General features: G+C 41.1%; 1 protein-coding gene across 1 annotated transcript; it reads left to right on the forward strand.

Annotated features, from left to right (window-relative positions):
• Nucleotides 1–33,526: 33,526 nt before the first annotated feature.
• On the forward strand, nt 33,527–103,029 carry GPRIN3 (GPRIN family member 3). Its single transcript, XM_070614319.1, has 2 exons — nt 33,527–34,051; nt 91,870–103,029. Exon 2 carries the CDS (start codon nt 91,983–91,985, stop codon nt 94,314–94,316), a length of 2,334 nt encoding a protein of 777 aa, XP_070470420.1. The 5' UTR covers nt 33,527–34,051; nt 91,870–91,982; the 3' UTR covers nt 94,317–103,029.
• The last annotated feature ends 41,150 nt before the right edge of the window (nt 103,030–144,179 follow it).

A 144,179-nucleotide genomic window follows, 5' to 3' on the forward strand; every position in this document is an offset into this window, starting at 1 on the left:
TGGACTTCCAAAAGAGGCACTTGAAATCCACCTCTGAAAAAACAGTCCTGAAATCCAGGCTTTTGATTGCAACTTCTGGGCCTTTGTGATAAAAAGGGTGTTCTAAATCCCAACAGCTTCCCTTTAAACATGAAGGAAGCAGGCTTGGAGGTCAGAGCACAGTGATTTTACTATCAGCCACAGAGGAGGAAAGATGTCAGATATGGCAGAGGTGTGTCCCCCACAGCGAGGAGAATGTAATAGCTGAAACATTCGCACTTTGTATTCCAAGTACTTTCTGTACTTTAACTCATTCATGCTCATAGAAACGCTTGGCACAGATAAGGAAACTGACAGTCCGAGAGGTTAAGAAAACTTGTCCCAGGTTACACAGCTTGTAAGCCACGGCTCCGTATTTGATCCTCTGGGAATTTGCTCCAGTCTGTGCTCTTAACTATTGCCCCATGCTGCTGTAAAAGCTGGTCCTGGGCTTGGGAGCAGGAGCTTGGAGAGTATTGGCAGGAACAATATGAAATCCAAACACTCAGAGGGGATGGGGGAAAAAATCTCCAGTTCAGAAATTCCAAAGCAGAGGAGGCTGTGTAAAGATGGCCTCACCGAGGGTCCCCACGCCCCGCCCCTACCCCTGCCGCACCCACGCTGACGCCGGAGCAGTAGACACATTGGCATGAAACGTTTCTTCAGAAGCAGGGCTTGAAGTGCCATGCCCTCTGCCTCCCACGACCTCACGCCCCTGCATGCCCATGGGGCAGCCTGAGTGTCACTGGGCCATCAGGTGCTCCTGGAATTCAGAAAGGGGGGAGGTGTGCTGAAATAAGCATGCTCGGGGAACGCTGGTCTGGAAGGCAGCCGGGGTCCGGACAGGGAGAGGCAGAGTGCCTCCAGTGCTGCAGCCCAGGCCCCATCCTGTCAGCTCACCATGCTCACAGCTCAAGGGGCGTAGGCAGAGCTGCATCGGATTCACGGGCCGGAAGACTACAGGATCCGGGGAACCCTCTGAGAAGAAAAAATACAACATGATAAACACAAGGCTAAAAATGAAACTCAGTATTTCTTTAAATTGACAAAAGAAAACTGATGTATAAAAGCTAGCAAAGTATCATTAAATCTAGATAATAACAACTGTTTCATAAATTATTTGTTTATACCTCAACAAGACATTTTTCCTGCATTTTGGGCTGCATATATATTTATATTTTTTTTAAGATTGGCATCTGGGCTAACAACTGTTGCCAATTTTCTTTTTTTTTTTTTTTAAGGATTGGCACCTGGGCTAACTGTTGCCAATCTTTTTTTTTTTTTTTTTCCCTGCTTTATCTCCCCAAACCCCCCATGTCCGCAGTTGTATATTTTAGTTGCAGGTCCTTCTAGTTGTGGGATGTGGGATGCCGCCTCAACGTAGCCTGCCGAGCTGTGCCATGTCCGTGCCCAAGACCCGAACCCTGGGCCACTGCAGCGAAGCGTGCCAACTTAACCACTCAGCCACGGGGCTGCATATTCTTTGATCACCTCTTCATATGGTAACTATTTTGTGATATAGTCTATCAAGAGAATAAAAGGGAGATAATCCAGGTTTTCCTCAAGGATAGTTGATTGACATTTATCATTATATAACTGATAGTTAGAAAGCACGAATCACATGGCCTCGCACACAGATGTACCTGCTGTTTGTGCCTGTGCCCTACAAACACAGGAATTCTATATTATGTTTTACCTAATTTCCATCAGAAAAAATATATATATAACATTTATAATTGTATACCCTGAATTATTGAGTGTGTTACTGACCTGAAAAATCTCTGTGTCGAGTTGTCAATGAGAACTAAATGCTCTGCTTACAATGTGACCCCCCTGGTAACTAGAAGAACCTTCCATAGGCTTTTTCCAAGACTTTTCTCCTCCACTGCCCACATACTTCTAGCACCAGGCACTGCTGGCCCTGCGTCCTCACACCACCCCAGCCTGCCCACTTCTGAGTTGGTGCAGCAGGTGACAGGAATATTTCTAGAAGCCATTTCTACCCAAGGTTGACCAGCTTGTAACTTAACTATTCACGAAAGTAACAGTAAACCACACAAATATATCACACTAAATACAAACTGAATATATCCCATCTCAGCTTCCCCGTAGTCAGATCTCCAAAGCTCCTACAGCCCCTCTAGAGCCACTTTATTCAAGGGAAAGTTTTAGCGGAGCGGAAATCAAGTGGCAAGCAACAGTGATCTTAATCAATTGCTATTAAAATATTTTACTTCTGTGACTGTTAGAAAATCTATGGCCATGTGAACCATCACTGCAGCCCCTTCCGGGGGCTCAGAAGCGGCCCTGTGAATGAGAAGCCCTGACGTTTAAGCTTCATTAACTATAAATTAAATTCAACTCTGGACGTGAGACATCTCAGGGAAGACCAAGGAGAACAGGACAACAGAACAAGCCCAGCAGCCTTTACCAGGGATCTAGAGCTCATCCTGGGGGCAGGGAAGGGAGCAGAAACACTGACTTACCCTGGAAAAGAGGAAGATTTAAACTAAAAGTGACTAAGAAAACTTGAATGGGCAACTTAAAGTTCTTCCCCATTTCTGACCAGAATCAGGGGGCTCATGGGCAAATTGAGTTCAGTTACAGAAAATAAAATCACATTTCTGCGTTTCTAAGCAGTGACTTTAAATATAAGCCCCACTACATATGACAAGAGAATGACCGAAACAGAGAAAAGCCAAAGAATTTAACCCTCTGTCCTAAAAGGATTGTGAGTTAATGTGAAATGCTAAAAAAAGGAACAGATAACAACTTGGATAGCTTTAAATAACTTTCTGTGGTAACTTCTAAATCCCCGAGGTCCTGGATGATTTTGACAGACATGGACCCAGAATGCGTTTATCTTGTCTTGGTTTGAGTGTGACACTGACTGACATGCAGGTTTGGAAACACCACCTGGTGATGGGCAGGGACGCTCCCCGGCTATTTTTACCCTTCTCTGACCAGAAAGCGTGATGGATGCAGCTGGAACAAACCGCTCCATCAAAAGATAATGTAAAGGAATAAATTCAGTTGGTCCCTGTTAAGGCTGAGTTGTATCCTCCCCAAATTCATATGCTGAAGTCTTAACCTCCAGTACCCCACAATGTGACTGTGTTTGGAGAGAGGGCCTTTAAAAAGGTAAGTCAGCTAAAAGTGAAGGCATATGGGTGGGCCCTAATCCAATATGACAGTATCCATATGAGAAGAGGATATTAGGACACAGACAACTTAGACAGAGGGAAGACCATGTGAGGACACAGAGAGAAGTCAGCTGTCTGTGAGCAAAGGAGAGAGGCCTCAGAAGGAACCAACCCTGCCAACACGTTGGTTTTGAACTTCCAGCCTCCAGAACCGTGAGAAATAAATTTCTGTCGTTTAAGCCACCCCATCTGTGGTACTTTGTCATGGCAGCCCTGGCGCACTAATACAATCCCCGACTGGGATCTGGGCAGAATGGAAGGTGCCCAGAAATGACCATGGCATTCATGAAAGTTTTTTAAAATACTTCCCCACTTATATCTACCATTTCTACCAATTTTTTCCCATATCTATCAATTCCTTCTGGGCACTGATGAGCCATTTTTTAAGTGGCAATGTCTTAAAAACCAATGTTGCAATAGTACCTGTACCCGTGCTGTTTTGCATCTTCAGCACACACTGTGGGTTCTGGGAACTAATGACAATTTCTCTATAAAAATTGTTCTTTATCTGATTTTTCTTGCTTTCTCTGGGAATTTAGTATTTTTACCTTTGAAGTAAATTGCTGAGCCTATATTTGAGGTGGGGCTTTCTCCTATTATTTTTATAAATAATACACTTGTGTGTCTATGCAGGTGTGCACATGTGTGTGTGTTTGTTACATGAAATATTAACACTTCATTTTAGTGCCGAAAAAGAATTGTCAGCATTTGAAGATGGGCACGTTTTATATATTAAATAATGAGAAAAGGGTCACCTCATTTTCTGTATTTTGAAAGCTTTTGTGTAACAAAGGAAAGTCTCCTTTCCTAGTAGAGACTCATCATTTAAACACAGTCGGTGGGACCATGGTTCACTGTCGAGGTGTCCACATTGCCAGGGCAACGATGACGATTCTCACTGGAAAAGACCTGGAAGGCCAGGATATGTCAGGCCTTGCTGTGTCTCTCCTGCTTGAGCTTCTGATCCACAAAACACAGTGTGGTGGGCTGAAGGATGGCTTCCCAAAGAAGTCTACGTCCTAACCCCTGGAATATGTTACGTAAAATGGTAAAAGAGACTTTGCAGGTGTGACTTAAGTTAAGGTTCTTGAGATGGGGGGAGATTGTCCTGGATTACCAGGTTGTATGACACGATCACAAGGGTCCTTATAAGTGAAAGAGGGAGGCAGGAGACTGAGGAGGAGGAAATGTGACCATGCGGGCAGAGGTCAGAGAGAGATTTGAAAAATGCTACTGCTGACCTTGAAGACAGAGCAAGGGGCCACGAGTCAAAGAACACAGCTGGAAAAGGCAAGGAAATGGATTTTCCCTGAGATCCTCCAGAAGGAACGCAACCCTGCCGACCATTTTAGATTCTGACCTCCTGAACTGTACAATAATAAATTTGTTTTTTTAAGCCACTGAATTTGTGGCGATTTATTACATCAGTAATAGGAAACGAATACTCAGCGTGTACACTGCAGGACCCCCCCTGCAAGCCCCAGCCCTTTCCTGGGCCTGAAAATGCCATGAGAAGATCTTCAGTTCCACTCACCGGTAGATCATGAATTCAGTTATGCCATCAGACTGACCCAACAAACAGCTTCCTGGGGGAGAAACATGGTAACTTTGTCACCCTTGAATCCACAGCGCTTCCTGTCTGCTCCTTCCCCAATCTGTGTGGGCCTCTTCTGAACACTCAGCTCCTACCTTGACCTCCACTGGTCCTGTCTTGACCCCAGGCTTTCAGAACCATGGCTACCCCAACTTGTGTGAACCCGGCCACAGGCACGTTGGGAAGGAGAGCCCCATACAACACCCAGCAGGGTCTTGACAAAGCAGAACAGAGAAGCTAAACGCCTGTAGGGAAGAATCAACAACCTAAGCCACAAGGCTGAGGGCAGCTTCTTAAGGCCTAATCTAGAGGAAGGACATAACATACAGCTAACATTTCTTTAAGTACTCAGTTTGTGCCAGGAACTTTACATGCTTTATTTTATTTAATCCTCACAGCAATGCCTAGGGAGTGTATTCTATTTCCCTCATTGTATCAATGAGGGAACTGAGGAGGTTCTGGAACATAATTACTTTGCCTAAGGTTACACAGCTGGGACTTGAGCCCAGGGAATCTAATTGGGAACACCTGCAGAGACTTCTAGCAGCAACACAGTGAGGTCTTGAGCTGATGTGTTTCAAGGCTATACAAGTAATAGAGGCAGCAGTTATGGCCTCCTAGGGGAAGGTGATAACCTAAGAACATAAGTGGGGAGGGGGAGAGAGGATGTTAGGACAGCAGCTAATGGGGCTGGAGGCCAGGACAGGTCTCCAGTCCTAGAGACGCAAAGAACAAAGGCAGAAGAGGAGAGAGCAAGAAGGCCAGCCACAACAGGACCCAGAGCAGGGTGAAGCTGCAGCCCAGCGCTCACCAGGAACCCAGGTAAACTAAGCTCCTCGCATCAGACACGGAGTGGGAGTTGGAAACTTTGAGACTTCACTGACGTGGGAGAAGGAAGGTTCCACTATGTTTTCAGTGCTGGTTTTCATTGATTTGGGGCACAAGAGGGGCTGCAGTTTTGGTGCTTGGCCATTTCTGCTGGCTCCAGGAAAAGGTTAGAGTAGGGTGGATAATGAGGCATGTAGCACAGTGGCGATGAGGATGGGTAATGGAGCCCCTGCCTGGGCTCAGATCCTACACTGCTGCTTACCGGCTGCAAGACCTTGAGCAAACGACTTCATCTCTCTGGCCTCAGTTTCCTGAATGCAAAATAGGGATAATTATAGAACCTGCCTGATAAAGCTTTGGAAGGATTAAATGAGAAAATACATGCAAAATGTTTACAACTGTGTATAACACACATTAAGCCTGCACTACGTGTTAGCTATTATTATCACCTGCCCCTTGGAACGTTTCTTCTCCCTGCCCCCCTCATTTACATGTGCAATTTCCCTTCCCAACAACCTCCCCCTCCCAGGTGCAGTGCGCAGAATCAGGTTCATTCTCTCCCCCTCTACCCCGTCGGGTTCTGGCTCAGCCAGCCAGGCCCAGTTTCCATCTATTCTAAACACCTGCGTTCACCGCCCGCAGGCTGCTCACACATCTTATTTAGGTAGCCTGCTCCTCCAGGCTCCTCATTAACAAGGCTTCTCCTGAATAGCAGAACAGATCTGAAGTCTCGGATTTGGGGCCCTTGAGCTGAGGATTTGATTGTCAAAGTGCAAACTCTTGACCGCTTCGCATTTCAGGATTGTAGCATGTGCTAGTACATCCCAACAAGGCTTACCGAACACTGGATTTATCTGTCACTTTAGGAATCCTTGGGGGGAGGAGCGTTGTTAAAGTGCAAGAGAATTTCCTCTGTCCCGCAGTGCAGCATTTTAAAAAGAAATTCTGAATAACAATACAAATTATCTCAAGTGCGTTTGCTGAGATGATTCTGTGACAGAAGATCCTTGCACTCTGCCCAGTAACACTGGAAAAATAAAACCTCCCAGACTGCTTAGACGCTCTGGAAAATCATCTCCCAGAAAACATACATTACACATACACGTGCTGGAAATTTTGCACAGAATCTCAAAAGAGTCACAGCACCCCTGAACCTTGCCGGGGGCCCCAAGTGAATTCATAACTCTCAGTTAAAAAGCATTTTCCCTTTTATTATCATTCTCTAATTTTTCTTTCATTTTTCTCCCACCCCAGTTCTCTTATACTTACCCCCCAATTTTGTTAACAACCAAACCACATACACACGCATACATACTCATTCTGCACCTTGATTTCTAAGCAAGTATCAATCCAAGAAATTCTTAGCAGCTAATCATAGGCTCAGCACAGGTTACTGGGCAGATGAAAGAGTGAATAAGACACATTCCCTGCCATTAAGGAGCTTACAAGACAATCTTATTTATCAGTAGGAGATAGCCCTGTATAAGAAGGAGGGGTTGAGCAGAGAGATATATAGGTTCAGAATCATATCCATCTTGCTAACAAAACAAAACGATTTAAATAGAGAGCAACAGTGAATGAGTATCTTGGAAGCCAGCAAATCTCATGCTGGCAACATTGCTAGTCTGACCTCACTTTGCCTTTGCTTTAAGTTCAATTAAAATTAACTTCAACCAGCATCGATATATTTAAAACTGTTGGGGATTTCCTCAGAGCTCAATCAATAAAAAGGCCTAATGGCTTCAGAACAAATTGATCACAATTTCATTTCGAGTCTGACATTTAAAGCAGAGCCTTACAAGTAGCTTACTTGCCCTCAAGGAAAACTTAGACGTAGAACTGAAACTGTTCTTCTGACAGTGCGGAAGGTTGAGATTTAATAAAATAATGATGGTGATGACGATAACGAGATCAGCCGTTCACTGAACATCAGCTCTCTGCCACACGCTGCGGTGGGTTCTTCCCACGCAGTATCTCTAGTCCTTGCAACAGCTCCGAAAGGCAAAGTCTGTTTATTGTACATATGAGAAACTGGAGATTAAGTAATTGGCTTAAAAGGCACAGAGGTGATACATGGAAGAGTGCACCTAAACATGCAGTATTTACTTGAAAGTTAAGTCACTTTGCTTTATTCACATGGATATTTTATAATGTGCATTATATAAAGACCACTATTTCTTTCTTCTCTTACTCCTGCAACTTTTTTTTCTATCTTTAGATATTAAATCCGTATGTAGTATTTCCTCAAAATTCTGAGAAACAATGGTAAACATCTGTTGTTTCTGCCTGCCCAGCATTCCCCGCCTTTGGAGAAGCAGAACCTCTGTCCACTCTCAGTCCAGGTGATTGAAGTGGGCCTGACCACATCTCCTGGCTCCAGAGCTGAGGACAGGGGTCATGCCTAGCCAGTCAAAGTACTGCATTACCCTGGCTACAGAGTAACTAGTTCCAGACGGCCATATGACCAAGCAGGGCAAATGAGAATTCTCCCCAAACTTTCATTAGAACTCTTGAAAAGGAGGATCTTTCTCTCCACTGGAGTTGCTAGAATGATAGAGCAAAAGTCTGGAGACAAAGAAACAATCCACCTAAATTTGTAATTAGCCCAGTGAAATGGAGTGTCACATGATGAAGAGAGGCAAATTCCTGGATCTACCTGTGCCTGAAGCCATCTAGACTTTTCCATTTAATGATCTAATGAATATCTTTTTTTTCCTTATCTTAATTTCCTAATTCAGTCAAAAGACTTCTAATACAGAGTGAATCTCAGTTTGTAACTTTCTATTAGATGCTAGTCATGTTTTTGGAAACACTAAGAACAAGAATCAAGGAGCAGATTCTGGGGTAGGCAGAATAATGGTTCCCTCAGAGATGTGTGAGTCCTAATCCCAGAACCTGGGAATATGTTATCTTACATGGAAAAAGATCTTTGTAGATGTGATGAAGGATAAGGACCTTGAGATTAGAAGGCCCAATCTAATCACATAAGTCCTTAAAAGCAGAAGAGAGAGGCAGGAAGAGGTCAAGAAATGAGTTGGAAGAAGAATGAGAAAAGATTCTAACCATGAGAGGGGCTCTACCTGTCATTATTAGCTTGGAAGATGGAGGAGGCAGGCCATGAGCCAAAGAATGTGGTGTCCTCTAGAAGCTGGGAATGGCCCTCAGCAGTCAGCAAAAAAATGAGAACCTCAGTCCTAGAACCACAAGGAATTGAATTCTGCCAACAACCTGAATAAGTAGGAAATGTATTCTCCCCTACAGACTCCAAAAGGGAAGATGGCCTGCTGGCACTTTGATTTTAGTCTGATGAGACCCACACCAGACCTCTGACCTACAAACTGTGAGGTAAGAAATCTGTGTTGTTTAAAGCCACTACTTTTGAGTTAATTTGTTACAGCCAGAATAGAAAACGAATATGGATTCTGATCAATATATTTGCCTTGAAGAGCCTAGGGAATCAGACCATAATAACAAAATTTCTGTTAGCAGGATTCTCTGGGGTTTGGGGGAGGAAACTTTGGGCCTAATCTGCAGGTTGATTATGTTAGCACACCCACACTCAGAGGGAGGGTGGCAGGAAAGACCTCAGAAATATAAGAGAAGGCGGAGATCAGATCTTAGGCTGATAAAACATGTGTCTCATTCTGTGTCACTGAGCCATCATTGATGAGGAATATATTTGCTGTGCTACCCTTGGGCTTTGTCAATGTGTCCAAAATTCCTAATCGAACATTAGTAAGAAAAAAACAGCTAGGTTGAGTCTTGGAGGCCTAGAAAGCACTAATCAGTGATGGAGAAACTTCTCTCCATCATTGCTGGTACCAGTGGCAGAGGTTTTGATAACAAGGGAAAGTAGCCATAGAAAAAGGATTAAATGAGAGTAGCAGCAGCAGCAACGCTTACAGGCCTGGAATGACCTAGGATTCAGCAGAGCAAAGTTGTAACAGCCACTGAGAATGAGCGTCAAGTCCCAGGACCCTCAAATGAGAGAGGAAAGAATGGAGAGAGCCCATGGAAATTCTGGAGAGGGGGCGGAGAAATCATGGAAATACTATTGTAATCACGTCACAAATCTTCAGTGCCCCCAAGGCCCCTGACTTTGGCAATGTAAGGGTTACCATGCACACTAGTTAATATTTACAGAACCTTCTCAGTGGATTCTAAATGAGCTCAGGTCCATTTTTTCAAAACCGTCGCTGCCTTCAGGATGACGCCTTGGAGGCCTGCTCAAGGTCCATCATTCAAGGCTCAGGAGTCCATTAATAACCGTTTTGTGCTGCAATGGCAGGATACCAAGCTTTCAGACTTACCACTCACTTGTGTTGATTTCACACAACCGAGAGAGGGCCAGGGTACTTCTGGCAGGATGGTCCTTCCACTTCTCGGTTTACCTGGCTTCAGATGTCTTCATAAGAAAATTAACCAGGGAGTTATTCAGCCATAAATCTCCAAGCTCATTCTTGAGAGAAAGAAACAAAGCTTAAAAGTAGAAATCTTAAGAAATATTTTCTTCATTCAAGGAAAGTAGCATTTATTACTAAAGCATCCAAGCCAGCTTTCTTTCTTGAGTAAATCACTGTTACATATTCTTTCCTTTTTGTAATGTGCTAGGATTACACTCTTAAAATGAAAGGTTATGTCATATGAAAGATTATCCTATATTTGAAAAATCCTAAGAATATTTGAATTATTCGTTTAACTTTTTAAAAACACCAGAACCCTATTTAAAGATGCTTCTAGCTATTTGGACTTTGAAATTACATGGATCAAGAAAAAGAACAGAGAAATTAACAATAGTAATGGCAACAAGAATTGCTTAGGGTCTATGCTTTCTGTGTGCTGAGGAATCATAAGGAATTCATAAGGAATAAATACCGTATTTTTAAAAGTCATAGCCTAGAAGTTTTATCCATGTATTATTTTACTCATTTATTCATAAATAGCTACTATGTTTTTAACCATTAATGACTCAATGGAGCTGATCCCAGATAATCTATAAAACGGGGGCTAGTGGCCTCTCGGTACACACAACTTGGAAGAAGAATTCTAGTTCGTATTTCTTATAGTAGTCTGAGCTTGGGAAATTTTAAAGCAGACAACTGGAAAGAGTTTTTTCTGTAAAGCTATATTTAGTTTTATTTGTTTATCTTCCTTTCGGCTTAATTGAAATGTGAACATAAAATAATCTGATTTCTGGTTTACCAATCTACATCCACAAAACAGAAAACAATGGTGTGTCCTTTCTAACCTCCTTGGCCCGCTGAGCTCGGCAGGGCAGTTAATTTCACTCAGATAAATTACCCAATGGTAAAGAGTGACACATTGCCTTTCTTTGATCATGGAGATCAATTGTTCCTTGTAATTCTCAGAAATACCAATCTGTCAGGTTAATAATATACAGTAACATAACGTGGGTTTCTTTGCCCTTTGTTTTTCGTAACAAATAAGGGCAAGAATTTAAAGAAATATTAAACAAGTGTTGCTCATTAAACTCATGGACTCGACATACTCAAACAAAGAAACAATTTTGTGGCTAAATTCTGTTTTTCCATGAATTGTTTTGATTCCTGGGTATACGAGAAATCGTTCTGTATATCAGGAGACTGAATTTTAAAAATATTTTTGGGAAGTGTGTTTTTCTCCTTGCTAGTCAGTCTTTCTCTCTACTTGCCAAAAATAAAAATAAAAAATAAAAACCTAACACAGAAAAAAACCAGGATTTAGATTCCATGAAATCCTTTCATTTCAGCTTTGCTTGAGTAATGGTTGCCGAAGTGTCTAGGATGGCTCAGTGCATTTAAGAGGTGGGAAGAACCTAGAGATTACCTGCTCCATGCTCTCTCCCCCACCACTCACAGCCCTGCTCCCTGCACAAGAAACATGCCTGGTTTGCTCTTCACTGAACCCTGTTACAGAAGACGAAACTGAAGCCCATAGAGTGGTAACTATTATCCACAAAGAGAGTAGGGCTCCTAACATCCTGTCCAATTTTTGTTTCCAGCATTCAGAGCCCTTGGAGGATGTGAAGGGTCAGAACAATAATCCAAATAATGATGTTGATATGATGTTAAGGCTAGAAGGAATGTAGTCATCTCGTCCAACTCTCATATTTTCTGGATGAAAAATATGAGACCCAGATAGATCTGTATTCGTCCAAGGTCACGTGCATTGCCAGAGGGAAAGCAGAACTCAGTGGTGTTGCTCTGCCCACCACCACCATCAGAAGTCAACCTGCTCTCTGTACCAGGACCTGGAAAATTGAAGCCAACTCCTGGGACCTCACTGGCTCTTTCTTCTCTTTGTCTCTCATAGATGAGTCCTGTGTAGTTGACTTTCTCCAAATGGAGTAAGTTAAACTATTTCAAAAGCCCAAATAATGAAGATCCTCAAGACATTCCTAAATTCCTTTCATTAATGATGCCATACAACTGGTCTTTGAAAGGAAACACATTAACCTGCCTCTCACTTCTCCCTTCTTGTTATACATCAAGGACAGAGCCATCTTCTGTCCTAACTTGGTGTTGAACATTATAATTACGTTCTGGATTCTCCAATAAAAAATAGAAAATATCAGGTACCAATATGTCACTTTTTAGCTAAAAAGAGGAAACAGGTCCTAGAGGAGGAGCAAAGCATAACGGATCAAGAGAAAGAGACTGTTGCTGTTAGTTATACTTTTTACTTAACCTATTGCAATGGACTGAATGCTCGTTTCCCCCCAAAATTCATATGCTGAAATCCTAACTCCCAGTGTGAAAGTATTAAGAGATGGTGTCTTTGGAAGGTAATTTGGGCATGAGGGTGGATCCCTCACGAATGGGATTAATGCCCTTATACAAAGGACCCCAGAGAGCTCTCCTGTCCTCTTTCTACCATGTGAAGATACAGCAAAAAGATGCCATCTAGGAGCCAGGAAGTGGGCCTTGACCAGACGTCGAATCTACTGGCACCTTCATCTTGGACTTCCCAGGCTTGAGGACTATGAGAAATAAGTGTTGTTTAAGCCACCTAGAATTTGGTGTTTTTGTCGTAGCAGCTGGAACTAGGATGCCGGCAGTCGGCATTTTCAATAGGAAGAACAGTGAAATGCACTTTACTAGACTTGCAGACTTGGCAGGGCATTTGGGGACTTTGGTGAGAAAAGCATTGAGTGGGTTTAATGGGAATGGCTTTCTATTTGGGTGCTGAAGATAAACCTTGTCACAGGCAATCCCTTTAGATTCCCTCTCACTCTTACTTGATACTCCAGGATAAATATAATTTGCCACAATGCCTCTTTCTCAATTCATTTACAAGCCCTGCTCTCTCTGAAGTAAAAAATAATAACGAAAACTGCCATTAAATGAGTTCCACTTATGTGTTAGGTACTGTGCTATGTGCTTTAAATACATCATGCCCAGCCAGGCTTACAGCAAATATACAAGACAGATACTTCCTTTACAGACAATGAGTCTGAGAAGCCCAGAAGTTGCACAACAGCTAAGTTAACAGGTAAATTAAGGACAGAGAATACTTCTACTTGTGTCTCAAGTGATTCGGGTGTTCTTACAGCTGCCTCTTCTCCTCTAACCCTACTCTGCTTTACAATCCCCATCCTCTAGCTGTATCACACCTACATCGAAGGTTTGGAAATGCCCAACCTCGGAGAGACTGCCCCTGCTCTGACAATGGAGATGGCTTGCTTGCTTCCTATTGTTAGTGTCTCAGTAACAGAGAATTGGAGAAGGCCAAAAGTGTTTTTAGCTGTGCTTTTTGTTTTACCTGTAGTCTACATTTTCAGTAGGAAGAACAGTGCAACCCGCATTACGAGACTCCCAAACTCGGCAGGGCATTTGGGGACCCTGGTGAGATAAGCATTTGAGTGGGTTTAAGAAGATGTTTCAGCAAAGGAAAATTTGGAGATTGAAGCTTGACACTTCTTAATGAGAATAATATTCAAATCCAAAAAGTGGAGCAAAAATAAGTACTAACTATGGGATAGAGTGGGAGAAGGAAACAATAAGATTAAAAAGGTTTTAGAAATACTAAGTAAGATAGAAGGAATGTAGGAGGTGATGAGGGTGATAGTGTGGTTGGCAGGGGTGGAGTTTTGGCATAATTTTAAAAGTGTATACCTAATAAGATTTAAACATAAGCTGTCAGAGGAGTCGTTTCTAGGTTAGAACAAGGTATGTACAGAGACTCGAAGAATCAGAGATTTATTACTGTCTCTGAACTTCTTGTAAAATATTACATAATTATGTTGATTCCCCAGCAATAAAGATTGACCTACCCTTCACATTAACACAAATGAAATCTCGTGCAGGTTATTCAACAATCTTATAACACTGAGATATTGTCCAAGAGGACTTAGGCTTTATATTTTTAGTGAGAGTAATGATGAAGTTGGTTTATATATTGAATTCATAGAAGAATAATATTCTGAATCCAATGTCTTTCTCCTATTCTAGTGATGCATATAACTCTCATCTTTACCCTAGTAGGAGTGGCATATTTATGCTCAAAGACAATAATGGATTACAGGTAAAGAGTCCATGCATTGTAACACACAAGTAAAAAATGTCTTATTGCTGTTCCCTAGGACTCAGTTATGAAGCAAGAGAGAAAAGAGGAAATCTTGTTACTATTCACCCTAAGCTTCACAGGCCTCATTACTATTGTAATTATATTGGCAACAGCTGCCCTGAAAATTGTCATTTGCTATAGAGCAATAGGTATTTGACTGATAGATAGGAAGGCAGATATGCATATATCTGTAAGTGTGTCATGTATGTATGTTTTTTTGATCAAATTTTGGTTAATTGAAATATTTCTAGACTTGAGAATTTTTTTTCCTTTTTCTCCCCAAAGCCCCCAGTACATAGTTGTATATTCCAAGCTGTGGGTCCCTCTAGCTGTAGCATATGGGGCGCTGCCTCAGCATGGCCCAATGAGCAGTGCCATGTCCGTGCCCAGGATTTGAACCAGCAAAACCCCGGGCTGCTGCAGCGGAGCACACGAACTCAACCACTCATCCACTCATCCACCGGGCCGGCCCCTGGACTTGAGAATGTTCAAATACCCATTACTAGGTTCATATATGACTATTTGTGGTCTTTGGGTTTTTTGGCATTAAAATATCTCGAAATTACAAAATTAACTTGTGTTGCCACAATCAGAGAAAAAAAATACCAAAAAAGAAGAAAATAAATACCCTTGCCCCGCTACCCACCTATGCCCACAGACCTTTCCTCCCCTGAGGTAACCTTGGTTGTCTTTTCACCTCTTTGTGTGGTATTCAGCTCAGGTGTAGGGTGAGTCCATTTATCTCAATGCACCTGATAGTTTTTAATGCTGTTTTGAGCCACTGGGTGACAGAAATGTGTGTTATATGTGCCAAAACGTGTGTTTGCATAAAGTTCTGAAATTAGCATCAAAGAGGTGTCTTTACCCTTCCAGCAGCCCCATGGACCCTTATATTTCTCTCTCATCAGATGTGTAGGATCCCTGAGGAAAGAAGTCTGTCAGTTCTAAGTCTTCCTCCATAGACAACATGGAGATGAGACTAACTCTTCCCGTAGCTTGAACCTGGGGAGGGCCCTGGAAGACAAATGTTTGAGAACATTTGATCTCTTCTACCTTAACCTCTGTGGTTACTCAACCAGTCCAGAATAGGACAGGTCTTTCTTACCACTACGAGATAGGGTTGTTCTGTACTCATTTTTATACTGCCAGTTTATATATTTTTTGGATAAACGATGCAACAAATTACCACTCCATGCTACATAGATTTTCCTTTTCTTCTTATTATTGATTATTTTGTTCCTAAACAATACACTCTAAAATGATTAAAAGTACTATAAAAATCAGTGGGTATTTATTCTGATTCCTTCCCATAATTTTCCGTGCTTCCCACAGTGCCATTCCTGGGCTTTTTGCCCACTGTGAAGACTCCTTTAATGAGCCCTGGAGCAGCTGCTTGTGCAGAAGCTGCAGTAAGACACAGGTAAATATCTTCTAAAGAAATACCTACAAGAAAGCCAGAGATGATCACAGTCAGATATTCGGAGAAAAACCTACTTCACACAAGCAACAGTTACTGAGTTCAGTCGAGGATGCAAAATAAATAGGATGCAATTCCTGTGCTCCAGAGATCACATCTATTATTCTTGACCTATGAGGAGTTCAACAATGAGGTAGCACTTGGTGTCAGTGAGATTAAGGATAAGTTGGGGAAGAATTAGTGAGAAGAGTCCATATATAAGAAAGCAATATGAGCAGAAATCTTTTCCATCCCAGGAGATAACTTTGCTGGGCACCATCACATAAGTCAGCAGTTGGCAAACATTTTCTGTAAAGGGCAAGAGCAAGTATTTTAGGCTTTGCAGAACATACAATCTCTGTCACAACTGCTCAACTCTACTGTGATCAATTAAACGTCATTTACAAAAACAGGCGGCAGCCGAATTTGGCCCCAGGGCCGTAGTTTGCTGAGCCCTGATATAAATTATCACGGTTTCAAACTGAGACCGTTAATAGAGAAGGAAATAGAAGGAAAGGTAGATTTCATGAGAAAAAAAGATGTTTGATATTAATAAATATGTGATTTAATATGACACATATTTCCTGAGCACTTACTATGTTCTAGGTGTTGTATTAGGTGTGAGGGATAAGGAAGTGGACAAAATGAGCTCTGCTCTCAAGGAGCTCACAGTCTATCGTGTGATGTGATAAGATCATGTCATGGAGCAACATCTTTAGGGAAGTATTGTATCCTGCAACGAGCGAGCCACGCCCATGGGCTCAATAAATTGACTCCATTCAAATCACTTTAGTCGGGGCCAGCCCGGTGGCGCAGTGGTTAAGTTAGCACGCACCACTTCAGCCACCCGGGGTTCGCCAGTTCGGATCCTGGGTACAGACATGGCACTGCTTGGCAAAAGCCATGCTGTGGTAGGCATCCCACGTATAAAGTAAAGAAAGATGGGCGTGGATGTTAGCTCAGGGCCTGTCTTCCTCAGCAGAAAGAGGAGGATTGGCATTAGATGTTAGCTCAGGGCTAATCTTCCTAAAAAAAGATCACTTTAGTCCACAAAACACGCTTGTGGTTCAGTGAGCTGCGCAAGCTGAAAAAGTTGCCAGTGAGTGTTGGCAAAGTGAGGATAGGAGCACTTGATGAGTTTTGAATCACGGGGATGGAAATGTGATTTAAAAAGTCCTGACAGATCAAGGCTAAATTGTTCCTGGCAGCTGAAGTCATGCTTATTCCTCTAAGAGAAACAATGGAAGTTGGAAGAGGACATGAAATATTAAATGCAAAAATGTCGTAAGTATATTGATGTTTTAGGTAAACATAATCATCTACTTTAAACAGGATGTGTTCTGTGTACCTGAAACCACCATTATAGAAAGAAAATGATGCTCCACTGATGTGGCCATATATTAGCATTCACTCAGAAGAGTTTACCTATATGTCAAGTTTGTGATTTTGATGAAGGAAGGGAGTGTGCCAATCCCACTCCTGGAGAAGTTGAAAGAAAAAGGGAAATATCATTATGATTATCTAGTAAAATGATTTTTAGGATTGATAAGTTTATAGACCCTTAGAAAATGTAATGAAAAATAGAGCTAATATTCCCCCCAAAAATGTGTGTTTATACATACAAACAAAAATTTGCACGTAAATCTGGAGGATCAAAGATTCACTGAATCCTGTGTGTGGATCCCCTAGAAGTCTGTATATCAGAAGTTCAGAAATCCAGCCTACAATAAGCCAAATGCTTTTCATAGGTATCTCTGTTGATCCTCAGACAACAGAAAACAACAGTTGATGGAGGTGTTTTATCACCATTTTAGAGAGATGAAGAAACTAAGGGTCATAGAGACTAAAGAGTGCTTGAGATCACGGTGGTGGAGTCGAGTCTCTGAACACCCTGCTCGCCAGTATAAAGGAACTCACGTGTGCTGTCATGTGTTCGCAGCCCACGTGCAAATTGTGGGAAAGGAAATGAAATCATTCTCTTACTAAAAAACAACTTCTATGACACTCCAACTGAGGATTTCCCAAAAAGGAAATAAGTTCTTTGATGTTAAATATTGAAAAAGTGTGATATGCTGATGTGTGACTTTCCTCCCCAAAGATGTCCACGTCCTAATCCCCAGAACCTATAAATACATTACCTTACACAGCAAAAGGGACTTTGCAGATGTGATTAAGTTAATGGTCTTGTGATGGTGAGATTACCCTGGATTATCCTGTTATAAAATCGCAAGGGTCCTTTAAATAAGGACATAGGGAGATGAGACAGAAGAGAAAGTACTATGAAGACAGAGGCAGAGATGGAGTGGTTTGGCCACAAGCCAAGGAATGCCAGCAACCTCTAAAAGCTGGGAGAGGCAAGGAACAGATTCCCCTCTAAACCCTTCAGAAGGAACCAGCCCTGCCAGCACCATGATTTTAGTCCCGTAAGTCTCATTTCAGACTTCTGACCTCCAGAACTACAAGAGAATAAACTGGTGTGGTTTTAAGCCACAAAATGTATGGTAATTTCTCACCATGGTAGCTGGAAACTAATATAAAAAGTAAAACCAAGCTAAGTCATACTATAATCAAATTTCATTTTTCTCCTGAGCTCCATGAGAGCAGGCAGTTGCATATTTCTAGAACCTAGAACAGTTCAAGAAAAAGAGAATATTTCAATAAAAACAAACAACGAAGCAATGAATGTTCATAGAAGTAGTGTCGTGACACTTGAGAAAGAGGAGAATTAAAAACGAAGCTAGAGGACATTCCTATGGGGAGAAAAAACTGTTTAAAGATGCTGTTGGGAACTACAAAAATAACTATGTCTCATCTACAGATGTACCCCCAAAAGATGCAGGTGTGGGAGAATCATCATGTATATTTTAAAGTGAATTTATTAATTATTCAGCCAAATTCTCCAATACACAAGTCCTTTTCTCACATAATCTTTTGCTATTTATGAATGAGGTGGTCTGAACTTCAGTTCTGCTGAAAATAACTGTATGTTCTTCTTCCACACTTCTGATCACTCCTCTGATTCCTGGTGGGCGGGGGAAGAGGTTGGAAATCAGTTGGGTGTTGAGTGGAGGAGGCTGAAGTTGATGATCCTATGCACCTTGAAGTTCAAGTCCATACCCCTCAGTGTCACTAATGCAAACGAGAGTGATTATCCCCCTTCTTTCTAAAACGAAAGCCTTCAGATTGATCTTCTATGGCCACTTTGCTTCTTTAACGTTTTCCTAAGTTGAGGGGCAGGGTAGGGGGAGAGTGGATATAAGGTAAAGAATGAAAAAACTAAAATGGAATTAAAATATCAAATACAATAGATGCCTTTTTCCAAACCCTTCTCCTAAAAGCTTTATTAGTCAGAGTCACTGGCCACTGTAATAAATTCCAAAATCTTGGTGTCTTAGCGTAGTTAATTGTATTTTGAGCTTACATAAATTCCAAAGTAAATGTTCCTACTCAATGATCAATCTTAATGTGGTTAGTCAGAGACCCAGGACTCCCAAGGGCCTTGGAGTCCTCCATGAGATAGGAAAGCGGAGAGAAGAGAGAATCATGCAGAACGTTTATCTAAGTCAGTTTGGAAGTTGTATACTGCACTTCCACCACATTCCAGTAGTCAGAATGCTTTCATATGGCTACCCATGCCTAACTGCAAGGAATTCTGGGAAATACGTTATAGCTAGGGAACTAGGACCTAGAGAAAACCGCTTTGGTAAATATAAGCTAGATAAGCTGGCCTCTGGCCACTTCTACCAACTCATTTCCTTTTATTCTCTCCTCATTTAGGGCGCTCCAGCCATTTGGGCCTCCTTGCTGATCTTTAAACATACCAAGCCAAAGTCCTGCCTCAGGGCCTTTGTATAAGCTTGTCCAGTATCTGAAATGCTGTTCCCCAGTAGGTGTTCACATGGCTTTCCCCCTAACTTCATTCTGCTCAAAATCACCTCTTCAGAGAGATTGTCCTTGACCCACCCCCCATTTGAAATAGCACACTGTCACTCTCTAGTCCCTTACTCTGCTTTTTTTCCTTTATGATATTCATCACTATCTGACAATATACCGTATATTTATTTCTCTATTCAATTTTTGCCTGTTTCCCCACTGGAGCGTAAAGCTCCTGAAGGTCAGGGACTTTTGTCTGTTAATCGCTGTATTTGCAGCACATAGAACATTGCCCAATACATAATAAAACACTCAATAAGCATTTTATTGAAGGAACTATGTTCCTTAATAAGGAATTCCAATGTGTAAATACTGCAATGGCTCTATTTTCTAATGACCCAAGCTTGAGCACAGCCCCGTTACCCTCTCTCTAAAATATTTCTTGTTCATCCCACTTCTTCATCCCACTAATTCCTATCCATCTTAATTTAAGTCTCATCGCAAGGGTCTTCTTTTTCCCCAACACTCCAGCTGCCCTGTGCTCTGTGGTGCCTTATGCAAAGCTCATGTCTGTATGGAAATCAGCTGCTTGTGGGTCTGTCTCTCCCCCAAGACTGGGAATTCCTCCTGGGCAGGGCTGTGTGTTATTAAACTTTGTGTCCTCATTGCCTACTACAGTGTTTGGCATAGGGTAGAAACATAACAAATGTCTGCTGGTCAGAACTGTTCGATGATTTTTTTTTTAAGAAGAAGATTAACCCTGAGCTAACTACTGCCAATCCTCCTGTTGTTTGCTGAGGAAGACTGGCCTTGAGCTAACATCCATGCCCATCTTCCTCTGCTTTACATGTGGGACACCTGCCACAGCATGGCGTGCCAAGCGGTGCTACGTCCACACTCGGGATCCGAACAGGCAAACCCCGGGCCGCCAGAAGCGGAACATGCACATTTAACCACTGTGCCACCGGGCCAGCCCCTGTTCAATGATTTTGAGGAGGACTTCTTGCCGCAAGAAAATTTATCGAGAGAAAGAAAGTATCATCCACTCAAACTTCCCTAAGAAATTTTAATAAGAATTTGGCAAAACATTATTCCTCCCAACTCCTTCTGAATTATAAGAATACAAACAAAATTATTCCTTGAATCATGTATAATTAATGCAGTACTTATTAAAGCTGGATTATTTGTTTTAAGTCAGTCATTATGATACAGTACAGTTATAATAGTTAAGGGTTATATATGTACATTGTAGTACACTGAGATTCCTTGAATAATTGATGTAGACATTTACATGATTTTATAGAAGTTAGAACATATAGTTATTTTAACTGACTATAGAGATTTTAGTACTCGTTAGTTTTTATCTGAATCATTTTGTGTCAAATTCACTCAAAGAATGATCAGAGAAGCCAGGCCTAATGGTAACATTATTGCTACAGGGAAAAAAGATCCACTTCACACTGATATGCTTCATGATGTAATTTCTAAGAACATCTTACGGAGAAACGTGGAGATGCCTTATAGAAAATGGATAATTAGAGAGATAAGTTACTCCTGGAAATATCAAATAGAAACAATTAACAATTACCCATTAATAGATTAGGAAAATCAAGTATTTTTCTTAGTAGTTCTTTTTTTGTATTCTTCCTTCCTGTGTATAAAAAGTTTCCATAAAATCTGGCAACATTTAAACAAATGTAATCTTGTCAGAGACACCTTCAATCTGTGAAAAATTAAATATATTATCTAGGTATCTATACTTTATGGATCCCTTATGTACATGTATATATTTTCTGTGATATATGCACACACATACATATGTATATAGGTATAACATATTTTATATGCAGTCCTGTGGCACTTAACAACATGAACACATTCTGAGAAATGCCTCATTAGCTGATTTGGTCACTTTGTAAACATCATAGAGTATACTGAAGGCAAAAAAATTTGCCATCCCATAATGTATCTCTTTAATGTGAGAATTGTTTTAGGCTAATTATTTTTAAGAAACAAAAGACTCAGAAAGTTTATCTTATTCCCCCCCCCCCCCCCCTTAACTACCTAAGAGAATTCAGATTAAAAAACCTGTCTCAGGAAGCAAGCTATCACCTTAGCATAACATGAATTAGATGATAGACAGGGGAAAACCTAGAAAGGCCTATTTGTTGGGCTCCCTTCTATGTTCTTTTGTTTCTGTGTAGCCAAACAAACACTTGTTTTCCAAATGTTTGCTCCTTTTCACCTACCTGTGAATTGCCTTCCTTCCCTTTGAAGCCCCTGGCTCTCCTCACCCCCATCTTCTTTTATCTTTAGCTGAGGGTGGTAGTTAAGGTGAGGGCTTTGGCCATTTTGGCAAGTTACTTAGTTTTCCTGGATTTCTCCCATGTATACATATTATTAAACTTTTGTTTGTTTTTCTCCTGTTAATCTGTTTCATGTCAATGTAATTCTTAGACCAGCCAGAAGAACCTAGAAGGGTAGAAGAAAATTTCTTCCTCCCCTACAGTACTTACACAAACCTAGATGGTATGGCCAACTACACACCTAGGCTATATGGTATTAATCTTAAGGGACCACTGTCTTTTTTTTTTTTTTGAGGAAGATTAGCCCTGAGCTAACTACTGCCAATCCTCCTCTTTGTGCTGAGGAAGACTGGCCCTGAGCTAACATCCGTGCCCATCTTCCTCTACTTTATATGTGGGACACCTACAACAGCATGGCTTTTGCCAAGCGGTGCCATGTCCGCACCCAGGATCTGAACTGGCGAATCCCGGGCCGCTGGAAGTGGAATGTGTAAACTTAACTGCCACCAGGCTGGCCCTGGGACCATTGTCTCATATGCGATACATTGTTGACCAAAATATCATTATATGGCGCATGACTATATATAAATAAATATATATACAAATATGTAACATTTTCTGTTCTATATATATTAAATCTTCATATTTCGCATGGTTAATAACCATGTCTCTCAGGGTGGGGAACGATGTCTTTAAGAAGTTCTGTTCTACCATGTTATTTATACTTTATGAACTGATTAGATGCTTGGTCCTATCTTTACCCACGCCAAGAAAGCAGGCCTAATACATGGCAGCCAAATTGGATGCGAGTCCACAAAATACGTTTGGCCCATTTCTATTTGGATTCTCACCTGAAAATCAGTAATGTCTCAGCTACCACATCATGGTGAAGACCAGCCATAGAAAACCAAGCCAACTGGATATCCCAATGTTAGTACAGTCATCAACGCATATGAGTCTGTGAGAACCAAATATAGCCTCAAATTTTCTGGGATCTTGAACTGACATCAACCCGTTTGACTCATCAATAATGAGCACTGAAGTGGCTTCAGGTTGCAGAAAACAAAATGAGATACCTGGGACAATTCTACCCTTGAGTGGAGCAAGAGGAAGATAGAAGATCAAGAACAGCTTTTCTTTGAGATTCCTGGTTCTCCTACCATTCTAAAAGAGCTATCTGATAAATCAGACTTTCCATTTTGTACAAATCCAGAAAGCACCATTTACAGAGAATACAATTTAAGTTGTACTCCTTAGGTTGTACAATTTCATGATAACTGGATAAACTCAACCAATCTGGAGCAAACTGAGCACATTCATTAATCCACAAACAGTACGCTTATGGCATGAGTTTATTCATCCATTAATTCAGTCCTCATTAATTATTGATGCAGTGGTGATGCTGAATGCCAAATCACCGTTTGTTCTTGCAATATTTTCATACCCGTTACAGAAAACAGAATTGAGAACTATATCTTATTTTTAATTTATTTCTGGTTTATTTTTCTTTTGTGATGTGATACTACACATTTCCACCAGGAATATTGATAGTTCTGCATTAAAAAAATAATATTCCACCAAATTATTGTAGGTGAGACTGTTAAAAAGAAAGAGTAAGAGGCCAGCTGACCGACCAGCTGGCTGTTTTAGGCAGGTCACTTAGGGATGTAGGACCTGCGTGAGGCTAACACAGGCCAGGTGTTTAGCTTTGTGGTTTTCTAAAATCAATTCCATCAGTTCACCCCAAGTGCAGTCAAACTCTGGGAAAATTATTTGGCCTGGAAAAACTCACAAGAGATGAACATGCAAACCAGACTTTGCCATACTTGCCAGGATGAGAGTTATTGGTCAGGATAATGCACTGAGGAGACAGAATTAGAGATGAAAAGGATGCTCCTGAGCTCAGCTTTAGAATAATGGAAGTTACGAGTTCTTAAAACATTCTATTGGGCTAAACTATTTAAAATAATATTTTTCAACAGCTTTATTGATATATAATTCACATTCCATACAATTGATCCTTTAAAAGTGTACAATTCAATATTTTTAATATATTCATAGGGCTGTGAAACTATCACCTCTAATTTTAGAATATTTTCTTCACCCCTAAAAAAATCCCATATCCATTGAAAGTCATTCCTCATTCTCTCCTCCCCCTAGCCCTACAGTCCTGGACAATCACTAATCTACTTTCCATCACTATAGAGTTGCCTATTATGCACATTTTAGATCAATGGAATCCCACAGTATGTGGTCCTTTTTGACTGACTTCTTTCACTTAATGTAACGTTTTCAAGGTTCATCCATGCTATAGCATATGTCAATTCTTTGTTGTTTTTATTTCTGAATAAAATTATTTTTAGAGATGTACCACATTTTATTTATCCATTCATAAGTTGACGGATATTAGGGTTGTTTGCACTATTTGGCTATTGTAAATAATTCTGCTCTGAAGATTCACGTACAAGTTTATGTGTGGATATATGTTTTAATTTCTCTTGGGTATATACCTAGGGTGGAGTTACTAGGTCATATGATAACTCTATGTTTAACCTTTCAGGGATCTGCTAAACTTTTTTCCAAAGGACCTACACCACATTTCATTCCCATCAACAATTATTAGCATTCCAATTTCTCCACATCCTCACCAGCACTTGTTATTTTCTGTTGTTGGATAGTAGATATTCTAACGGGTGTGTGAGGTGGTATCTCATTGTGGTGTTAAGTTGCATCTCCCTAATAGCTAATGCTGTTGAACATCTATTCATTTGCTTATTAGCCTTTTGTATATCTTCTTTGGAGAAATGTCTATTCAGATCCTTTGCCCACTTTTCAATTGAAGTATGTATCAGTATTTCATTCTTTTAATTGCCCAATAATACTATATTGTATGGCTATACCACATTTTACATATCCACTCATCAGTTGATGGCATTGTTAAATAATTTTTGCATTTTTTAAAGATTGGCACCTGAGCTGACATCTGTTGCCAATCTTATTCTTTTTTTTCCTTCTTCTCCCCAAAGCCCCCCAGTACATAGTTGTATATTCTAGTTGCCAGTGCCTCTGGTTGTGCTATGTGGGATGCCACCTCATCATGGCTTGATGAGTGGTACCATGTCTGCACCCAGGATCCAAACCCGTGAGATCCTGGACTGCCCATGTGGAATGCGCAAACTTAACCACTTGGCCATCGGGCCAGCCCCATAATTTGTGTATTTTTTATGGAGAATATTGGTGATCTCAGCAGGATGGAGAAGGGGAGAAATTTGGACTAGGGAAATTAACTTGGTTTATAGTCCTGACTGAGGAAAAACTAATAGTGTCTGAAAGAACAGGACAAATTTTATTATATAAACCTAGCGTCTTTATCTAAGGTGAGGGGGAAGGTGGAGCAGTCTTAGCAGCAAATGAGGCAGGACAGTCACTCTCTAGATAGTGGTTATACTTGGAGCCACATGCTAGTTGCATTCTCTTTCCAGAAGGTCCATCCATTTTAGAGCTGGACTTCACCCAGTTACTGGAGAAAGTTGCACCTAGGTACCATCACCTGACTACCCTTGGAGAAAAGGGGCTGGCAAGAGCTAAGAAGGGTCAGAGTCTCAAAAAAGCAGGCTGGAGTACCAGCAGATGAAGCATTACTGGGAAACAAGGCAGAAGTGGGACCATATGGACCAAGAAAACTTAGTGGAGAACAGAGCAGAAAGTTGATCATCATTACAGATGTGGTGGCTCAGGGCCTGCCCCAGTCATTCCACATTCAGTGTGGAAATTCAGCAAGATTATTTCTGTATTCCACCAGCTGGATGGTGTGAGTCTCTTGCTTGTCTTGGTCAATTCTGGCTTTGGGACTGAAAAGCTTGAGATTCTGTGGTAAAAAGCCTGAGGTCTGTAGTGACATGGAGCAAGAGAAAGGCAGGGACTTCCAATGCTCTCTAATCAGAGGATACATTCCACATGAGCTTATCGATCTATCTATTATCTATCTATCTATCTATCTATTTTTCTCATTAGAAGAAAGTACTAACTCCTCCTTTGAACCCTTTCTTCCATCATTGGAACAGATTCCCAAACCTTTAGTCTAATACTAAATGAAGCAATTGATTTGTATTAAGGAGCCATATTGTATGAAAACAAATGTACCTTTAAGCACCAGAACCTTCCCCACTCTGTCAAGAGGACCCCACATGAAAGTCCTACTAAGGGAACAGCAGGTTTTGGCTCTTATGCCATGCTAACTCTGGGTCAAATGCTAAATGGTGGAATGTCATGCTAAAATCCCTGTACTATATGAATCGTTATTTCTCTTTTTCTTTCACCCACCTCTCCCCATACTGTGTATTTATACTGACATAAGCTGAATGTGCATATGAACTTTCGACGCTATAGTTTTCTTTACGTTAGTTATATTCCAGTCCTTTTTTCCTGATGTTACACCCTGAACACATTGAGTGAACTAACTCCGAGACCCCTTCCTGTTTTGGTCAATGGCATTGTTGATAGAGACTCAGGAAACACTATAGTCTCACTGGCAACTATTTTATTTAATCATTAACCAATATTATTTTTAGTGTTTATTGTATGGTAGTTTCTGTGCCAGGTGCTAAACATAAACCCAGAGAAAAATCCTGTCCTTAAAGAAATTACAGTCTAGGAGCGGTGATGAAAAGGCAGACAAGTAACTAGGTAATGAAATATCAAGTGATGAACAGATTGGTGCTTTAGGAACACAAAGGAGAGGTACTTAACCCAATCCCAGAGTCTCAAATTGTCTTTCCAGAGGAAATGGATTTACCTGAGGCTTGGAAGATATACAGGCATTAGCTAAATGAAGGGAGTAGACATGGGGCTGAAACCGTGCCAGAGGGAACTACCTGCAAGAAAGCACTTGATACAGTTAAGGGGATGTATCAAGCAGCAAATCAGATTTCCTTTCCTGGGAAGCTTGAATGCAAGTTACATAGAGAGAAGAAGAGTTCAAGCAATAGTAATGTTAGCCGAGAAGCAGAAAGAAGCACAGTTAAAAGATCCTTCAGAAGCTTCAGAAAAGGAAGCAACAGCAAATGGCTACTTTGAAAGGGACAGTGTGACCAAGTCACCAAAGAGTGACTTGTTGGACCATAAGAGCCACTGTGGATCCCTGGGTCTGCTGCTGTATTCTGAGCAATCGATGAAGTCTTTCTGTGCAGTTGTTGTAAGAGCCTGTAGGAACTCTTCAGTTCCAGGAGACAACCCAACTTGAAAATGATTAAGCAATGTAAAATTAATGGTAGAACTTGAATTCAAGGATGGCTGAATGTAGCAGTTTAAATATATCACCAAAAGAGAACTCCATCTCTTTATCTCCATCTCCCAGATCTGCTTGCTTTCTTTCTTTTTTTAAAAGATTGGCACCTGAGCTAACATCTGTTGCCAATCTTCTCCTTCTTTTTTTTTCCTTGTTCTTCTCCCCAAAGCCCCCCAGTACATAGCTGTATATTCTAGTTGTAGGTCCTCCTGGTTGTGCTATATGGGATGCTCCTCAGCATGGCTTGATGAGCGGTGCTAGGTCCACACCCAGGATCCAAACCAGCAAAAGCCTGGGCTACCAAAGTGGATCACATGAACTTGGCCACAGGGCCGGCCTCTGCTTTCCTTTCTTTTGTTTTCATGTCTCCCTTATGCAAACTTCCTCCAAGCTGTCCCCACTAGCATTTCAGTTTTACATTTTACTAGCCAGGGGACCCCATATTTCCTAATAGTTCCAGCAAAAGTTTGGGTCTTGTACCCATCCATGAACCAATCCCTGTGGCCAGGGACAGTGGTTCTGCTATTGCTCTGTCATAGGTCACATATTTACCCTGGGTCAGGGTCAGCCCCACCTAATCACATGGACTGAGGTGCAGTTTCTCGATGGAAAATTGAGATTCAGTCATCAGCAAGGGGTGAACGGAAGCAAGAAGGCAGAAAGAGCAGCTGTCTTCCCTAAGTGGTTCCTTGTGTGTCCTTACTTTCCTGTGTCCTTTAAACAAGTCCTAAGTAGCTGAGGTCAACTGGACACAGTGTTTGCTCCTCATAGCCTAAAAGTACCTATCAAAAATAATCATTTGAAAAATGGTCCTGTATGAAATAGATTTTCACATGCATAATATACAATTTTTAAATGGAAAGCGATGGTTATCTACAAGTGTATATGGCTAAAATGGCCAAATATAAAGACCAAACACTTCTACATTGCATACCCATGAAGGCAGTATAGACACAACAACAGTTTTCAGAGCCTCAAACAATTTAGGACTTCTCCCTTCTCCTAAAGTTAGCTAGATAGCTTTTGTTATAAAACGATCACACCATCTTCTCTGACTTTAAATCGAGTAATAGATTTTAAAATGCCTAGCACAACAACTGGAGCAGAGTAGGTCCTTTAAGAAATTGAGTTTGCCTTAAATTCTACAAATGTTAACAATCAACATGGAATGGACCAACTTTGATAACAGAAAATAATATAGTACAAAGACTCAGTCCTCATGGAACTCCAAGTTTATTAAGGGAGACAAACAAACAAAAACACAAATTATGGTACCCTGTTTTAACTACAACAAAGATTGATACCAGATATACACAAATCGCAGAGGAAGAAGTAATTAAATATGGGAATGGGTGGTTTGGGCAAGGGTTCCTGGAGGAAGTGATGGCTAAACTGGATTTTGACAGATGAATAAGAATTTGATAAGCAGCTATGAGCAAAGAGCATTTCAGGAGGAGGGTGGGGGAGGTGCACGTGAAAACAAAGTCATAGTCTTGTGGAACAATATACTGATGTGTTATAAAAACTACTCTTGCAGGAACAGAAAATGTGAGTTTAGGGAACAGCAAAGGATGACACCAGTAGGACAAGCAGTGATTTGAGTGTCTCTTATCCAATCAATTGGACAAGACTACCTTAAAAGTATTCTAGAAGGAAATAATCTAAACATTTAACAATAAGACACTGATTAAATATACAATGGAATACTAAGTATGAGAAACAATGATGCTTCAGAAGACTATTTGGTACCAGAGGAGAGGGGAGGGCAGGAGGAGGAGGGGAGAAAGAAAGGGGGAAAAAAGAAGGAAGGAAAGAAGACGAAGGAAGGGAGAAACAGAAAGGAAGAAGAAAGGGAGGCAAGGAGGAAAATAAAGACGAGCCTGACTTAGATGATTTGCCATGGTCTTCCAGATCTCCAAATATAGTCAGGTAAACATCAAAATAGACCTTAATGAGAGTCTTCAGTGTTTGTATACTGATCTCTGTGAAAGACACTGCTAAGAGATGGTCCTAGAGTCTACCTTCCTTCTCTCTTACTAACAGAACCTCAGTTTTGATTGGGGCACCAAGATGTCTAGCCTAGAAAAATCAACACCAGCCTGTTCCTCCTTGCTAGGTGTCAGTTTCACAGCCTCCCTGGGTGATTTGGTGACCTAGTTCTGGCCAACGGCTTAGGAGTAGGAGAGTGGGTTCTGGAAAATACTTTTTCTTCCATGAAAAAAAAAATGGGAGTTTCCTTTTTCCATTGGAATTCTTTTCTTCCTGTTGTAGAGGAGGAAAAACCCCTTCTTCCTCTACCCTCCTGGTTTCTCTGGCTGGGGCCCTGCAAATTAGACAGACGGAAGACAGATTAACAAGAGAAAAAAACCAGAATTTGTTAACATGTTTAGCATGCCTAGATGCAGGAGAAACTCAGTGAAGAGTAACTCAAAGGGATGGTTAGAACTTGGGCTTATATAGCATCTTAAGGAGTAATAAATTTGTAGAAAAGCAACAAGACAAAGGAAAAAGGGGTTTAGGCTTTTAGGGGTGGCAAACTATGGGAAGGTAAATATATGAGGGGAACCTAATGGAAGACAAGGGTTATTTTAGTAAGATTTATTTGCAGACCCATCTTGGTGCCAACTTTCCGTCTTCTTCATGGCCATAAAACTTCTCCAGGAGAGAGGATTTATGGCAGTCCTCATTTCTCAGAAGTTTCTGCTTTTAGTGAGATAAGGGAAACTCTGAGAAGGATTTTTTCTACATCTGTTGATTCTCACTTGCCTACAGCTCCAAATAATCCTTATGCCAAAGTAGCATATTTTGTCGTGGCATATTCAGATCCGCCACACCGTCTTGAACGTGGTTTGTAAGAATATGATTTTTGGAGAGGTGGCAGCCATCTTGTAACCATGCAGGGATAAGTCTATTTAGAGCCCAGTACTGGGCAGAATGCAGGGATATAAAAGAAATAAAAGTTATGGTCCCCGAGCCCAAAGAACCTATAACACAGGTGTCAAGACATGCACACACGAATTAACTTGAGAACAATTACAAAACAACTTAGAGTATTACTCAGCGCCAACTAACGGAGAACTGATGGCAGCCCTCCAGAATCTACTGTTGGCAACTCTGTCCTGCCAGTGCTTCTTGCCAATCCAGCGAAACTGATGAAGTTTTTAAGAAAGATGTGACATTTAGAGAAGATTCTAGTCTCAAATTCTTATCTTTTAAAAGTATATTGCTGCGCTGTTTAAACATGGCTAACAGCTTTGACTCAGAAAGGAAACACGGTATCAAAAAAGCATTGGGCAGGGGCAGTGGACTTTCCTCTTATAAAAGCTGTTAACAGCTGTGGGACATCTGAAGGTCTGGCATTTTGGTTCCTGATCTGTAAATTAAGGATAATGATTCATTCAACAATATTCACTGAGCACTGAATAAGTGTTGGACACTGTTTTAGGCGATAGAGCTATGGCAGCAAAGGAAGGAGACAAAGTCCCTGCCCTCATAGACAGTGGACATACAATCAACAGATACCTGCTCCATCAAGATGCAGTAGCAAGGCCAATGGGAAAAAAGGAGCAGGGAAAGGAGAATAGAAAGATGTCAGGTAAGTGGGGAGGGGAGCTGCTATTTTCCGCAGAGTGGTCAAGACAATCTCTGATAAGAGGCTTGCATTTCCTTCCCCATGTGTCGTGTGCGTGCGCGCACGCGTGTGCGCAAGTGCGCACATTGGCCTGTTTGTCTCGGGGCAGAAGGGAGGAAGTCAAATGACAAAGTAAATTGCTGGGCACTAGGTGAACATAAGGTATGATTAGCGTTGTTATTATTGCAGACTAAGTCTAAACTCCTTAGCTTGATATTTAAGATCGTTCACAACCCAGCCTTCCAACCTGCCTTTCCATTCTTCTCTCCACTCCCCTGTATAAATCTAACTTCCAAACAAAATGTTCACTTTATCTAGTTCACTTGGCAATTAATCATGAACCATGTCATGTTGCTTCTCCTATTATTTCTTCTAAGTCCTTTAGTATTTCATTTTTCATAAATTCTGTGTCCCCAGTGAAATGATAAACTTCTGTATGTCACAATTTTCTGTGTCTTGAGCATAAGAGGTGTTCAAGAATATTTATTGATGTTGTTTGACATACCGGTTTAATGTTTATCATCACTCTGAAAACGATCACTTTGTTTGGAATTGGGTGTTATATTCAATTTTGCACGAATTTTGAATTGCCTTATTTACCATGAAACAGAGTACTCTTTGAGAAGCAGAATTTTGGAAAATTCCATATTGCTAAAGAAGGCCTTTAACTGTGGTTAGAACTTCCCTTTAGGATTACCTCAATGTCATTCAGACCAATAAGCAGCTCCTAATTATATGCGTCCTTTTTGCACCATAGTCCTATGCATCCTCATGGCCTTTTCATGACCCGGGGGTATTTCTTGCCAGTACACATTTGTTATTGTCTTTTGAATGACTTGCAAGTGAATTTTTCCATTGAAAGAACTTCCTAGCAGTCTGAGAAATCGAGCAGAAGAGATGGATGAGTAAGGTACAGTGGAAACTATAGGATAAGTATTAAGTGAGGTTTTTGTAGGCATAATGGTGACCCTCCGAAAATAGCTACATCCTGGGACCTGTGAATATGTTACCTTTTGTGGCAAAAAGGCCTTTGCAGACGTGATTAATTTAAGGATCTTGAGATGGGGAGACTATTCTGGATTATCTGGGTTGACCCAATGTAATCACAAGGGTCTTTATAAGAGGGATGCAGGAGGATCAGAGTCAGAAGAGATGAGATGACAGGAATAGAGGTCTGAGTGATGCTGTCACAAGCCAAGGAATGTAGGCTTCCTCTAGAAGCTGGAAGAGACAAGAAGGAACAGATTCTGTCCTTCAGGTCAGGCCCTGCTGACCCTTTGATTTGAGCCATGGAAGACCTATTTTCAGGCTTTGGATCTCCAGAACTGTAAGATAATAAATTTATGTTGTATTAAGCTGCAGAATTGTGGTAATTTGTTACAGGAGCAGTAGGAAACTAATACAGTACTACAGTAAAAACAACCCTGAACTAGAGATCGCCACAATCTAGCCCCTACTACATGCATATTAATTGTGTAATCTCAGGAAAATCACTCTGCCTCAGTTTCCTTCCCTGTAAAGTGAAATTATACTGCCTTACAGTGTTGTTATGAAGACAAAATTATTCATGTGGACACTTTGTCGAGTGTTTCATGTTACACAAATGTTAGGTGTAAAATTTTGACTTAAGGTTTTCATTAAGGGTGAGAATTGGAATGAAGACATCTGCCCTTAGTGTGTTGATATCTTAAATATTACACCATAACCACCCCTGTCATAAACATATTGTTTTAGAAGGGGCCCACTGTAGGGATGGCCACCCAGCACACTTGTCACAACCTTCAACCACATCGAACACAGCTAACTGCAGCATTCTTTGCCCAAGAGCCAAGACACAGCCTTAGAATCCTTCTTAACCCACCTTCAGGAAGTTGCTATCAATCAACTAGAGCCAGCATGAAAGGAGAAACTTATTTAAAATCCTGACCCGGTGGTTTAGAAAGTTTGGTGCCTTGGCCAGCAGCATGGGCATCACCTGTGAGCTTGTTAGAAACGCGGATCCTCACGCCCACCCAGACCTACTGAATCAGAATCTGCATTTTAACAAGATCCCTGGGTGCGTCCCAGTTGCACTAGTGGAGAGGATATATGTTGGAGTGGTTTGAACCCCAGCTGTGGCAGTACTACTGTGTGACCTCAAGCAAAGTGTCTAAATCATCAAAGCTTCAGTAATTCTCATCAATAAAGTGGAGAATAATACCCACCTCACCGGATTGTTATGAGAAATCGAGAGGCTGCATATAAGGCATTTTGCAGCGTGCCTGCCAACAAACACTTATTTAATAATAGCTCTTTTCCTCGTATCATTTCGCACCATCTACAGCTGCTAACCATACTACACATCCATTCAGTATTGCTGGAGTCACTCAGCAGAGACGATTTCCAAAGCCATCCACACCCATGGAAGGCGGCGGGGGGGGGGGGGGGGGGGCGAGTGGGGGAGAGGAGACAGGAACACTGTCAGCACTGCCATCTCCACATACGCAGGACACTGTACATTTTGCAATACATATTAAACATCGGGTGATCTTGTTTTCAGATGTTCACTGCACGTGGCTTTATTAGAAACCGCCTGCCAGAGTCTAGACACAGCCATGGAGTCTGGTGACCTGTGGGAGGGAGCAAGGGCCAGAATTCCCGCTGAGTCGCCCCAGCCCTCCACCTTAATCCCCTTCTTAACTTTCCATCTGCTACTGGATGCTTGCAGCAGAACCACAACCTGCCAGCCCCTACCCAGCTCCAAACCCCCTCTCTCCCCCGCAGGCGCGCAGCAACCGCCGCGGCAACCCCTTCCCGCGGGACCCGGCAGGCTGGGCGGGGGTGCGGCGGGGGCGGAGCCCGACGTCCTGCTGCTGCTGCCGCCGCTGCCGCCACCGCCGCCTGCGAAGCTGCCTCCCCTTCCACGGATGCTCCGGCGGGGCAGCGCTGCCCTGCGTGGACAGATGGGCGCCCCCCGGGCCTGACGGACGAGCAGCCGGGCACGTGAACTCCCGCCTCCAATTTAGCTCTGTGCCCCGCGCCGGCGGCTGTGGCTGCAGCCCCGCGGTGGGGGCGGCCCCCGCGGTCTCCGCTTGGCTCCTGCGCGCCGCCTCTGCTCTTTGCATAGTAATTTCAGTTCCTGCAAGCACCCAGCTCGCTCCCGGAACAGGTCTGAGAAGGACCGCCGCTCCCGAGCACACCGGAGCCATCCGTGTGGCGCTGAGAGCCACTGCTTGGGATATGCGACGGGAAGCCCCCGCCACAGCGCAGGCAGTGACCCCGCCACGCTGGGGAGAGCCGGGCGACAGCAGGTAGGCGACCTGCGGCAGCGGCAGGAGACGCCCCCCCGCGCCACCTCTGCCGGGCGTCCCACCCCGGGGGACGGGCGCTTTGCGGTGTGCTCGGTACTGCTGGGGATAGATTCGGTCCCACATTTTGCCCGGTGATCCTTTGCCTGTTGCTCTTGTCCCCATCCTATCCTGCGCTTCAGGAGGGACCATCTTTCTCGCAGGTGATGAATTTCTCTGCAAGGTCATTGCTCCCTTAGGCTCTGGCTTTGAAGGTAAATGGAAGAAGACGCCTGCTGTTCTTGTTCTTGGGCAGTGGATTTATAATCAATCGAGTCTGCACACTGTGAATATCCAAATGGGTGGGTGTGTGTGTGTGTGTGTGTGTGTGTGTGTGTGTGTTTGGCAATACTACATTGACATTTTTCTTATTTTCCCTTGCTTATTCCCTTTAAGGTCAAAACACTATAGTTCTATATAATATATATGCGTTTGTGTGTGAATGTACACATGTTTACATATATATTGTTTTTCCTGAGCTAGGCTGAGAGAGAAGAAGGGTGAGCAGAGATTGATAAAGGGAAATCGTTGTAGAGACCTGTTCGGTGTCTAGAGGTGAACTTTGGAACCACATTAAATCAGGGTATAGACTAGAGGCTATTATAAACGGTCCTTCGGAGATGGATTTTAGAAATGCTCTGAAGAACACCATCAACCAATACACACAAGAGATCTCCATGCTATCCAGGCAGATCTGAAAGGTTGAGGCATAATTTCAGACGCAACAATGGACAGTGAAGGGGGGGGTGGGGGGGTGGGGGGGGCGGAGGGGGGCGGGAATGAGGAGTACTTAGATACTGAAAAGTGGATTTGGGGTGGTGGGAAGGCACAAATCTTTGTCAGATTTAAAGGGCCCTCTAAAGGGGTGTGGTGAGAAATCTCTGCCTGCGGTGTAGAGAATTCAAGGTTGAGATGATGTGAGTGTCCAGAAAGCGGGAGAAGTGGTGGGGAAAAGGCAAGGAGGTTTGGAGGGGGATGGGAGAAACAGAGCTCAGAGCCACCAAGGAGCAATCACCATTTATTAAGGTATCTTCTTCTTCCTGTTAAAGCAATACCTTGGATATGCTCCATGTAAATATTTTTCACAACGCATTTGTTAAAGATCCGTTGGTCCATGTTTTCATTCTGTTTTTGCAAGGAATCTGGGTCATGGTGGGACTGGAAGAAACTGAAGTGTTTACAACACCAGCAAGATTTGGAGAGAGAGTTGATGAAGGCTTAGCTTCATGAAATATTTACACATCTCTCGCGTGGGCTTTTGTTTGCTCTTGTTGGTGCTGCTGCATATTTTACTTTGATAATGCTTTGAGTGTACTTCTCCTGAATGTGCTTATTCTCCAGTTATAAACTCTTCTTTCTTTTCCATTGTTCACCGTTGGCCTGCCCTGAGTACCAGCTATGGGAATAAAGACACATGAGTCACGCATAAGGAAGAAAATCTTTTTCTCTTGCTATCTGCAAATGGCAGGAGTTTGTATTAGAGAATCTTCTTTTGAAAAAGAATTAGGAAGAACATTTTTCAAGTTTTTGTGCGTGTTTAATGGGGGGAATGAGTTGTTGATTCATAAACAGAAAAAAAAAAGTAGTGATTGCCATTGCAAGTCTAGATGTTACGTCGTTGCGATTTATTTTGGAAACAGAGCAGAGGAACTCCTGGAGATCCGTGTAGAGCATGTTGTGGTGTGGTGAGGCTTCACTTAATCGCTAACTAGACTGTTATCAAAATGACCAGGACAGAGTCACAAGTGCACAGCTTCATATGGAAAGTGGAGGACCGAAGCGTGCTACGAATCAGATCACTCTGAACTGAAGGTCTCAACAAGCTGTTTTGGAATTTGGGTGTTTTTTTAATTGCCTCAATACACTCGCCCAACACATTGAATTGTCCCTGCAACGTTTCCTTGATAGTGCCTCAAATATGCTTGAAAGAATATTATCAGCTACAGCTATCCTTCACTGTATGAATTTCCAGTCACAAAATCTGTGGCTTATGGGGAAGCAATGAAATATTGTTCATGGAATCACAAAATCATAAAAGATTAGCCTCAGAGAGTCAGGACGCGATTCCAGACCCAGCTCACACTTGAGCTCTTTCAGTGGCAGCTGGTTGTGCTCTGTATGCACTCGTTCATTGATTCATTCATGCATTCAACATATGATTATCTCGAACTGACGTGGTCCTGGACCGTGGAAGAGAAGAGAGAATGAGACAGTCTCAGCCTGCAGAACTAGGGAGGGAGGGACATCGGCTTGTTCAGGGCTATGGCGGGGCGAGCACAGGGTGCTGTGGAAGCCAGGTTGAGGAGGGGGAGAGGACAAGGACAGTTTCCAGGGACCTGAAGGGTGAGGTGAACTAGCTTGGTAAAGAGGAGAGAGAAGGGTAGTCCTGATACAGAGACCAAAATATGCAGAGGCCCAGGAAGAACAAGAAGCTCTAGGTGGTTGAAAAACAGTGTGAGTAGATGAAGATGGAAAGCTGAAGATGGAGAAGGCAGTGGAATCCTTTCTCAGCTGAAGTCCAGCAGGGCTGCTAACTCGTCTGGGCAGTAAACCGTTTGATCTGGATAAGTTAGGTAGACACATGCATATTGGGGCTCTATGTTGTTCACATTACCCACGTTTATATCCTTCAAATATCTGGAAACCATATTAATCTTAATTGACAATTGCCTGATTAAAAGGGAGACGTGTCCTTGAGAAAGTCATATTCTCTGTGCCTCGGTTTCTACATCCACAACATGTCTGCCATCTACTTTGCGTATTGTGAAAATGACAGAGAATGAGGGAATGGAGATTTGAGTTTTATAGAAATGCGGGGAATCTTATCTTCATGACAACTGTGCTCAGTGTAAAAGGGTGGAAAGTACTGTTTATTCCAAGCATTTAATTGTCCCAGACAACTCCTAAAGATGGTGTAAAAAAAATGAACAAAATGTCACTCAGGAACACGGGCTAAAGAGAGCCCAAAGGCCACATACAATTTTAAAATTATTTTTTAAGTGAGGGAAATATATACAGCAATGCCACAGTAATGAATAAGTGCCCTTCTTGGGGCCAGCCTGGTGGCATAGCGGTTAAGTTCGCACATTCTGCTTCAGTGGCCCGGGGTTCGCCTCAGATCCCGGGTGCGGCCATGGCACTGCTTGGCAAGCCATGCTGTGGTAGGCGTCCCACGTATAAAGTAGAGGAAGATGGGCACGGATGTTAGCTCAGGACCAGTCTTCCTCAGCAAAAAAAGAGGAGGATTGGTGGCAGATGTTAGCTCAGGGCTAATCTTCCTCAAAAAAAATAAAATAAGCACCCTACCAGAACTGGTCACGGCCCATTGTGAAGTCAGTTTACTGGGTCTGATAGCATTTTCATTTTTGGAAAATTGTTAGAGTAAAATGGAATAGAAGGGTAAATAAGCTTTCTTCATTAACTTTTTAGTGAAATGTATATTTATAGGGATATGTGCACTGGACTATGATGTTATGCATCATGTTCCAAAAAGTCTGAAAGCTACTGCTTTAAGTGATACAAGAAAGAGATGCTTCCAGCTTTCAAGACTCCAAGAGTTAACTAGAAGATCTAATACACAAGTATGTATCCAGTATTCTGAATAGCAGAATTGCCCGGAGAAAGGCAAGACCTTATGACTTACCACTAAATTCATGGCAGTAGAGGCAGAAGAGGGGGAGAGCCTTAGGGACTGAATTAATCCAGAAAGGCTCCAAGGAAGAGGTGGTACTTGAGCCAGTTTATGAAAGATGAATGGCTCTGGGTGGGCACTGAGGAAGGGGTGGTGATATAGAAGGAGGAAGTGAAGAATGAGGTGGGGTCATGTGAGGTTTATTTAAGAATCATTTAGAAAAGAAGAAATGAATATCAAGTTGTGGGGAGGGAATTACAGAAGAATTTCTGTTTAGATTGAAATATGACTCGAGTTGCTATTTATTTTATATCTAAGATTTCTTTTCCTGATACTGCTACTTTAAGAAAATCTAGATGGAATGGCCGTAATGTTATAAATCTGTCATTTCCTGCCATCTTTTTACTTCTTTTGCAATAATTTACTGGCTAGGCTTTGTTTCAATTGAATTGGATGGCTGAACTCTTGAAATTATGTGGTGTACCACATTGTAGCATGATTATTTCATTTCTCAGAACACAAGTACAGTCTTTGGCACTGAGGGGCAAGGGTGATGGAGTGATTGTCATAAATCGAGTGAACCCCTCTCTTCTCTTCAACAAGTCTCCTTTCTCAAGCGCCTCGTAAGCGCAAAGCCCTATGAACACGAAGCAGACCTTGTGGTGCTCATAACCCTGAAAGGAAGGGCAGAATCTGTGGATTTTCTTTTTCAGTTGCTCTGTGACTTGTCCATCATTTAGTTAAGTTTTTAAGTATGTTTGTGTGCATTTCAAGAAATTAGCATCAGAGTGTTTTTGCTGTAACCCAGTAGTTATTTTGAGGAGATAAAATCAGAGAAGAAATCTTTACTTGTGTTTCTGAAAACTTTTGGTGGGCTTCTTTCGGCTCTTGCTGTCTTTCCTATAAATGGGAATAAAGAAATCATGTGATATTGATACCCTTTTGAATAAAGCTATACCTTTAACCAGAAGAACAGTGCCAGTTGAAATACAGACTTGTGTGCTTAAATGAGTTGATTCGGCATGCCGTCAAATTTGGAAATTCATTTTTATGTAAAGATGTCCTGGACTCCTCTTTCATCTTCCTTCTCCACATCAGAATGTTTAGATTAGTGATAATCGAACTTTTTTGCATAAGAGTTAAGTCTGGAATAATAAAAGCATTTAGAGGGTGCATTTGAATTGAAAAGACATTTATTGAATTTCATGGGGGAAAATGTATATACTCCTACAATTTAGATGACTTACTGTCTTGACTGCCAGCGAGAACATTTTTCACAGCTTTTTAGCTGGGCGTATTGGAGTTGGCAACACAGTAACAGCTTTCTAATTTTTCATGTCAGTAATTAGACTGTCGGCTTTGTTTTGAAGCTAGCAGCATAATTGGGGGCTCGAATTGTTATTACCAGGCAATAATAACTGACCCTTAGCTGGAAGGTTAAATGCTATGACCTATTGAATCTGAGTCCAAATCTGGAGGTGGGGCTTGGAAGTCTGTATTTTATAATGGTCCCAAGAGGATTCCAGTAGCCAGATTTGGACATCGCTGTTTAGTCCTGCCTTTCTTTGCAAGGAAATAAAAAGGTTACACATGAGTCCTGAACAAGTTAATAACTTGTCCTAACTCACTGTTAGAGCTGAGGCTATAACTAGACCACGTCTTTCTAGTTCTCCACTGATTCTCAGCTAAAGGGACGAAGGACGGGGCCAGAAGCGAGCTCTGAGCATCTCCTGAGTGATGGGGGAAGGGAATCAAATTACTCAGGCAGCCTTCCTCCAAAATTGAGAGTCATGCCATGAGCCTTTCTAAATGACAGTGCAGTGATCTCTGTCCCCAGGGTCTGATGTGGCAGAAAACTGTGAGGATCAGCTGTGTGATCTGTGGCAAGGCGCTTTCTTGGCCTTACATACCAGATTCAAATAAAAAATGTTAATTCTTGGGTCTCAAACCCAATGGATACCCAAGGCACCCCCAGGAAGATGGCTTTAGTCAGTAGTCACAGCCTGTGACACTTACAGAACCAAGAAAACCCTGGAAAAAACTCGAGGCTGGAGAGTGAAAATCCACAAAGTCACAGGCGCCCCCAGAGACCTCAGCACTGTTGCTAATTCAGTAACGGACAGCTGGACAGAGAGCTCCAGAGCTCCTTAAAAATCACATTTGCATCTACTAATTTTCTGGAGAGAAAGGAGTTGCAGAAAATCCTTTTTCAAGCCTGAATTGCAAATGGTCCTGCATAGTGAAAGATCTAGTTTAGGGGGAGTAATCAAGATGTGTTAAGTGGATAGATTCTGAATTGTTTTTTCAGGATATTGATTTCTAAATAACCTAAAATTAAAATAACTCTATTGTGGCTATGGGGAACTCTTCTCTTTCTTTGTAATGTAGAACTTTGAGTAAATGAAATGGTTGAGGGAGTTAAGGGCCTGTGTTTACTGTATTTTCTGAGTAATCAGAGCATCCTTTTTGTTTCAATTCTTGATGACAATTTTTCTAAAATGTAATAGCCTGTACCTATGTGTCTGCCCTAATAAGTACAATATGGCAAATATCCTCAGGATTCTGAAGTTCGCATCGCCTCCAGGTTTTTATTCTGAATTAGGGCTGTGTAGAACAGGGCTGCTGAGCACAATACAGAATTTTAAAATTGTTTTTCTTCTTTTTTACTCTGTAACATGAATGTGCTTTCTCATGATACACCTCTTAAAAATTCTTGTTGTTCAAAAATGCAAACGATATTTGATTCATTGTGGTATTTGACTCATTGTGGTTTCCACTTTCTGGAGTTTGGTTTGCTTCTGCCATTATATCACTTTGGAATCCTCATTCCTCCATCCTAAATTAGTCTCGCAATCCCCTTAAAATGTGGTTTAGAGCTCAGTTATTTCAGCAAACCCTCTGTGATTCTTAAGACCTGTTTCTAACTTTTATTTTATACACAGCGTGAATTTTTAATTTATACTTAGTTATACTGTTCTCCTTGAAAAAATGCAGGTAAAAATGAGGTGACTAGAATTTTAATGCTAATACGAATTTTAATCAGAGCTAAGGTTAATAAATGGATGTACGTTTCCCCCTGCATCCTTGAATGAGTAAAAATTGCTTATGACAAATGGGTGTGGAGGCCTGGTCTTGTTCTCATGTTGAACATGTTCTGAAAGCAGTTAGAGAGCAGAAATCTGTCAATGTCAGGGTCAGGGGCTAAGCTCTCATTAAGTGAGTGAAAAATGCCTGTGCAATCTCCTTTCACGAGGGGGTTGATTTCTTGTCTACACATATAGATTCTCAGACTGGAAGAATGCTTTGCTGTGAGCATCTGAGAGACCTGGTGCACTTCATTTAACCTGCCAGACTTCAGGTTTGGGGATGTATGTACCAGACTAGAAATTGAAAACTGGCGGTCTGTGGGCCCAGCAGGAAGATCACATTTTTATTTGGCCTGCAGGTATTTATTTTTAATTAAGCCAATATTTAAAAATCAGATGATCTGTTATAAAAAATGAAACGCAAACACACATTCTCTAGGCTGCAGCTGGATAACGATGTGTGCTACCTCTTTATTACACTGCAGTCCCCACTACTCCCTATTGTCTCTCTAACGTTGAGGCTTCATATAAGTCACTTGTACTTAACAGCTTCAATTAATTGTGTTAGCTACCTAGAACCCATAGGTATTGAGTTTGTGAAGTCTGGACTAGATGTTTTCTAAGGACCATTGAGTTCTACAATGCTCTGACTGTACTCATGCAATTCATGTGATTCTACGAAGTAGAGGGGTTATTGTATTGACTGTAGCTAACTCCCGTAAACTATAGTGACAGTCTAAAAAGTTTCCACCGTTAAAATATATAGATTCTGTGAAAGGTTAATGAATACAAACTGAGTTGACCTGGTCAGTTAGTAAGAAGAGAATGGTGGAATCTTTTGTTTGTTTCTTTGCTTGCTTGCTTTTTCTTCTCACTTATTTTATTGAGGTCATAATGCTTTATAACGTTGTGTAATTTCAGGCATACATTATTATTTATCAGTGTCTGTATAGACTGCATCATGTTCACCGCCAATAGTCTAATTTTTATCTGTCACCATACATATGTGTCCCGTTACCCCTTCTGCCCTCCCCCCAACTCCTCTTCCCATCTGGTAACCACTAATATGTTCTCCTTCTGCATATGTTTATCTCCCACATATGAGTGAAATCATGTGGTGTTTGTCTTTCTCTGTCTGGATTCACTTAACATCATACCTTCAAGGTCCGTCCATGTTGTTGCAAATGGGACGATTTTGTCTTTTTTATGGCTGAATAGTATTCCATTGTATATAGGTACCACATCTTCTGTATCCATTCATCAGTTGATGGACTTGCATTATTTCCGCATCTTGGCTATTGTGAATAAAGCTGCAGTGAACATAGGGGTGCATAAAGCTCTTTGAATTGTTGATTTCAAGTTCTTTGGATAAATACCCAGTAGTGGAATTGCTGGATCATATGGTATTTCTGTTTTTAATTTTTTGAGAACTCTCCATACTGTTTTCCTTAGTGGCTGCACCAGTTTGCATTCCCACCAGCAGTGTATGAAGCTTCCCTTTTCTCCACATCCTCTCCAATATTTATTATTTTTTGTCTTGTTAATTATAGCTATTTGCTTGCTTGCTTTCTACTATACCACATCTGGCAAAAAAAAAAAAAAAAATTAAAAAGAATAGTTTTAACAATAATTTACTTATTCTTTAACTTGACCAATGATTATGTTTTACATTGGATTGCTTTATGTATTTTTGAATGCACCATATCTTTATTTTATGTACAACTCTTAAGTGTACACGTCACCTACATACCCTCCTGAAAGCCTAAAGCATCTCTCCATTATTCAAGCAATGGTACATTCCATTTAGTAGGCCAGGCAGTGGAGAATAAACTGTCAGAAGTAGTATTGACTCATATCCCAGCTTGTGTCTGTGTCTGTACAGCTGAGAAATGCTCATCTAAGCACGGCGGTTGGCTGTGTGCTCCACCCATCGCTGAAACTCCTCACATCACTGCACAGTCTGGCCACTTGATTGTGTGGAACTGCTATTAATGTGACTAAAAATGAGGTGACTATGTCAGGGTCGATTTATTCGTGTTGTAAATAAAGACAAACGCCCTTCCGAGACAACAAGATGGAAAACTCAGGCAGATGTCTAAAGTGGGGAAAGCTCCTGATAGCTCCCTGAAGTCTCTCGTTCTTTCTCAACTTCTGCTGCCACTTTCCTTCCACGTGCGCACTTCACTGCATACCACCCCCACATCGTGCCTCCTACTTTACTTCTAAAAACGTCCTCGCATCTAATTATTAATCCTAAAGTGTCGGTGCTTCAGCAGCTTCACTCTGAGAAGACAGTGCTGAGAATAGTATCAGTGGAAGCCAACGGAGGACACCGTGCAGGTTGACGCTGTGCTTTCTTTGGACGGGTGCATTTCCTCATAGACTGCTGTCCAAGTCTTTAAAGACGAGGTGTCCTGTCACCTGAAATGTATCAACAATATATAAAAGACCATGGGTGTTAAAATTCTTTAGGGATAAAGTTAATTTTTTCTGAGTGATCTTAAATAACATAAATTTAGTTACACTGAAACGTTTATGCTCTCAACTATTCTCCTATTCCCCTGGTGGTTATTTTGATGTTTAAAATTGTAATGATGGGTTCTTAAAAGATCATTCCTCTGGGGTTTGTGGCTTTTGAGTGGTGAGGCTCAGTCTCGGGGAAGGATGATAAAAGTTAATAACCTGAGCTGGATTGGATTGAGGGTGCATCCATACTTCTCCTTTGCAAAGGAAATAAAAGCATTCCTCACACTGGAAATAGAAATTGATTTAGGAGATGAAGCATAGAACGTGAAAGGGGGTTGTCAGGAGGCCCTGATTTAAGGAAGATGGATGCTTGGATCATTAAATAAATTTGTATTGAGTGCTTGATATGTATGTTAGACCCTTGATGTATGTTAGATATGTGCTAGGGATTCAAGTTGAATAAAATTATTTGAGAGTCTGAACCCTCAAATAGTTCCTAGACTACTGTACAGGATAAACTTATTAAGAGCTATGGCTCAGCAAAGATAAAGTGGGCTCTTTTCCTGGTCAGCATCTCTGGGAATTCCCCTGGCTGCCTAATGACCAGGCTTCTTTCTCCATCCCCCCAGGCACCCCCTGTACGTCTCTCTTCCTTCCTGAGGCTCTAGCAATTCAGCTTCACTTCCGTTCCTCCTCACAGCTTCACCACCTGCTCGCCACACCTGGGTTCCTTTCTTCCCAGCCAGGCCAACTTGAAAATGAGAGGAAGCCTTTCCCACACTACACTTCCTTAATGGCGTAAAAAATAAAGACACAGATGCATGTATTTTCTGCTTTATTCTGCTAAAAACAACTAAGAAACAGAGGGTAGCAAAGTGACCAAGATGGGGGAGGTCTAAGAGAAATCTTCTAAATTTCTGCTGGTGGCTGGGCCGTACACTCTAGGAAGCTTCCTCCTCATGACTGTCAGAACCTCAGTGAAACTTCATCCTCTCTCTTTTTTTCTATTCAAGAAAATATCTACAAATTCAAGTGAGATGAATGCGAGTAACATTATTACAGAATTACTTTATTATCGACATTAGCAAAACTGACATTAGAGAAAACTGCTCTAAATGATTTGATAAATCATTTGTTGTCATTGGTACTTTATCGTTGCTCCTAAGTGGTTTGTGATATGCTAGTTTATTTTAAGACAGTTTAAAGGCCACTGTTTAGATTATTGCTTAGACTCTCAGGGATCACCCCCACTCTTGGGGGATGATCTTGAATCAGATCATTATTGGGTAATGCACCCATTTCAGGGCCCTGAAATTACCCGGCTGTCTTCATGGCTGCTCGGTGGAATACCGCACGCCCTTGTGCTGTCTTTTTTTTCCTAAGGTGGTCTCAGCACTCTTCCCTGGTCTTCCTCTCCAGGGTTAGGACCCTGGAAGCGCAAGTGGTAATGCATGTCTCGGGAATGCCTGGTGAATGATTCCATCTCTGTGTGTTTACCCTGCTGAGAGCAGAATTTCCTCACCTTGCTGCCCAGAAGCCCATGGCACAGTGGAGAAAGAAGTGGGGGACCATAGATTACAGAACTGATGATGATGATGATGATGATGATGACTGAAGGAGAACGAAAGACCAACCGAGCACACGAGGCTAGAGGAAGTAAAGTGGGGCACGGGGGGAGCAAGAGTCCAAAGGACCCCACTCAGGGCACTTTGCCGTCTTGGTTCTAAGGCATAAGAGAGTCCTGATCCGTTTCTCTTTATCCATCTACCTTCCCCTGAGGAAATGGGTGACGGATGGACGGACTCCAGATCTGCAGAGATCTCCGACTCTCAGATCTTTATTCTTTAGACTTCTCTTCCAGTGGCATCTAAAACCATTTTTCATTCAAACAAATCTCTGAGGTTTGTACTATTATTTCCCCCATTTTGGAGATCAGGAAGAGATCAAATAACTTGCCATGGTCCTGCAGATAGTAATCAGCTGAGCTGTGTGTGAGTTAAGAGTCATCCAACTTCAGAGGCCACATGCTTCCCCACTGTGCTACACTGCAGTCTGTTAACGTTATTGATATTAGTACCAGGAACACTCAGGCAAAATATGAGGCGTAGGCAGGATTTTATAGACTGCTTTCTCCTATCTCAGATTGCATTTTGTGTTGCTTAAAAACCAAATGTGAAAGCTTCTAAATCAGTGATGTCAGTTTTAAACAAACAGGATGAGTTAAAGGACAATCATTTTAGGTTAAAACTTTATAAATCATTGTATAGGCAGTAAAATTGGAAAACAAAACTTTTTATTGAAATAGCCAGATGACACAGATGTTCGGCAAACAGCATTTCTTTGTTTCTCAAAAGAAAACCAAATACATATCACATAGTCACGTGCGCACACACGTGCGCATACACACATATAACAAGAAAAACCAGGCATGTGTCTGGGGTTAGCCCTACCTGAGGACTTTGGACTTAGAAACTATTTATAGAACCAGTGTTTCCGTGATTGATGTTTTAATCACAGACGTTCATTTACTTATGAAAGTTGAGCAATTCCGTATTATAGCTTGCAGCTAAGTGTTCTAGTTACGAATTGAAGATGAAAACAGGGTAATCTATGTAGAGGAGGCCCATTTGAGACAGTTTCTTCTTAAAACTATATTTCTAATAAATTAATGGCATTCGACAGGAAGATGAATATACATATCTCTGTCCATTTTGAAGATGAACATCCATTAATTGTTTTTTAAAGCCATGACTTCTGCCCTAATTTTTTTTTAGTCCCTTAATAAGCAATTGATGTTTTTTCTAGTTAAAAAAAAACTCACGGAAGTTACCTACAGGCATTAGTCTTATTACTGGACTCTTGTCATCAATCTGGAATGTTGTTACCACTTTGTGTTGTTTCAAAAGCTGAACTCTTTGTTCCAGAGGGTGGCACAGTGGAATGCACTGCTTTTCAAAAGTGCAGGAGATTTCCATCAGTGACCTGTGAGATGACCTTAGTGTACAGATTTTTATTTTATTTTAATACTTATGAATTTATTTTAATATAAAAATATGTTAAGAATAAATTTAAAGTTGTATTTTTAAAAATACACTATGTGAAAAATATTTTATTAGCACATCAAAGTTGTGATTATACAGATATCATTTCTTAAGACTAGGCTAATATTTTCAAGCAGTGCACCAGTTAAAATCACTTGAATGAAAAATGTTAAGTAAAAAATAGCTTAGATAAGAAGTATATAAGGCAAAAATTATGAAAGAGATTCACAAATGTCACAATCTGTGAAAGTGATATGTGAAATCATGTTATTATCCAAGGCACCACAGGTTCTCTCTAGAAATTGGTTGGTCCAGAAATCCCTGAGATCAATTCTAGCTCTAATGCCCAATTTTTTTTTTGTCAATCTTGCTTTTTTTTTTTTTTTTTTCAAATTCTTGGGTCTGTTTGCTGAATTTTAGGTCTTCTCGGCCTTTTCTGGAACTTAGAGATACCCTTTTTTCTCCCTGTCTCCATCACCACCAAGCATTTATGCATTCATTCATTTACACATGTACTCATGAAACAAACATCCTGTTCACCATGCCTAGGTAACGTTGGCATGAACAAAAGCTACAGCATTCTATGCTTCTGACTTCTGTGTTAAATGAGTATACATGTTTGTGATTCTCATTGAAGTTAAAGCTCTGGACTTAATTTTTTCTTTGTACTTCCTGAACCACTAAGAGATCTTCAATGGAAAGTCCCTTCATTGATAAAAACACATTATCAAGCTCATATTACAAATTTAAAATGTGTTTTGTGCAAATCCTGAATGGGATTATACACAAAAATGGACACAAGGGGTTTGTACATTTCATAGCTAGAAAAATCCAGTTCTCGGGCCATTTTGAACATTTGGGAAAAAATTAGTACTTTCATGGTTTTTGAGTAGAAGGTAACACATCCTTGGTCTGTTAGAAATTTTTACAAGCCTGAGTCAAATGAGGAATTTTAACACTTAGCAGTTGTTGTTTTTTTTTAATCAGTTACATTGAGAGAGGCATTGAATTTCCATGGCATATATTGTTTTTCTATATCGTTTACCCTCAAACAAGTGGTTAAGGTGTAACTATGATTATGATTATTTTTCCTTGGGAATTTGTTCTTGCAAAACATCGCTAAATGTTGTAAAGCATCTGAGTGTAATGAGTATAACTTGTCACAAGCAACTATGTAATGTCAATAGAACTGTTTTATGTTTGCCAGTAATTCATAAGATTTCTCTATACTGGTGAAGAGGATATAGCTGTGGTTTCCTGCTGGAGTTTCTATATAATAATGAGAAAAGCTTCAGAGGATGCAGTTGGTGTGGTTGTTTGCTCAGACACTGCTGCTCTTTTCTTTTTTGTAAAAAACAGGAAGCTGAAATTTATTCTCTACAACTGATGTTTAATAAGGACTTATCTGTGTGCCGCTATGGGAGGATATAAAGATGAAAAGATGTGTCCCTGCCTTTAACTACCATAAAACCTTAATATTAAGAAAAAGTAAAGAGGTTGAAGCATTCCTGGCAGTATTTATCTACTTTCAATGCACATATTGTGATAAAAATTAATGAATTGAAATTGTTTTCAAAATTTTTTTTTATGTTTTTTCAGGAATAGATATAACTTTCCAAGTGTCACGTTAAAACATATTTTGAAGAAAACCTAAGGTGGTTTTTAGCTCTAGTAATTGCTTCAAAGTTCAAATTAATTTTAGTTTTTCTCAGTTCGCTGGTCGTGGACCAAACTCCCGGTTCCCCAGCCAGTAGTTTTGAGGGGAATTGGGCAAAAGAGCATATTCCAAGTCCCTTTCTCAAAAACAAGGTAAAATAAAATGACATACTTAGGCTTAATAAGTCAGTACTGTTGCATTTGATGCTATCATAAATTTTAAAAAAAGAAAGCTGTGCACAAAAGGAATATTTGTAACCAAGTACATATTCTGAATAGAAACGATTTAATGGAAGCCGTATCAGTTAGGAAAGCAGAACCACTGTGGGGATATGGGATAATGGATTTATTATAAGTCTGAAACCTAACGCAATTATGCGAGTTTATAAAGAAGTCTATGGGAAGTGGTTGCTTTTGCATCTGGTATTGGGCCTGAAGTCATCATAGGATAGCAGAGCTGGCAGTTGGGGAAAAAAGCTGCATGTGAAGTGGAACCAAGCAAGGGCAGACTGAAACCCTAGAGACAAAATGGAACCCGTAAAGACAAACTGGAACCTGTGTGGGACTCCTGTCTCCTCCAACTTCAGTGACCTGGGAGAACCGTAGAAGGAGCCGGCAGTCTTCACTGCAAAGCTGTCATGCACCTGCCCAGAAGCTGGAGATGGGCATCTGGTGGGAAGTGAAGGACCACAACCTGGCTGCCGCCTGACATCCCAGTGAGCCAGGAGATCAGCGCACAGCACCTGGTGCACCACACTGCCCTTGCCAGCAGAGTAAGGCTGCCGCTTCACTCTGCCTTCCAGAGAGCACGGAAACTTGCCTTGTAGCCAACTGTAATGAAGAACCCTGTGGGGAAGGGAATTCTGGAAACGGATTTTTATCTGAGCTGAATTGGCAGCTAGTGCAAAACCACCACAGAAACTGTCCGTTAGGAAGAGAAATGTGTAAGGTCAGAAAGTCCTTTGTTCTGCAAGAATCTTTTCTGCTGAAGGGATCAGAATCCAGTCTGCTCATGGATTATGTGTGAGACATTCTGTTCTATGGGCTTGTACAAAGTTTCTTCTCTATGCAACTGTAAGTTGTTGGTTTACTGCCATTTAGAAACTAAAGTTTATAAAAAAGTTCCAAGACTCATGTCATTTAAGCAACTGAGCTGATCTCTTCAAAATGTATATCGTCTTTCAATATAAAAGTTAATGAGATTAACTTGGCACATGGCTGGGTGATGTAACGATGAACATATTTTCTGCCACAATAGATTCCAAACTCCATTTTTAGATTTCCGTAGGTGCTACAGAAGGTTCGTGTAATGTAATATTGCAGAAAAGCAAAAACTCAGCTAGAAGGAAGCTGCCTTCCCAGCGTTTCTTTTCTTTCGTTCTTTTTTGCTTTGAGACTCTTTTGCTTGTAAGGATGGATGCAGTGGTGCTGTACGAAGTGGGGAGCTCACCGATGGGGGAAGTATTCAACCAGCTGCTATAGCCAGAATTCCTGCAGTGAGTGGGAGCTTCTGACTGCAATGACTACAGTGACTACAGAGCTTCTGAAACTCGCTCCACTTTCAAGATTCTTTGTCTTTATCAGTGACAACCTCTTTTCTTTCCCCAACTCACTTGATAAATGATGTTTACAAGGTGGGTGCCCCCTGTAATTCCAACTTTTTCTCTCTCACCTAAAAAGCACATTGAAATGCAAGTAAGTCATCTAGTTTGTAAAATAAGTTATTAAACAAGTAATCTATTATCTCTTATTTAAGTACTAGGAAGAAAAATCTTGTCTTTCATATAAACACAAGAAATCTATTACTCAAATATTTCACCATCCAAACCATATTTTCTAATTTACCCCTTGGTAAAGCAAGGAAACGAAAATCCAAAATTTATACAAATACCCAGGAAAGCAAATGGAAATGGAAACATCCATGGAAAGGGAGAAAAATGCATAGTTTTATTAAAATTTCTTTGGTATACAACAATTGATAAAATTAGGCCATACTATATTATGTTTTGGATACATTTGTTCTATCATTGTGTGTGTTGACCCAATCTGATCATCTGGAAACATTTCTTTAAGTAGCATGTGTCATTTTCCTGTTGTTTCCAATCTCTGCACCTGGGTTGAGGGGCAGTGTATCATATGTACAAAGATGGCTAAGATTTGCTCCTTACCCACAAAGGAATCTGGAATCTAGTGGGAGAGAGAATACAAAGATCCAAGGGAAGGGAGAGGAAGGGGTGTGGAGGGTGAGCTTAAGATGGAAATAGAAATATTATGGTTCTAAAAAGATGAAATTTTAAAATTCTTTCCCACACTGCACATCTAGAATGGCAAAAAAAAAAAAAAAACCTGTGACAATACCAAGTGTTGGCAAAGATATAAAGCAACTGCAGCTCCCGTACATTGCTAGTGGGGATATGAAATGGTACAGCTACTATGGAAAATATTTTGGCAGTTCCTATAAAGTTAAACATTCACTTACTGTATGACCTGGCAATTCCACCCCTATTTACCTAAATGAAATAAAAACCTATTGTGACGTGAAGACCTATTTATAGTGGCTTTATTCATAATCACCAAAAATAGGAAGTATCCCAAATATCCCTTAACTAGGAAATGAATAAACAAACAGTGGCACGTTTGGGTAGTGGAATACTACTCAGCAATGAAGAGGAACAAACTATTGATGCACACAACAACACAGATGAATTTCAAATATATTATGCTGAGTAAAGAAGCCAGAGTGAAATAGCTGTGCACATTTGTGTTTGTATCGCATTCTCATGAAAGCAAAACTAGGGGTGGAGAACAGAAGAGTGGTTAAGAGTTGGGGGGAGTTTTACTACAAAGCAGTAGTCAGTTCCCAAAGGAGTTTCTTTGAGGGGTGATAGGACTGTTCTGTATCTTGATTGTGGTGGTGATCATACAACTACACATTTGTCAAAATTCATAAAACAATATACTGTGTTTTCTTTCTTTGAGTAAAGAGAACTGTTTGTAAATTTTATTATTAAAAAAAATTCAGCCTGGAATCACAGTCCAGAGTATAGCATCCTCCTGGTTGTGCAGTCAGAAAAGTAGGCCATGTGGAGAAGATGCTAATCCTAGTCCCTGTTTATTGACACAGAAAAATGTGCAAGTTGTATGTATTTGTGCTCTGATCTCTAGAAATCTTGGGTTAGTTTCAATCTCAAAACTCTCTTTAAATGGATAGGAGCAAGTATCCTGGGACCCTGGGTATTCTGACAATTCTGTAGCCTAAAGTGATGTTATGTTAACCATCTGGCGGGTGGGTGTGAGAGAGTATGAGCTTGCTGTGTCCTCTACTGTCTGTGTGTGAATGGGGCATGCCACTCTCTCCCCAATCTCATGTTCACAGACTCTGAGAGAAATTGTTTATTCCATTATTATTTATTGAGGTTTTATTATATGAGAAGGGCTGCGTTACATGCTGTGAGTGCTAAATATTGAGCTCCTTAGAGTCTCTATCAGAAATGGAGCTTACAACCTGGGCGAGAGATAAGACGTGTGACTCAATAACTATAATTCAATCAGATTATGATAAATCCTATAATAGGGGTTTTCTCACTGAATGAACTATGGCTGTTGAGAGGAGGAAGTCATCGCTTCCTGCCAGGGTATCAGGAAGGGCTTATTTTGCAGAGATTGTGGCATTTGTCTTGAACTTTACAACTCCAGTAGATCCTAGGCTCTTTGAGAAATGGATCCTTTCTGTCTTATTCACTAGTTTTCCCCCATGTCTAGCCCAGTGGCTGATATGCTATTGATTCATCCCTGTTTTGGAATTAATGGAGCAAAGAAAGAAAACACAGATAGTATTTTCAAAGGCAGAGACCGCATTCCAGGGGGGCCCTGGCCTGAGCAGAGGAATCAGGCAAATGCTTCAAGTGTGTTTGAGAAACTGAGAGTAGTTCAGTGTGGCTGGAGGACAGGAGGGTCTTGGGAAGCAGTGTCCCAAAATGGTCTTGAAATCAAACCGGAGGGGGTCTTTGGGTCCAGGTTAAGTAATTTGAACATTTTTCAGTATAGGAAGCCACTGAAGGATATTGAGTTGAAAATGATGTGATCAGACCTGTGTTTTAAAAGGATGTCATTTGACGGTGATTTTGAGACCGTGACTATTAGTGATTATATAGACTGCATTGGAGCAAAGTAGAGAGACCATGCCCGAGGCACCTGTGCCAACTCAGCCGTGACCTGGAGAAGGCAGTTGTCGGAATATTGCACCTGGAAGACAGAGTCAGAAGCCCTGGGATCTAGTCCTAACTCTGCTTCTCACCTGTGGAGCAAATCACATACGTTTCTGAAGCCTCAGTCTTCGTATCTATGAGGTTAAGGTGGAAATGAGAAGAAATAATATCTATGGGGGCTTTGTATATTCTAAAGAGCTACATAAATGTGAGAGGTATTGTTATTTGAGTCCCACTTATTGGAGAGAGTGTTGCAAATATTTCTGGTGGAGATGTGACAGGAATTGGAGAGTGCAGGTTGATTATAGGAGGCGAGGGAGCCAAAGCTGTCAAAACGACTCCAGGAGTTTAAGCCAGACCTGACTGGGAGAACATTCGTGCCATTATCAGAAATAGAGATGTCAGGAGGGAAAGTTCGTTTTGGCAGAATGATGTCGAATCCTGGGTTGGACATTGAGTTTGGGATCCGACATGCAGGTCAGGTCTCTGGCCCTCGTTATAACATGGAGTAGACGGGAAGGTGGGAGAAAGTGATGTCTGGAATTTCAGCTGTCAGATCAGCACCGTTGGATATCCTGAGTGGGAAAGAGAGTTCCAAGGAGAGGAAAGAAGAGAATTCCTGGTAAAACCCGGACTTAGGGGTCGGAAAAGGAATACGTTTGGCTACAAAAGGACCACAAAGGAAAGTCGCCAAAGGAGAGTGTCAGGAACACAGGATCCATGGTGAGAACCGTGCCAGCAGGTCAAGGCGCATGAGGCATAAAATTCCATTTCCTCATTTTGAAATTGAGAAAATAATACCTTCCTTGCTGGCTTGTGGTGGAGGGTAAATAAGAGACAGTACTTAGTGCAGTATCATACATCATAGGCTTTAAATTGGAGCTATTAGTATCGTTATTGGAAAGTAATTCTCATTTTCAGTATCCTTTAGGAAATTTTAAAACTGTAACCCAGACCTTGTGAGTTTCGTATGTGTGTGATGTTGCCTTTTTAAAAAGTAAATCATAGGCTAAATTTTCTGCATAATCCCATCTCCTGAGCTTTAAAGAATAAAAAATGGTTCCATCACAACTAGAAGGACCCACAACGAAGAATATACAACTGTGTACCGGAGGGGCTTTGGGGAGAAAAAGGAAAAAATAAAATCTTGAAAAACATGGTTCCACCCCAGTTTGAGAAGAGCCCCTTGCTCTTCTGACAAACGCCTGTTGTTTCTCGGTAGCTCGTGAGGGTATCCTGTGTGGAAAAGCAAATTTCTCCCATCCAGGCCAGAGCTGAGTCACAGCAAGGGGCACAGGGCGAGAGGAACTTGCTCATCTGTTTGCCTCTGCCTTAAGGGGGAATTTATCCTTTATGTGGAGTTCATGCTAAATTTCACTCCCAACGGTGGCAATGAAAACTTAGTTGACCCAGAAAATCATTAGTGAAGGGGAAAATTTTTACAGAATATTGGTTTGGTATATGTGCTGTTACATTATCCTGTGAATAAGAAACCAAGACAGCATAGGACAGTCCTCAAATCTATTTGTGTCATGTTGATAATTTTTAAAATTCTTATCTAAAGGCTGGGCATCTCTGCTTTGATTCATGTGAGAATCAGTTTGCTTTTCAAAGAGAAAACAAAAACAACACTCCCTTCCAGGATCACATCTTGTGTCTTCTCAAATCAGCGACCTTGAAAATGTGTGCAATTAAGGAGACAGTGAGAGAGCAGAAACGTGGGCGTCTGCAGTTAACTCTGGGCAAGAGCATCCCAGCGAGGAGAGGAGAGGAGCCCGAGATCGTTAGGGACCCTGTGGCTCTGAAATTCCATGGCACATTATCCACGTGTTCAGATGATTGACCAAAAATTGTGGGAACTCCCAAGAAAATTGATAGTGCCTTTTTGTCATCGTTTGATATAAGTTTGCTGGCCTGACACTGAAATCAAAGCAAATTTTCTTCTGTCTTTGCAAAAATCTGTAAAAATCAAGATTATCATGCAATCAGCCTATCAATCTTTCTTAATTTAGGATTTATTATGATTTTCCTAATATTCAAAAACACTTCTAAACACACATTTCTTTCTTCTCTTTCATTCCACATTTTAGATAATGGAGTCATTGATTTTTTGCTTATTTCAAAGAAGAGAACTTTGAAATAATTTCTGGAATAAAATCCGATTTCTTAACCTGGCATTAAAGTCTCCTCATAACAGACTTGGGCCTAGAGCCCTGATTCCCGGGAGTATCCAGGCGCATCTCCCATGCACACCCTCCCAGCTCTCTTCCTTCATATGCTCTTCATTCTGGGCACAATGGACCACGGTTGTCTGGTAATTTCCTGCCTTGGAAGCTTTGCTTAGGCTCTCCCCTCTGCCCAAAAGTCTCAGTTTTTAAAACCCAACGAAATCTTTACTCTGTGCTAGGAATAGTCCACAGTCCGATTTGGTCAGTTTGGATCTATTAACCACAGTAGACTGACTTCTAATAACGTTAACCCCAAACTTTCGGTGGCTTAAGGAAATAAAATTACATGTATATTTTTTTTAACTCTTTACCAACGCTTCCAAAAAGCCTTTTCACCCTGTTGTTAATAACATCTCCCTCCTGCACTCCCGTTGCGCTGTCCTCTACACGTCTAGTATGAGAGTTGTTTTTAGGGGTGTATCTTCCCTAAAATGTTCAACTTTGGAGCATATCAGCCAGCTTTTGTATGTCTTTGTTTATGTTTTTATAGCCCCCACAAAACTTAGCACAATGCCCCATACATAGGAATCCTCAGGAAATGTTTATTGAATTCAGTTCAGTTTTCCATTGAGCTCGGTGCTGAATTCTTCAAGATTTTGAGGCTAGCGAAGTAGATTTAAAAGAAATAATTTGCTTTGTAAGTATTTTTGCAGTACTACCTTCCAAATCCTCGTAAGATTAACAGTTGGGGTTTTTTGTGAGTGTCTTTCTTCTGTCTAAGGCATTTATGGTATTTAAGCCATCTTTCATGTGATGAGAGAAAGCACGCATTTTCTCTCTCAGTACTTGGTCACTTTTCTTCTTTGAGATTTTTGTTTTCTACTCAATCTGAAAGTCAGGAAGCTCCTGGAACCAATGAGAAGGAATAAAAGAAAAATAGGAAGTGAGTGTATAAGAAGTGATGTACATGATAAGGAGAACTACATTGAAATTGGAGTCGTATTTTTTAAAAGATGAAGAAAAAAGATGAAAGAACTGTAGTATTTTTTAAAGTAAGCTTTCTGACTGTTAGGTGGATTCTCAGATGAAAAGAAAGTATCTCTGATGTGATAAAGACAGAATATAGGAAAGCACCAGTGAAAGATGAATTTGGCTGAAAGGGAGATATCAAAGCTGATCTGAAGCAAGCCCCAGACAGAGAACAACGAGGAATCAAAAGGTCGAGTCCAAGATTTGGGGGATCGTCATTCTATGCTGGTTACAATGAGCATCACCCACCTGGTCCTGTCATCTGTACAGCTTTAACGAGATGATCAGCAAAAGCCATAGTTTTGTTGAAGTAAGTTTGGCTTCTGCAATGAACATTTTCATGTTTTGCAAATTGGTGCTCTTCTTGACTTCTGCTTCCTTTCACTGCTCTTGTTAAAACAGTCAGACAATATGACAACTACTCAAGCATTGCGTTCTCTTAATTTATATATATATATATGTATACATAAAGAAAACATACTTCTGTTAAAACAGTACTTAAGTGTGATTGAGCAACCTCTGCAAAAAGGAAATCTCTAAAAATTAAGGAAAAAGATATATTCTGCAAAAGAAAAAGAGAGAGTGCTGAGAATATGAGCAACTGATGAAGTCAAGCTAGAAAATGATTAATCTAAGTGAAAAACTAGCATATCACTCCTTTTTCCCCTGAGGATAAATTAGTCAGTTGGAGCAGCAGAGTTACAGATTTAGGCAGAGTGGACCTTCTGACAAGCTGCCGTCACAGGGAATACCCCAAACCCCAGGTCCTCCGCCTTCTTGGATACACTGGTTTACATTAGACGCCTTTTCTCCATTACTGTCAATTTCAGTTTGCGTACGGGTGAATCTTGAGTAATTTCTTTTAGGAATAGTTATGGAGAAAGGACATAGTAAGATTTGAGAAAGGTAAAAAGAAGAGAATTGAATGACAGATGCAAGAATTGAGATTTTTGCAACACAGCCTGAGATTTCCAACACATGTACAGAATTAAAATGTCAAGTTATGGACCATGATCCTTTGTTTATTCTGTGATTATGGAGTGGGTTGAGTCAGGAAAGGGAGGTAGGGAAGGGGCAGTGGCCTTGGAAGGCAGACCTGGCAGGGAGTTTGTATTAGTAAGAAAACCCAAGTAATTGTGCTACCATTGTAACTAATACTGTGCTGCCAACACTGTGCCCAGCTCTCTTCTGAGAGCTCACAACACCCCTGTAAGGTAGATGCTGTTTTCATCACTGTGTTACATGTGTTGTCAGCCTTACCTGAGGCCACACAGCTGGAAAGTGGCAAGCAGGGTGTGAATCCAAATCATCTGATCCTAGAGCACGCTCTTAACCACCGTGCTAATACAGCCTCTCACACAGAGAAGTGTTTCCAGAAGGTAAGGGACGTAGTAATTCCGCCCTGCTGCTAGTTCTCTAGTGTGTTGTTTTCAGTCCCCTGCCTCTGCTCACGCTGATCCCTCTGCCTTGAGTGGCCTCCTTCCATTTACCCTTTCCTTCACCCGCTAACTCTTCATCCTTCAGGTCTCAGCTCAGGGGTCATCCTGCTCAGCAAAGCTTTCCAGAACCCTCCTCAAGGTGGGCAGAGTCCCTTACCTCACAGAATTATGTGGTGCCCTGTGAATGCATCCATCGTGGCATTGACCGTAGCATCCTGTTACCTGTCCATCTCGTCTTGAAGCCTGGGATGCTCCCGCTGTCTCATCCTTCACATCCAGTTATGGTGCGCAGGTGATTTGACCTCTTCCGTATATCTAGATCCATGTCTTCCTCTCTATTCCTGTGGCCCCTGTTCTGGTTCTCACAGTACCTTCTGCTGTAGCCTTCTGAGAGGGCCCTCTGCCTCCAGTCTCCACACACCTGTCCCCTCGAGCCCACAGTGACTGCCCGTGACCCGGGTAAAGTCATCCAAGGCCCAGCACAGTTTCGCTTTGTCACTCCCTTCAGCCTCATCTCTTGACAGATGGCTGCTTTTGCCATCGGCCTCACATCTGGAGCTCCAGCAGCGCTCAACCGCTTATTCTTCCAACCCCACCCCCCAACCACTCCTCCCAACAGGCTGTCTCCCGCTTCTGTACATCTTCACACGTGGTTGTTCATGTGCGCCTGAAATGCCCTCTCCTCTCCCGGGCAAACTCCTGCTCAACTTTCAAGGCACTTTGCTGTCACCTACACTCAGAGGCCCTGGGTGGCCGCTCCCGCAGATGCACCAACAGTGTGCTCTCATAATGCCCTGTGCCTCACTCTCTCCAGGGCCTCGCTCTGTTGTATTCCAATCATCCCTTTATTATTCTGCCTCCACCGCTAGATAGGAACTTCCTGAAGGTGAGGAAAACTGGTACATTCACCAGGACATTCCCAGTACCTGGAACCTAGCAACCACTTAATAGATGTTTGGAGAATGAATTGATGAGTTAATGTACATGTTAAAATGACACATATATGAGTATATATACATAACACTACTTGCCCCTTTCAGGCCTGATGCTTTACTCTCTCTCCTTGCCCGTCGCTCCTCATTAAACTTGGAGCCGTTCCCGAAGCCCACCTTGTGGGCACTGTGACCTGTGGGATGACTTACGTACTGTTCCTGATGCTTCTTCCTTCCCCGTGTTGCAGTAGATCTCCGCTTGTTCCTCAAACAGCCTTCCCAGATCGCACAAGTTGGAAGGAATCGTTCTTCTCTTGTGTTAACTTGAAATCTCTGGCACCGGACTTGCCTTTGTCCCCAGCAGATGCCAGTCCCTGAAGGCAGGGAGTGAGTCTTGTTCATCTTTGTGGCTCTCCAGCACCTACCACAGACCCAGCACTAGTATACGTTAAACAGTTTGGGATAACCAAAACAAGTAGTATGTTTCGTGTTTAGTACTTTCAGGCTCTTATTTAGCTGGTAAGAGTTGAATAAATAAGAAAAATAATCATTGTGAAGACCCCGCTTTAATCTCATTTCATAGCCTTCAGTTAAGCAAGAGGTCTTACAAGCAAAACACTCAAGCCCTTGGCTATCTTTGGTGATCTTGATAATAGTTGGTCTTCTTAGGCCCAAATATATGTGAATGATATTCTTATCACTATTAGAAAAAAATGTCATCCAATTAGCATCTGAGGGTAATGTAATTGCATCTACAGCATATAATCAGATTAATGAATTCTTAAGAGTGAACAAGTCCAGCTTATCATATCTTTATGAGATGCATTTCCCCAGATTTGTGAGTTCTTTAACGTAAACTCTGAGGCTGATTCATAATTCCCATGATCACAACGTGAGAGAGCCCACTGCGCCACTCCAGGCCATGAGGAGGTCGTTTTTAGTGAGTAAAGTATCAACACTTCTGATGAGTGAGTCCTCAGGCTGACGTTCTACACACTTTGGGTTGATCCTTTCTCAGTGAACTCTTATAAATCCATGGGTTTATCCCAATAAAGGATGCACACCACTGAAGCAAGCGAGGGATCTTAGCTGCTCAACCGTCAGGTGAACAAGGTGCAGTGTAAACTTTCCTGACTTCTATTTATTTCATTATTTGTGAAGGATATTTCTATTACTTAAATATTCGTATGATATTTATTTTTGTTATAAATTGCTAATCAAAGCAGTAAAAAAAATTGCAAAGCAAATAATTCATGATTTGAGATAGTGTGGACATGGTTCTCATCATTGCTAGTGAATAAAATTAACTGCAGTAATAGAAATAGCTTTTTTTTATATGTTTCAAGAATTTTGTTGGCAATACATTGCCCATTGTTGGTCTAATGTGAGATCTTATTTTTCCCATTAGCTTCTGTTCACTCCGATGATTTGTAATGTTTCATTTGAAAGACATAAACATCACAGTTTTCTTGAGGCACGTTAACATTCACCAAATGTTAACTGCACACCGTGTTTTTTCTTGCCAGTGTGCAGGATACTGGGGCTGCCAGGTAGGCACCCTCTCTGCTCTCTCGGAGCTTATTGTCTAGCCAAGAAAAAAACCAAAAAGCAAAAACCCAATGATGGCAGCATGGCAATGCGTTATAATAGAGATGCCTAGATGCCGTGGGAGAGGCATCTAAATCTGGCTGGGAAAGGTTTGGGGGTGGGAAAGAGCAAGGAAGGCTTCCCAGAGGAGGAGATACTGAGCTGAATGGAGGTTAGCAGGGGAATAAAGAGTTAGGAAGGGTGTATTCGTTTCCTAGAGCTGCCATAACAAAATACCTCAAACTGAGTGGCTTAAGACAACAGGAATTTTTTCTCTCACTGTTCTGGAGGCTGGAAGTCTGAGATCAAGGTGCCAGCAGGGTTGGTTCCTTCCAGTGGCTCTGAAGGAGAATCTGGCCCCTGTCGCTCTCATAGCCTCTGGTGGTTGCCAGCAATCCTTTTTGTTCCCTGGTTTGTAGATGCATTGCTCCAATCTCTGCTTCATCTTCACAGGACCTTCTCCCCTGTGTCTATGTGCAAATTTCCCTCTTCTTGTGACAGCAGTCATACTGGATTTAGGGCCCACCCTAACCCAATATGACCTCATCTTCATTTGATCATTGCCACAAAGACCCTATTTGCAGGTAAGGTCACAGTCACAGATTCCTGGGTGAACCTGGATTTTGGGAAACAGTATTCAACCCAGTACAGAGGACATTCAAAAAACAGGAAGCAGCATGGCTGAAAGGGGAGAGACTTTGTCATGTTTGAGCAACCATAGATCCTTCTCAATGGTTGGATTGAAAGGCTCTGGGGATCCTAAGAAGTTATGAGGCTTAAGAGGTAACAGGAGCCTCATCACCAACAGCTTGTGTGCCAAGCTCAGGAATTTGAACTTCCTCATGAAATATGTGGGTGTCATTGAAGGATTTCAATTCTGGGAGTTACATGATCGTATTTGCATTTTGGATAACTCTCCAACAGCTGTGTGGAGAATTGAAGAAGGTACAGACCGGAGGCAGAGAGATTATATAGGAAGTCCTTGAAATAATTCTGGCAAGAAATGATAAGCGCCTACATTACATCAGCAGTAGGGAGACTGGAGAGGAGGTGGTGGATAGAGGAAATACTTAAAAAGAGGGATCTGTAAGACTTGGTGGGTAGTTAGATGTGAGGAACAAGAAGAGACAGGCAAGAGTGACTTTGAAGTTTCTGGCTTTTGTGAAGAGGTGGAGGTGACATTCACTGAGATAATTAAGGAGGAACATGCTTAGAGGTAAAAGTGGATGAGTTTCTGGACATATTTAATTTGAGGTATCAATATCACTTCTAAGTGGAGGGCTGCTGTTTTGGAGATCGATAGACAGTTCTGGCTGGAGATGGATTTGAGATTCCTAAACATATAAGTAAGTAATTGTGTCTGCCAGGTTGAGTGTATAAAGTGAGAAGAGCAGAAGGTCTGGGAAATGCCAACCTTTAGGAAATGACTGAGGAAAAAAGAACCAAAGAATAGCATTAAGAAGGAGACCCCTGTGGAGAATAGAGGAAAGCCAAGTGAGAGCGTATCACAGATAAGAGAGCTTCCAGAAGGGCAGTGTGCTCAGAATGTCAAATGCTGTAGAGATGTCAACAAAGATAAGAAAAGTGTTTATTTGTTTTGGCAAAATCCAGTCATTGGTGACTTCAGCAAGGGCAGTTTTAGTGGAATGGCAGGAATGACTGAGGAACAAGTAAGATGATAGTAAATTCAGGAGTGGCTCTGGGAGGGAGGGGTGTGGCGATTGTAGATTGTCTTTTCAAGAAGTTCAATTATGAGGAAATCAGAGCTATACAGGTATCAACAGTCACAGGGGGTTAGGGAAGCGTTTTTCCCTGATGGTTGGTATTTGAGCATGCTGTGATCCAACTCACATGGGAAAATATGGGCTCTCCAGAGTGGCTTTGGGGTGGGGGTTGGGGGAAAGGAGAGAGACAGCTTTTTCAAATAAAGGAGTCTACTGAGGACACGTTCTTAAGGCAGTTGAGGGACTTCTCACACAGTTGCTACTGTGAATATTTTGTTAATATGAATCTTCTTTTGTTAATATGAATCTTCTTTTCTTCACACTCCATGTAAGGGGCATTTTCTGTTGCCCACCCTTCCCAAATCCATTTCCTTTCCTTTTGCAACAACACTATCCTTTCCTCTTGGGAAATTGATTTTTCCCCTATGCATGCAGCTTTCATAGAACAGTCTCAGTGTCCTGCCCTCTCCTAGACAAGGACCAGTTGGCCTCTCTCCCAGGACTTTGATCTGGAGCCTTTGACTGATACAGGGGTTGGGGAATGGGGATGGGACGATTAGAGTTCATTTATCCCAGTGACAGTTCTCTTTATGCCCTGGTTTCTACCCCCTTCTTAACCTGCTTCTGTAGCCTTCCCCTCAACTCTATGACTACTTCTTAACCTTGGACAGGATGTTGCGCCTAAGAATCTGGAGCCACACAGCTTGGGTTTAAATCCAGGTTTGGTCACATCCTAACTGCATGATCTGGAGCAAGTTACTTACCTTCTCTGTGCTTTGGTTTCCATATTTGTAAAGTGGGACTTGTACAGTGCCTACACATAGGGTTTTCTGGGCACGAATGAGTCCAGTGCTTAGAATGGTGCCTGATCAAAGTAAGTGCTGTAGGTGTTTTTTATTACTATTCTAATAAATTCCTCTTGTCTATAAGTTAGCCAGTGTCATTTGTTGTTGTGTGCCACTAAAGAATCCTAATGGATACTTCCTTTATTCCAAATGAGTAACATTCTATTATACTGAACTTGAAAATGTAGATATAATTAATAATTTTGTAGGGATTGATCGTTTATGATGATTTGGAGAGAGAAGGAGAATTTGAATATGTTATTAGAGTTGTGGCAAATGGATGAAAGCTTTCAGTTAGAAGTCAAATAAAGAAGATTGAGAAGAGACATTGATGGCATGTTTGTACAGAATTTTGGAGAACCAAAATATGGGAGAGTTGGGGCCGGCCCCATGGCTGAGGGGTTAAGTTCGCTTGCTCTGCTGCAACGGCCCAGGGTTTTGCCGGTTCGGATCCTGGGCACAGACATGGCACCGCTCATCAAGCCACGCTGAGGCAGCATCCCACATGCCACACTAGAAGGACCCACAACTAAAAATATACAACTATGTACCAGGGGGCTTTGGGGAGAAAAAGGAAAAATAAAAAATCTTTAAAAAAAATATATGGGAGAGTTTTACAAAATTATTTTGAAATTTAATAACTCCACATTGGCCGATAGAAATGAGATGGATTGAATAGTGGGATGGATGTGATAGTTCCTTTCTTTCAAAGTTCATATACAGTGGAAAATGCAGTGACCCGGGAATCAGATTTGGAGGCTTATGTCACTTATGTCCCCTAGAAGAAATTCATTTTTCTCACTGAGTCTCAATTTTTTGACTTAGAAAATGCTCGCTGCTGTCTGACACTGAGTTGCACAGTAGTTTGTTACACAGCAATATTATAGGTGACTGATAAAGTGGGTTATCAAGCTATGGGATTAGGTAAGATTATCCAGGGAATAAAGGAGGTAGGAATAAATCTCACAAACTCCACATGTAGAGCTGAGGAGGAGGAGCTACCCATAAGGGACTCGACAGAAAGACAGAAGAAAATGAATAGACCGTGGGTCATGGAGGCCAAGAGAGTCAGGTACTTCAAAGAAGAAACACGCATGTGTTGAATGTGGCAAAGAGGTCAATAAGGTGAAGGCAGAAAGTCTTTTGGATCCATCACATCAAGGTCACCAGCGAACCAGTGTTCATAGCCTGATGCTGGATGGAATCTAGTGATGAAAGTTGGGCTTTATGAGTCAAATAATGGGCAAATGGTAACAAGACAATATGTGCAGGGGCCTCAGACACCCAAGGGCAGAGGATGGATACAAGGAATTTGGAAAGACTAAGATGTCCGTGTCAGGTGGCCCAGCAGTGGTGGGCAGGGCAGACATGACAGTCTGCTTCTTGGCAGGCAAGAAATCTGAAGGTCAGCATTATTGATTGACTCTACAAGGTCCCAGTGATAAGGGAGGCAAGGCTAAGCTGTAGATCTGATGGATGGGGTGATGATGGGCAGACATTCACATAGAGCAGCGTCTGGGTTAGCACAAGTGGTTTTGAGGCAGGAAACACTTCAGTCCTGCTTTCCCTGTCGGCCTTGGCCCTTCCCCTGGCGTGCCCAGTTTGTGGACTGCAGACTGCCTCTTGGGCATAGGTGTTCTGCTCTTGCAGGTCTCTCATGCCTTCTCTTGGTACTGTCATGCCTCCCACCTAGGCAGAGACCCCACAAGGGCAGAATCTGCCACTCGTCCCAAGAGTTTACCTCACAAATAGAGGGAACACTGGCTGCCCTGCTCACCATTTGTGCTAGAATATAAAATCCCTAAACCATTTTGAGGACTCAGCCGTGGCCCCAAAAAGCCACTGTGATGGAGAATGGACTCTTCTCAGGCCACAACACCCCCCAACTTTAGTGGTTCTAGGAAAAAATTTCTTTGTTTGGCCTGAAGACCCCTCCCAAGATGTATGAGAAGCTCATGTATCAGAATGAATTGTTGAAAAGGAAAAAAAAGACATTAGAAAATTGTTAGAAAGGAAAATTTTTATAGTTCATTTCACCCAAACAAGTATATTTGTCATATATCTTATGAGCTATCATTTCATGAACATAACCTTCCCTTCACCACCAGAGTAATGTTAACTATGAGTTCCAACCAGAGCTGCAGGAGCCCGTCTCCTCCTGCTGTGTTTTCAGCAGGCAGAGCACCACCCAGCCAACATGCCACCCCACAATGAGAGTAGGAGAAATTGTACCATTGCCTTTGAACTTCCGTCCTGGGGGTAATAGGGAAGAGGCTGGTAAACACTGCACTGTGCCCGACAATAATAACCTGTAACTTTTTTTCCCCCTATTTCTTCACAGTTTGCAATGCACTCACATTTTCTTTTAATACATTTGTGTTTCTTCTCTTTTAACTTTAAAGGCATTTGGGTGGGTGAGAGGAGGATATACTTCTCATGTGTAACAGATTACCTGTGATTTCTGTAGAGGAACATCAAAGAGATATCTAGTTTTTCAAAAGAAACTAACTGCCATTTACATTAACACTCCCAAAAAGGAAATACTTAGATATAAACCTAAAAAATATGTACAATATCTATATGAGGAAAACCACAAAATTCTGGTGAATGAAATCAAAGAACTAAATAAATGGAGAGATATTCCATGTTCATGGATAGGAAGACTCAATATTGTCAAGATGTCAGTTCTTCCCAATTTGACCTGTAGATGCAAAGCAATCCCATTCAAAATCCCAGCAAGTTATTTTGTGATATCAACAAATTGATTCTAAAGTTTATAAGGAGAGGCAAAAGACCTAGAATAGCCAACACAATATTGAAGGAGAAAAAAATTGGAAGACTGACACTACCCAACTTCACGACTAAGTATAAAACTATAGTAATCGAGACAGTACAGTATTGGTGAAAGAATAGACAAACAGATCAATGGGACATTGATATGTCATCAGAATCTAGAAATAGGCCCACATAAATACAGTCAACTGATCTTCAGCAAAAGAGGAAAGGCAATACAATGGAGCAAAGATAGTCATTTCAACAAATGGTAGTGGAACAACTGGACATCCACATGCAAAAACATTAATCTAGACACAGCCTTCACAAAAATTACATCCTTCAAAACTAACTAAAAATGGATCACAGACAAATGTAAAATGCAAAATTATAGAACTCCTAGAAGATAACATGGGAGAAAACCTAGATGAACTTGGGTATGTTGATAACATTTTAGATATAACACCATAGGCACAATCCATGATAGAAAGAACTGATAAGCTAGACTTCATTAAAATTAAAAACTTCTACTCTGCGCAAGACAATGTCAACAGGATTAGAAGATAAACCACAGATTGGGAGAAAATATTTGCAAAAGACACCTCTGATAAAGGACTGTTATTCAAAATATATGAGAAGTCTTAAAACTCAACAATAAGAAAGTGAACAACCACATTGAAAAATAAGCCAGAGACCTTAACAGACACTTCACCAAAGAAGATATAGAGATGGCAAATAAGCATATGAGAAGATGCCCCATGTCATATGTCAGCAGGGGAATAATGCAAATTAAAGCAACAATAAGATACCACTACACTCCAATTAAAATGGCTAAAATCCAAAACAATGATAACACCAAATGCTAGTGAGGATGTGGAGTAATAGGAACTCTTACTCGTTGCCAGTGGGAATGCAAAATGGTACAGCCACTTTGGAAGACAGTTTGGCGGTTTCTTAAAAAACTAACCATAGGGGCTGGCCAGGTGACATAGTGGTTAAGTTCATAGGCTCTACTTTGGGGTCCTGGGATTCACGGGTTCAGACTCTGGGTGTGGAACCTACACACTGTTCATCAAGCCATGCTTTGGTGGCGTCCCGCATACAAAATAGAGGAAGATTGGCACAGATGTTAACTCAGGGACAATCTTCCTCAAGCAAAAAGAGGAAGATTGGCAACAGATGTCAGCCTAGGACCAACCTTCCTCACCAAAAAAAAAAAGCTAACCATACTCTTATCATACGATCCAGCAATTGCACACCTTTCAGCTCCTTTAACCAAAGGAGTTGAAAATATATCCACACAAAACCTGTACACTGATGTTTATAGCAGCTTTATTCATAATTACCAAAACTTGGAAGCAACCAAGATGTCCTTCAGTAGGTAAATGAGTAAATAACTATGGTACTTCCAGACAGTGTAATATTGTTCAGTCCTAAGAAGAAATGAAAACCTGTGTAAAGACATGGAGGAAGTTTAAATGTATATTACTAAGTGAAAGAAGCCAATTAGAAAAGGCCGCATACTGTATGATTCCTACAATATGGCGTTCTGGAAAAAGCGAAACTATGGAGACAGTAAAAAGATTAGTGTTTTCCAGGAGGAGTTGGGGGAACAGGCTGGGTGGGGCGGCGCATTGAGTTGGGGAGAGATGAATAGACGGAGCACAGGGGATTTCTATGGCAGTGAAAATACTCTGTATGATACCATAATGTGGCTACACGTCGTTATACATTTGTCCAAAGCCATAGGATATATAACACCAGGAATAAACTCTAATGTAAACTGTGGGCATTGGGTGATTATGATGTGTCAATGTAGGTTCATAACTTGGAACCAATGTACCATCCTGGTGGGGGATGTTGATAATGGGGGAGGCGTGCATAGGCTGTGCATGTGTCAGGGCAGGGCTATATGGGAAATCTCTATACCTTCCTTTTAATTTTGCTGTGAAGCTTAAACTGCTCTAAAAAAACAAAGTCTTAATTTTTTAAAAAAAAAAACTCAGTAGTGTTTCTTGATTGTGAGATTAGAGATTTAAAAATATTTCTTCTTTAAATTTTTTATATTCTAAAATTTAGTTATTGATGGTTGAATTAATCATACTTCTCAACTCAGTTTGTGAGCACTGGTCTGGAGGGTCACTATCTTGTTTAGTTAATTAAATCATCAATTAATTTCTCTTTATCCTTCAAGTCTACCTCTAACCCTCTCTGCATGGGCCAGCAAGGCTGATCGTTCCATTTTTATATGTTCTTATAAAAAAGAATCTTATATCAAGTATGTCCGTTTGTATTGTATAAATATTTTTTTTTAAGATTTTATTTTTCCTTTTTCTCCCCAAAGCCCCTAATACATAGTTGTATATTTTTAGTTGTGGGTCCCTCTAGTTGTGGCATGTGGGATGCTGCCTCAACATGGCCTGATGAGCGGTGCCATATCTGCACCCAGGATCTGAACCAGCGAAACCCTGGGCCACCGAAGCAGAGCGTGTGAACTTAACCACTTGGCCACGGGGCCGGGCCCCTGTATAACATTTTAAAAAAAGAGAAAAACTAAGTACTGGTGGTGTCTTTTTCAGCTAGTCTTTCTGCATATATAAATAACAGGGAAAAGGATAGTCCAAATTCTCAGTAATAATAGAAGTGACTAGTGTAACTGTAATTAATTAAAGAGATCTGTAATTAAGAAAGATTACATTAAATTATGAATTATAACATCATTAGCGAAAGCTATAATAATCTAATTAAAGTAAATATTCCAAAAGAGAGCTAAAGATCTATGTATAGACAAGTGGTAGAATAGATAAGGAGTAAAAGTTGTATAAAATACAATTATACATGATTATCCACCTGGTGCATAATAGGTGGTCAATAAATATTTGTGGAAGAATGGTTGGTAATTCATTGTTAGTATCCAAAAATACTCTGTATTATTTGCTGGGTGGCAGAGGGACAAGATAACTCTGAGCCCCGAGACAGGTCATACTGTTTATCCCTGTTCTACTAACTTAAGCAAGAATTTCCTAGAATTCAATTCTCTTGAGGCAGGTAGGGCTGCACAGAACCTTGCCTTGAAATTACGTCTGCCTGGCCTAGGTTAATTGTAGCCATTATTCATTATGCAGTTGAGAGCTCCACATAAGACTGACCGACCCCCTGTTAAGATCCGTTAGGCAGATTGGAGTTTTGTTTTTCTTTTTTCTTTATGAAATGTGTCAGCAAATATTAACCAGTCTGCTCGGGATCCCAGATTGCATTACAGTGACGGCATTACTGTTCGTCAGTACAGGTGACGTGGACAAGGAGGCACGTGGAGGTCTGTTTCCTTAAACAAGAAATAAATAACAGCCAAGGAAGGGGGTGCACAATCATTTTTTCTGCAGCTCTTTGCAGGGCTGGTAGGAAATAAGCGAGGAGGAAGGAGGGCTGCATTCTGCTCCTCCCCCAAGAATGGATGCAGTTATCATCGTGTTAGCCGGAACCCTGAACTGCCAGAGCAAATCTTATCCAACTGTTTGGGAATCCGCTCTGAAGAAGGAAGAGGAAAGCTATCCTTTTGCTTTTATCTCTTTTTTGATTCCTTTTTTCTACTGATTCCAAGATATTCCAATACAGTCTAAGGTCAAAGAATATGCTAACTCCATCGAGCATGCACTGCCTGCTGGCTCTAGACAGGATGCTATTATTTTATTATTGATAAGAATATCTTGAATAAAAAAAATGGAAACATCATTGGTCAAAATTTAAAGTTAGAGATTCAGCTTTTGTTCTGTCACTCAAATCACAGAGCCAGGCCTGTCTTGTATTTGAGCCATCTTTGCAGACAAAAACAGTGCTTTACTCTTAGGTTAGATGCCTTCCACCCTCCACCCCCATGTGTGGGTGTACACACCACACTGAACGTATACATATGCACACACACACACACGCACACACACATGAAGTAAGCCTGGCCCCTTACTGGAAAACACAGACACCACCAGGACACAGTGCTTGCCAGAGAGGCTGAAGCTCCTCTGGCCACATCTATAGCTCCTATGTCTGTCCTCTCTCAGTGGTGATATTTGATACCAAACCCCAGCCACCCACACCTACTTCATTTATGGGTCAGTAATTGACCATTCCCAGGTAAGATAGCAGCCACCTGGTCTTTGCTCCCGCATCTCACTGCTGATCTAATTAGAAATGTCAGCGCAAATAATCCATCACCAATCTATAAATTGAAATTGGGGTGAGTTTATTATGAGCCAGATCTGAGGACCATATGGCCCGGGAGATTCCTTTCACAAAGGAATGGAGCGTTGCAAAGAAGTGAGGTATACAGAGTGGCAATATACCATCAAAGAGGGTGGATCACACATGATTGGCATGTCCCTTTTACAACAGTTACGAGATTACCTTGCCAGCACAGCAATTCACACAGCAATTCATACAGCAGGTAGCAGGTCTGTGGTCTCGAGCTGGGTGGGCGCAGGGTGAGCATAGCAGGCCAGCAATCAATCCTTAGTTTAGGGAGAGATGCTTATCCTTAAGGAAATGCCAATGTGGGGGGAATTATATCCTTATCTTTAAGGGCATTGATCTTGTCCTTGGGACATAGTAAATACTTAAAGCAGATGTACAATGAGTGCTCAACAGCCAGGTCAGGCCTTTTTTTGGAAAAAAAAAAAGTTCAGGCCAACTTAGTTTTACACCAAATGGCTTCCTCATATACTCCAATATAACCTGTTGCTTACCTTTTACTTATCAGCTATGAGAGGTTATCAGGAAGGAGGGCAGTACTGGCAAGCAGGGGGTTGAGAGAGGAGTAACTGCCGACAGAATAGCCACTTTTTACCCCGCCCACACATGGCATCAGCCCAGGAGGTCCCAGTACCTGCCTGGTGCCATGAATACCTGACCTTAATTCCTCATGAGCTGCTGCTCACCCAGCTCCTTACACCTCTGTTCCCTGGCCCACCAGGCAATGGGCGCCTCTACCGGTGGGAGGGAGTTAAGGGAGCACAGGCTTGCACAACTTGGCAGGTAGGAGGGGGAGCCAGTCCCCAGGAAATGTGTATCTTCAAGGGCTCTTTGCCACAGGAAGCCAACTCACTAGGTTGCCTGGGCTGCGTTTGCCCAGTAGTTACATCCTGTGTGTTCTGCTGAGATTGTGTCTGCAGTGGGTGTTTGATACTGCCACTTGAATTTTTTTGCAGCCATGCGTGGTGGTCTAGAACATTTGGAGGAGAGCCAGGGTAGTTTTCTGAAGAGAATTTTGACCCTGTGAGTAGGAAGTCCCCTTGGCAGGAGGGTTGGCCTGCTGTTCAGGCAAAGGCTCTCCTGGACCACCTGAAATTCCGTAATAGGCTGTAAGCCCCGCCTCCATCGGGTCTGGCTTTATGTGGATCTGTTCCTAACCAACACAGAGATTGATTCTATGGAGCTGGGCGGAGCATAACTATCTGAAATTTCTTTAAAGCTTTCCGGATAATTCTGGTGCACAGCTAAGTTTGGGATCCACTAATCCAGGCCAGCCCTCTGATTTCCATAGAAAGACACTAGGGCTGTAAAACATCGAGGCTCAGGTCTTCTACCTAATGGTGTTCTTCCTACTGCTCATGCCGCCTTCCTGCAACTTTTCTTTAGCAAATGCCTTCAAGGTCACTATGAAATCCAACATGATTATATCAGATAATTACCCTTTTACACTCTGAGCGCAAAAATCAATGAAGCCAAAAAGTCTAGTAACCTCTTAGTGCTGTTATGAAGGAGTTCTGACCTCACAGACCCGCAGAAAGAGACTCCCAGAGATTATACTTGGAGAACTTCTGAAGTAATCAAGTAGCTTTCTTTCTGTTATCCCACATCTTACTAAGAATAGCAACAACAAACAAAAATAAACGTTTCATTTTAATATGCAAAAACCCATAAACTTCATTTCAACAAGCAAAATTAAATGTCACTGTGCTTCACCTTCACAGCAAAATATTTAAAAAGGATTTAGGGGTTATTTTCTCTTCCATCCCCAGTCATTTAGTTGGTGTGCTGCTGTCCGTACTAGGTTCCTTGTGACGGGAGGGAAATGGCCCCATCCGTCTGGCAGTCTTTGTCTTGGTCAACCATCATCCCCATTTGTCTCATCCATTCCTCCTCCATTGCAGTGAGGGGTCTCTCCATTGTCTGTCTTTCCTGCTCTATAAGTGTCACTTGCTTAGACATCTGTCTTTCTAAAGATTTTTTTTTTTTTTTTTTTCCTTTTTCTCCCCAAAGCCCCCTGGTACATAGCTGCGTATTCTTCGTTGTGGGTTCCTCCAGCTGTGGCATGTGGGACGCCGCCTCAGCGTGGTCTGATGAGCAGCGCCATGTCCGCGCCCAGGACTCGAACCAATGAAACACTGGGCCGCCTGCAGCGGAGCGCGCGAACTTAACCACTCGGCCACGGGGCCAGCCCCGACATCTGTCTTTCTTACTTCCTTATGTACTTGCCAAGGGCAGAGTCCAAGTTTATTCATTTTGTGTCCTTAGTGCCTAGTTCAGTCCTTAGTGCACTATCGGTTGAACTGAATTAAACAGAAATTGGATATAAAAAGGAGGAGGGATATTTGGAAAGGACACATGTGATAACATATCAAGTCATGGATGTTATGCACACAGGTCATCTGCAGGACACAGATGTGCTTGCTAGAATGGACAGTGTGTGAAAGTGTTTCTGTAATCACGAGGCACATTTTTTAAAGTTACTATGTGTTCTAGCAATTATAGCTCCGTTAGTCTAAGTCTATTTTACTCCAGAGTAACTTTTCTTACAGCTTGTCAAAATTCTCTAAATTGGGCTGGCCCGGTAGCATAGCGGTTAAGTGCGCACGTTCCACTTTGGCGGCCCAGGGTTCGCCAGTTTGGGTCCGGGTGCAGACATGGCACTGCTTGGCAAGCCATGCTGTGGTAGGCGTCGCACATATAAAGTAGAGGAAGATGGGCATGGATGTTAGCTCAGGGCCAGTCTTCCTCAGCAAAAAGAGGAGGATTGGCAGCAGATGTTAGCTCAGGGCTAATCTTCCTCAAAAAAAAAAATTCTCTAAGTCACTGTAATATTCTGATTAGATAGGAACATGACCTTCAGGCGACTTAACCCCTAATCTGTAGTGATTGTTGGATTAGTTCTATAATTGGGATTATCCATTAACTTGAAATTGGGACTTGGGAACAAATTTACTAAATTTGCAGATGGCATAAAGTGAAATTGCCATGTAATAGATTTATCAAATCTTTCTTAAATTAAGAAAAATAAATGATCTACCAAAAAAGAGTGATTCCCTCCCTCTTTCTTGTTTTCAGCATTTCTAAAGCTCCACATGTTAGATTCTGTGTTAGGCACCAAAGGGCCCAAGCCGAACGCACAGCTGTCTTTCATATGGAGCTCCGAGTTAAGCTCCATTTCAATCTATGGGTCACTATGGATCTCAGTTTGGTGTGTTTTAGTCAGCATTTTAAAGTGGAATGGAATTGGATAGGAAATATCAGAATTAAGTATTGCTTTTAGTAACATTTTATTTTAGTGGACTAAACAGTTGAATATGAATGTGTGTGCTGGGTTGTGATGTAATTTTTTTTTTATACTAGACTGTGTCAAAAAAGCTTGAAATCCACTGATATAGCTAATATTGACAGAGAAAATTTGTGTTATCTTAAACATTCCATTGAAGCAAAAATCTAATTAACCACAATTGTTTTAAAACAATTAGAAACATGCCATCAGAAAAGTTCCAAACAAAATCAGGGGAAATGGACTTTTGAGTTGAAAGCCCAGAAAGTCACTGAGTATGTGAAAAGAAAATTTCATTTTATAAATCTTGACATAGTCAGTGCTACGATAGTCAGGACTGCCTTGGTGGTATGACTGCTGTGAAGCTCCGAAAGGAAATTCCTAATGGGATTAGCAGAGATGTGTGCGGTGGCACAGCATGACCCATCTCAATGCCCAACACCAGCAATTGCCATTTCATGACTCTCCTGCCTCCCACTTTCCACTCATTTCCTGCCAGCTTTTATTAGAAGCTTAACTTTTCCTGCCTGCCCACCAACCTATAAGCCCAGTCTCCAGGTCCTTGTTTTCTCCATTATCCTCCCTAACCAGTTGGAGTCCAAGTCCTGGTAATTCTTCCTTCAAAAGATACATTGCATCCATGCCTTTCTCTTTCCGCTGCGCTTCTCACTGCTTGGCCGGAATATTGTTTGAATCACCTGTCCATCCCCGTTCTTCCGCTCCCCGCAATACATCCCATCTATCCCAGGTGCTGCCAGCTGGTCTTTGATGCTGCCATTCCATCCCGTGCGCCTCATTCCTATTCCTAGCACTTCAGTGAGCTGAAAGAATTCGAGCTCTGAAGTCAGTGTATTGTTTATTAGCTACTGACTTTGTGTAAGTTAATTAAATTTTCTGAGCTTCAGTTGCATCAAGTATAAAATGTGAGTTAGGGGCCCCGTGACCGAGTGGTTAAGTTCACGTGCTCGGCTTCAGAGGCCCAGGGTTTCGAAGGTTCGGATCCTGGGCGCGCACATGGCACCGCTTGTCAAGCCATGCTGAGGCAGCGTCCCACATGACACAACTAGAAGGACCTACAATTAAATATATACAACTATGTACTGAGAGGATTTGGGGAGAAAAAGCAGAAAAAAAATGGCAACAGTTGTTAGCTCAGGTGCCAATCTTTAAAGAAAAAAATGTGAGTTAGATGAGTACTACCTCAGAGGGGTTATTGTGGGTTTCAAATAAGGTAAAGCTTACGAAGTCGTTAGGACATAAGAACAGCTAGAGCATAGGAACTGCTCAATAAAATATGTTCCCACATCATAACACATTGCTAACCTATATGATGGGATGTACACTCTTCAAGACAATACTCAACCATCCTTAGTCTGACATGTTGTATTCATAATATTGGTCAAGTCCTCCTGATCACAGCCTGACCGCTGTACCTATCTGTGAGCATTGAAGCCTCTTAAATGTTTGCCTTCTCCCTCGCTTGCCACTTCCACAATGCACACTTAGCCTACTCGGCTGCACCAGCTTCCAACTTCTGCATCAGACTTCTTGTTTTCTTTCATTCACTTGGCCCTTAGCAATATATGTGGCTAGTTGTTGTTTCTCCTATATGTATTTCGAAGCATGAGATTTATAGAGAGATGCCATAGCAAGCGAAAAAGTCAAAATGCCAAATATGGTGCAATAGATGTAGGAGAAAATACGTGTGAAAGAATAAGAAATAGATGAGTCATTTGTGTTTCCAGACTCAGTGAGCTCCTACATTTGTCTGGCAACTTTGATAAAATAATTTGATTCTAGTTAACTGGCCTTTGTTTTCTTAGCATAAAACTGAATTGCAGGAGACTGACTTAGTCACCAGATTTCATAAAGACCTCAGACGTTATCAGTGTGAATCTACCTTCTTCATCCTTGAGAAGCTGTACTACCAGCACCAGATAAGGGAAGCCCTTTTATCTCTATTCCTCCCACTCCTTTTGTCCTTTTTATAGTGAATAAATTTACCACATCCCTTCCTCACTTCTTTTTTACTTTTTTTATGTCAGTATATATTCTGTTTTGGTAACTTTAAAATGGTAGTTAATCAACAGGTCTTGTGTAGTATTTTCTCCCCAAATGAGATATAAAGATACTCAAGCTGACTAAGCAAATGAATGAATACTCAAGATTTGCATGCTACTGAGTAAATTAATCTGTTATAAAACAGTATTTGAAGTGAAAGGGACATTTATTCCATTAGTTCCTCAAATATTTGATTTAAAGCTTCATGCAGTGGAACCCTACTGCTACAGAGATGTATTCCTTTCCACAAACATTTTTGAGCACCAATTATGTGTCAAACCACATAGCAAGAGACTGGATTCTTTTGTAGTGCCTAATAATTTTCTTGAGAATAAAGTGTGAATCCCTGTTGCACAATCTGCAGCGTTTTTCAACACTCGAGTAGGCTTAAAGAACCTTGTTTTGTTCCGTATGGGAGAATATGGTTCTAAATAATGGGTATCTTAACCTTAACCCAACCAAGATATCATTTAGCTATAATCATCTTTTGTGTCCTGCCTGCTCTGGTTAACAGTTTCTGTAATAAATTTCACAGTTGAGGGATTAAGCCTTAGAAACAATTCATGATGAAAAGAGTGAATATCAACTACACCAGCCTTTTGGAGGAGGAAGGAGAAAGACCAGGCAGATGGGGTTGTGGAGGTGTGGGGTTGACGTTTTAACACAGACCTAGTTCCAGAAAGGTGCTCTGAGAGAGAAGTTGGGCAATATATTCTTGAGGTGATTTGATGTCTTTAATAACAGCTTCACACGTTCAGCATGCCAGGCTGCTAAAAAATTTTGTTATTGCTCAGTTGAATTCTTAACCACATTTGTAGAGGAGATCCACCAGGACCATTGCATCAGGAAGAATAAGACCGCTACAGTGGTCATCTTTGAAAAACATAATTTGTGCTGGAGGATTAAATATTGTCTTAAAAATCAGGAGAAATGTTTTCCTCAAGGAACCAATGACTAGGCTAGAAATGTTTAGAGATCCATTTTGAGTGGGAATAAATCCTGCCATCCCACCTTCCATGAACCTTGATAGCCATGTATATCATGCATACCTCAAAATCACATTTGCTTCTCCTTTTTTCTCCTTCTAACTGATTTTTTTTTTGAGGAGAGTGAGGAAGATTTGTCCTGAGCTAACATCTGTTGCCAATCTTCCTCTTTTTGCTTGTGGAAGATTGTCGCTGAGGTAGTATCTGTGCCAGTCTTCCTCTATTTTGTATGTGGGACACCACCACAGCATGGCTTGACGAACCATGTGAGGGTTTGTGCCCGGGATCCGAACCTGTGTACTCCAGGCCGCAGAAGTAGAGTACGCAAACTTAACCACTCTGCCATGGGGCCGGCGTCCAACTGATGTTTTTAGACTTTGCCTTACAATCATTCAATATATTCAATATCTTACTTTCATAGCCAGTTTCTCAAGAGAGGTATAAATATTTAGCAACTGACTCTCTGGGAGAAAAACACCCAGATTTCTGGTTTGACAGTTTCCGTGGTATAAATATTCCCACCATGGCCAATTTCAAGCTGCCTACATGGCATTGCTGATCACCAAGTTAGGAAGAGATGAACACCATCAGCTGTGTGAGCCAGCTCCAGCCCGCCGCTGGTTGTAGGCCTGCTCTTCCCATCTTTCACCACTTATGGACCATAATAGTGGCTACAGAATTTTTATATAAAAGAGAATTATAGGACCAACCTAATTGGAAAGGGAGGCTGCATGTTAAGTGCACTATTTCTATTGGATTATATGTTTACTGGGAGTGAGTTAGGGGCATAGAGAGAGAGAGACAGCAGCGGTTAAGAGTAGCTGAAGCTCTCCCTTCTATGCCAGTCATGGCCACCCGTTAGAAGTCCAGCCTGGGTCCCTGTTCTTGAATCATCTTGACAACCACCCCAACGTTCTCTTACTCACTCTCATGTGAAATCTTGGAATCATCCTTGATTCCTTCCCTAGCCTTGCTTCCTACATGCCACCAGTCATTAAATGCTGCCAATGCCACCTTTGCCATGCTTGTCATACCCCTCTTTTCTTTATAAAATTCTTTATACTAACAACATTGGTTGATTGCTCCCTACCTTTTATGTGGCAATAGCCTTGTAATTGATCTCCCTTCCTGTTCATTCTTCCCTGGTAGGTCCGTGCAGCTTGAAATCTGCTTCCTTTGTAAACTTCCTAATTGTGTCACCAGCCTGTTGGAAAACCTCAAGTAGCTTCCTGCTGCCTACCAAAAAGTCCAGATTTGTCTGTAAAGCCATTAAGCCTTTCTCGTCTGGTGAAATCTAACGTCCTAGCTTTTAGCTCGCAAGAGCCACTGTCATGTAACTGCATACCAATATCAGTTGGTTTACAAATCGTGTCCAATCTGATTCAGGCACATCCAGCCTGTACTAGTAGATAAATATTTTTAATGATATCCTGCTTCTGAGTACACCATGTTTAAACTTTCAGGACAACCTACTTTTCCCTGAATAAATAGTGTATTCTCCTCCGTCTGCACCTTTCTCTTTGTGGGTTCCTCTGAACTCCTCCCCCTGTGCAGTTGAAGTCTTCCCTATCATCGAAGGTCCGACTCAAATGCGTGTAGCACTCATCGACGTTAAAAAAACAGAAAGAGGAGATAATACTTCTCAAAACTAGAAGTAAAAGAGAAATGACTGTGGCATCTAAATGGCTTAAACCAGGGCCTGGCCCTGTGGCAAGTGGTTAAGTTCACGCGCTCTGCTTCAGCAGCCCAGGGTTTTGCTGGTTCAGATCCTGAGCGCAGACATGGCTCCGCTCATCAAGCCGTGCTGAGGCGGCATCCCACATGCCACAACTAGAAAGACCCACAACTAAAATATACAACTATGTACCAGGGGGCTTTGGGGAGAAAGAAGAAAAAATAAAATCTTTCAATGGCTTAAACCAGATGCCAGAGACTGACTGGTGCGCACATAGGGAAGAATGTCAAGGACCAGTGAGGAGCAGTGATGAGCAACTTAAAGCACGTTAACGCTGTTGAACCGGAGCGTCGCGAGCCTCTAAGTCAGGGTGACTGTAACCCTTCCAAAGCTGGTTGAACACTCTAACACAGTGACATGTGAGACTGCAGGTTCAACCCCAGATTTCTTCCCAGATACATATTAGAGTCTAATTAGATCCTTGGGACTCATGTGCAGAGATGGTTTAGACGAAGTAGAGAGCTGGTGTAATATCTGAAAACCCAGAGCACATTGAGATAAAACAAGAGCTAAAAGTGCAACTTCAGAGAGGAACACCCTTCCCCTGTTTGCACCGTGAATATTCTTGCAATGGGAAACTCAAAAATTTAACCTGGATTATGCCATGGGGAAGTTTGGGGCCATGGGTTTCGATTTGTTATTAGTCTTGTTTCTCCATTCCTACTCTTCTTTACATCTTCTGCTGCATTTTACACAGTTGAAATAACACTGTGTTTACAGGGTTTTAAAAATCACCTGTAATCCCACCATGTATTAACCCACTAATATTTTAGTATATTTCCTTCTAATGTTTTTTTTTTAAGGAAGATTAGCCCTGAGATAACATCTGCTGCCAATCCTCCTCTTTTTTTTGCTGAGGAAAACTGGCCCTAAGCTAACATCTGTGCCCATCTTCCTCTACTTTATATGTGGGATGCCTACCACTGCGTAGCTTGCCAAGCAATGCCATGTCCGCACCCAGGATCCAAACTGGTGAAGCCCAGGCCACCAAAGTGGAACGTGTGCACTTAACCACTACGGCACTGGGCCAACCCTCTTTCTAATATTTTTTATACATATATAGTTTCTATACATATTATATTAGATGTATATTTCTTGCAGCCCATAGCATAATAACACATTGATGCAATTTATTAAAACTTAGAGAAAATGAGAAATTATGAAAATGATACATATATTCCTAATATTTTTCTTCCAATTTAAAACATTTGAATTTGCGTCATTCACTAGCCTTTTATACAGGGCAGATGTTTTCTTTGAGAATGGAACCATGAAATTAGCGATTTGTATCCTCTTTCTTACATAAACTCATAATGAACCCTCAATATTTTTCTACTTCAGTTTTCTTATAGTGAAACAAATCATTCCTAATTAAGAATAAAAATGTTGTGTTTACAGTTATTTTCCTCTTTTACAACTGTCTCACTCACTCCTCATTCAATAGCTCCCCTTTTTCCTAGCTACCCATCCTTTTCAAGACTAACCAAAGCGCTTTATTCAACTTTGTTTCAAAGAAATGAAAATAATTTTGCACTCATGTTTCATCCTTTTTGTGTAATATAATGGTAGTCAAATTGTGTGGTAACAAGAAGAACTGGTGCGGACAGTCTTGGCAAGAGCCTGTGACTCTTGGTCATCGTACAACGTGAGTGACAGGAGCAGAACCGAGCAGGCCCACCAGAGAGGGGTCTACCAGCTGCCAAGGTTCCATGAGTCATGGGCCTCATCAGTAAATCTTGCACTGGCATTGGAAAGCTCGTCAGCTCAGTGGAGGTTATTTAGTTATGAAACCCTACAGTGAGCTTCATTGTTCATAAGCCCTTACCAGTTATTCTGTTTACTTTCTTAGGCTCAATTCCCAGAAATAGAATTATTGGTTCAAAGGGTATAGATCTTTGTAACATTCTTGTTCTCTCTATCAATTTGTGCTCCCATACCAAGACTGAGAATGCCATTCTCACCCCGCCGTGGCAAACCATTAAATGTTATATTAATTTTGCCAATTAAAGAAGCAAAAGTAGGGTGTTTTGTGTTAATTTACGTGAATATGGTGTCATATATTGTGATTCTCAACTCTGCAGGCATGTCAGCCTTCACCTAGGAAGCTTCTTAAAAATTTTTTGCATCTTATAATTTTAGCTACAAGTATATTACATTGTTACAATATAAGTAATAAAACAACATATTAACTTTTTTCTTGCTTTTTAATCTACTATAAAATATTGGTAAATATATTAGGCCTATACCAACAAAATATAGTGGAGCGGGGGGGGGAAGAGAAGGTGGGAAGGAAGGAAGGTCCATCAATGGTATAGTAAATAAGCATTCACTGAAATGCTATTGAAACTCAAACGACATTTTAATGTTTAGCCTTGTACAAAATCGTAGTGATCTGGAGTTTTAGTGTCAGCATAGTGAATTCGTCACAAAGTTTTAAATGTTCCAGTATAGTTATAAGGATCTCTAGATTGGAACAACAAATCTGAAAGGATATTGTTTAATTTTTGGCATTTGCTTTAAATTTGTTTATAGATTACCTTTTCTCTTAAGTATTTTAAGCAAAAAGAGGTATTGTAATCAGTTACTGAGAAGCCCCCGAATGAGATGTACCCCATCTAGGGATGGAATTACAAATTGCCTGTTTCCATTCATAGCAGATGTCTTTAGAGGAATGGAATTCACTGTCTAAATTAGCCAACTGAAAAAAGAACACTGCTAGATATATCTCCGTTCGTATTCAGACCACATCTCCTTAAATGAAAGTTGAGGCAAGTATAAGAATACTGATGGTGGCAGTGTAACTCAGTATTTTGAACTACAGTTATCCCCCAAAACATTCAGAATGTATGGTTGCTTTGCCTATGTATGTCCTCAAGGAGAAGCCTGTCCTCAAATGCAGTCAGTAAAAGCTAAATGACAATCATAGAAACCGTGGCCTACTATGAAGGCAGGCTGAAATCAAAAAGGCAATAGTCAGTACGTTTGCTGAGAGCTCATTATGGGCTATTCACTGCTCTGGGCACTAGGGGTACATCGACGAGCAAAAGTAGACAAAAATGTTGCCTCCTTGGAGCCTACATTCCAGCAGGGAAGACAGTCGATACACAGTACTCACAATAAGTGGGTCAATGTTTTGGTGTTTTCGAAGGTGATTAGTGCTATGGAAAAAAATAAGTAAGCACAGTAGGACTTCAGAAGTGACAGAGTGGAAGTCAGAGGACTTGCGATTTGACAGTAGCCAGGTTTGGAGGGACCTCACTGAGAAGGTGACACAAGAGCAAAGAAGGAAAGAAGCCCCGGGTGATCCCTCCACTTTACTTCTCTAACCTCCCCTCCTACTCAGTTCCAACTGCCTGCTGAACTCTTAGCTCTTCCACATGCCTCCTGCCTTTGCACTAGCTGTGCCCTCTGCCTGGAGCACAAAGGATGAGACAAAAGGTGCAGAGTGCCCTGAGGTTGGTAAGACAATAACTGAACTGCTACACAAGATGACAGATGGCACAATTGCTTCTGGTTGATGCTATCAGAAAAGGTCTTAGGGAGGAATCATCTTTCAAAAATCCTTTTCACATTTACCACTTGCTGTCTTTTCTCCACATACCTCATGAATTATTTTCCCCTGTGTCATGCTCTTGGAGGCAGTAGAATTTGGGAATTTAACTCGCTTGGTTTTGGATTCCATCTCTTCCACTCAATGTACAGCCCTGGCTGGACATTAAATCCAGAGCTGGATTTTTCTGAGCCTCAGTTTTCTCATCTGTAAAATGAAGATAATAATCCTGCGTTGAAGCTTGTCGTAGGAAAAGTGAGTAATATACAAGGTCTGGCAAATGATCATGAGAGAGGACACCGGTCTTGAAAGATAAATGGATCAGAGAGTATAGGACAATTTTTAAATTGTGCTAAGGAAAATGTATCTAATTTTATAGGTAACAGGGAACCATTAAAATTGTTTTGTGCAGAGAAGTGTTGTATTTGTATGTTTGTTTTAAGACGATCACGTTAGCAGCAAGTGGAGGCTAAGTTTTGGAATTGACTAAACGAGACCAAGTCGTGTGACAGTGCACTGTTGTGTGACATGGTCAGTTCAGTCAAGCCTGGTAGTGACAGAAGAGTGGATTTGGTAACTGGCAATTAACATATGTTTTCTAAACTTTGTATCTTGACATTTAGTCGATTCTCTTAATATAGACAAAATAAATTTTTCTTAATCATTTTCATTGATGTTTTGACCCAATTTCATAGAGTTTGGCTTCAGGTCATCCTTGGATTTATTGCTTCAGGAATGTATAATTTGAGGACCAACTGCTGGAGCTACCAGGAATAGGAAAGGGGGCAAAAAAAAAAACAGAACTCAACTGATAAACAGGAGTCAGAGAGTCTGGGAAAAGAAACTTAAGTGAACTTTATTTTGTGGCCCAACAGACATCACTTTAAAAAGCATTTCTCAGCTGTTGACTTTGAAAAATAATTATATTGCCGAGTTTGGAGCTTGTAGATAACCAAGATGGATAAGGAAATTATGGTTTCCTTTAACTAGTTGCATGGCCAGGCTGACCTCCTTGCCTAGCAAAGAGCAGAGGGAAAGTGTGTGGAAGGATAGACCAGCATCAGTCCATCATCACTGACAGAAAAGCATAAATGTTCAGTGTTGCCTAGGCCAGGAACACCAACCTTTAAATTTTTGTATTATTTTTGAGTAGGTAATACGTTATATGGTTTAAAATTCAAAAAGTACAAAAGGATATAGAGTGGAAAGTCTTCCACACGTCCCATCCGCCGGCACCCAGTTCCCCTCCTCTGAAAGCATCTCTTATTTATCCTTTCAGAGATATTTTATGTATATACAAGCAAAAGATACTCATTTTTCCCTTTTTAATACAAATAGTGGCATGTTAAATATACTGCTTTGTATCTAAGGAGTTTTTTAAAAATTATTATTGGGTTTTTTTTTTTGTTTTACTTAATATATTTTGGAGATTGTTCCATGGCAATACATAAAGAGTTTACCCATTGTTAAATATGGCGCATCTTATACCATTATATGAAAGTGCCATAATTTTTGCAACTAACCCTCTCCCTATTAAGGGACAGTTAGATTGCTTCTAATATTTATTTTATGCAGTGAATAACCCTTGTACATATATCAGTGAGAACATTTATTTATTTTACTCATAAGGTTAGTACCTAAAGTGGAATTGCTGAATCAGAGCATATGTGATCTTGTATCTTTGGCAAATATTGTCAAATTGTTCTCTACAGAAGTTGTTCAGATTTGCATTCTCACAGGTAGAGTATGAAGAGCATTACCTTTGACTTGAGAGCAGAAAACTGCATCATTAATTCCTGCCTAGCTGGAGTAAGTTCCAAGTCTCTGACATCAACTCAGAGGTATTCATTCTAAGGATGTTTCTTTCTGCGCTCATCTCCTACATCAGTGGTTCTCAACTGGGGATAGTTTTGCCTCCCAGGAGACATTCGGCAATGTCTGGAGACCTTTCTGATGGTCACAACTGGAGGTGGAGGTGCCGCGGGCATCTAGTGGGTAGAGGCCAGGGATGCTGCGAAACATCCTGCAGCGCACAGGATGGGCCAGCCCGCTTCCTCTCCCCACAGAGCACTATCTGGTCCAAAAGACCAGCAGTGCAGAGGTAGGACAATCTGTCCTAGATAAACATCTACCTCCTCTCCATCATATTGAATACATCCTACAAAGCTTAGGATTCTCCACTCTTTCTAACCTAAGGTCTAAGACGAATAAAATGGTAAGTCCTCTGGGCTTCCACAGTATATTTGTTTTTTGCTTTTTGTTTCTTTTACAACATTTATATTGCACTGAAATTAATGATTTGCAGCAACTGCAAACTCATCAAAAACATGAATGTATCTTATTTACATTCATGTCCTGGGTGTCTGGCAGTCAGCTTGTTAAATGAATGAGTGGATGTCAACAGTATTTCCTGATGGTCGCAGCGTGACTTAAGGGATTATTTTATTTGTAATCAAAGACTATTCCTTTTAATTCTTACTTGCTTCATCTCTCTCTTCATTTCACATGTCCACATTTCTTTAGACTTCTGCAGGCAGTTTTTTCTAGCCTACAGAAGAATTGTATCAGGAATTGTCAATTGAATAAGGCATGTTGGCCTTCCCCCTGATTTGAACTTCCATAGAGTATAGTTTATTACCACAGCGTTAGTCACTTAATTATGTACTATCTTGCTCACTTACGGCTTCTGACTGAATTTGTCTTGTCTCTTCAAATGGATTGAAATCTCCATAAGGGCAAAAATCAAAACTTTGAAGTACCTTATGATGCCTCGCGTAGTGTTTACAGACTCTTCAGAGTGATACAACAGGAGAGTGACAGGTCGTTTGATTCTCTTTTTTCAAAATCACAACTCACAGGCCAAACCCAAAGAAGATCCTGCCCTCCGCAAAGAAACTGCCTTCTCAAGGGAAGAGCACCCCAGAGTCCCTCAGGCACTCGGGTCCCCCTTACGGAGAGCAGAAGGGCAGCACTGCGGAAGGTCCAGACGCCAGGCCCTACGGAATCGGTCCACCTTGTAACTGCCTTCTCCCAGGTCTCCCTGTTTCTCTAGGAGCAGAAGAGCCCCACTGACATGCTCCTGGCACAACCCCCTTTGCACATCTCTCCATTACTGCAAATACTGCCACCAGACACTTTCCCATCTTTCAACATGATTAAAGACCCAAGAATGGGGCTGGGAGGAGAGACTCCTGACTGGTGTCTCAAAGCAGAAATTGCTAATAAGCTTTCAGCCTGCAGCCAGGAGCAGGGGTCTCTGCGTAGGTGCCCAATCTGCACTTGGGCGCCGCCTTTACCAGAGGAAAGCAGGTGGAGTGGAGGCCTGGTTTTAATGAGAACCCTACGGCGTGGGGGGAAGTGCTGCAGCCAGGAAAACAGCGGCTGGTCAGCAAGGTCAGGGAGGAACAAAGTAAGGACAAGGATACTTGTTTGCAAGGCAGAGTGGCGCTAAATATATCCTGCAGAAAATTGGGATGCAGGGCAGCTCTGATCATATCAACACATGATTTTAAAATGCAAATGCAAAAAAATGCAAATACAGAACTGCTTAGTTTATTTCTAATAGCTTGTTGTTTAACCACCATTTAGTCCTGAGATCCTGTTGCATTCTCTTTGCAATTAAAATAAGCTGCAATTGAAGTCCTTCAAAGCTGACTTGCACAAGAAGAAGCAAACATTCAGATTTGAGTATCTGTCAGGCAAACGAAGTAAATGATAAGAGGCAGCTTGATTAGAGAAGGCAAAAAAGAACAAAAGCTTTTTAGTAATTTCTTCCCTAGAAGAGTTCACATTTCTTTTTTAAAAAACTTATTTTAGGCATTTTTAAACAGCAACTTTGATATTTAGCTATGAATTATCTCCACGAGTTGAAAAATGGAGCTATTGAGAGGTTAATTTTTCAGGGTTATTAAAGCCTCAGTCTTGATTTTGCTGAGAAAGAACCCAAAAGTCCACGTCTCCGTCTCCCAAATCTAAAAAATAGAGCTCATTATTGTGTTAATTTTCAAGTTAGCTGAAAGTTTCTTCTTCAAATGGTAGTCTTTAGGCAGGGGTTTAGGAGAATGTAAAGTAAACTTATTTAAGTGTTGGACTGTTGAATAGGGATTCTCTATAAAATATATGGCACAGTTCATGCCTTCTTAGGTCAATGATGCCCAAATATAAGAATGCTAATTCTATCATCTTCCAAAAACCATGCTAAGTATTTTACTTCATTTAAGCTCTATAACAACAATTTGAGGCAGGTAAATTAAATTTTGTGGCATTTTCCCTTAGACAAAGGATATCAATAAGCAGTCCTGGAAAGGTTCCCAGGCATAAACCCCCGAAAATTACCTGCAAATGTGTGTGTGTGAGCATGTGTGTTTCTAGGGAGAGGGCCCAGAGTTTTCATAGGTTTTTCAGAAAAGACTGTGGCCCTTAAAACATCCAAATGGGCTTAATCATTATGAACAGCAGGAACTTCTGTGCTGCCTGGATCACCTCCGTCGGCCTGAATTAGTCAGATGGCTTCAAGGCTATATTTCTGGAGTTTTCTATTGTTTCTCTTGTTGTCTGATGATACTTCTTGCCCAGATTGATGAGCTTGCCTCCACAAAAGAAATGCCCCTATCTGTCCCCTGTGTGAAATTGGTTACCAGCGTGGACTCTGGAGCCAGAGGATCCGGATTTAAATCTGGTCTCTACCCTTACTGCTTGCATGACCTTGCCTCAGTCTCCAGATCTGCAAAGCGGAGCTCCTAGTAGGACCATCCTCACAGGGTTATTCTGAGGATTAAATAAGTTCACACACAGAGCAGTGTCTAGAATATAGATAGCAATAAATAAGTGCTTCTACCGTATGATTCTCATCAATTGTGAATTTAGAGGCCGCCGTCTGTTCAAATTGTATTTGACAAAAGAGGGAGGATATATTTGGGGTCTTCATGCTGCATAACACCGTTCTTTACTTCTTGGTTTTTGTCCAGCCCTGCTTACGATGGAATTCAATGTGATAACAAGTCATGCATTCATTTTTCTAGAACAGTGCTGAACAAAAAGAAGAACTGGATAGGGAGAAGGGATGCAGCTCGTGTCTCATGAGCCTTTATTAAAGGAACAGTAATAATTGAAAGTCCACATGACCCTGTCAGTGGCACTAAGCAAGCAGCCTTCTTTTCTCTTCAGCCATTGAGACTTGCTTTAGACACAGTTCGAAGGGAAAAAACAATTTTTCAGTCAGTATCTTTGAAAAGTGCATTTAAGGCAGCTGTTAGTGTGAGGGTATGATTTTCTTCAAGGAAGAAGAAGGAACTGCTTTTCCTAGGCTGTGGGTGTATCCTAGGATTGAATCACCTCTCCTGAAAACTGCACACTGGTAGGATCTGCTGGATTCCGAATGCAAATGATCTAGGCAAAGGTTCCTGATTAAAGGGAGCAAGTAGAATCAGTGGAATAGCATGCCAGACGACATTTTTTTGCTTTATCCTTTTCTTGAGTATTCGTAGTCTCTTACCTCTTGCCTCACTGTTCTCTCAGGGTCTTTGCATCATCCATTTGAACTAAAAGCTGCTGTCAGATGGCTGGAGACAGAGGTACTCATCGAGGTCCCTGTAACATTTGCCTAATGTCACTAAAGAAATGTGATGACACCCCAGAGCCCTTGTCCCTGCAATGCAGCCCTTCTGAAGTGGGCAAAGGCAATTGCTGCCCACAGGATTATCCCCATGACCTGCAGTATATCAGCATCCTGCTGGTGGTCCAGAACCACCGAGCCTCTCTCCGTTCTTTCTGTCTAGTGCTCGTCCCACCAGAGAGCCTTGGAGCAAGTCACAAAGGGATGAGATTCCCTGCCTCCTGTCTTATTAAGCGGGTATGTCCATTATGAAAATAGGCAGCATGGCATAGTAGTGGAACCCACTATTTTCAGAATGAGCAGTGGTGGTGTCAGCTTTCAACAAGCCAGACTTTTCATAAAGTGACCAGTTATGAATGTCCTTGTAGTCAGTGTTGATGCCATCCAGGCTGCCCTTGAGTTTCAAACCACTTGCAAAAAGGCTCTCTCTCCTCTGGAGAGATATATATTTTTTTTAAATTTTTCCTTTCTTTCCATTTTCTTTCCAGAGTTACAGATAATAAGGAAGCAGCATAGATGGGACCTAGACATTAGCATCCACTAGAATTCAGTTCAACAGGAATTATAGGTATTCAGCCTTGAGACAGTTACTTACCCTCTGGGCTTCAGTTTCCTTCCGTGTAAAAGGTGGATGGTATTAACCCTGCAGGCCTGCTGCACTGCCAGAGCAAGGCTTTAAATCTTTGCTTGTGGTTTTAAGGGCAAAAGTGCTAAAGGGAGCTGCTATCGAGAATCCAGTTCCCATCAAACTCACTTAGAGATGCCATTAGCCTCGGTGTGATTCATGAGCGATTCAGAAGGAATTCAGAACGGCACAGAGAGTCTTATAAGAAAACCCATATTCTCCAGCGCAGATGACAAAGACTCCCACCTTGACCAAACTTTCCTCAGGCTTCTCTGAGCCCTCTTCTCAACTATGCCTCAGTCTTGGTCTTCCACGGCTGTGCTTGCAGAGTCCAGTTTTAGCAAGAATCCTTCTACGCCAGTTTAGAGAGAATCCCTGACCCTTGATAGTTGATCATCCTCAGTATCCAATCAGATTCCTCATCCCACCATCCCCCAGGTGACGGCTGCCTGAGCTGCCTTCTGCAAGAATCCTGAGAAGAGGTTTAGCAAGAATCCCCCTGCCCTTGATGTCTCCTCTTGGTCATTTTCCAGCCACTGACCACCCCCAGCCTGCTCCTTGGTTATAAATCCTCACTTGTTCTTGTTGCATTTGGAGTTGAGCTCGATCTCTCTCTCCTCCTGCAGTAGTCTTGACACTTATCACAATGTCTTCCTTACCATTTTAACAAGTGTCAGAATAATTTTTTCCTTAACACAGATCAAAGCTTAAATATTGAGCTTTTTAAAAGAGGCTAACACTTATAAAATGCTTAATAGATGCCAGGATGCTGTTTCTCCTAAAGCCTAAATCTATTCTTCACAACAGCCCAGTGAGGCAGTACTATGATTATTCTCCTCAATGTATACATTAAACTGACACCTGAGGTTGAGTTACTTGCCTGAGCACACAGTAGGAAGTGGAACTGATTCTCATGTGGGGAATCTGGCCAGAGGGCCCATGCTCTTAAAGGTAATGCCAGACTGCCCTCAGCAGACTAAAATTTAAGTTGGGAAGTCTACTCTGTCAGTGCTCTCAGAGCAAAGCTGTCAAACTCAGCTGCTCACGGGAGCACGGGTACTACTGTAACGGAGTGAGGCGGGGCAGGTGGGGAAGGGGCCGCCTGCAGAGTCCTTGCCCTCAGCAACCAGCCCATATCAGCGCCATCTAGTGTTGCTATCTGGAAATGCATACCTTTGGAGTTTTTAGAGGGAACCAAAAAGAGCAAAATCTGGATTTTTATGAAAAGTCTCTTTAATTCAAAAGGCAAAGAAAGAAAAGAAAGGGAAGAAAAAGGAAGAGGGAAGGAGGGAAGAGAGAAAGGGGAAAGGGAAAAAGAGAGGAGGGAAGGGCAAACTACGCAGGACACGCACATACACACACACACACACACACACACACACACACACACCTGCAGGAGGGACTCATTCAGTCTGAGGGCCACCTATTTGCAACCTCATTTTTAGAGGTTAAATCTTGTCATAATGGACTGTGGAAGATTTTAAAGACAACTCTGTAAACCACTGAGAAATTACACTTTTAAAATCTCCTATGTGTCTAACCTATTGGAGACTAAAGATTTCTGCTATTTGTTGGGGAGAGGTGGGGAAAAGGCATGGGTTGGGGGCTTGCCTCCGGCCATCTCTCGAGAGGGCCTTGGAGATGCTGTGACGGTTACATTAGCAGATAGGTTTGAGAGTAGTGTTGATTTCCTCTCTGCCTGTCAATGAAGAGATTTCTAATTACAGGTGTTAGCCAAGCAATCTGGGCTTTTCTTCTTGAGTCTTGACTTGATGGATAATTTAACCTCCATTAACAAAGCAAACAAAAGAAAACCCCCCCCTTCAAAATCAAACTTGTACAATCAGCTATCCATGCGAAATGGAAGTCAATGCAGTGACTTCTGAGAGTTGTGTGAAATCCCTCACCATTTTTTAAGTCTCTCAACTTTCAGTTGCTGAACTTTGAGCTGTTCGTATTGTGCAGTCCTCTTGGCAGATCAGGTTTCTTGGCTCCAGGCGCATGACACGGGAGACAGTCTGTACTCCTGGCTTTAGGAGACCTTCCAGTTTTTTGTAGCAGGTGTCCAATGTACTTATTTTTAATTGTCTAAACCTGGATTGCAGAAATAGAAAGTTTAATAAATAAGAACAACCATTTTCTTACTTCCAAAAACAGTACTCTTTTTAATTGTGTTTTCATTAATATTTCATGCTATACCTTAAAATTTCCTGTTATTTTGAAGTTTGGCAGGGCATTAATCATGGCCATTTTGGAGGCAAATGGGATCAATCAACACTTTTTCATGCGCAAGACCCTGCAGTGTGTCCTGCGGAGTAAACTAAAAGAAATCAATCAGCTTGTCCCCTTCCGTCCTGGGGCTTGAAGGACTTTCAGGGAAATGAGGCATTTATATAGGTAACAGCGGTGCAAAAACAGTGCATAAAAAGCACAATACAAAGGACACAAATGACCATAGCTGTAGGACTTTAAAAAGAGAGAGAGACTTTACGCCTGGAAGGCATTAGAGGCCTTCAGAACGGAAATGGGATTTAAGTGGGGCCTTGAAGAATGGGCGTTTTTGAGAATGAGGAGGGGAAGGACTGGGAGGAAAGGTGCAATAAGACAGATGCAAAAGAAGGAGATGGAAAGATGGATGTGGGGCACAGCAAGTGAGTGCCACAGAGAACTCCAGTGAGGAAGAAATGAACATGAACCTGGGGAAGTGGTTTGAATGAGCAGAAAGCAGTTGAGATCAAGGATGGGAAAATATTCAACCCATTAACATGCATAATGAAGTTAGAAGGAAGAGCTATCCAGTAAGTTGGACTTATTGTTAGACTTCATATGATAGTAGATCAGCCAAATAACATTGAACCAAAAGATACAATGATATATTTTCAAAATCTGGGCCCGACCAGATTTGCCTTTACCTTATTTTGACCCTTTGTAGCCCAACTTAAGATTGTGCTGTTTGATTTATTATCCGTCACATGCAAAGAAGTAGGAGCCTTGAATTTGGGGGGGGTGGAAGGGTCCTTAGAAATCATAATAATTCATTTTGCCAACAAGTTAATTTGGGGTCCAGAAAGATTAAGTGTTTAGCATGGGGTCAGAGTCTATGGGTAATGAGGTAATATTAAAACACCGTCATCCACTAGTTTCTGAACCATTGCTCTATCCACATCACCCAGTGCCTGGTTATTCTTCCAAAAAAATGTTTATATGTAAACACACACAGATAAATTTTCAGATGTACTTTGTAAAATTCAGTATTTTCCCACCTTTGGTTACCTCTATCTCTCTTGCCCTGTCCCCAGTTCATCACACGCCCTCCATTTAACACCTAATATGTCTCCTTCTAAATATTTTTAGACTTAATATAATCATATACAAACATATCTGCACCCACACACAACACAAACCTATGGAGTGTTTTAGGTCATTGTTTTACAAAAATGAAACACATATACCCTCTCCTCTACCTTGCTTTTCTCATTCAACCATACCTTGGGGAAATCCCTCCCAAGTGAAAAGTTCTAGCCTAATTAATTGGGGGGTTTTTGTTTTTATTTCCTCCCCAAAGCCCCCATACATAGTTGTATATTCTAGTTGTAAGTCTCTCTAGTTCTTCTGTGTGAGCTGTTGCGACAGCATGGCCACTGACAGAGGAGTGGTGTGGTTCCATGCCTGGGAACTGAACCCCGGGCCACCAAAGTGGAGTGCACTGAACTTTAACAACTAGGCCATTAGGACTGGCTCATTAATTGTTTCTTTTAATGGCTGCATAGTGCTTTCCAGTAGAGGCATGTCATGATTATTCTACCACTCCCCTATTCATGGAGATCAGTTTGTTTCCAGTTTTTTGCCTTTACAAATAGTACTTCAGTCAACATACTTATACCTATATATATGCCGGCATGTTATTTCGTTTGATAAAATTGGGATCACTGGGTCAAGGACATCTGTATTTTTAGTTTTAGGAACTAAACTGTTTCCCTACGAAAGCTGTGGCCATACCCATTTCGTCTTATAATTAATAAAAATACTTCCTTTTGCTAGGTCTCCCCTGGCCTAAGAGTTATAACTCTTTTTTTTTTTTTCAATTTTTCAAGTGCAATTGGTATAAAGCAATATCTCATTGTTAAATTATTTGCATTTCTTTGACTACAAATGCATTTGATCATCTTTTGAAGTTTGTTGGCTGTTGGGCTTCCTATCTGGCAAGCTGCGTTTTCATATTCTTTATCCATTTTTCCAATAAACTATTTTGTGTCCTTGTAAATTTTTAAGAGCTTCTGCTATACTATAGGTATTTCTGCCTGTCCTCTAGAGTGGCAAACTTTTTTTTTTTTTTCCAAATCCATTGTATTTCTTTATGGTATCTTTTGCCATGCAAAAGTTTTGAATTTTGATTAGTCATCTATGTTTATACTTTTTCTTATAGTTTCAGTATTTTCTGCCTTGCCAAAAGAAGCCCACCCTCCCTGCCCCTAGATTATATTATGGTTCCTAGAGTTTTTTACAGGATATTTATTTATTTATTTAACATGTTAACCTTTAATCCATCTAGGCTTTATTTTTCGAACTGGTGTAAGATAAAGATCTAATTTTCTTTTCTTCCAGATGAATAAACAGTTTGCCAGCATTTTATATTAAGTAATCCATCCTTTTGCCACTAAATTGAAGTGCCTCTCTTGTCATATATTAAATCCTTATTTATAGGTGAATCTATTTCTAGATGTTCTACTTCCCATATCTGTTTAGGCCTATTTCAGTACTTACTGATTTGATTACAGTAGCTTTGCAGGATTTTCTGATATCTGGTAAATCAGATCGCACAAATGACTTTTGAGGTAGTTATCAAACTCTTCGGTAAATACATTAAAAACCTATTTGCTAGACAGCAGTGGGATGCAAGCAGAAACTAATATATCAAAATAATACTTGCGTAATTAAAATATTTTTCACGAAATCGTTCTTCCCAAGGTCTATTTTTATATCAACAGATATGGGAAGAAAATATTTAATGTGCTTATGAGATCTTATACAAATGACAGTTTGCTGTATTTCAGTCCTTACATGCTGTACTGTATTAATGGTAGCGTTTCCTTGATTCACAGATTGACCCTTCAGAGGGCCCCTCTCTGACTGTGTCTTCGCGCTGAGCTACGACTGCTTCCCAGTGGGAGCATACTCAGGGAACAGCTCTGAGGGTTTCCTGAAAAGAAATTCCATGGGGACTGTACCTGACCCTCTAAGATCAGCTACAACTTCCCTGATTGCAGCTTCTGGAAAAGAAGAGGTGCCAGCTGTCTCACCTCCGCCTCAATCAGCCCTCCTGTGCGAGAACACCAATGGCCTTTCAGACGCTCCTGCAGAACCAGACCTCAGCCCCAGGGCAGCTACCAAGGCCCTGATGCACGCCTGTGAGCATGAGACCACCCAGCCAGACATGTCTTCTCCTGGCATCTTCAATGAGGTGGAGAAGGCATCTCCCACACTCAACTCTCCTGGCAATACCCTGCTGCCGGGAAGCAGCGAGCCCACAGCCCCAGGCCCGCATTCTGCAGCAGGAAAGGATCTTATAAACACAGCATTTATAATGCCAGCCACTCAACACACCCACCAGGCCATCCCAGGTGACCAGCCCAATGCCAGCCCCTCATCAGGACCTGAAGATATGCTGGTGAAATCACAGGGAACCTCAGATGGAGAGCAACCTGAGAAGTCAACTTGTCCTGTGGGAGGCACCCTTAGCAGCAGCAACGATCAAGTGCCCTGTGATTTTCCTTCCCAAGAAACAATCCAGGGAGCAGTGCACACTGCAAAGGCAGCCACCAAGGCGTTCAGTCACGCACCTTCTCCAGAAGGGCAGAGGCAGCCAGCTGTCTGCGGCTCCCAGGCCAGGTCCTGCGAATCTCCAGCAAGAGAAGATGGATGTTCAGGGACCAAACAGCCCTCTGCCACTGCCTCAGACGCCCAGCCCGTGACTTCTGTGACGCCTCCACCATCTCACCTCACTAGCAAAGGTTCCTTTCCTGCAGATCCGGAGAAGGTGCTGCTGCCAGCACAGCACCAGGCATCAAGGTTCAAAGAAGCGGGCACCATGACCAGCCAAGGTGAGGAGGGTGAGATCAGGGAGGTTCCCAGCAGGGCTCGGCAAGATGCTGAGGTGCAGGCAGTGGCGAGTGTCGAGAGCAGGTCGGTCTCCACCAGCCCCAGCATCCTCACTGCACTCCTGAAGGAAACGCCCGCTCCTGAGCGTTTCGAACAGCAAGAGCAGCTGCGTGTCATTTGCCACGGCCGCGGCAGCGGGAGCCACACGTTGGAGCTATCTGACAACACCGTAGCCCCCGAGGAGTCGGGTCAGTGCCCCAGCATGATGCCAGAGGTGCGCATCCAGGCTGCTGCGGCTGTTTCCACAGCTTTCCAAGGAGAAAGTCAATCAGTGAGCCCATCGGCTGAGGTCCTTAAAACCTCATCCACCCTTGTGGCATCCAGTAAGGCCCAGGATACGGGTAAAGAAGATGGGAGGTCAGCAGGAGTGACCCCAGTGAGGGAAGAGCCCACCTCTAAACAGCTTTCGGGAACTAATTCTAGCTCCCTGAAAGCTAGCCCCACGGACCAGATTTCTCTCAGTGGGGACAGTCAAGCTGAAACGAGTCGTGGCTTAGGGAAACCTGAAACCAAGTCGTCCGAGTTTGCAGTGAAAACCACAAATGACCACAAAACAGACCCAGATTGCAAATTCGCCGGCTCTTGTGGCCCTGCCAGCAAAGCTGACCCGTCTGGGAGCTTGGATCCCAATAATAAAGGAGATGCGAGAGAAAAGAAGCCTGCGTCCCCTCAGATAGTAAAAGAACAAGAATCTAGCGGCACCGATGTCCTCGATGCAAGAGCAAAGGCAGAGGGCAAAACCCTACTGCTCAACCCTAGATCTCAAGAAAGTGGAGGCACGGGATCAGCTGCCAGCCCCACCCCATCCCCAGTTAGAAGGAACCAGGAGGGCGCCGTGGAAGAAAGCAGACAGACCAAGACAACCGCCAGCCTGAGCCTGCCGTCTGATTCCCTGGGCGACTCCAGTCCAAGTTCTGGCAAGAAGACCCCTTCTCGCTCGGTCAAAGCCAGCCCGCGCCGCGGCAGCCGGGTCAGCGAGTTCCTCAAGGAGCAGAAGCTCAACGTGACCGCGGCTGCGGCTCAGGTGGGACTCACGCCCGGGGAGAAGAAAAAGCAGCTCGGTGCCGACGCCAAGCTCCAGCTGAAGCAGTCCAAGCGTGTCAGGGACGTCGTGTGGGATGAGCAGGGCATGACCTGGGAAGTGTACGGCGCCTCGCTGGACCCCGAGTCCCTGGGGATCGCCATCCAGAACCATTTACAAAGACAAATCAGAGAACACGAGAAATTAGTCAAAGCTCAAAACAGCCAGACCCGGAGATCCATTTCCTCAGATGCTTCTTCAAATAAAAAGCTCAAAGGAAGGCAGCACAGCGTTTTCCAGTCCATGCTGCAGAACTTCCGTCGCCCCAACTGCTGTGTTCGTCCCGCCCCTTCTTCTGTGTTAGATTGAAAAGAACGTGTGTGGAGCCCTTGTATGCATTTTCGGTCTTCGTGGGTGTTGGTCTCTGTCAAAGCTTAGGTAGGTTTTTTTCTGAGACCAGGAAGAGAAAGCAAGTATTAACTATAGGAAATTGCTATTGAGAATTATGGGGTCCCTTGATTGGGCCTCCATAAATAAAAATATCATTTCAATTAGAAAGAACTAGAGAAGAGAAGCAAGTTTCACTGAAGGTTTATGACCTTAATTAAGAGGAAACAATATTCACTGGGTTTTTTAATATGGTGTGGCTTGTAAAACTATCATAATCGTTATACATGTGTCATTTTGTATTACTGCCTCAATTTATCACACTGTGGTGTTTCCATTAAGGTCCCTGCTTTATATTAAAAATAGTAATAACACTATTAGCAAAAACACTGTTATACTTTCTAGTCCTGTTGCAATAAGAATGCTGTTACCACATAAAATTTAAGTAGATGATAAGAACTATAATGTAAAAAGTTGAAACAAATCTGACTCAGATGATATTCAGTAAAAGCATTTAAATGCATAAAATAGCAAATATGAATTAATATTTGTAAACATCTGTAGAGAACCCTTTTTATAAACGTTGTTATACCTGTTAATAAATGTAAGAAAGTTATATTAGGAAAATTAGCTAAGCTTTTGACTGCCCACATAAAACATGAATTTATTTATATAGGTTTTCCTGCACTGAAGGCGAGGTGCATCTCTGTGATTATGACCAGATTAAATCCATATTTCCTTACCCGAGAGGAAGGACAGGCCACTGAATTCTTGAAGAGATCATCGAATTATTGATAATGCTAAATTTTTACGGAGGTGTTCTCCACTGACATTCTACTGAGAATGTTAAGGTTCTGGTGAGGAATCATAAATAGCCAATTAGCAAACACTCTTTTTTCTGTGTTGAAAAAACGAAAGCATCCTGAGTAACAAAAACAGTATGTTTAATTTAGACTTGTAAACAGGATGTAGTTTTTCTCTCGCTTTGGTTCAGTAGCTTCTAATAGAAAATGAAGTCAGCACCAAGTAGGACATGAGCTTTCTCACAGTTTTTGTGTGTAGACTGGGGCCCCCTGATTGCTTAAGTTTCTAATCTGTGGTAAAAAGGTAACCTCTGCAGCCTTATTGATTTTAAGAGAAATACCATCGGATCTCATCCTCTGATCCCAATAAAAGGAGAGGCCTTTCCTAGAGCACAGTTTGAGCTTTGGGTGACCTATGGCCCTTGAGAGCCCTCACCTGTCTCTGCAAGAGGAGCATGTCCCTGGGACCTGCGAGTGTCTTGCAGGGCACCAGCTGGGATGACCAGCAGTGGCTTGAGGGTTGGGTACTGTGAAGAGGAGCGTGAGCCAGGGCCCGGGAGCGCCTCCCCTCCTGGAGTCACCAAAGGAGAGCGCTGGTCTCCACCTTGTATTTAGAAAATCAGACCGTTGGACGTTGGAGGGGTGCTGGTTGCCTTCTCTGGACTCATTCCCCTCGATGAGCCAGAAGAGAGTGTCCGGCCATCTATTCTCTCTCCAGAGACTCATAAATGCCATTTGTGCTGTAAATTCCCAATCTCTGCTTTGGCTTTTTTTTTTTTTTTTTCATTTTAATTCTCTTTTGCAGACTCTGAACATATGAGGGAAAATCATACCTGAACTTCAACACCACAAGCTACACTGAACACAACCTACATTAGTTAATAGCCATTGATGTCTTTCAAAGCAATTGGACTGTACATGAAGCCTGCATACGTAGACCCTGGTCACAGCATTCTCAGAGCCTGACAACGTAATTACAGTTGTTATACTTGGAACTTATAGTGAATTTTTTAATTAGGCACATTTTTCAGTTTTTTATCAATTGGCCTCTATTAAGAATGCTGTCTAAAGTAGAAATTATCATCTAATTAGCAATCAGATGACTATTAATGATTAGAGATCTAGTCTAAAACTCTCTCTTTTGGCCTTAAATACCCATTTGTATTGTTGGTGTTCGTGGCGCGTCTGTGGGAGATGCCTTTGCCATCTCTCGCTCACTGCCTACTTCCCTTACCCGTTGGCATACGTGCCGTGCATACACAGAGAACACCCTGTGTACACAGTAGCAGCTGTCAACAGTACCTACTCCAGATGGGTGGGCCCCAGGTTGTCCTCTGCTGGGAAGTGGCTAGCACAGGCTGTTCCTGCATTAAAAGAGGAGAAAAGGAAGAATTCAGCATCTGGTAATAATATTTATTTTCATGAGTTTGGAGTAATCACATGATTTATAAATAGTTCAGTGAAGCAGAGGCCTAAGAGAGTTGTAGGCATTTGTCAAATATTAACTTAATTAGTTAATTTAATTTAAACTAAATTTGGTGTTGTCGTTGTGCCTCTCAAATTGAAACTTACTGTTTGATGTAGTAACTCTAACTGGTTTTCTTTGGTGCTGGAACTAACCTTTACTTCTTAATCTTTATTTTTTACCTTTAGTCTTTACTTCTACCACACTCTAAAGATTGTCACAAAATATTACAAAAGCTTTCTTGTTGCTATTGAATCTCCTAAAAAGAACAGCTTTTAAAAACAGTAGCAGAAATAGATTATCAAATGGATAAATAAGATAGGAGCCTATTCAAGACAGCAGTGTTTTTGCATTGTGATAGCCTAGATGTTCTCACAGTAAAACTTTTTTTTTTTTTAAAGATTTTATTTTTTCCTTTTTCTCCCCAAAGCCCCCCAGTACATAGTTGTATATTCTTCATTGTGGGTCCTTCTAGTTGTGGCATGTGGGACGCTGCCTCAGCGTGGTCTGATGAGCGGTGCCATGTCCGCACCCAGGATTCGAACCGACGAAACACTGGGCCGCCTGCAGCAGAGCGCGCGAACTTAACCGCTCGGCCACGGGGCCAGCCCCTCACAGTAAAACTTTTATTTGAAAATTTTCCTTCACTTGGACGTGTGACGCAGCATAGACCTTCGGTACATCATTTGTGAGTCTTTAGGTTCATTCAACAAATGAAGGTGCAAAGCTTTGTTCACAGCATGGCAGCCTCTTTGAACTTGCTCTGCTGTTCCCTAGCTGCATGGCACACATGGGGTTGAAAGCCGTTTGTTTTTCTTTCTTAAACCAGTAGTAAAAGACAGATGAGTTAGAACAGTTTCTGGAAGACAATGAAACATTTAAAATGCTAAGATGCTATACAACTTACCCAGTGAATACTAGAATTTTTAATTTAAATATTGATTTTGCTATTTTTATGACCGCAAGAAAAATGTCATCGCTTCAGCTGTCACATGTTTATTTTTAGTGCTTTTCTAATTATGTCTTCCTGGATTGCTGGCTTTGATGCCACACACCAACTACTGTACGTCCAGTAAAATCCTAATTAACCTTTGTGTTTCGGATCAGTGGCATAAGTTGAACATTTTGTTAGGTCAAAGTTAACCAGAACCCTTTTTGTTTGCATTCAAAATGAAATATTGATAAAATACATTCGTATGTTTTCCTACCTTGTCAAGTTCAGCTGTATTGAATATAATTTGATTTTTGATGATTTTTTAATCTTTAGAATTGTCCGATATTCGTTATTTTGGATACCAGTGTTCTCCATGTTGTGGGTTAAATATAAAAACTGAAATAAATTTTACTAAATATGCAGGTGTAACATATTCCCTAGAGGCTGAGTTTGGGAACCAAGTCCTTAATAGGAGCTTGCTGTCTTAAAGTACAAAGCAGAAGAGGAAATGCTTTCGGTTGCGTCTCAGAGTATTGAGATTTTAGTGTTCCTAGCTTATTCTAATGTTATCCCTCTCATTTCTGGGAGTTCCTAAAATTCTGGGAATACCTGTAAATACCACATGAAGAATAGCGTATGATGTGACTTAAAATTTGTTTGTAGAGGATATATATGAACATGCTGTCAATGTAAATTGTTTGCCCTTTGCTGTATCCACTCTGTTAATGTTTTGCTGCCAAAATGTAAGAAATTATCTTCTCTCCCTCCTACATACTGTGTAAGTGTTAAAAATTTTGTGCACTTCTAGTACCATATAATTCACCACCCCCCATATCTACTTTTTCAGAATCAGTATAAAGAAAAACAATACTTTAGGATAAGGTTTGCGTATATGTCTATGTGTTTTTACTGAATTCGGGCCCTTGTAGCCTTGTGTAGGCCTCTGCCTGTCTGATTCTCCCATCATCTACAGTGCTGCCGTGGAGATGACGCTGTTTACTCTCTCCTGCTTTGTCCTAAGTGGTGTCTGAGAAATGAGGCCTGCGAATTTCCCTTTGTGGTGATAATACAGTGAACTCAGCAGTATCTTGGCTAAGTGAGCTCACCATCTTATCCCTCCCCCTGTTTTGTCGACACAGTGAATTGGAAGTCTTGTCCACGTCTGCCTCAGTGTTTGCTATTTTATATTCAGATCTGGGCATTTTGTTTGCTGTTAGCAACGTTCCTCGATGCCATATGTGGCCCTTTTGGTTGAATCCGTGTGTGGGGCAGCTGCTGCCACCTGGCAAATAACAGGTGATGTGCTGACCCTCCTGTCCATCCTTGTAACTGTATCCTTCTTAATGAAATTCTGCAACTGGCTGAGTAATTATAAATTAATCTGTGCAGACACACGGGCTTAAGGATGTCTACAAAATTTCAGACATTTTTGCAAAAGGGGAAAAACTAGTCTTGTAAATAGGAAACAGATTTCCATGAACTTTATCCCACCCTCGGGGAAAAAAAATTCTCCTTGGCTACAAAAATCAAATAAACTTGATTTGCAATGAGCAAGGACATAAATGATGATCGATTGAGGTGGAAAAATTCTGTCTCACAAGTAATCAGTGACATCTGCCAGAGGTCATTACCGCTACTTTTAACTGTGAACACACCAGCTAAACTACTCACTTGCCACAACGAAATAACCTCTCTCAAGGTAGATCCAATACGTCTGTATATACGAGTAGATAGAAACAACAAAAAGTCCTGAAAAATTACTGTTGGCTCTTAGGTTTATCAAAGTGATGATAATTATAAAGGACATTTAAATAACCGTGGGCCTTGGTGAAATGACAGTGGAGGCCAGAGTGGTGCAACAAGATGTCATTTACAAGTTTGGTGGGTTTTTTTAAGACCCAGATATCTCAGATACTAATCATGAGAATAAAGACTGTTGACTATGAAATTAAGACAAGCAATAATGTGCCAACAAGAGGCAGTTATACCAGCAAGTGCATGTGTTATGGGCATGCCATTATATATTACGGCTTGCTCTGTGAGGACTGACTGTAACCCACAGGAGAAATAAGCAAAGGCATTCTTTCTCCTTTCTTGCTGGAAAAACGTGTTTAGGAGCTCCATAAAGAGGTGCAGCCCTAGAGAGCGTTGTTGGGATGTGGTTCACATCTCTGTTTTAAGCTAGCCAAAACAGAAACGGAGTCACCTAAAGTCTCGCCAGCTTAAAACTCAAGACAGTTCCAACCGGAAACTTTGCTGAAATGGAGGGGCTAACTATGTGGTAATCCTTCTTCTGGACGCTAGCATGTAGAAGAGCGATTCAGTTAACTCTGCCTGGAGGATTACCAGCCTTACCTATGAAAAAGGGGTTCTCAAATGAAAAATAGCTAAAACGTGAGTACTCACATCAAAAGGGGCCTCCAATAATGCCTTACAGAAAATGATGCTCCAGATGGGCGTTTCTAAGTACTACTGCTTCATCAAGTTTCTTTGGGTTCAAAATCGATTGGCTGCCAAACAGTAGGAATAAAAATCACATATTTTACACTTCAGAAAAAGATACTGATGATCAGCCAGCATGGTGATAATTATGATGAGAGACACCCTAGTGATTTAAGTGTGTTAAGGAGAATTAAATGGGAGAGAAATGCTAACTTCTTTCTTGATCTCTTGAGATATGGGGATGTCATCCACTTATTTCTGGGGTTAAAATTATAGCTTGCTTTTTGACATTGCTGCTAGCAGTACTCTTTGTTACTTTAAAAATTAAATTGTCTGTTCTTCAGCAAAACTTTCAGGCAGCTAACCAATTTTTTTTCTGATTTGTATTATTGCTTTTAATATCATGTAAAGGCTATATATAGTGCCAATTACTGAATGAGCAGAATGGGCTTACCCACGTTTATCGGCATCTCTTAATGATTTCAGTTTAGATTCCTTAGCATTTATTTTAACCACATCTTTGAGTAAATTACTTTCCATAATCTTCTCCATCATGTCTTAAAATGATGTTGGTGGATCAGGAGTTGCAGTATTATAGTCGTACTCCTCAATCCTTAGGGGAGAGGAGAGACGAATTCTTGTTTTAGGGGTATCGGGAGATGCCTTTTACTGAAGTTAAGACAGGTCAACAGGGCCTGACAACTCAAGAAAGAAATGAACTAACACTTACTAAATTTCTAAATGTATGTATCTCTGCTGTACAAATGTGTGAACAATATGTTGTGCAAATACTGTAGCAGGTTGTGGTATGTCAATACGTTCTGTAAGTGTGTACAGTCTGTGAGTGGTTGGTTTTCTATTTTTATGTGTAGAAAAAAATAACATGCTGATCCCATTTTCAGGGCAAGTTCTGTCATCAGGTAGGCACATGTGCGAAAGTGAATAAAGCCAACAAAAGTCTGCATGTGTATTCAGGACCAGAATTTGTCCTTTCATTTTTGAAGGTCAGAAAGGGCTGTTATTTTTTGTTTTTAATCATCTCCCAGAGTAGATAACATATTGTCATAAAGGCTGAACATAGTAATCAGGACATTGGCATGTTACTAAATGTGCCAGGGCTAATTACCCACACCATTAGTCACAGGTAAGGTCAGTTCTTTGACCACCGGGATGATTTACATTCCTCACACATCCTCTCTGTGTTAAGTGTGTGACTAGGATGTACATACTATGGGTGTGATTGTGTACATACCTTGTATGAATTATCTAAATCCTCAAAGCAGTGGCAGGAAAGCAGAAAGAAGAAACAGTCGTTCAAAAGCCTCACAAGGGCTAATCAACGTGTATTTGCATTTTCTACACATAAAAATGTATACATAACATAACTGTAAATAGCTTACCCACATAGATATGCACACATAAATGCATTTTATTCATACCAATATATTTAAGTAAATCACAAATTAAAACAACTAATTGAAAACTGCATCTTTCCATGATTGTTCCGTTTTACATATATTAATACTGGATCAGATGCTCCCCGTTAAGTGGTGGTACTCCCTGGTAGCAGATTTGGTGCTTAGGGCAGCCCAGCCCCACTGGGCCGTGAAAATCTAGTTAGCATCTCACTGAGGCTCAGACTGGTGGTACCTGAACAGCTGCAAAGTTTTAATGTTGTTCTTTAAGCACCTAATTTTATATCTGGAAAGGGCAAACACTGGGGAAAACCGATCATGTTTTATAGACTCCATTTGTACGTTTATTAGTGTGTTTATTTGCACAGACTGATAAAACCCCTACTTTTTTTAGAGATATATTCCTAGATTTCAAAAGAGTGTAATCACTCGAAGTGGAAGATGATTGCAGGCATTCTTCTCTTGAAATCGGCGAAACAATGTTTAGCAACACCAAAGAGAAGTCAAGGAGTAAAATTTTTTTTAAATTACAGGTGATGTTGGTAGGATAATAGGATATGAGTACTTGGGAGTTCCTTAAGATGGACTCAAATAAATTACTATTATTGATAACAGGTGATGCTGTGTGGGCTGGATAACAAGATTAGAGTCATTAGCCTGCAAATGTCAACACTGGGACAACATCACTGAATTGATGTTGCTTGAGTTTCTCTCATTTATTCTAAAAGGAAATACTCTATTAGAGATCAAAAAGACTGATCTGCTTCCTAAAACCTAACATAATTTGATCCCTATTCCTTGACATTAAAAATTATGTTGGCTGGGTGTTAGGTTGAAGTTATGAATGGAAATACCAGAATTGCCCATTAATAGAGATTTCTGTGGTAAAGTGCAAATAGAACCACTTCTCAGTAGAAAGTTAATAATGCCATTTAATGCATATTTGTGTTTTAGAGAATGAAAGTGCCATCTTTATATCTTAGATAAAAATAAAAGGTTAACCAACCATAACAACACTACAATTACAGCTATAGCTGGCTGTGTTTTTTAACTACTAAAAACATAGTTGTTTATAAAAGCAGCATACCTGAAATCTTGATGTTTGTCAACATTTACCATTGCTTAAAAGATAAATTTATGTAATTATTTTGGAAGATGTGTATTAATTTAAATGCCACCCAGAAAAATGATAGCTGTCAATGTGAGAATCATGTGTGTAAATACTCAGCTGAGAAAGACCAAAAGTCTAGTGTAATGTTAAATCACTAAAGAAACAGTAATTTTCAAAATGAAATTCCATTTGTGGATGTATCAATATTAGAATCTAACGCTGTGTTTTTTCATGATATCTGTATACAACGGTCATAAAGTGGTTGAGTCAGGAAAGTCCCCATCCTCTGGAAATTGACCTACCAATGAAATTTCATTTCCTAGAAAAAAGATGGAATGTTATTTATATAAGGATAGATCACAATTTTGGAATTACTTATACTTCCACCCTCATTTTGGATTTGATTTTTGAATGGATGAATGAAAGAAATTCAACTGATGATTTAGTTTTACCCTCAAAAAAATTTTAAATATGATTTCTTTGCATTTCATTTTCCATAATAAACATAATATAGATTAAAATTTACCATCTTTGTTTTTTGTTGTTATTGTTATTGCTTTTGCCACTGCTGTTGAAATTATTCTTTTAGCCCTAGATGTTTATATCGAATCAGTTGATATTCAGTGTGACACACTTCTGCTAGGAATCTGCAGTGGAGCTGAAAGTATTTACAACGAAAGGTTTTTCTCCTGTAATTAAAATAGAATTCCCATAGAATCAAGCATGCCTGCAGGTCATCAGAAGCATGGTTTTTCCTGTTCTTGATGGCACAGCAGTGTGTGTGTGTGTGTGTGTGTATGTGTACATGTATGTGCTTTTACTCTTGCTCAGTAAGAGGGATGAGAGCTTGGCATTCAGGGAAATACAGGAGGCGGTGGGAGTTCAGGGCACATAGACTCTTGTGATGACGGCATGGATCGCCTGTATTGAAGTTTAGATTGTCTCATATCCAGGTGTAACAGCATCTTGCCCAGGGCCATCCAGGTGTGTGCTGTATAGTTCCAGCCTCTCCGCCTACTCCTGGGTAAATAAGTCAGGGTCCTGCAGTCTGGGTTCCTAGAAGGAGATAGAAAGCCCAGCCATGTCCTCCAATCCAGCTTAACCATTAATAAAACTAACGTTATAATTGGGTCCCTTTTTGCCTCCTTGAATCTGTCTTCCAATTCGTCAAGGCACTGCAGAGTGGGAGAGGTACAAGATTTATGAATCCCAAATCTCAAAAAATGATTTAGTGTGTTTTTCATGAACTTTAAACAGTGATTGTTTCAAAACTTCCAAGGGCCACACTCTGCCTCCAACTACTCTGTGTGTACAAATACACACTTTCAGCCTAAATGATGTTCTCGGCCTGCCATTATCTAACTCATGTATACTTAGACATTCATTCTTGGCAAACTTAAACCTTGTGCGTTTCCAAAGATGTAAATGCTATTTGTGGAGAAGTTGGATCCTTGAAAGGGGCCCCGGGGGGCTGAGATCATTTGTCTTACGCCTGTACCTGTTTCTGTCCCACCAGCAGGCGTTTGTCTCATTAGGTGCCGTTTCCAGCCGACTGTTCTCACTCATCCACATCTTTAATGTTGAGCAGTAAACACGAGAGCGGCCTTCTTAGCATAATCTGGCTTCGCTGGACCGATTGTGAACTCAAAATACCTCTTGTTTCTTGTGAAGGGTCTGCCTTTTTGTAAACCATATAGGATCACTTTCAGTCTACCACACGTTCTTAATGAACTTGTAAATACTTAACATTGTTTAATTTTCCTCAGCACCGTTCTAGACGATCAGTGAGCTAATTTACAGACTTCTAAAAAATCTTTAGACCCTTAGAACTATATTAATGTTCTGCAGCCGGTCTTTCTAAATATAGTATGGAGGACTAACATAGTCAAAATTCAAATTGTCAGGATGGAAACTAAAAGTCCTCAAAGAGATTTCTGGTGGGAGTATTGGCATCTCAGGGATGATAGTTCCCTACGTCTTTTTTTATTCTCACTTGACACCTCTCAATCAAACTGCACAGGAACCTTGGCCTGCCATTCAAAGAAACTAAGCAGAGTGTCATTGTCAAAGATATTATAGGTGTTTAGAAGCAAGATAAGATTTCTTAAAGAGCTGGAAAGTATTTGCTTCTTATCTATGTTCTTTTTGCCCAAAGTCAATACAAAGAATAATGGCTATGTGCCGAATGTTGTGTTGGGCACTTCCACATGTGTCTTAACCTTGGGAGGTATTGTATATAAATGCACACCATTTTTCGGTCATTTTTTTTTGTCAGTGGTAGATACTTGAGACATAGGAATTGGATGTTCAAAGAGATATAGTGGTAAATACCCAGGCTTAGAACCAAAGACTCTTGGGTTCAAATTTCAGCTAAAGTCCTTGGCTAAGTCATTTAATCTTTTTGAGGCAGTGTGTTCATGTGTAAATTGAGGATAACAATACATATTTTGCAAAATTGTGTGGATTAAATGAAACAGGCAAAACAAATATTGGTTGTTACTCCTTTGTGTTTTGCTTTCTTCTGTGCTTGAACTTTATCAATCTATTGTAAAAAGGCTGGCATTTGACCCTTTTGAATTTAGTAAACTTTTTATAAATCTAGATAAATACTAAGAATGGTTTTATTTATTTTTTAAAGATTGGTACCTGAACTAACAACTGCTGCCAATCTTCTTTTTTTTTTTTTCTGCTTTTTCTCCCCAAATCCCCCCAGTACACAGTGCACAGTTGCACTGTTGGCCTTCTAGTTGTGCCATGTGGGACGCCGCCTCAGCATGGCCTGATGAGCGGCACCATGTCCGCTCCCAGGATCCAAATCGGTGAAACCCTGGGTCGCCAAAGTGGAGCGCGAGAACTTAACCACTCGGCCACGGGGCCAGCCCCTAAGAATGATTTTAAATATGACTATGTGATACCTAAATTGTGACTTTTAATGTATTTCTGTTTTTGTTTAAAGCATGAGGATAATACATTCAAACATTTAGAGTCATCAGATCTTTAAGAATTAGGAAAAGATTTTTTAAGTTGAACTTTGTCGCATGAAATATGATTTTTAAAATATAAAGTTAAATGCTAATAAAAATATTACCAATTCAAAAAAGGAAGCAAAAAGGGAAATGATTGGTAACTTTAACTACACTAAAATTTAAAACAGATATGATAAAAGATTCCATGTGCAAATTAAAAGAGAACTCATGTAACTGACAAAATATTAGAATCTAGAAAAATAGGAACACCTACAAATCAGTTACAAAAAGATGAACAATACAACAGATTTGTCAAACTGTATAAGCAAGCATCATAAATGTATGAAAATATGCTCAGCTTCACTAACAAATCTCTAGCCCCCACAGCTGAATGCTGTTGGAGGAGACCTTCCAGATTCACGGGGGCTGAGTTAGCAGATTTAGGTCCAAGACTTAGAAGAGAATACTTTACCTGCGTTAAGAGATTTGCAAGTTGGAGATCCCTGGTGATGTGTGTATGTGAGGGAGGGAGGGTGTGTGTGCGTGCATGCATAGGCACACCCGCATGCACGCCCATGAGCAGCACACGTGCACACGTAAGGGAGGAGGAGAGACTGGGGAAGGGGCGGGGGAGGGTTCTCTCAAGAACCACAGAAAGCCCACGAGAGCAGGTTAGATGTAGACACCCACCAGAGAGGGTAACGCTCAGCAAAGGAGGAACTTTCCAGACACCACCAGATTATCTGGCAGAAATAGAATCTCTAAGGGGCGGAAAGAAACAAGAGTCCAAATCACAACCCCCTTCTTCATGTGGGTCTGTGGGGCTGATAAGGAGGGAACTTCAATTATAAACAGGTGACAATTGTTATGTGAGACTGGGCATTTTAAATTTGAATTGCTACTGCATTTGCAATTTTGAATAACCTTTGCCTGCTGTATGGGGGGGCGGGGTCCCCAAAACTGAAATAGATGATGTCACTAATGATGGCCTTGCCACCCAACATGAGGCTTTGTGTGGACAGAAACTACTGGAAGTTCCTGTGACTGGGCCATGCTACCTGCTCAGCCCCTGAAGACAGACCTGAAGGTGTCTGTATTTGCAGCTCCTACTAGTCTAGAGGGCCCAAAGTGTCCCCATCTCAGAGGTCAGCACCAGCGTCAGACCTTCCACAGTCCCAGGAGGGAGAGTCCCAGGTGATTCCCCTTCCATTGGTTCCAGCCCACTGTGGTAGAATTCTAAGATGGCCCTTGAGATTCTCAGCCCCTGGTGTATACATGCCTTCCCCGACTTGTTCGGTCAATCAGTGCCGTGAGGTGATTTTATAGATAGAATTCAGGCCCCAAATCAGTTGACCTTAAAATGAAGAGATTATTTGCATGGGCCAGACCCAATCACGTGAGCCCTTTAGAAGATAGCATTTTCTCCAGCTGGTCCCAGAAGTCAGAGAGACACGCTCCCACTGGCCTGGAAGGAAGCAAGCATCCATGACATGAACTGCAAGTGGAGGCCACATGGCGAGGACACGCAGACAGCCTCCAGGAGCTGGGCGAGGTCTCCAGTGATAGCTAGGAGAAAATCAGCAACTTGGCAGCCACAAGGAAATGAAATCTGCTGACAACCAGTGAGCTGGGACAGGAGCCCCAAACTCAGGTGAGAACTGCAGCCCTGAGAGCACCTCAGTTTCACCCCGTTGAGACCCAGGGCGGAGAATCCCAACCCACCAGACCCGTACTTCTGACCTGCAGAAGTCATGAGATAACAAGTGTGTACTGTTTTAAGTTGCTAAGTTTCTGGTAATTTGTTACACAGCACCAGAAAATCAATACAGCCATAGAAAAGTAGTACAGCGGTCAATTTGGGATTCAAAATTGCCAAAGATGGCTTTTGCAGTGAAGGACTTGTTTATTTCTAGGCTACCCAATCTAAGCACACACAAACCCTTCCATCCCGAAGTATGAACTTTCCAAAGTGAAACGTCTGATGGTAGTTTCAATGAGTAAGTACTTAAGTCACTTGAATATTGAAGCCAACACAGATTTCTGTAGTGGTGCTGGAATATTCCATTTGCTTTTCCCTCTCCACTCTTCACCTTCCCTGCGCTCTGTGCACATGGAGGCTGACTTGCATGGACAGGTTCCACAGTCTCCCTTGCCATCCTGTGACCCATTGATTTCAGCCTATCAGAGGTGCTGGCTGGAGATGGGTGGCAGGGAGGAGAGGAAGGTTGGCACATTTATGTCCCGGATCCCCGCCTCAGGCGCCTTGTCTTGGCTGTGTCACACTCAACAAAGCCAGAACCCCTGCCAGGCAGACCTCTCCATTAGGCTGGGTCCTGCTTCCTCTTCCTTTCCTTGACTCCTCAGCCCGAGAGTGATGAGCCTGCCCCAGCCTGTCACTAGACCCGTGGCACAACGTTACTACTTTGTGATTGCCCTAAAACTCACCTACACCTTTAAAAAGAATCTCGCTATGAAATTCTCCTCAATTACCCAATTGAAAGTGCCGACGATTTCCTACCAGAATCTGACTGATAGAGGAGTCAAAGAACAAATTCACCATTTTTAAACGAAAAAACATGATACATAAATTTCAGATAAATTTCTCTCTTTTGGCTGCCTCTTTCAACTATGCCCCTTCACGTGAACTCCCAGTATTATTAGTTTTTATTCTCACCTACCTTTAAAGATAACACTGCATAAAATTTGAAAACCATGTAATGGTGTCAATAATGTAGATCATAGGCACATGAGATTTTCTTTCCTATTTGACTGAGTGCCATTTTCAGTAGAGGAGAAGGCTTCTGGTGTGAAACAGGCACTAGGCTGTTACAAGATATCTTCAGGCACTAGCCCTTATCTCAGGGTTCTTAGGATAAAGATTTCATGAAATGATATGCCTCAGTTTCCCCATTCACAAAATGGGACAATTAGTATTATTTGTCCCTTGCTCACAATTAAATTTGTATACAAATGATTATACTTTACTATTTTTTTCCGGACTGTTAGAATTCATAATTATAATAGCTAAGATATATTGAATGTTAGCTACATACTAGTCATTATTCTGTTTCTTATATACATTATCTTATTACTCTTCACAATAACCCTGTGATGTAAGTATTATTATTATTTTCCTGCCCATTTTACTGATGAAAGCCAAAATGCAGAGAGGTTAAGTGCACATAGCTAGTTAGTGATGGTACCAAGACTCAAACCCACTTAACCTGGTGTCATCATCTACTTACCTAACTAGTTCACTATTGCTGCCTTGCTGGACGTGAAATGCTGATGACCAAAAAAAGGAATTATCAGGATGTCAGATACTACTTCAACAAAACCTAATGGTTTTCTCCTTATGACCTAAATCGTTCTTCGATTAGCCCTTACAAAGGTTTAATTAACTCAGGTTACTAGAGTGTTATTTGATGCATCACTAATAAAGTAACAAATCTTCCCAAATTAGGGATTGAGTATAAAAAAAGGAACAATTACTTCTAGAAGAAAATGAGTTTCACTTAAATATTTTTTCTCTAATTACTGTATATAATGGGAGGAAGGAAAAGAAAACAGGTTAGGCTATCAAAATATCCATTCATACTCCTCACAAATCTCATATTTACAATAACAACAATTTTATACCAAAACTGAAAAAAAAATAGAATACTTACTAGAACTATATAAAATTACTTATCCTTTTCTAGGGAAAAGAAAAAAAGAAGATCTGGATGTATGAAGACATCATTTTATGTACAATCTGAAGTGCAATTGCACAAATTGACTAAAAGTTATTTCTTGTCTCTTGTAGCAAATTAAATGTCTTTCTGCCCTCACAAATGTTTTTTTTTTTTTTTTTAAAGATTTTATTCTTTCCTTTTTCTCCCAAATGCCCCCCGGTACATAGTTGTGTATTCTTCGTTGTGGGTTCTTCTAGTTGTGGCATGTGGGACGCTGCCTCAGCGTGGTCTGATGAGCAGTGCCATGTCCGCGCCCAGGATTCGAACTAACGAAACACTGGGCCGCCTGCAGCGGAGCGCACGAACTTAACCACTCGGCCACGGGGCCAGCCCCATGCCCTCACAAATGTTTTAATAATTGATTATTAAGTTAAATTTTTATGAACTTTATAAATGTAATTCGTAAAATATATGAATAAACCTTGAGCATATTTAAAAATAATTAATACAATTATTGGAAAGTATAAATTTTTAACTATAGCCTCCTTTATGAAAGAACCAGGGCCTGCTGTAACTTCTTTTTTCCCTTGAAGGTGAAATGCTCATCTAAAGATACTAATCCTAATAACATTGGCTAAATGTATAGACTAAGACATTTAAAGTAATTATGAATTTATAAATGATGTAATCATTTCATTTTGAGAAAGTTTTTGATTTGTCTTCCAGAAGTTATATTGTGACAGAACAGGAGCCATCAACATGTTTCATGTGGATGGAGAAGGAAAGGAGCCACAGACACAGTGTGTTAATACTTCCTCCGAGAAAAATATTAGAAGGACTAAAGAACTAAGCACAGACACAGATGACTTGGCAGATAAATTCTCAATTTTGAAAAAGCAGAAACAGATCATATCTCCTTCTGAGAACTTTCAGGCATAATAACCAGCTCTACCTATAACTGGGAGAATTTTTCGACACTAGGTCAAATGTCAACCAGAATCTTAATCCAAGAACCCAAAATAGATTTAAACAAAATGATATCAAAAAGCCATTCTTTCATTCAGTAGACTTAAATTAAGCTCCTGCACCAACTGCAAACGTGACAGGCAGGTGTTAGAAACATGAGTGACCCAGGCCTCTTACCCTTCAGAGGTTCCCTGATGTGTCAACCACGAAACACAGCATATGAAAAGGGCGACAGTAAAGCGATTATGAGTGACAATAGGAGCCCAGAAGGTGAGGCGCTGACCCTGCCCATAGAGGTCAGTGGAGAAGATCAAGGATGGAAATGGAAAAACACAGCGCATAGAATGTCAGATGGTATATTTGCACTCCTGTATATTTATAGTATCTTGTATTATAGTGGCACAAGTTATTTGTCACTAGACATATAATATCACCATATTGGTAAATTTTAATGTACTTTTTCTAGTCACATTAATTGGTGATATGTGATAGTTTTAAGTGGATAATACCATGAAAAATCATTGTGTGAATGAACACTGAAAAGAAAAATCATATATATTATGTAAAATATGTACATATAAAGTATGAGAAGATAGTATATGACAAGACATGCTATGAAGAGATGAACCTCCACTATCCAAAACCCCTAAATCAGTTTGGAACCAGTAGTTGAGGAAGGTATATTTGATCTAAACTAATTTTTAAGAGTAGGCTTTTTTTTTCTGTAAAACATGTGGGGCCCATTGTTTCCTTTCATTTTGCCTATTGTGTTTGTGATCTCTCGAACAGAACCATAACAAAGAATGCCAGATGTCAGTGCAGGATTAAAAAAATGGGCTACCAGTGTTCAATGTTTATTGAAACAAAAACAATAAATCACATGATATTCTTGAGTGGAGAAGTCATGTGGGTCAGCACAAAACTAGTGTGAAACAGGAATATTTACTTCTCATTGTCCTCAGCTTGGCGTTCTCTAGCAGAATTCGCCCCAAGGTGCTCGGTATATCCCCTGGGAATTACAGTGTGTGGCAGGGGGTAGGGGGTCCGTGCACGGCCGTCAGGAATTTGGTACGTGAGGGTCTGAGGCAGAAGCAGTTTAGTGACTGTGCTCATGTACTAGGAGGCACCAGGGCACACTAGCAGCGCTGTTCAGACAACAGGCCCCCTCGCTGTCTGTATCTTGCCTGTCATGATGAACCTCAAAATGAGATGCCGAGAAGCAACAAGCATGAATCAGAAATTATGCCTTTAATCAAAAACTCTCTAACATGTCCTTTCTAGTTCTTGAGAGACAGCACAGTTATTTTCTAACCTGGAACTAAGAGGTCAAAAGTTGCATGGTTCTGTCTCATGATGCTTATCATGTCTTAGGGAGAAAGGCAAGGTAACAGTGGCCTGGGTTTTCTTTTTCAGTCACTACTCCACTCTTGGGATATTGGAGAGTCTTCAAAATGAAAACTCTGTCAGTTTAATTTGAAAGAGCCAGGGAGGAGCAAACCTCCTCTTTTCACCATTTCACTATTTAATCTGTAGATTTCAGAGAGTTTCTGCCCTCATAACATGAATAGCATTAATATCTGAGTCCTCTGAGCCCACATGGTCCCTATAGTATAAGACGGCACTTCAAAAATCTTGGAGTTTGTAGCTATCAACACCACTCCTCCCTCCACACCCCCTAGATCTGGGCACAGATGGAGGGGAGATAGAGAGAGGCAGAAATGGCATCCTGTCTATGAGCTAGCATTAGAAATCACGTAGCATCCTGTCTGAGACACTCCGTTAGTCAAGACAGTCATAAGCCCTGCCCAGATTGAAGAGGAGAGAACATAAACCCTATTGGGAGGCATGTCATTCACCTTGTAAGAAAAGCATGTGGGATTGAGTAAATATATTGGTGCAGCCATCTTTAGAACATATAGTCCACAATCTGTCACATCCTCCCTCCAAGGTAAGGAGGGCCCAGTCCTTTAGAAGTATAATGACTTTTCTCTCCTGCTCAAGGGTAGGAAAAATAATTTTATTCATCCTCTTACAAGAATGGACAAAATCTGGCCTCTAAAAAAAAAACAAAATGAAAATTGTGTATTTATATATAGCTGAGGATGTATAAACTTGTTTCTGCCAAATAAATCTATCAATGGGAATCTCTAAACCAAAGCTGATGTCAGGAATTATCCATTAGGAGACAGATTGTACACTCAAGTTTCTGATTTGGTTATTGTGATATTGTAATTTATAACAAGAAATATATATTTGATTTTTGTCCTGTTTCTGGCACAAAGCTCCTAAAACCCTTGGAATTTCCTAAGTGATGAGAATGACAAAATGTGTCTTTTGTTATGTTAATGAGGTAACTTTTGGACTGCACCTAAGCATGGGGGCTGTTTGCCAGGGGAAGCAACCATGCAATTAGAGGGTTGGAACGTTCAGTCCCAAGCTCAACCTCTGGGGAAGGAAGAGGGGCTGGAGGTTGAATCAATCCCCAATGGCCAATGATTGAATCAGTTATGGCTATGTAGTGAAGCCTCCATAAAAACCCAAAGGATGGGGTTCAGAGAGCTTCTAGGTTGGTGAGCAGTTGGAGTTCTAAGGAGAGTGGCACACCTAGAGAGGGCACGGAAGCTCCACCACCTTCCTCATGCCTTGCCTAGCAGCTCTTCATCTGGCTTTTCCTGCGTTACATCCTTGTATAATAAACAGTAATCCAGTGAGTAAAATATTTCCGAGTTCTGTGAGCCATTCTAGCAAATTAGTTAAACCCAAGAAGGGAGTCATTGGAACCTCTCATCTATAGCCACTTGGTCAAAAGCACAGGTGCCAACCTGGACTTGCAATTGGTGCCTAAAGGAGAGGGACAGTCTTGAAGGACTGAACACTTGATGACCTGTGGGATCTGATGTTATCTCCAGGTAGTATCAGAACTGAGTTGAACTGTGGGACAGCCAGCTGGAGTTTCAGAATTGCTTGGTGGTATAGGGAAATGCCTCCCAATACACATTGGAATTGGGTACAGAACCCTTGAGTTATATTACAATTTGGAACTGAAGAGTTACTATACTCAGTTGTAATATCATTAACTAGTAAGTTTATATCTGTCATGAAAATATGGCAAGAAATGAATAATATTTAAATGTACCTAATTAAGAATGCAATATATGGGCATGGCCCTGTGGCCAAGTGGGTAAGTTCATGTGCTCCGCATCTGCGGCCCAAGATTTTACCAGTTTGGATCCTGGGCACGGACCTAGCACCACTCATCAAGCCATGCTGAGGTGGTGTCCCACATAGCACAGCTAGAAGGACCTACAACTAGAATATACAACTATGTACTGGGGGGCTTTGGGGAGAAGAAGAAAAAAGAAAGATTGGCAATAGATGTTAGCTCAGGGCCAATCTTTAAAAAAAAAAAAGAATGCAATGGGTAAGACTTTATAATAAATCACTTGGCAGTTTATTGGGAAGTAAGCCTCTTGAACTAACTTCCTGATAGGAATAAAAAACCAGTTTACATAATTTGGCTAAAATACGCATTGAATCCTAGATTCAAATAAAAGGAAAGAAAGAAGCAGCAGTTAATTGACATTATTTGTGCCACATCATGATCTAAAACTCAGTTCTTGGTAAGAATAGCAGAACCTTCCATTTTTTTTATTTTTAAATACAAAGTTATTAACAAAGAGTTGTAGACTATGGACTTGAATAAATTATTGTAGACGAGGGAAAATAATTTTCCCTCCACGCTTCTGAGTTCTTACCTGAGACGCCTGTAATAAAAGACATTAACAAGAGAAAATAAACAGAATGTTATCGACATGTATATCTCATGTATACATGGGAGACACCCAGGGAAAAGTGAGTAACTTTCTGAGGTGGCTTAGAATTCAGGCTTAAATACCATCTTAATAGGGAAAAGGAAGAGGGGATGCAGGCCTCTTAGGGGAGAGCAAATGATTTTTAGGAAGGATGAATGGGCCCTTAGAAGAATAGATGCGAGGTGTGATAGTTTGTGACAAAGTTTGTCTGGGTGTGATGTCGACTTCTAGTCTCCTCCGCTGTGACGAAACTCCTGGGGACGGGATTAATGACAGTTGAGTTCCTTTGGGAGAATCTGTCCTTAGGCAGATAAGAGGAGTTCAGAGAAAGCTTTTCCCTGCATTTGCTGTTTTTCAAGTGCCCACAGCTCGAAATAATCCATGTACCGAAGTGGCAGATTTTGAGGTGGCATACTCTGCTGCCCTTCATTATCAAGAATCACCAGCAAAATAATTATTTGAATAATAAATACCTCCCAGGTGTTTGAAGTCCCTTAAACAGGTGGGATTTTTTCCTCATACATTTCTTAATTCTGTTAAATACTTCAAATTTTCCACCTTCAGTCATCTATATTTTTTCTCTCCTGCAAGAAACTTTTAGTTAAGCAACCACAACTTCACTCAAGCTTTTGTTTAAATCATGTCAAATTCTGAACAGACTCATTCCAAAGAGAGAGCTGATCAAATGTGACTGCAGAGAAGCAGAAGGAAAATCTATGCAGATGGACTCTCCATTTGGTGCCCTGCATGAGAAAATATAGCTAGATTTCTACCAAGGTCCTCTCTGGAATTTGAGACCTCATTAAATGCCTTTCCCCTCTCTATGGATTGAGAAAGATTTCCCCCACACAAGAGAGGGAGCTGCCCTACCACAGGCTTCAGGACCCCGGAGTCAGCTCGGACCCGGCGGTGAAACGAGGAATGAAATTCTGGATTACCTGAGAAAAACCAAGCTGTGACTGCCCTCTGCTGGAAAGGCCTAGATGACCAGCCTCTCTGAGACTCCTCGGTAGGGCTTAGACGCCAGTTTCCCTCCACTCTCCCTCTGGCCAGCCAAGCCCATAAATACTCTCTCTAGACTGGTTGCTGAAGCCTCTACTCTCCCTGCTTCAACTTGCCACCATGCCGTTTCCTTCTTCTCCTGAGGTCTGTACTGTGGCTTCTTAAGTAGTGCTAAGTAAGCAAGCCTTGGATTTTTGCTTTCCCCAATTATTAACCAAGGTGGTATTCTGCCACAAGCCTGAGACATCTCTCCCTCCCCCAGTTCCGCCCAAAACACCGAAGTAGCTCATCTTTAGAGCTGAGGTGGGTTGAGTGGGCCACCGGCATGTCTGACTGCTATGCAGTTGTACACTAATTGCTCTATACATTTTCTGAGTTACTTTCCTGTTACACATGGCTATGGCTATTGACATTAAAAACGACTAGAAGGAACAGAGTAGAACAATAGAAAAACCCTGAGTTAGAAAAAGAGAGCTGAGTTTTAATACCAGCTTTATCACTCTGGGCCTCATTTATCCATATCTGAATGGAAAGATATGAACTACATCACTATTCCCAATGTAAGGTCCTTCAGACCCCGAGAGACTCTAGAATGTAATAGAAAGGACCTATGAAGTACAAGGGGTCTATGCATGAAAGACAATGCATGTGCTAACTAAAACATGATATTTCTAAAGACTATGTTTCTATAATTGTTGGCAAAAATATACAATGATAATAATTATTACTTTTGCCCTGTATTAATACATTTAGTTGTTTTTGTTTAAATTTGTAAATTATTATTTACATAATTCAAAACTCTTGGGACCTCACTTCTCTGTGGATTTAAATGACTTTACATTATCATCTAAGCCAAAATTTATCTGCTTCATCACCCTCATCTGTATAACTATCAGCTACCCCCTTAATCTTTTCTCCTGCAGTTACTCCTGAGACTACCTGGGGGGTTAGACAAATGCCCACAAACCAGTGAAATCCTATTCTTGCCCTCTTGTCAAGTAGATGGTGTCTGCTCTCTGCAAATCCGTCTGACATTGTAAATGCCACCACCCTGGTTGCAGACACCTTCTAGGGATGTATGTCAAGCCCCAGAGATTTTCTCCTTGACTTTCCAGTGCTGCAGGACCCTTGGGTTGCTAACAAGCTCCTGTACCCTATGGTTTTTATTGCACTCAGGCTAAGCCAGATTCAGCACAGAAGGAAGGAGAATGGCTCCTCTATATAAAGCTCAGATAGAGCCAAGGACCCTAGCCAAGTTGAGAGCTGGGGGAGAATCCACATGCTCTCAACCTCTATCTTAGGGTCTCTGAGGCCCCACTCCAGTACCTCTTCATTTTCTGGAGAGGAGAAAGGAGAAAAATCATACTCCTCTCCAGACTCAGTTCTCCCACACAAATTAGTTAACTCCCTGGTGCATCAGATTCTTGGTGAACAGACATATTCAATGGAGTTAGTGGAGGAAAAAGTAATAAAAGAAAATCTTAATGGTGATAAAATTTGCGAAATCTGAGCTGGCAATGCTTAAGCCCCCTTTCAGAACTTTCTTTTTGTTTTTTTTAAAGATTGGCACCTGAGCTAACATCTGTTGCCAATCTTATTTTTTTTTCCTTCTCCCCAAAGCCAAAGCCCCCTATACATAGTTGTATATGCTAGTTACAAGTCCTTCCGGTTGTGCCATGTGGGAGGCTGCCTCAGCGTGGCCTGATGAGCAGTGCCATGTTGGCGCCCAGGATCCGAACTGGTGAAACCCTGGGCCACCAAAGCAGAGCGTGCAGACTTAACCACTCGGCCATGGGGCCAGCCCCAGAAATTTATTGATGGTACAGCCCTTCTGGCATCAACTTGTCCTCACCAGGAATTTGGGAGTTTTCTGTATCTGGCTCTCCAGGAATACTTTCTCTCTATCACCATTCCTATGACTCCCACCTCCCACCAACCACATACTTGTCCTCAGGTGTTTCCTCTCTTGTCCTAACAAGCATTACTTATCTTGTCTATGAAGTACCATCTTTATTGTCTACACTGTTTTTATTTTTCCTACTCTCAGATGTCACCACAGAGCAATTTGAGAGCCTGATATTGATAAGCCTCTTCATATGTTATAAAAAGATAATATCCACAAATTTATTGAGTGCTTATACTAGGTACTTTGGAGATATTTTACTTGTTTCATACTGTGATAAATGCATTCCTATCCCCATTTAGAGGATAAAGAAAATGGAGTAATTTGTTCAAAGCCAATAAAATGGCAGAGCAAGGATTCAAAATCAAATCTGTCATCAAATCCATGTTCTTAAATCTCCACTCCAAAAAAGCTAAGAACAAGGAAGGAAAAAAACAGGCCCCTGCAACCAAGATAAATTTCACATATCCATGCACTAAAGCTTATTAACTCATCTCCAAGGGAAACCCGCAGGCTCTTAATCAGAGCCTAAATATTCAGTCTAATCCTAATCACAATTCTAGATTATCTATTTTCTAAATCTACATCAGATAGGAAACAGTGTGTTGAAAGCAGTGGGAGGAATAAAAGATGCAATTATCATATTCAGAGAGAAAAAGAGAAAGGAAAGCTGTAGAAATTAGTCTCACAAACTGAAAAATTCCCAGGAGAATAGATGATTTAGAGGCAAATTCTAAGATCAGATTAGTGCAATACTTGGTGTTCACAAATCCTGGGGGCATCCTTTTGTCGCCCTTGTACCCTACTTACAATAACTCCATTAAATCTTCCAAAAGACAAGAACTGGCAGCTGTATATTCTCATTTATACTCTTTTTTTACTTAAAGATAGCTTCGTGCATTAAGTATTCTAGGACCACCATTGGAGAACAGTTGGTTTTACCCAACGTGAAAATTGAATTTATGAGAACAGTCAAGATTCTATTGATGAAGACTACATACAATATAAATTCATTTTTGTAAAGCTCAAGAAGAAGCAAAACAAAGCAATGTTTTGTTTAGGAATACATGATAAAATAATTTTTAAAATGCAATACATTATGCAAGGGAATAATGGCTCTAAAATTTAAGACAGTGCTTTTCTCCAGGAGAAGACAGGGAGATGGAATAAGCAAGTAATCCAATTAGAAAATGGACAAAGGATTTGAAAAGACATTTAACCAAAGAAGCTCTACCAATAAACTGTACCAACAAGCCAATAGGAACGTGAAAAGATGCTCAACATCATTACTCATTGGGGAAGTGCATATCCAAACCACAATGAGATGCCATCTCTCACCCACTAAGATGGGTATATAAAAAAGATAAACAACAGCAAATGTTACCAAAGATGTGCAGAAACTGAAACCCCATACATTGCTGATGAGAATGCAAAATGATGCAGCCACGCTGGAACACAGCTTGACAGTTCCTTAAAGTTCAACACACTTAACCTCTAACCTAGCAATTCCACTCTTAGGTGTCTACCCAAGAGAAATAAAAACATATGTCCACACAAAAGCGTGTACACAAATTTTCATAGCAGCATTATGCACAATAGCGAAAAAGTAGAAATAGTCAAACGTCCATCAACTAGTGAATAAATAAACAAGTTGTGCATATCCATGGAATGGGTAACTAGTTAGCAATGAAAGTGAATGAAGTCCTGATATGTACTACAATGTGGATGAACCTCAAAAATGTGCTCAGTAAAAGAAGCCAGACACAAAAGAGCACTTGTCGTGTGATTCTATCTACATGAAATGTCCTAGAAAGGCAAATAGAGAGAGAGAGAAAGAAAGTAAATTAGTAGTAGTTGCCTAGGGCTGGAAGTGGGAATGGGGAGTGACTAAATGGACACAAAGTTTATTTTTAGAGTGATGGAAATGTTCTAAAATCACATTCTAGTACATGATTGCACAACTTTAAATATACTAAAATTCATTGCATTGTACACTTAATATGAGTGAATTCAGTGATATATAAATTGTATCTCAATAAAACTCTTTTTTGAAGTATAACAGATTTCAGCTTCTTCCTCTCCAACATTTTATTTTATTTTTTTTTTTTTTTTTAAAGATTTTATTTTTTTTCCTTTTTCTCCCCAAAGCCCCCCGGTACATAGTTGTGTATTCTTCGTTGTGGGTTCCTCTAGTTGTGGCATGTGGGACGCTGCCTCAGCGTGGTCCGACGAGCAGTGCCATGTCCGCGCCCAGGATTCGAACCGACGAAACACTGGGCCGCCTGCAGCGGAGCGCGCGAACTTAACCACTCGGCCACGGGGCCAGCCCCTCCAACATTTTAATAGCCTACCCACATTATTCAAAGTCCTCATGAAATTTTTCTTAATTGGAGCAACACATGACTATGCTGTTCATCTCCTCCTAGTTTGCATAACTGTCAGGTGGAAAGGAGAGGCTTAATTACCCACAAATTACTCTCATTATCGTTCCTACAAATTTAAACAACCACAGTGTGGTTATGAGTAATATACTAAAAATGTGCCACCTTGCAGTCCCACCAGCAATAGGAAAGAGTTTCAACCGGTGACCTTTGAGTCATCGTCCTTGGTGACGTGGGCACATCTAGCTTGCAGCCCTGCCTCTGCATTGGATCTTGCCAGAATATGTCTACACGTTTTATCTTAAGGTTAAAGAAAGGAAGTTGACACTAGCTCTCTTGTTTAAAAAAAAAATCCATCAACTTTTCCTGATTCACCTTTAAAATTGTATATAAATACAGATGATCCATCCACAGGGCAAGATGGACAAGTAAATGAATATGGCTAAATTGCATCAAATTGCATAAGAAAAAAGAAAATGAACTTGGAGACATATTTGCTGTTCCTCAGAGAACGTACTGTTGGTTCTTCAAGTAGAACTTGCCAAGGTTCCAGATTTCCTATCACTTCTATTTCCCCAGAGACTCAGGTGAATGTTTCTGTCGTGGTTGTTTTTCATGGAGACATACTCTTTCAGTTTAACTCTATTGTGTTATCACTCTGTGGTGTTTATGGTAGTTGGTTTTTTAATACGGCTGTGTTGAAAGCCTTTTAGAAGAAGACCTGGGATGAACTTGATGGCTTTGTTTATCCCATTTTGTAGAGCAGGTTCTTTCTACCCTGCAAGATGAAAAAATTATTTGAAGAAACGAATAGACTGGCGTGTTTTTCTCAGATCTGTGGTATGTTTCGATGAGGCCAAAACTGTCTGACCAAGACAGAAAGCCATTGAGAGTGCATTAGCGCTGAAATGCACGCGGCCTGAGTTTCTATTACTGGGGATGCGAAAGAAGGTACAGCAGTGCAGCAAGGGAATAGCACAAATTATTTCCCTCTTTATTCATCACTTTATGTTCCACCACACAGAGCTGACTGACAGCAAGGAAAACAGCAGTGGAGAATTCTCCACGTGCTAATACCGTAATTTAGATTTAATAAATGTTATTGATCATCTTAGAAGTACCCTGGTCTGTATTCGTTTTCATCATACAAGGACTTCCCTTTTGCTGGAATATCTTCCTCTGCCATCTTATCCTGAGAAAATTCTATTCCTTGGAGCCCGGAACAGAAAAAGGACATTAATGAGAAAATAGGGAAATCTGAATAACATCTGTAGTTTAGCGAATAGTATTGTGTCATTGTTAATTTACTAGTCTTGATCATTGTGCCTCGGGCGTGTAAGATGTTCACACAAGGGAAATTGGGTGAAGGGTGCACGGGAACTCTCTGCACTGTCTTTGCAACTCTTCCATAAATCCAAATGTATTTCACAATAAACCGCTGCAGAAAAAAACTTCAGGAGAGTCACTAAACTTAGAACAAAAACAACAAAATTCCACTCCTCATATGAGAGTTGGATCAGATACCTTCCCCATGATGTCTGCTTTTATCCCCCACAGTGAGGAGTAAACTTTATATCATATAGTCTCATTGCCTTTCGTTTGCTTACAGCACAAATCACATTCTGACTTTTATCATTGATGTACACATTTAATCTCCCCTATTAGGGAGGCAGAACCAAAAACATATAAGTTTAAATCCTATGTCTGAAACATTGGGCAAATGACTTAATCTCCCTAAGGCTTAGTTTCTTCATCCAAAAAAGTGAGAATAATAAGTTAACCATAGATGACGTGATATTACATGCACAAAGATCTTTGGACAAAGCATGGCAGAGGGTAGATGCTCAAAATATATATTTATTTTATTGTTCCTATTCCCATTATTATTAGACTAAGTTTCTTGGCGTCAGGGACTTTCTTGTTCAAGTTCGCAGAAGCTTGAAATGTGGATGCTCACAAATGGGTTAATGCATTAATGTGGTTCCAGAATGTGGTTTTTCAGGCTGATATGTTTGTCAAACATTCTCATTTTACTGAAAATTCTACTCTCAATTATTATCGACCTCTTTACAGTGTTTTCAGTTCTCAAAAGTACACATTTATGTTCTATTATATCTAGGCCAACCCACTGAAGTTTCTTATCAAACTACAGTAAATAAGAGAAAAGGGTTTTTTCCTATAAAATTATTGAGTAAACCCTAACTGTGTCTCTTTTCTGTTTCTCTCTTCGAAGCAAGGCTCTGCCTTTCACTTCCAGCTCCCCAGCCTGGGGTCCCTCTTTGAGGGGCAGTGCCCCAAATCTCCCATGCTTACACGGGTGTGTTAATATCCTCATTCCAAATCATAAAGCAAGCCCTGTATTCTCACCTTCTCATGCCTCTGTACTTTGGGACTTACAAAAATTGGGTAGTGCTGGAGTAAAATAAGGTGGCCCTTTCACTTACTTTTCAGTTGAATATTCTGAAAATGTTTTTTGGCATAAGTTCAGTTGTTTTCTCATTCATTCATGCTTCCATAAAGGGTGATTGATTGTTTAGTACCTTCTAGCCACTAAGCTAAATACTGATAATAAGAATTTGAAAAAACTCAGTCCCTGCCCTAAAGAAGCTGAGAACCCCTAAGGAGACAAACTTGTAAACAGCTCATTAAAATGCACTGTGGAATGTGCAATAATAGAGATGTGACAGAACATTATGGGATCATAAAAGAGCATCTTAAATCTGGGGGAAAAAGGAGCATCATGACTCTGAAGCAGTGTTCTCAGCCTTAGCTGCCAAGGAAATCATTTGGGGAGCTTTAAAAAATGCCAGTTCTTGGGAGCCACTGGCATAAATTCTGTTGTAATTGTCCTGGGGTGTTGCCTGGGCATCAGGACTTTTTCAAGCTCTACTTTTCTAAAGAATGAGTAGAAACTAGTCAGGCTGAGGACACGGAAGGTGGGGAGGGGCATGGAGAGAAGGTATGTCAAGCAGAGAATGGCATGAGCAAAGACACTGAGGCAAGAAAGAGGCTGGTGTGCAAGACACACGTTTCAGTTTTGTGAGAGGGGGCGTCATCAGAATGCTTTCGGTGTAAGACAGCAGTGATGGGAAATGAGACAAGAGAGGTGAGCGAGGGGGCCACGTGCTGCTTTCAGGATGACAGATTTTGGGCAAGTAAACAACATGGTCAGATTTACGTCATAGACAGTTTTCTCTGCTAGCTGAGTAGAGGGGGAGTTTGAGATAGACAAAACTGGAGGCAGGAAGATGAATCAGGAGATCCACGTGAGACACGATTAAGGCCAGAATCTTGAAACAGCTTTAGGAAGAGGTTCTTAAAAACTGTATAGGAAGTCGTATTAGTGGGCCTCGGATATTGTTTGGATGCAATGAGAGAGGAAGAAGGAGGAATCTCTTGGACAGGTAGACGGAGATTAATACCTACTGAGACAGAGAAGATAGTAATGGCAGTAGGTTTAGGAGGAAATATGATATGCTCAGTTTGCAACACAATGCATTCGAGATGCCTGTGGAGTGTTCAGGTGGACATATTGTACGAGGCCGCCTGGTCCAGGTTTAAGGACAGATGAGAATATTAACCGGGACTCATTCAAGGTTTCTTTTGCTCTGGCTTGCTCCTGAAGCAGCAAATAAGCAAGGCAAAGATAAAGATGCAAATGGCTGATGTAGTTCCTCCTTGTCTCCCATTTATCTTAAGGAGATGGGTTGTAAATTCACTGTCTTAGCAATCTATATGGACAATTTGTCCACCAGGACAAAAGACTTAGAGATGTATAGGCTTACTAACTTTTATACTCCCAGCCATGTCAGCACCCAGTAACCTATGGCAATATCTGAAGCTACAATTTTGCTCTTCCACAAACCACATTACGTAAGCCTAATGTCTGGTTCTGAGCCTTGAAATTCTTGCTCTGTTAGCACTGGGGAAATACCTTATCTCCCCAAGTCAGTTTGCTCATGTACAGCTCTTGGGTTCTCTTTGTTATATCTCCACAGCCAACAGTATTTGGAGGTGGGTGGCTAAGGGCTAACTAAGCCTCCTCACCACTTCAGTACCTGCTTATAAAGAAAGCAAGTCTTGGACCAAATTCTGCCGTAAACACAGGCACTTATTAGCATTTGGCCATTTATTCTCATAACAAATCACCCTCAAACTTAGTAAGCTGAAAAAACAGTCTTATTGGCAATCTCTCACAGTGCTGAGGTATAACTGATCTCAGCTGGGTGGTTTTCTCTTGGCATCTCTCAGGAGTCGTGTCTGCTGGGGTTCTGGAGGACACATGGATTGAACATCCAAGATGGCTACCCACACAGCTGATTTTGCTGCTGGCTTTGGTAGGGAGCTCAGCTGGGGCCAGAACCCCATGCATATCCTCTTTATGTGGCTTAGGCTTCCCACGGCATGGCAGCCGGAAGCAGGGCATTAAGTGCTATGCCCAGAACTGGCACAGAGTCATTTCTGTCATATTCTAACACCAGTGCAGCCACAAGGCCTGTCCATATTCAAGGGTGTGAAGAAGCAAGCTTTATAACTTGATGGGATAGTGACAAGGTCACATTGCAGAAGATCATTTCATCTTCTGTGGAAAATGCAGTCTGCCACAATTGGCAAACCAGCACGACACAGTCATGCAACCTGTTCTCTAGGAATGATGAAGTCTCAGCAATTAGTCCTTTTTTTTGGCTCAAAACTTCTCTTCATAAAAAGCTTCACCTGAGGAAAGTGTAATAACATTCCAGAGGTAGGGTTTGGCTAAACTTTTTTTTTTTTTACTACATGGTGTCAAAGAATCTGGACTACCTGGAGCCCTTAGGACACTTTAGGGATTAAGGTTAGGACACCATCCCACAAGTTCCTGGTTTACAGGGCTCACTGAACTCATGAACTCTGTTTATTCAAGGTTGGTGAATATCTCTCAAATTCAGCACATATATACTTTCACACTATCTATGAGATAGTGTTTTAAAGTAATATGCAAATATCACAAGGCACTAAGAATTTGCCACATATGTCTCCATAGGGGTTTCTGAGAGTAAGTTTGTTCCTCACCCAGCACAAATGCCCAGGAGTCCATTGGATATCAGAGTCAGAGCCTTTGCAGAAACTTCAGGGTTGGAGATTTTAATTTAGGAGATATCAAATATAAATTTTTTAACTATTTTTTACCTATTTCAAAAAAATATGAGGGTGGATGTAATCACCCAGGAAGGGTGAGTACAATGAGAAAAGCAAAGACTCTTGGTCAATCCCTGGGAATCACATACATGTTAGGGGTCCCCAGAGGAAGACAAGCCCTCAAAGGAGTCAGAGAAAGGTTGTGGGCATAAATAGAAACAGTATAGAGAATTTCCAGAAAGAGTACTAATCAACAATTTTAAATGTGGCAAGGTAGTCTAATCAAATCAGAATTAAAATCTTTTCACTGGCATTGGTAACTGGAAGTCACAAGTGACCTTAGCAACGGCACTTTCAATGAACTGTGGTCACTAGGTGGACAGATGGGGCTTGAGGAGTAAACGCAAGACAAGGAGGTAAAGACAGGCTCTCTGAGGATGTTGGATATGAAAGAGAAGAGAATGGACAATACTCAAGAAGGACATGGGGTTGAAGGGCAATTTTTAGAAGAGGAGAGACTTAAGCATATTTTTAGGGTGAGTAAAGAGAAAAGGGACATGTTGAGGAGGCTGTAAAGAGAAAAGACACCCCTGATTAAGGTTTCAGAGGGGGAAAATAGGGAAGAAAATAAACATGTGGGTGCATATATCTTTTTGAGTTAGTGTTTTTGTTTTCTTTAAATAAATACCCCGAAGTGGAATTGCTGGATCATATGGTAGTTCTATTTTTAATTTTTTGAGGAACCTCCACAGTGTTACCCATAGTGGCTGCACTAATTTACATTCCTCCAACAGTGTACAAAGGTTCCCTTTTCTCTACATCCTTGCCAACACTTGTTACTTCTTGTCTTTTTGATAATAGACATTCTAACAGGTGTAAGGTGGTCTCATTGTGGTTTTGATTTGCATTTCCCTGATGATTAGTGATGTTGAGCACCTTTTCAGGTACCTGTTGGCTATCTATATGTCTTCCTTAGAAAAATATCTATTCAAATCCTCTGCCTATTTATTAATCAGATTGTTGGGGTCTTTTGCTATTGAGCTGTATGAGTTCTTTATATATTTTGGATATTAACCTCTTATCGTATTTATAATTTGCAAATATTTTCTCCCATTCAGTAGGTTGCCTTTTCTTTTTGTTGATGGTTTCCTTTGATGTGCAGAAGTTTGTTAGTTTGATGTAGTACCACTTGTTTATTTTTTCTTGTGTTGCCTTTGCTTTGGGTGTCAAATCCAAAAATTCATCACCAACACCTAAGTCAAAGAGCTTACCACCTATGTTTTCTTCTAGGAGTTTTATGGTTTCAGGTCTTACATTCAAGTATTTAATCCATTTTGAATTAAGTTTTGTGTATGGTGTAAAATAGTGGTCCAGTTTCATTCTTTTCCATGTGGCTGTCCAGTTTTCCCAACACCATCTATTGAAGAGACTGTCTTTTCCCCATTGTGTATTCTTGGCTCAATTGTCATAAATTAATTGGCCATATATGTGTGGGTTTATTTCTGAGCTCTGTATTCTGTTCCATTGATCTGTATGTCTGTTTTTATGCCAATACCATACTGTTTTGATTACTGTAGCTTTGTAATATAGTTTGAAAACAGGAAGCATGATGCCTCCAGCTTTGTTTCACTTTCTCAAGATTGCTTTGGCTGTTTGGGATCTTTTGTGAGTCCATACATATTTTAGGATTGTTTGTGCTATTTCTGTGAAAAATACCATTGGAATTTTATTAGAGATTGCACTGAATCTGTAGATTGATTTGGGTATTATGGACATTTTAACATTGTTGACTCTTTCAATCCATGAGCACAGACTATCTTTCCATATATTTTTATCTTCTTCAACTTCTTTCATCAATGACTTAGATTTTTCAGTATATAGGTCTTTCACCTCCTTGGTTAAATTTATTCCTAGGTATTTTATTCTTTTCAATGCAATTGTGAATGGGTTTGTTTTCTTAATTTCTCTTTCTGATAGTTCATTATTAGTGTATAAAATGCAACATATTTTTGTATATTGCTTTTGTATCCTGCAACTTTACTGAGTTTGTTTGTTAGTTATAACAGTTTTTTGATGGAGTTTTTAGGGTTTTCTATATATATTATTATGTCGTCTGCAAATAGCGACAGTTTTACTTCTTTCTTTCTGATTTGTATGCCTTTTATTTCTTTTTCTTTCCTGATTGCTCTGGCTAGCATTTCGAATACTATGTTGATTAAAAGAGATGGGAGTGGGCATCCTTATCTAGTTCCTGATCTAAGAGGAAAAGTTTTCAGCTTTTCACCATTGAGTGTGAATTAACTACGGGCTTGTCATATAGTCAGCCTTCTGTATCTGTGGGTTCACATCCACAGATTCAACCAACTGCAGATCGAAAGGCTTACTATGATTAGGTCTGTACTAAACATGTACAGACTTTTTTTTCTTGTCATTATTCCCTGAAAAATATAGTGTAACTATTTACATTGCATTAGATATTTTAAGTAATCTAGAGATAATTTAAAGTATATGAGAGGATGTGCATAAGTTGTATGCAAATACTATGCCATTTTATATAAGGGACTTCAGCATCCACGGATTTCAGCATCCATGGGAGGTGAGGGGTCCTGGAACTAATCCATGACAGATACCAAGGACCAACTTATGGCCTTTATTATGTTGAGGTGTGTTTCCTGAGTTTTTATCATAAATGGATGTTGGATTTTGTCAAATGCTATTTCTGTATCTATTGAGGTTCTCGTCTTATTTTTATCCTTCATTTCATTAATGTGGCATATCACGTGATTTGCAGATGTTGAAGCATCCTTGCATCCTTGGAATAAATCCCACTTGATCATGTTGTGTGATCCTTTTAATGTATTTTTTAATTTGGTTTGCTAGTATTTTGTTGAGGATTTTTGCATCTGTGTTCATCAGGGATATATTTTTCTTTTTCTTTTCCTTTTTTTTTTTTTGTGTGTGTGTGGTATCCTGTCTGATTTTGATATCAGAGTAATGCTGACCTCATAAAATAAGTTTGGAAGTGTTCCCTCCTCTTCAGTTTTTTGGAAGAGTTTGAGAAGGATTGGTATTAATTCTTCTTTAAATGTTTGGTAAAATTTGCCCATGAAGCCATCTGGTCCTAGACTTGTTTTTTTGGAGGTTTTTGATTACTGATTCAATATTCTTACTAGTAATTGTTCTCTTCACATTTTCTATTTCTTCATAATTCAGTCTTGGTAGGCTGTGTGTTTCTAGGAATTTATCATTTCTTTTAGGTTGACAAGCAGAAATTTCTTAAAGACAGACTGCCCTCAAGTTTTTGTGTTTGCAAGCTAAAAGTCGCTGAGGGGATTATGCTAGGTTATCCTTTTGGGGAGCAGAATGAGAGTTGAGTAACTTTGAGAGGAAAAGCTGAAGTAGTCAGGGAAAAAGGACGTGGAATTTCCCTCAACTAGGAAGTCATGGAGGTTGCAACATGTCCTGAGAGAAGCAGAGACCAGAGACCCCAGTCTCTGAAAGCATCTCAGGAGATGGCCAAACTCAGAGGGAAATTCGATATGGGCCGTATGGGGAATGCTGGACACCAGACAGAGAGGTACCTGACCTCTAAGAGAACAAGCAGAAGATAGGCACAAAATAGCAGAGCTGACAGTCTTTATGTGGGCCCACAGGTTTGGACCCTGAAGTGTCAACTTCATCCCATAAGAGATGGGGGTCCAGAGACTTTTTCCCCATAGACCAGGCCCCATACAAGCTCCCCAGATCCTTGTACAACTTCAGGACAAGGAGGAAATTGAATTTCTCACAATCCTGGTGAATGAGGACTCAAAGGCAGGCTTAATTTGTAATTTAGTTTAGATAAACAAAGGAGAATAGCGGAAAGGGGAAAACCATCCCTTCTACCTCATCTCCCTCTTGAAGAGTATCCAAAATTTTAGAGTTAAAGAAAGAGTTAAAGAGATTCTGTCTAGAGACTTTTTTTTTCCTGAAAAGAAATATAGTTTCTACTAAGAGTGGGATAGGGACTTAGTAGAAAACATATGGAAATGGGTGAATTTGGAAAAGGTTCTTAAGGTGATCACGGAGAGTTCTGACCCAAGACTTCCAGGAAATGCCAAAGGCCTAGTTGAAAATGGAAATCACGACTTTTTGGTGGTATTAGTCTGACAAATTTGGTGGGATTGTCTCCCACATTACTCAGCCATTCTGGTGTAGGAGTAGAAAAAATGGATTGCTGAATTTCTCCAGAGTTGAGGCTTTGCTGAAAGGGCACCAAAAGAGAAAATTGTGCGAAGCAAATAAAGATGTAACTGAGAGATTGTTTCTCATGATCAACTGTGAGTTGCAGACGGACTTAGGAAGGCAGATGGCTAAGAGAGGCCGATAGCCTGGGGAGAAAAACAGAAATGAAGAGCCTGGAGTTTTGTTGATGTTTTTCCTTCTTTGTTTTGTTTTTTTGAAGTGGAAGAGCAGTGCATCAGTTACCATCATCACAGGCCAATATGATGGAGGCAGCTGGCCCTCAAGGATCTCCTCCAAAAGTGACTCAGGGACCTCAGCTGCTTCTATCGTGTAACCCTGCTGTCTCAAAGATGCTTACATCCAACCAACAGAAAAGAAAAAGAGAATGTAGAGAACCCACACCCTCCCTTAACTGTCTCAGATGAGAAGTGGAGCATTATATCCACTCACATTTCTGTTGACAAGGACTCAGTTTCAACCTAAATACAAGGGGAAAGTAGTCCTTCTTTGTCCCAAGAAAGACAAAATCATATGACAAACATGTAATATTAACTCAGTCACAGCAGTGGGAGTGAGGACATGAAGATTTCTGTCGTGAAGCAAGTCCATGCGATAACAAAGTGCCCAGGGATGTTTTGTGGTTAATTGAAGAATGACATTTGAAGAACTAAAGTCTAACTGGTTGGACAGATGGCTGAGGTGGATGCTGTGCAGTGCCACCCAGATTCCCCTGGCTGCTGAGAGACGGCCCACAGCTATAAGCTCTCTTTGGAATTTCCTTGGCTAACGAGAGTCAGCTCTCCCAATGCTGTATCCCCCCTCTTGGAGAATCTCACATCTGGTGAGTTAATGCAGGTGTAAGAAGCCTAGCTCCCTTGTGTCAACTTAGAACGACTCTGAAGGCTACCCTAGCATCAGAGTTCCTTGTAGTGTCGGAAAGGTCTTCATTGAGACTGTACCAGAATTCAGCTTCTCCCCCTGCCTGAGGCTCCTTCCATCCCTTCACTTTCCACACCTGGTGATACCAACAACAATCCCCAGTACACCTCCTCTATGCTAATCTCCACCTCAGAATCTGCTTCCTGGGAAACCTAACTTGTAACAAAAGTCAGGTCTGCCTATAAAATTTGCAAGGCCCAGAGCACAATGAAAGTTGTTCAAAAATTAACAACTTCAAGATGGCAATAGCAGAACATTTAACCAAGTGTTGGGCCCTTTTAAACATGGAGCTCTGTGTGACAGCACAGGTCACACACCCATGAAGCCAGTCGTACAACAGTCTATATATTCTTTGAAATTTCCAGTTGCAGGAGTTGGAGTAGATGGGTCAGTTAGATGGCAAGTTGTTGAATAAACAAGGGGAAGAGGTCATAAGGTCAGGTCATTAACAGAAAAGGGATTTCAAAGGCTCTAGCTAGATCCCCAAGCTTCACAAATGTAGAATTGTCAAAGTCTGGAAGCAACGGAGAGCCAGAGGAATGCCATTGACGACCCTTTGGCACATGACATCTGGGAGAACAAATTGCTGCATAGACAGGGGTATCCTCTGTCAAAAAACAATTTCTAGTCAAGGCAATGGGGGAGAAAGTGCATGGCAATAGCTATGTGCATTTTTTGAAGATGTATAGACCTTATCTCAGAAGGTAATGGGCTAAAACATGGTTAATTTTGTTCAGCTACATGATGTCTGTTTTTTATACTGACACATCCCCCCAAAGTCTTGACACTTGCGTTATCTACTCTAATAAACTTTGATCCGTTCATCTTATAAACCATTCTTGTACAAAAGACTCACTAATTTTCCTTAATAAAAAGAGACTTCATTTCAATTACAGGATTGTGTTTGAGATGGTAGGTTTTAATTGTAGGGGAGATTTTGGAGATAAGTGTTTTATCTTCTTGAGGACATGCTTGTCCCAGTCTCATCTGTTGTTTACTTTTTAGTATCTGTACAATACATTGAAATTGCAGCTTCCAAGAAATACTGTTAAGATAATTATGAAAACAGCCTGCATAATTCTAGAGTGTTGCCTCTCTGTGTGTCTTTCATTTAAATCGCAAAATTGGTCCCCCATTTAATGCCTTTGCTTGACCCAGAGCACCAGAACCTTTTGAGAGAGATCAGGTGAGCAGCAAGCATGATTTCCTGTCATTCTGAAGATGAAACACGCAGACCAACAACTAAATATCCTGTCCAAGGACAATAATGACAGGAATCACTGCAGCGCTCAAATCTCAAATTTACAATCCTCTTAGCTAATGTTCACAGTGTCTGCTTGGCAAACTTTTCCATTTCTCCTCTACTAGAGGAGAGGGGAAACGATTGACCTTACTTCTTCCAAAAGAAAGATATATTTGCTAAATACACTACCTAAAATTCATGCAATTTTTTTAAATGGCTAATACGAATATCTTCAACGACCTTTGTACACAGCAGTATATGAATGCCTATAAACTGCCTGCAAATCTCAGTGGCTTGACACGCTGAAGATGTATTTCTTGCATATACACATAGACCCTATGTAGATATTCCTTGTTATCTTGATTCCTGGGTGAGTCTACTCCGAGACGACCCTCAGACTTCTTTCATGAGATTGTTCCGCCATCTCACAGTTCCAGACATATGGACAGGGAAAGATAGAGTAGAAGATGCACGAGATGTTTTATAGCCAGGACTTCCACTTACTATGCTTTAGCCAGAACTCAGTCATATGCTCCCAAATAGTAGCAAGAAGGGCACAAATGTAGTCTTCCCGTGGACGCAAAAGGAGAATGAAATGATTTGGTCAACATAGAGTGTAGTCTCTGCAGTAATTTCCTATTTTGGTCTTTAATGTATTTTCATTAAATTTCTCACATAAGTCCAAAGCTTTTTACTTGACAATGCTGGCCTTATTTTAAGAATCATGAAGATGATGCCACCCAAGACAAAATCTCTGACTTTCTCTTTCTGAAATTTCACAGAAAATAAGGAAACATTAGTCCAGTATTGATGTGGATTAAGGCTGCCCCAGCTAGAGAAGCCCAAGGTGACCTGGCCTACATGCCAAACTATACGACCCAGTGGACTTTTTTTATGGTATGAATTAGGACCGCCCCAGGGAGAGAAGCCCAGGGCATCCTCACCTACATGCCGATCTATATGGCCAGATTCGTATCTAAAGTTATATGACCACACAATAACCAGACCCCATCTGCACTGAAATCATTTAATGACTTTTTACATCATCTTTTCTTTTCTCCAGTAAAAATAAGTCACGTACCCATGCCTTATAAAATTAGCCCTAACCCTCAACTCGGGGCAGCAGCAGGAGCTCTGACTGCCCATGGGTCCTGTCCCCACGCACCAGCTCTGCCTGCCCATGGGTCCTGTCCCCATGCCAGCGGGGGCAGCAGCAGCAGCTCTGCCTGCCCATGGGCTCTGTCTCCATGCCAGCGGGGGCAGCAGAAGCGGCGGCAGCAGAAGCTCTGACTGCCCATGGGTCCTGTCCCCATGCTATTCCACACTATTCTCTAAATAAAAGAGCACTACTGCCAGATCTTGAGAGTCTAAGAAATCTTTCTTTCGACTCCTCGGCTCACCGACCCCGCATCAGTATTGGGAACCTCCTTCCATTTCCAGCACCTCTACCTCCGGCCTTCAGTCCCTCCTCACAAAATGCCTGGAACCTAAACTGCCAGGGTCCGAAAGGAATTCCAGTGAGGGTATTTGGTGAGGGTATATCCACATGAGAACTGGAATGTCAGGTCTCTTACATGACATGATGTAAGGCCAAATGACAAGTGGTCAGCACAGAGCCAGACTGAGACAGGGCCCTTCAAATCAATGTTCCTTTTTTTCAAATCCATTTGTGTTGAAATATTTCACAAAGAAACCAAAAATTATAGAGAATAACATAATGAACTTTTGTGTGTCCTAAGAGTCTCAGGCTTTTGACTTTTTGATGATATGAGTATGAAATAATCTCTCTGTGGTTTTAGTTGGCACTTCTCTGATGACCAACGAAGTTGAGCATCTTTTTGATGCGGGGTCTGTGAGCCGAAGAGTCAAAGGAAAGATTTCTTGGACTCTCAAGATCTGGCAGTAGTGCTCTTTTATTTAGAGAATAGTACGGAATAGCATGGGGACAGGACCCATGGGCAGGAGGAGCTGCTGCTGCCATCTGCTGCTGCTGCTGGCATGGGTGGAGAGTAAGGCTAAATTTAAGGCATAGGTATGTGAGTTATCGCTTTACAAGACAAAGGAAAGAATATGTAAAAAAAAGTTGTTAAAATGACATCAGTGCCGGTAGGTTCTGGTTATTGGGTGGTCCTATAACTTTTAGATAAGAATCAAACCAGATTAAGTAAAAGGCAGAAGCCACCACTTAAACATCTTCAGCTAAAGACAAAGGAGGATGTTGGGGGGGTCAGTTACATGAGGGTGCCAGACAGTAAACAACTTAAGTTCTTGCCTTTGGCATTGACTAAGAGTTTCTAGAGATAAGATCATCTCCCTTCTTCCTGGCACAGAGAGGAGGCATCTTTACAGATGGAGGTTTCCCTTACAAATGTAAATGTCCCCCAACGAGGGGCAAGCAAACCCTGCTCCTCAGAGTTGCTTTTATCAAAGGTAACCAGCCCCCTTCTCATCTGCAGTTTTAAAAGTAACCAGCCTAAAATAATCCTCCTCATTTTCATATGTTTATTGCTGTTTGAGTTCCCTGTGCTGTGATCTGCCGATTCGAATCCTTTTCCCATATTTCTATTGGGTCATGCATATTTTTTCATATTCATTGATAGTCACACTGAGGTGATGCTATGACCTACATGATGGACCACACCTGCAGACTGGCCTTTCACCTATTATCTCTAGTAATTCCACTCTGGCCCCAAACTCACACCTGACTCAGCAAAATAAAATCCCACATGCAACCAACACTACCCTCCTGAAAGGCAGCCAGGCAATTGCAACTTTGCATCGCTACCAGAGAGCAAAATCTCAAACTATTCCTTCCAATTGCGTACAGAAGGCTCCCGGGAAGAATTCTGATGAATATCGTTTTCTCCATTTCATTGTATTTCCAGGGAAATTTTAATGTACCAATGATATTTCTGTGTCCATTACAGGCTGACAATTAGTCAGAACCTTAATCCCAATTTGGGTTACTATAACCAAAGTTGATGTGATGAAGCACAAATAATGGTGCAAGACACAGGAAAAGATGTGACTGATATTTTCTTGTGATACCACAGGCTGCCATTAACTGGTGATCTTGCTGTGCTGCTTGGCAAGTTTATTGCATACTGGAGGCCACTGTTTGCAAAAGTTTTAGCAAAACCTAAACAGAATGATCCCCTTATTCCAAATGTCTTTAAAGCAAATATGTATAAGTACTTAGATTTTATTAAGACCATTGGAAGCCATAGTAACCCAGATTTCCACATCTAAAAATGCAAAGAATGTAGGTGGCACAGAAGGCTTGATAAAGTAGTTGCCTTCTCAGAGCCTCCTTTTATTCTCCTTTCATATGCACAGACACCCGTTTTGTATTTGCTTTTCAGCATGAGCAGATAATACAATAACGTATTTGCCTTCAGGCCGAGTAACTTATCTAATGAGACAAACATCTACTTGACAGATCATGGAAGGTCACAACGGCTTAGCCATATTGCAAGAATCCTGTTTCCACAAAGACAAGCTTCATTCAATGACAAGAAAAAAATTAAGTAGATGCATAGCAAGATCAGAAGAAAATACTTCTTTCCTACAGACACCATTCTGACTTAGTTGCCTAAGTCACAACCTCTTTACCTCAATCCGTTGCCTTTGATGGTGCCTTTGGAAAGATGGAAAGAACATGGATGAAGCCTTTGCCCTTTCTGCTCGTTTGTGAGCACCAGTATTTCTTGATGAGGGGAGGAGATGAAGAAGCTGTTTTTCTTAGAGGAGTTTGAAGTTCAAAAAGCCCTACTTAGATGTGAAGGGTATCAAGATCCAGGGAGGAAAACATTTTCCTCAACCTTCTTAGGATCTCTGGCTGGATCTGAAAACTAAAGTGACAAAGACAGATTAACAGGAGAAAAGCATACAAATGTATTTAGCGTAAGTTTTACATGATGCAGAAGTTTCCATCAGAAAATGAAGAATCACAGAAACAGTTAGACCTGAGTATTTTGTGGCAGGTTTGATGAGAGTGGCTAGTCACGAGGAGTATGACAGGTTAAGGAATGGGAGGTGAGTGTAGTAAAAGGGGAGACTTAGCAAGGCCTGTTTGTTAGGCTTTGTAGGGGAGGAGGACATTTCCTCTCCCCAAATGGGGGTTCGTCTGGCTGGAGAACGAATTAAATTCACATGAGACAGAATAGCAAGAGAAAATTAAACAAAGCTTTATGAGGAACCATGGCCCGGGGCCTTTCTTCCCAAAGGAAGAAAGGACACCGAAGAAGTGGGGTGCACACAGTTGTTATATACCCCCAAACGGGGTGTTTCACATGTGATTGAAATGTCCCTCCCACAATAGTCACAAGATTGCCCTGTCAGCACAGTGCTTGATGGACACAGCAGGTAATGGTCTGCTATCTCGGTGGGCGTAGCAGGAGGCAAGTGGATTGTCTGGAGCTGGGCGGTCACAGGTGAGCGCAGCAATCAGTTCCTAGCCTAAGGAAAGATGCTTAATCCTTAAGAAATGCCAACGTTGGGAGGGGGAGGGAAGTCAGTCACAGGAGGTTACCAGACTAGCACAATAAAATGCAGATTTAAGTCCTTGCCTTTGGTATTGATTAAGAGTTTCTGGAGAGAAGGTCATCGCCTTTCTTCTTCCTGGTACAGAGAGGGAGGCACCTTTTACAGATACAGATTTACCTTACAAACGTAAATGTGTCCTAACGAAGGGCAAGTTCCATTCCTCCTTCCCTGTCCCAGTTTATCAAAAGCAATCAGCCTCAAATAATCCTGATGCCAAAGAGACATATCTTGGGGTGGCCAACCTCAGGTCCCCACAGCTTCTACTTGTCATCCCTTTGCCTTCAGAAGATAAGGATGCTCCTTTCCTCCGGGTCCAGGGAGGGCGCCTCTCACTGGAGGGTTTTATGATCTGTTTCAGGGAAGAGGGTAGGGGGAGGTCAGAGTGACCTTCCTGCTTCTGTTGTTTTCTCAAACTCCTTCAGCTTAAAATGTTCAACATGCCAAGGTGCCATATTTTGGGGTAGTGTGTCCTGAACCCCTTCAAAGGGAGCTCTGCAATTTGAACTGACATGTGCAAGCCCCTGAGCTGCTGATAGACCTCTGAGACTCCCATAGATCTTTCTAAGATTCGGTTTTCCCCTCTATGAAGTACTATGTCCTCAGTATCCTCTGTCCACCGAGAGAAGGCTGCTTGGACTCAATGAGAAAGAGCCCTGGAAACCCTGACCTGGGGCCACAGCGGTCCTGGGCCTCATCGGTGCTCATGATGACTCTATCATGATGATGTCATTGGTCCCTCCCTCTCCATGACGTTATTGACACTTGACCAACTCCAGATTTACAACAGCAATCAACTAGGAAACGAAATTTCACTGGGAGAAAAAGGAATATGGAAGCAAGTGTGGTTTCACATGACTTCTTTTTCAGAGTGCTATGTTTTTTTCACTTTTATCTCAGATGGAAATGCACTTTGCTTCTTTAGTTTGCTAAAGCTGCCATAACGAAGTATCACAGACTGGGTTGCTTAAACAATAGAAATTTGTTTTCTCACAGTCTGGAAGTCCGGAAGTCCAAGGTCAATGTGTTGGCCAGGCTGGTTTCTTCTGAGGCCTCTCTCCTCGGCTTACAGAGGACCATCTTCTGTCGGTGTCTTCACATGGTCTTCCCTCCGTGCAGTCTGTGTCCGAGTCCCCTCTTCTTATAAGGACACCAGCTATACTGGATGAGGGCCCACCTGAAAGACCTCATTTTAACTTAATTAACTCTTGAACGACCTATCTCCAAATGCAGCCACATTCCAAGGAACTGCAGATTAGAACTTCAACATATGAATTTGGGGAGGACACGATTCAGCCCGTTACAATTCCCTACAAGTGATTTCTAAAATATTTTCATGTATGTTAAAGCCATGAGTTTAGAAGTTCTCTTTATTCTTATAGCATTATGAAAAGGATTCATCACAATTCTACTCCTTCTTCCTTCTTTTCTGACTTTTTGCCTTCTTCTTCAGGTTCTTTTTTCACTCCATCAACTAAAGTTGTACCGGTACCACCACACCAGGAGATCATGAGAGCACCCTCCCATCATACTAAGAAGCAACCACATTCCCCTCCTTGTTTTTCTAACTTCAGTAAATTCACTTTAAATGCTGACTGTGAATTCTTCACCACCAGCTTCAGTAAGTGCAAGTCCATCAATCAAAATACTGTACAAGCTTTGTTCTTTGGCATAAGGACACTGGCTTATCAAAATGTTCAGTAAACTGAGTGAACTGAAGTTAACTCTTATAGATTATTTTCATTTTATTTTTTATTTGTTTTACTTCCAGGGCTGAAAAGTATATGAAAGGACAGCTATTAATTTAAAAAACCCAGAAATTTATCCATTTATCTGGAAATTGTCAATTTCCCTGGGAAGTAGAGTTCTAAGTATTCCTTAACTTAATCCACTTCTTCTCCCTCTCACCCCTTCTTCCCCCAAGAGAAAATAAACAGCAGTCATCTGGCCACCTACTGTAATGGAATGCAATGGTCTGAATGTTTATGTCCCCCAAAATGGTGTGTTGAAATCTGGTCCCCAAGCTGATGGTATTAGAAGGTGGAGCCTTTGGGGGTGACTAGGAGGTTGAGGTTAGTGCCCTTATGAAAGAGGCCCCACAGAGCTCCCTAGCCCCTTCCGCCATGTGAGGTTACAGGGAAAAGATGACCGTCTGTGAACCAGGAAGAGGGCTGCCACCAGACACAGACCTGACCACGCGGGCACCCTGATCTCTGACTTCCACCCTCCAGAATCATGAGAATAAATTTCTGTTGTTTGTAAACCACCCAGCCTGTGATATTTTGTTATGGCAGACTGAAGAGTCTAAAACACTGAATAATCTGACAACTGTCTTGCAACTAATCTAACTAATTTAGATAACTAAACTAGACTTAGAATTCAAATGGGCCATCAGTTAGACAACCGCAGGGGGTGTCTTGGAAAGCACTGGCTGATCCAGCCTTTATTATGCCACGGTGACTGACAGATTACCTGACGGAAGGATTCTGATTTAAACTTACAGCAACAGTTAAGAGGTTTAGAAGATGTCTATGAAATTTTCATTTCTCCAAGCCAATCCTACACTTTGTTCTAGTTTTCTTTATAAAACATATGATTCCTCTTGGAATAAAGCAGTTTTCACTGTGTTTGTTGTTCCATAGGTTGAAGACTTAGTAAACTCAACCATTTTAAACTTCTGAGTGCTTTGTTTTGAGGGCCCATCAAAGTGCTTACCTCGGGGAATTAGCCCCCAGATAGTTGCATTCCAGGATATTCAATACATAGAAAATATATGTGGCAGAGATTTTTGTAACTCAGATTCCTTTTTCACTTACAATTTCAGAATTCCTGCCTTTCCTTTTACTAATTGATCAAATTGATCTCAGTCTGCCAGTCTTTAGGAGAGGGGTGGGGTTGGAAGTGAAAGTGATATAGTTTAAATATACATATGTGCAGTCTATCTGTTATTTTCCTAATTTTTTTTAAAAAAGCACCACTGACAAAGATTCTCTCCCTGACCAAACTTTAGTTAGGCTCCTCTGAACTCTCTTCTCAACTTGGCCATGACTTTTTGGCTTCCATATTTGTCTCTGCATTGTCTAATTTTAGCAAGAATCCTGCTAAGTCAGTTTAGCCAGTACCCCCACCCCGGGTATCTGACGGGGTTCCGAGTCCTCCACCATGCCCCAGGTGATGTCTGAGCACCATGGTCTGCCTTCAGCAAGAATCCTGTGAAGTCAGTTGAGCCAGAATCCCCCTACCCTGATGTTTCTTCTTGGAAACTGTCTACCTGCTGACCCCCACCCTGCTCCTTGGCTTTACATTCCTACTTTTCCCTGTTGTGTTTGGAGTTGAGCCCAGTCTCTCTCCCCCGCTGCAAATCCCATTGCAGGGGTCTCTACGTCTATCGCAATAGTTCTCCTGAATAAACTCTGCCTGACCGTTCTTTAACAAGTGTCATAAATAATTAATTTTTTTCTCTAACAGCAGAAAGCAAAAATTGACAATATTTTCTTCAGTGTGAGATATCAAAAGCTAGAAGGATAAGGTACTTATGGGCTATGGCTTTTGAAAAGTTGAATTTCTTTGAAATCAGGATAAAGACAAGGCTGCTCATTTATGGTGGGCTTCAAAATGCTAAACAATAGAATTATTTTTTTAAAAAAGCATAAATAAAGGGCATATAAGAAAGTATACATACGCAAACACACATACATATGTAATCATCAAATTACCATTATTGCAGGTAATATGGTTGACTACCTGAAAATCCAAGAAAAATTATTGGAAATATCAAGAGGATTCGGGGGCACTGGCCCCGTGGCCGAGTGGTTATGTTTGCGCGCTTTGCTTCGGCGGCCCAGGGTTTCGCTAGTTTGAATACTGGGCGCGGACATGGCACCGCTCATCAAGCCATGCTGAGGCGGCATCCCACATGCCACAACTAGAAGGACCCGCAACTAAAAATACACAACTATGTACCAGGGAGTTTGGGGAGAAAAAGGAAACAAATAAAATCTTCTGAAAAAAAAAAGAGGATTCAGTTAATACAGCTAAAAAATACATATACAAAAAATAAAAAACTTGCCTTTGTACAAACAAGTTAGAAAATACAAACAGAAGAAAAAGATGCTATTCATAATAACTACACAAAACAAAATCTATGAATAAATTTAATAAGAAATGTGTAATACTTATATGACTGAAAGTGTAAAAGAACTTGAATGGGTGTGGAGACCCATGTTCTTAGATAGCAAAGTAATAATTTCAAAATTTCAGTTTCATCAAATTAATCTACAAAGTTGACACAATATCTATAAAAATTCCAGTGGAATTTGGGGAATAGGGGGAGATTATTGATAAAATTATTCTTAAATTCCCCTGGAATAACGAACTTGCAGGAAGGGCAGCTTATTTCTGAAAAAGACTAATGAAGAAAGGAGCTTTCATACTAGATATGACAGCATATAAAAGTAAAATCATAAAATAACGCAGTATTGGCACAGATTTAGTCAGAAAGACAGTACTGAAAGGGACCCAATTATATCTGAGGATTAAATATATGATCAAAGTTGTAGCTTAAATCAATGTTAAAAAAATTATTAACCAATACTTATTTTTGGATAATTGCATAGCTATTTGGGAAAGAAAACTTCAGTTGGAGCTTTGCCTTTTACCAAAATGAATTCCAGAGGGATCAGAGAATTAAAGGAGAAAGAAAAGAAGGAATGAAGGAACTTATAAAGGCAAAAAGCAAATAATAATTTTTTGGGTGTGTGAGGAAGATTAGCCCTTAGCTAACAGCTAAGATCCATTGCCAAGATTCCTCTTTTTTCTTTTCCTTGAGGAAGATTAGCTCTGAGCTAACATCTGTGCCAATCTTCCTCTACTTTGTATGTGGGACACATCTACAGCATGGCTGACGAGTGGGGTAGGCCTGCACCCAGGATCTGAACCCACGAACCATGGGCTATTGAAGCAGAGTGTGGGGAAATTTAACCACTCGGCCAGGGGCCGGCCCCAATAAATATTTTTTATAATCTAAGAGTAGTTAAAAATGTTTTCTAAATGTGTCAAAAGGCTGATAGATGTTGATTTAAATTATTTTTAAATAAAAAACTTAAATTAAGGTGCAGTTCTACAGAAGAAATAAGACCTTTTAGTTTAACATGAAGCTTTTCAAGTGCTCATTTCAGAACACTTAACAGCTTTGAGACATTTGGTAAAATGACATTCCCTGGGACTTTAATCAGGTCCAGGAGAGACAAAAGTGTTCAAAGACAGTAATTTGAGTAATAATGGGGACAGAGTTCTTAAATTTTTCTTTTTGAGAATTCTGATGTTTGAACTGTCAGTGATTCCGTGTCAGCAGTGCTAGAGCCACCTAATTTCACTTCTCTGCTTCTCTGTTCCTTGGTTACCTGTCAGAGTACCATTTCACAGGCAAGGGTAAGAGATGAACACTAAGACAGTTCTCAGGAAGGAAGAGCTTGTCAGAAGCAAATGCAAACATGTGCAAGTTCCACTAGCTTTCCTGCACTGGGCTGGCCTTGGACTTGGTTAGAACCCTAGGCATTTATTCCATTCCCCCTAGGTAATGACTTCTGTTCCAGCATGGAGCCTCAAAGCTCTATGATATAGCCAGAGAAACCAGAGAAACACAGATCTCTTAACAGCCTTGCCCTGGAATCTTCAGAAGAGCTCTGACTCATTAATATCAGCACACACATTAGAATCTTAGCTGACAGTGGGGTGACAGCTCTAGATATTTAATTCCCATTCCATATCTTAATGTACCTAAAATATCCTATTTAAGCCGAACATGACATTTTTTTACATTCTTGCTATGCTACAACCTACGTCCATTCTACAATACATCAAAGCACATGAACTACTTAGATATTGGTGGCCGATGTAGCACAGAAAGCTTAACAAGCTTTCCAAACGGCTAATACTTCAGAAGAATTAAAGTAATAAAAGTGCTTTCTAAAGAAATTAAAGATGCTATGATAATAGGTATCACTTACTAAAGTGCTTGCTATTTGCCAGGCACGGGATTGAATGCTCTGTATACACGAACCCGGTATTAAAAAAAGTTGTTTATCTCTATAGTCTTTGAATCAAATTAAATTATATCCCAAACCCAATCCTGCCAAATTGACTAGAGAATCCAGTCTCAGCCATTATTGAGCGATGCTGCTTCTTCCTTGCTGGGGTCACCCAAAAATGTGTAGGGTATATGTGATTTCCAGAAAATGGGGAACAGCCTCTCTGTTCGTTAGTCCACTTTTATTGCTGCTATTATAAATGCTTATAAAATTGCTCAAACTCTGTGGTCTTTTGCAAAAGGGCAGTCCTAGCATTTCTGTGCGAAGCCTGTTTGTGGGGATGTTTCAAGACTGGGAGTCTGGGTGCTTCAGATTCTTCTTGGCGTCCCTTTGTCTTTGGCGATAAGGATGCTCCTTTCCTCTGGGTATAGGGAGGGCCCCTCTCACACAAGGGTTTTATGACCTGTTTCAGGGGAGAAGTGGGATGTGAGGGTCAAAGGAAACTTCTGCCACTTTCTCAAACTCCTTCAGCTTAAAATATTGAATATGCCAAGATGCCGCATTTTGGGGTAGTGTGTCCTGAGCCTCATCACCATAAAAGGAAATTGTCTTCATACCCATCCCACCCTCTCCACAGAAATAGAGGAACTTGATTCAGGCTACCTTGGAGAGGAAGAAGAAGAGAAGGAGGATGGGAAAAGGGGAGCAGGAGGAGGAAGAAAGGAAAAAAATAAAACAGTAACAGTCCCATTCCCGCTGGTTTCTATACAGTAAGGAACATGAAATACAAATTAGTATTTTTATGCCACGTATACTATCTCATTTAAGCCTCACAATAACCCTATGAGACAGGTGCAATTTTTATTCTCACTTTATAAGTGAGCAGACTGAGGCTTAAACAGTTTAAGTGTCCTGCTCAAGGACACACAGCTAGTAAATGATGAAGCCTGAATTACAAAACAGATCCGCCAGATTCTAGAACCCGTATTATTAACCACCACAAATGCAACCTCTTTAGCAGAAGCATCATATAATTCTTTGAATACAACCCTGTATCTAACAATGTGTCCGGCTTGTCGAAGATAATAAACATTTACCAATTCAGTAACAAGTAAACAATAGTTTCTTGACACAATTTTATTTTTCCTAAAATATATTTGTCCTCAATACGGTTTCCAAAAAAGAGTATACCCCAAATAACATTTTTTCAAAGAACTACCTGGCAATATAAAATATACCTTTTCCTGAAATTTGAGAACTTTTTAAATCATCAACTAAAGTCAAAAGATTGTCCTGTAAATTCATTTCAGCCACTAAAAGGAGTGCAAAAAGAAATCATCTGCCAAAGGTCACTGGAAAGACTGGTCAGGGTGGAAGCAGAATTGAGATCAAAGCTGTATTTACCTGTGCACTGCAATGAAGTAAGGATTTTGTTTATTCACAGAGAGAAAAAGATATGGAATGGTTCCAGGCTGGCAGTAGCGGTTTCTTTTATTCCTCTTTTATTTAATAAGTACTCATCTTTTGACAGGGCTAAAATGAAACTAGATGATTTTATATATTTTAAAAAGGGAAAGACTAAAAAGAAAAGTAGATCCTTGTTCTTTGAATTTTTCTGTTCATTTGTACTTTCTTGGGAGAAAGCCAGTAAATAACATAAGTTTATGCTGTTCACTGGTCGTTACACCTTTCCGTAAACTGGATTCTGGTCTGCGCAGGAAACTTCATTCTCCCTTGGCTCTTCTGGGACCTCTAGAGTAGCAGGGTGGCACTGGAGAAGGTTTGTCATTTCAGTGGCTGCTCCTGATTGGTGAGCAAAGACTGCAATTGTTAATGTAGATAATTTACAAGGCATTTTCTATAAATGTCTCAGCAATTCTTGGGACATATTCCAATCGTCACTGTGTCAAACAGAACCAGAAGATCAAACTGGTTCCCGCTGATCCATGCAGTGCTTATACCAAAGTGCCTAGCAACTTCTGTAGCACTGTTTTAATTGTAATCTTGATTTTAGCATTCTCACAGATGGAAATCAAGTACAAAATTATAATCAGAGCTTACTAGCTTTCAAGACGACTCTTGGGCTAAAGCCTAAACCTACGCCAAGAAAGGAATTAGTAATAAACCACCCTTTGAGAAAGAATTTTTGGGGTTTTGTTGCTGTTATTTGTTGTGTTCAACAGCTAGATTAAGAAAATTCACTCAATTTTTTTTAATCAATTCTTATAAAATACTTAACATACCGACAGTAACACAGCTTGTAGAGGCACAGCCATGTTCAGTTGGTTCCAACCAGAACCAATATTTATCTTTAATTAATCTGACATTTTTTAACACAGGTTACTATTTAAAAAAATTGGATGAGAATGACCATTATTTAGAATTGCTACAGCGGCCATGAACTTTATGTAATTTATTATTGTATTAACTTAATTTTGGAAATATATATCTCAAAATTTTGGAGATATATATATACACACATATAATACACAACAAATCACAAAGAATTTAGTGTAGTTCTGGTATTAATTCTCAATCCTGTATCAAAGGATGCTTGAGGAATCCTTTGAGACTAGTGTTAGAACGGAGATTTGTTTATGTCCATATCTGATCCAGATGTAGACATGGATGCAGATGCGGATCCAGATACAGATATATGCCTATTTGTTATAGTGGCATTGAGTCAATTCTGACTCCTAGCGCCCCTGTGGACAGCAGATCAGAACCCTGCCAGGTCTTTTTGCGCCATCCTCTCACCTTCTGGTGCCATGTCAGACAACGCTCCACTGCTATTCACAGGTTTTTCATGGCCAATTTATTCAAAAGTAGGTGCAGCCCTCCTCATCCCTTACTCTGCCCTACTTTATCTTTAACCC

This window comes from Equus przewalskii, chromosome 3 (genome assembly GCF_037783145.1).
Source record: "Equus przewalskii isolate Varuska chromosome 3, EquPr2, whole genome shotgun sequence".
NCBI lineage: Eukaryota > Metazoa > Chordata > Mammalia > Perissodactyla > Equidae > Equus > Equus przewalskii.

Excerpts from the sequence above, each read along its gene's own strand:
- GPRIN3 (XM_070614319.1), top strand. The coding sequence starts at position 91,983 with ATGGGGACTGTACCTGACCCTCTAAGATCAGCTACAACTTCCCTGATT.